The sequence below is a fragment of the Macrosteles quadrilineatus genome, unplaced genomic scaffold (assembly GCF_028750875.1).
Source record: "Macrosteles quadrilineatus isolate MER2022 unplaced genomic scaffold, UCM_ALF_1.0 Scaffold_2__2_contigs__length_208266976, whole genome shotgun sequence".
Classification (NCBI taxonomy): Eukaryota; Metazoa; Arthropoda; class Insecta; order Hemiptera; family Cicadellidae; genus Macrosteles; species Macrosteles quadrilineatus.
In genome coordinates this window covers 104,286,542-104,430,720 of record NW_026542595.1, presented here as the reverse complement: position 1 = coordinate 104,430,720, position 144,179 = coordinate 104,286,542, and the positions used below count along the sequence as shown (strand labels likewise).

The following is a 144,179-nucleotide window of genomic DNA, read 5'->3' as shown; positions in this document are numbered from 1 at the left end:
AGCAGATCCATCTGACATCACAGCACTCACCCCAGGTCATTTTCTCATCGGGACATCTCTTGTTGCAGTACCTGAAGTAAATGTATCCGATATTCCTGACAATCGACTAAAGCATTGGCAAACAGTTCAGGCTCTACATCAACGCTTCTGGAGAAGGTGGCACCAAGAGTATTTGCACCAGCTTCAACAAAGGAAAAAGTGGATAAAGCTAAACAAGAATCTTGAAGTAGGCGATTTAGTCATTATCCATGACCCAAAAACACCACCACTTCTCTGGCCTCTTGGTCGCATTGTGAAGACATCACCTGGAGCAGATGGCATCGTTCGAGTTGTCTCCATCAAGACTTCGAGAGGAATCTTCTGTCGCCCTGCTACCAAGGTGTACCCGCTCCCCTAATCACAAAATATTTCTATTCAATGTCCTATTTCATGTTTATTTATATTTATAATTATCATATTTATCATATCTTATAATTAGGTGTGTCATCATTATCTATTGTGTATATATATCTACATTGTATTACTTGTGCCCATTTATGAGTCAATGAATCAATTTATGAATCTGTTGAACCATGTATGGTTCAAGGCGGGCGGCATGTTCCGTATTCAAGCATCTACGCAACCTAGGTGAATCCAGACTTCATTCATATTTTGTTCTGACCCTTGCCCTGTCACGTGATGTCTGGCAATTCCCCCCATTCCTCATGTACTCTTCAACCCGGCATCATGTTCTCGCCATTTTCCCTAGTTTTGTATTATAATATTCCCCTACTCTATTTGTGGCATATAAATTGAACTTATATATTATCGTATGTTTATCTTATGTATTTATTTGTGACACACCTAACAAAAAAGTGAACTGAATAGTTAAAAACTGTATTCAAACTGTTCTTGGTGCAACTACCGGTCGCGTACGCGAAAGCTGGCCAGCAAACATCAAGTGCGTCAACGGTCTACTAGACATCACTTCAGTAAAAAGGAAGGTACCAAATCACATTTCTTCCTATTTAAAAGTTTATTATTTTGTGCTCACAGTGTGTCTCTAAAACTGATCTTAACATAATATATCTCACATCCCTCATTTTTTATACAGTCCACCATATCGAAGTTTACCCCCCAGATGGCCTGCTGCAACTGCTCAAACTTGGGACCTCTCAGATACCTCTCCAATGTCAACCTCACACTCTGTCCTGTGGCCCTCAGCAAGTCTATATAGTAATGAGAGCATCCGTATATAACAGTAGAACCTAGAGATAGTTTCCATTTCTTTACGTTTCTTAAACCAACCAAAAATATGCAAGTCAATGCTGATGATAAGTAATTTCGTTAGGCCTATTAATTGGTTTCGATAACTGTGTAATGGAACCCTAACCATTCGCAGAATAGGAATCAGCCTATTATTAGGCCTATTTTGATAGAATATGTGTCAATATGGTCAATCACACCTATATATTGAGGAATACCACCACATAAACTTACACAAATTGTAGTTTTTTTAAGTTGATCAGAAACAACTCAAGGGTTAAGTTTGGTTAATGGGATGCCTTTAGTTTACACTGATATTGTTAAACCTTTACAAAAGGAGTATAAACTTAGATATAATAACTGGGTCGGGAAGCTTTAGTGGTTTTGACGAAGAACTAAGCTTATCCCCCACCTTTATTTGCCTTTTTATATTTCACGAAGACAATTTCCAAAATTTCAATAAGTGAAGCCTTTTTAGCACCATTAACCACAAAGACCAAACACCAAAGCTACCTTACTAAACCAGTACGGTATTTATTCACAAACAATTATTAGTTTGCTGCATTTATCAGAGTTAGGCTAAACCTAGAGTGATTCAAATTATTTATTGAAAATAGTGTCAACAAAAGCAAATAAAGACAAACAATTTTTTTAAACAAAAGGTATGGTGTACAAGGATAGCTATTCTGACACAAAGATAATACAATTCTTACAATAATTTGTTTTACATTTGAGCGCTTTAGGGACTTATGTCCATACAAGCTACAAGCCACTAGTCTATATTATTAATTACGTAAGCCGATTCTTTGCGTAAAAATTGTGGGAGACTAAGAAGTCGTAGATTGACGGGAGAGGGCTTAAATTAAAGGTCTCGATCCTGTGAGGGCGGGAAAAATAGTGAAATTCCCCAAATTTTAGAACAAAATTTGATATAACGTAAAAATGTTCTCCATAAGAATAGCATTAGAAGCCATTTACTACGGAGTTTTGTTTACTTCAATATAGTCCAAGAAATAAAGCTAACAATATCATCAAACTAGGAAATAATTCAAGCCAGATTTTTATTCCATTTTTACCTTCTATTAGGTATAAAAAACAAATACAGAAAGTTCCCCATTGATGGTGTGTGCGGATTTGCCAATCTACTGGTTAAATTGAAATAATTATAAAATGATTTTAAAAATCTGGAAAAGAATTTTTTTTCTTTCTTACTAGTAGACTAATTTAATAAAAAAGTCATAAAACAGGTTAATCATAAATTATTGCATGAACTTCTAATACAGTATGTAAACCTATAGCACACACAGAATAAGTTCGCAATGTAGGCTTGTTCTTTACTTAATCTCTAATTTTTGCTTTTTTCACAGGAGGCCTCTGATAGTTCATTTCATTATACAGAGTGTTTCACCGGAAGCCTGACAAACTTCAGGAAATAGTTCCTGGGGTCAAAACTGAAAAATATCCTATAATACAATACCCTAATAATACAATCCTATAATGTCCTAAGCTCACTCGTTTTTAGTTATAAGGAAAAATTGTTTTTTTTTAGGTTTTTAGTCGATCTGTAGAACATTTTTCCCTCTAGATCGAAAATTGACAAGATATTTTGATAAAACTTGCATTGATTGATAGAATATTAAATTTCAAAGAGATTTCATTACTATTTTGTGTAATCATGTTGGTTTTGACTGATAAAATAAGTTTATAAATAAATATTTTTGAAAAAATCTTGAATACAAATTATTTTTTGTTTTTGACAGCTCTTCATGTGGTAACCATTCAAGCTTTTGGCTTGCAACTTTACCAAAAGTTGTAGAACGGAGAACAAGGAAATGTGAATTTATCCATAGGTACCATTTATTGGGATAATTTTTGTCAAAATCTAAAATATCAAATCTTAATTAAATTAAACTAAATAAATAAAATTGCATACTTAGCTTATTTTTTAACACATCCTAATAACAGTTGGTATATGGGTTCTCCTAGTTGAGAAGTATTGCATAATGGCCTAAAACTTCCTTCTTTTTCATTTTTAATGATAGAAAAAGGCATACCGGTACCCACTTTCCCATGTTATGGAGAAAAAATAAAATACAATAGCTCGCATATTTCTGAACATATCTTATTAAAACTTAGTATATCCCTTCTTTTAGTTGAGTACTACATGATTATGGCCTAAAATCTCTAGTTTTGCATTTCTGTCTCACAAAGCCTGCTTACTCATATCCTTTAGGAAAAATTTAGTTTTTCCAACTTTTTGTTTGTCTTATGGACGTTTTAACCTGAAATAGATATAATATTTCAAAAAAAGTGTTTGTGATTAGATAGAATATTCAATTTTAATTAGATGCCATTACTAATTTGTGCAGAAATATTTACTGTGGTACAAAAATCTTTTGAAAACCAATACAGTACTTGATAAAAAAACTAGATAAAAAAATATGTTTTTATTTTAGTAGCCATTCATACTGTAACCTTTCTAGCATTGATCTTGCGGATATTTTAGGCCACGATCTTGTAATACTCAACTAAAAAAAGGGACATACCAAGTTTTAATTAGATGTGTTCAGGAAATATGCGATCTATCGTATTTTATTTTTTACCCATAATGTTAACTTAGGAAAGTGGGTATGCTTGTTTTCAATCATAAAACGAAAAAGAAGAAACTTTTTGGCCATTGTGCAATACTTACTTCTCAACTAGGAGAACCCATATACCAACCTTTATTAAGATGCGTTTAAAAATAAGCTAAATATGCAATATTGTTTATTTTGCTTAGTTTAATTAGTTTTTTATATTTTACAATATTTTAGATTTTGACAAAAATTATTTCAATAAATGATACCTATTGATAAATTCACATTTCCTTGTTCTCCATTAAATTCTACAGCTTTTGGTTAGGTTGCAAGCCAAAAGCTTGAATGGTTACTACATGAAGAGGTGTCAAAAACGAAAAATAAGATTTGTTTGAAAATATTTTATTTGTAATAGCCACAACCAACATGTTTGCCCAAAATAGTAATGAAATCTCTTTGAAAATTTATTTTCTCTCTATCAATGCAAGTTTTATCAAAATATCTTGTATATTTTTCAATATAGAGGTAAAAACAGATACACTGAAAACCTAAAATAACCTATTTTTACGTATAAATAGAAAACGAGTGATTTTTAGGACATATAGGAAGTTTTTATTTTAGTTTTGATCCAAGGAACCATTTCCTGAAGTATGTCACGGTTCCTGTGAAACACCCTGTATATTAGCACATAAAACCACCACCAAGTTTCTTTAAAATGCATTCATAAACAAGAAATATATATATTTTATGTGTACTGTATAGCATATGAATTATTCTCCATAAGAAAAACATGGGAACTGAGTACAAAGGTTTGCCGCAACAAGGAATACAAAATATGAGTTAAATGCAAATATTAATAGAACTCAACTAGGTGAAACAACATAAAAAGTTTTATTAATTTATATTCATATTTAAGGGAGACGTAGCCTTTAATTATTCTCCATGAGAATAACATAGGGGCTGAGTATGCAGGTTTGCAGCTACAGGAGCATTTGGGGAAAAAATGTTTTTAGAGAAAATATCAATAGACCACAACGAGAAGAAGCCATATACCAAGTTCCATCAGTGTACGTTCACAAATAAGCGAGGCGTACAACTTTTTTTTCCTCCATAAGAATAACATTACACAACGTACTGTCTTTAGCACTTTCAATATCTCGGTAACCAATTGGCGTAGAGAAATGATCAAAATAGCAATTTGTGTGTTTTTAAAGTTATATTTAATGGTAACAACTAAAATTTGAATCTTTCTAACTTTAAATATTAATTAATTAATGTCAACTAGTTAACAGCCCATGCTTCGCCACGGGAATAATGTCAGCAATAAAAGAGATAATAACATTTGTGTCCCTGTTAGTCTGTTCTGACTCGAAATTCAAAGATGACAAATCCAATTTAATGATCCCAATTCAAAAGAGTCGGTGTGTTTTTTTTAGGAACTTCCAGGGCACATTTTACACTATCACTGCTCTTTACTTTTTTAGTTCGATGTTTTTCTACGCGTGTTTTTGTTCTGTTTGTCTCTTTACGCCCAGTTAATGACTTTTTACCTTTTCTTTTTCTTTTTGTACTTTTTTCATCCTGGGTATTATGAGAGAGTTTTATAACACTGTAATGAACCGAGTCATCATTGCCACTAAACATCAAGTCACACACCTCTTCGCCAGAACCAATGTTATAAGTCACAGTTTCTTCAGCAACTTCCCTGTTAGTTAGGGTATAGCTCACTGATACATTGTAGTTCCACGTATCCAGCGTACTCGCCATCTCGGGAAAGTAAAGTTTGGTATTGGTGACGGTCAAACACTGATGTTGAGTAAGACTCATCGCCTACGGTAAAATTTTTGTATTTTTCCCACTCTTTAACAATTTTCTGGACAACTTTCAAACGGATTCTGATTGTTCTGGTGGCAGTGTAGAATAAATGATATTGATCGAAACAAACAGTTTCCGTCCCCTACTATGGGTATAATTTCATGTTCCATACTCAAACATAAGCTCAATCAAGACTTTCCTTCAGAAACACTTTCAGCAACACTTTCACAGGAAAACTAACACATTATTCGAAAATACAAAATTGACACTAAAAAATACACATAATGTTCATATGCATTTACAAATAATATATCGTGGAATACAACTTTAACAAATACACTTTTCCATGAAAACTCAATCAACACATTCAGCAACATTTTTGCAGGAAAACTAACACATTATTCGAAAATACAAAATTGACACTAAAAAATACAAATAATGTTCATATGCATTTACAAATAATACATTGTGGTATACAACTTTAAGAAATTCACTTTTCCTTGTGTGAAATCGTGTGTACAGGAACTCCTAGATTAATAATTACATAGTGAAAGTAAGGTTATAAAAATAATAACAAATCTAACAAACATTAAACAGTTGACATATGATTTACAATTATTAAATAAGCTGTAAATTATATTCTTCCATAAGAATTGTATTGACTCAACCTTTGAAGGGCTGTAGGTCTTAACCCTTAGATCTTGTGGATCGGTCCAGTAATTACTGAGAAAACAGTGTTACAACTGTGTATTAAATATATAGATTAATGTTAGTTAATGTCAAACTTTATTGTTAAATTACTCGAAACCCCCATTTTTGGGGTACAAAATCCCCCCAAAACACCCCTTCGGATTAAGCGATCTGGCTGGTTTTCAAACATTAAGTCTGATATGGTACATTTATGGTTTGTACCAAATTTCATCAGAATCAGATCATTTTTACGTGAGTAATAGCTAATTTCCTGTAGGAGAAATGTGCTATATGCCGTTAGAACATTTTACGAAGATTGTTAAATTCCCGCACACACAATATTTGGGGAACTCTTCATTTTTTTTTATTAGACCAAAGTAAAGCCATCCATGAAAAAAAAATCCGGACTTTAATTTTTCCCTAGTCAAAATCTATATTTCCTGGACTAATACAGCTGATCTTTATTTATAATTAAGCCAGTAACAACATTACATTTGGATTACTCATATGCCGGTCAATTCTGCAATGTACTGTATCTATATATATAATTCCGTAAGTCAAATTTTTGTAAAGAAATTGTGAGCGACTGGATGGCCGTAGAAGGATGGGAGGGGTCTTATTTTAAAGGTCTTGACGTGAATTTTGAGGGAAAACTATTCAATTTTCTTATTTTTTTACCATAAATTCGCAACAGAATAAAACTTTTCCCATTAAAACAACATGGGGTTTAATTTGTTTACATCTTTTGAAATTAAAACAGTTGTGCCACAGATTTGAAAACAGTGATCAATACACGCATTTGGTTTACTTTTAGCCAGTCAACTATGAAATGTATACTATAGTAAAACTGAAATATTGAAGATTAGTCATAAAAACTTCTGCATTCTTTGTTTATATTTAAATCATATACTCAAGTTTCATTTTTTCATGCTTTTACGTTATTGTCGTGTTAAAGGAATAAACGACATAGAATAAATATTCTGTATAAATAATCAAAGAGTCGAAATTAAATCTAACTTCTGTTTTGTTTTTATTTTTAAATCATATGTTCAAGTTTATTTTAAATGATGTTGTTTTCTTTATATTTCTACACATTTTAAGGTTAAGGTTGTGTAAATATATACAACTAAAATAACCTATAAATGTTATTGGTTCTAAAATGGTCTATTTGCATTCCTTCGTAAGTAATTTTTTTAGTGCAGTGAATATACAACGTAGAGTAATCATATTCGATTATACTTTTATAAAATCACCAGGGATTCAAGATGTTTTGGTATGTAGGCTGCTGGATATATATTCTTTTCATTATAAGTACTGTAATTAATATGAACGCCAGGGGAATACCACAAAGGCGGGGAACTGTTCATAGGAATGGCAGTGCGCGTAGGAGAGCAAGAGTAGATAATGACGAACTTAATCAAGATATGTTACAACCCCTTTTTAGGAGACCCATGGTAGACGAGAGAAATGTAAAGATCCATGATGCAGGATTATTGGACCAAGAGTGCATTCAATGTAGTGCTCTTCATTTTAGAGAAGAACTAACGAATAATCATTTTATGACATGTTGCCATAACGGACTTATTAACCTTCCTCAGTCAAAAACTAATGTAGAACTTAAAAGTTTGTTTGAAGAGAGCCCACAACTGTATAAATTCATTCGACAATGCAACAGTGCGATGGCTTTTGCTTATTTTTCAGCCAGTAAGAAAGATATTCCAGGAAAAGGACCATACTGTTTCAAAATTCAAGGACAGATTTATCGTTCAATCTCAGATTTGCTGCCTCAACATGATGAAGACCCCGTGTATGGCCAATTGTACATTATTGACACATCAACAGCAACAGAAATTCGTCAAAGGCGTCGAGAAAATAGTGACTTAAAACCTGAAATATTGTCAAAACTAGCTGAAATTCTATTAGAAAATCCATTTGCACAAATTTACAAAAGAGCTTCGGAAGAAATGGTTGTACTAGGTGACAGTGAATGAGTGAATTAGAACTTAGATTTGTAGACAGGATAAATATGGATCGTCGTAGGTATAATAAGCCACAGAAAACGTACGTTTTCTGTGAATAAGCCTACTGCAGATGAAATTGCAGGCGTCTTCAATTCATCTGAAGGCGAACCTCCAATGAATTTTTAAAATTCCGAACAGGGAAGCTTTTATTTATCCTCATTAACCACAAGACCAAAGCTACCTTAGTAAACCAGTATTTATTCACAAACAATGATATGTTTGCTGCCTTTTAATGTTAAACCACTGGAGTGATTCAAATTATTTATTGAAAATGACATCAACAAAAGCAAACAAAGAAGAACAACCAACTGGTTTTTACACAAAAGATATGGTGTAGGGATGCCTATTCTGACACATAGATAATGTTATTCTGAGTTTGTTTAAATACCGGTATTGCAAAAAGTTGTTTTACATTTGAGCTTTTTAGGGACTTATGTCCCTACAAGCCACTAGTACTATATAAACCAGGGATAACGTTACCTATAATAATTCAGACTTTTTGTTACCGTACGTCTTAGAAAGTTGAAATAAATTATTTTACTGTAAAACCTTTCAAAGTTGTGTATTATTATCGTTTAAAATTAAATAACCACATTGACTAAATAATTAACGATTCGGAAACACAGTACCATAGAGCAGGTTCACCGAGTTGTTGACGTGATACGTCAATGTATGGAAGATAAAAAGTTTTGTTCAGCTGCCTTCTTGGATGTTAGCCAGGCATTCGATAAGGTGTGGCATGTTGGCTTGTTATATAAAGTAAAAAAGTTTTTACCCCATTCAATTTATAGCATTTTAAAATCCTACCTTCAAAACAGGACTTTCCAAATTAAATATCAAGACGTCCTCACTAATCTACGTCCAATTGAATCTGGGATTCCTCAAGGAAGTGTCCTCGGGCCGTTTTTGTATATTCTCTACACAGCAGATCTCCCAGAAAATGAGTTGGTAGAAATTGCTACATTTGCGGATGATACTGCGGTTTTGTCTGTTCATCGTGATCCATTTCAAGCTTCTCTAAATTTACAGCAAAATCTGAACATAATTACTGATTGGTTTAAGACATGGAGGTTCAAAATTAATGAAACTAAATCTGTCCACATTTTTTTTTACTCTAAATCAAAATTCGTGTCCTCCTGTCACAATAAACAACACCCAACTTCCCGAAGTAACTGAGGTTAAATACTTAGGTATCCATTTAGATAGGAAGTTAACTTGGAAAACACACATTTGGAGAAAACGGCAACAACTAAATTTAAAATCTAATCAGTTAAATTGGCTCATCGGAAGAAAATCAAAACTTAGTCTAGAAAATAAATTATTGCTATATAAAACTATATTGAAACCAATCTGGACATATGGAGTGCAACTATGGGGCTCAGCGAGTACTTCTAATATAGAAATTCTCCAAAGATACCAATCGACAATGCTGAGGAAGATAACAAATGCACCATGGTATGTCAGCAATAGAACACTACATCAAGACCTCAAGATGCCTACAGTTAAGGACGAAATCATGACCATAAGTGAACGATATATTACGAAATTGGAATCTCATCAAAATCATTTAGCTCTTAACTTATTAAACAACGTGGATACAATTTACAGACTTAAGAGGCCATCAATTCTGGACTTGCCCTACAGATTTTTGTAAAGTGTTTTTATTGAAAAATTTGTTGTTGAGAGTGCTTAGCAGCTATTTTTAATGTTCCAAAGTCAATTTTTCGTATTACATAGTATTTACTTATTGTTCGATATATATTAGAACAGATTGTAAAGTAAATAAAAAAAAAAAAAGATTAATTGGAAAACTTGCTTTGTTTTTATTTCAAAACACATGTTCAAGATTTATTCTACACTTTCTTTGTAAATTACTAACATTTAAAATTTGAGATTTGTTGTAGTGTTTAATCAATATTTTGTATGAAGTGGAATAACTTCAACGGGTATTCTTAGAAAATAACCTGGGAATAAAGAAGGAATAGGTTCGTACAGGCAATATATTTGTTAATCAAGTAAGTATTATGACAAGTTCCAATAAGCGGAAAAACAATATTGTTTGGAGATTTTAAACAGGTACTGTCTGTTGCTCTAAGCAAAAAAGGTTAAAGTAATATAGCCTAGCATGTATGGTATATAATAGTAAAGGGAGCATCCACTTATAACAGTAAAACTTTGAGGTAGTTTTCGTTTCTTTACGTTGCTTAAACAAACCAAAAATATGCATGTCAATACTGATGAAAAGTAATTTCGGGAATGGTTTCGATAACTGGCTAATGGAATCTTAACCAGTCTAGTCGCAAAAAAGTTAGAAATCAGCCGATGATTAGGCCTATTTTGATAGAACATGTAAAGTCATTCGCACTGTAACGGTTAGTTTTTATGTGTTACTTCTTTTAAATGATGTTTATTACTATATAGTATATTGTGGGGGGGGGGGGTGAGCTAGTTTGGCAGTGAGCACAAAGAAAGGTACTCGAGATTCGATTATACAAAATTCTATATTATATTTTCAACACAAGTATTATTTATAATTACAGAGATAAAGGGAAAAATATAATATAGATATTATATCCAGAGCAATGAATGGCAAATACTAAATGACAAAATATGATTTCCAATCAAATATAATTGTTTATGTTATTATTCTCAAAATAACTATTCAACCAAAGAGGCAATAGAAATTGGTAAATAAATAAAAAAATAAATAAATATAACAAATAAATATAAAAATAAAATATAAAATAAAATTAAAGTCGTCCTACCATCACAGCACCTTTAAGAGGAATACCATCACATAAACTTACACTAATTGCAGTTTTTTTATGTTGATCAGAAAAAAATTCAGGGTTAAGTTTGGTCAATAGGATGCTTTTACTTTACACTAATTTTGTTAAACCTTAACAAGAGGAGTATAAACTATACAAATATTAACTAGGTAGGGATGCTAATTTAGCGGCCTTGGCCAAGAACTAAACTTACCTCAACACACCTTTATTTTGCTTTTTCATATTTGACGAAGACAATTTCCAAAATTCCAATCAGGGAAGCCTTTTCATCACCATTAACCACAAGACAAAAGCTACCTTAATAAACCAGTATTTATTCACCCACAATTATACAGTATGTTTGCTGCCTTTAGCAGAGTTCAAATGGAGTGATTCAAATTATTTATTGAAAATGACATCAACAGAAGAAAACGAAGACAAACAACAAACATTTTTATACACAAAAGATGAGTTTGATTAAATATTAGAACAATTTGTTTTGCATTATCGAGCTTTTTAGGGACGTATATCCCTACAAGCCACTAGTTCCTTAATAATTGCCTAACAAACTTAAATAATCGTTGTGACCCAGCAAACTAACCTCAAAATTAATTTTTATAATAGTTAATTTTTCGTAGTGCATTTTTTATAAATATTGTCAATATGAATCCTAGTTATGATAAAATCAAACGATCAACCTCTGAAAAGTCTTACCTCTCAACTGCATAAGTTAACAGACGATCTTCACTTCACTACATAACCACCACACTGAATGTCATGATGCAGTCAAATTCAATCACTGCATCCAACTATGCACCTTACCCTATCTATCAGTGAATTGCTGAACTAGATGGATACTAACTAACTAGTTGAAGGGATTAACTTGAGATTTAACAAAATTGAAAAATACAATTTTAATTAATTTAAGCACAGTGATTTAAAATATTTACACTAAACACAAAAACAATACTGAATTTAAAATTCAAATAAGTAAAATATTAAGTTCATTTTATTAAGTAAACATGTAATTTTGAATTTTCATGACACTGTAAAAAAAATATAGTGAGGAAGTTTAACAGTGAACATTTTGTTTTAGATTGCATAAAACATAAATTAGAAGTAAAATTTTATTTATATAGATAAAAACTAGTTTAAATGCTATAACTTAGGGTGCAATAAATACATCTATCATAGATACACGTACAAATTTTTGTCGATAATGTTCTGCTACTCCTTGAAAAAAGGCACTTCACTGTCTTTAGATCTATGATGAGATCTAAAGACAGTGAAGTGTCTCTACACGGTTAAGGTCAAGAGGTCGAGCCATCAGTGACCGCGGCTGGCAGGTTTTGAACCAACAATGTTACACTGGCCAGCCTAAGCCGCATCCTCTGAGCTACCGTGTATGGACTGCGATCAACTGAATCGACTAAAATAATCGCAATGTTGTGCTTGCAAAACATGACATTTGGTAAATGTAAACAACAATGAAGATTTGTGTCTAGGAATGTTCAAAGTATAGTAGATCTCGTTTAATACAGGGTGTTTCCGGATTGTCTGGACATATTTTGTAGACTTGTTCCCTGGGCTAAGACAAACATAAAACACCACATAAGTATGGGTCTAAAGTGCCTAGATTTCTGTCTGTCGGTCTGTTTGTGATTTTCATGAATTATTTAATATCTTGGGCGTTTTTCAAGATAGAGATTTAAAATTATGTGTGAATGTGTAGTTCTTAAAATAAAAAGTGTTCTGAAAGTTTCGTTCCAATATCTCAAGCTGTTTCAATATGGCGGTCATTTAAAATCATTAATGCCAAATTTCATGAAAACCGTAAATATTGAGAAAGTTTTTAACCCTACCAAAAGGATAGACAATTTAAATACAAATAAAATGAGACCTTGTTTGTAAAAATAGGATGAAAAACAACTGAGTTATCAGTTTTTTTTTCTACATTCGGATATGCAATTTAATAGGACTACCATACTTAAGTACATGGTAGTCCTATTAAATTGCGTATCCGAATGTTGAAAAAACTGATAACTCAGTTATTTTTCATCCGATTTTAACACACAAGGTCTTATTTGATTTGTATTGAAATTCTCTATCCTTTTAATAGAGTGAAAAATTGTCTTAATATATACGGTTTTCAAAAATTTTAAATGGCCGCCATATTGAAACGGCTTGAGATATTGGAACGAAACTTTCAGGATACTTTTTACTTTAAGAACTACACATTCAAACTAAATTTAAAATCTATATATCTTGAAAAATGCCCAAGATATTAAATAATGTATGAAAAACACAAACAGACCGACAGACAGAAATCTAGGCACTTTAGACCCATACTTATATGGTGTTTTATGTTTGTCTTAGCCCATGAAATAAGTCCACAAAATATGTCCAGACAATTCGGAAACACCCTGTATTTCCTGTATTTTTTGTAAATTTGATACAAGATGCTGATAAAGTTTAAGGTTTTTCCTAAGAAAAAGCAATATATGCAAAATATAAATACACAGAAAAGTAAGAAGACCTGCTTCATAAAAACGCTTTGTTGATTATTTTGGTTTAGTACGACCTATGACTCTAATAGGCCAGTAAAATTAGATAAAAATAATACATTTGGAGGAATTAATTCCCAGCAAGCTGGAAATCGTTTTAATGCCTTCATTTGGTACCAAATAAGTGTAATCTGAGCTACTTGGCGAATTTAAACAAATATGAAGTTTTGTGTCTTCCTAAGAAAAAGCAATGTTAATTTTTTTTCGGATGCCAAATACTGACTGAATGGCTTGTTATTTGCCATTGAGTAATACAATATTACAATGGGTTTCATCAGTCATACATATTGCATACACTACCCAGACATTTTAAGTTTTCATTAAATTCAGTATTAAATTAATTATTATGTACCTGTATAAATATTTCAACGAATAGCGTTTTTGGCCTCTGGGGACATCAAAATGGAAAAAATCGGTTCCGGGACTAGGTCTTACCATGCCACCTAATAGCTTGTAGAAGCTATTAGCATAGACTAAGCAACATGTTTTATCTATGCTATTAGTTATTCCCTAAAGGGAAACTTTGCAAAACAATTCCAAACACAACACTATTTGTGTCTTCATTATAGTCTCCGGTTGTCTTCGATTGGAATATCAATGGAGATTCCCTACTCTAGCCACTACTAATTCCTGCATGGGAAATAATCAATTTTTTCCTTTTCCTATAGGAATGTCAATATTGCGTCCTATAGGAGTGTCAATATTGCGTCCTATAGGAGTGTCAATATTGCGTCCTATAGGAGTGTCAAGATTTCGTCCTATAGGAGTGTCAAGATTGCGTCCTATAGGAGTGTCAATATTGCGTCCTAGAGGAGTGTCAAGATTGCGTCCTATAGGAATGTCAAGATTGCGTCCTATAGGAGTGTCAAGATTGCGTCCTATAGGAGTGTCAAGATTGCGTCCTATAGGAATGTCAAGATTGCGTCCTGTAGGAGTGTCAAGATTTCGTCCTATAGGAGTGTCAAGATTGCGTCCTATAGGAGTGTCAAGATTGCGTCCTATAGGAGTGTCAAGATTGCGTCCTATAGGAGTGTCAAGATTCCGTTCACCGAGTCGTCATTCCATCCTCTCTTCATCCTATCATTCTCATTTATAATTTTTTTTCTTAAAAAAAGTCTGGTTCAAATCCATATTTTTCATTTTTCTTATCAACATCTCAGTCCTGTTGACGACCATCGAGGAGAACCTTCTTGTGATATTGTACTTGGTTCGTTCGGGGTGGTTTGGGTTGCACATTCGTCAACATTCGCGGTGACACAATCTGACCCGAACATTCGTCGAAACCTTTGGGCAAATGATCGGCGCTAGTGTACTGGTAGCTAACAGCTGATACGTTGACGTTCGAAACATTACAATTTTAGTTCTCGCTCTCAATCCTTGCACCTCATCGGTTCAAACTTGTACTGTAAAGTTACAAAACAATGCTGTTAAGTAATTAAACAAGTTAAGTGAATATTTGTAATTCTATGAACTGAATTGAAAAGGCCAGTTTAAAAAATGTTCTTGGGTAATAGTATATTTCATTACTAGGACCGAAAGTGGCTTTTTCCGGCGCGCGCTCAAGTTTTTGTGTGAGACGAAGCCGAACACGGTGAACCCCAATTTCACGTACGAGGCGAAGCCGAGGACGGGAATAATGGAGCAAGTGCCAGATATTAACTTTCGGTACGAGTTATGAACGATACTTTTCATCACGACGCAAAAATACACAAACACAGAATAGCAGACCTCAGTAATATTACAATAATTATTTATCAAACAATTTGCTTAAACATAAAAATAAAATAAAATATTCTAAAGGAAACCTTCGTATATTTCTCATTACTTCAAACATCAAAATAAAAGAATAAAAAAACTTTGAATCATACATACAGCTGATTCAAATCATTAAATTAAACCGTAACAAACCACTAGCGCGCGTAGGGAATAAATGGAAAACTAATTGAGAGCGAGGGAAAGTAAATTTAGAGCGAGGGAAAATCAGCTGATCGACTTTCCCTCGCCCTAAATTAGAGCTTGGGAAACAAATACTTTTGTCAGCTGTTATCGAAAATAGTTACTTTCGGTGAGGAGTGATGAAAAAATATTAAGTTACCAAGAGTTCTTTTAATCTCTAACAAACGGAGGAGTCATATCCAAGACAGAGAAAACAATTGTTTATGCTTGAGACTAAAACAATTACCCCCCACAAAGATGGTAAGCGTCTCTTGTAGATTCAATTTGAGACATTACATTTCCCTGGGGCTGTGCACGTTATTTCACTTCCTTTATTTCCTTGGTTGCTTGTGGCTTGCAAGATGTCTTATGGTTTCGTGACCTTCTCAAGTATTCCTAAGTAGTTTTTACTTCCCCCTGCCCCACTAACAAAAGCAACTAGTTAAAGGGTGAAAGATGTATTGAAATTTGAAAGGAGAAAATTAAATCCCGGTTTTATTAATTATGTAGGTTTTAATTTAGAGGATTTTTTTTATCAAACCATCAACAATAATTGTATATTCCATTCTCGTTGTGTAGTTTTTGTCGGGGTAAGCTAGTTGCGCCAATTTGACCTGCACTAATCCGTCCCTTAGGTTGGGCCATACTTTGTTAGTTCAATTGCACCGAGACGGCTAGAAAAGTTTTAAAGAACATTGTAGCGTACCACAAAAAGGCAGCTATCTAAATCATTCTTTCAAAGATGAGGCTTATGAGAAGTAGTGTGTGTCAATTGTAGTGATTTCTGTAGTTTAGTGCCAAAGCTTTCGCAGTTATTTACTCAAAAATTTACGAAAATCTTAATTCTTTTGAAGACTTTATAAACCAGTTCGTTAGTCATTATTACGTATCCTACAGACTAATGAATATTGCAATCTAATGAATCATCAAGAAATGTATTGAACCCTTTCATAACACCTGTTTATGTTACAATCTTTTTCATTTTTTACTCCTATTCTTTGGTTTGTTATAGATTCACTCATGGTTCTTTTATTAATATCTTTTACCATTATGTTCGAGTTTTGATCCAGGTCATAATAAGACGTTTCGGAAAATCTTCTCGTCATAATTAACTTCTCTTTTATTACGGTCGGGCCTTTTTTTGAAATAATCGCTATATATTTTTATACATAAATAGAATCATGGTGGCATAGAAATTCCCATGTCCAAGACCTACGTACTAGAACTCAAAGGGGTGCTTAAAATGAAATGAAATTTTGTTGACCAGTAATTAAATTAATAAATAAATCTAGACAATTAGCAAACATTGATTTGCAAACTACCTCAGCAAACTAATTAAAATTTCATCACAATTAATTTCCAATATGTGTAGCTCATTTTACATGCTTATTGTATTAGAAATACTTTCATACTTGCGTAGTTTTAATATCTATTGAGATTGTCCAATTTACGAACAAGATACATATTCTTAAATTTCCAACCTATTTTTCAACTCAAGGATCACCTATCACTTTCAAATACAGGGATCAATAATGATATATTTATATTACTGAGTCTAAGACAGCGAAAGATTGTTTAAACGTTGATACATAAACCAATATGAGGTTTACAATAGTGAAGTCACAGACATTACAGACTGAGAGTCGTATATATTGGTCCCTGAGGCACACAATACTCAGTTGTAACGGACTGTTTATATGACAGAGCCTAAGACAATGACAGATTGTTTAAACGTTAAAACAGAAACCAATATGAGGTTTACAATAGTGACGTCACAGACATTACAGACTGAGAGTCGTATATATTGGTCCCTGAGGCACACAATACACAGTTGTAACGGACTGTTTATGTTACTGAGTCTACGACAATCAGATATTGTTTAAACATTGAGATAGAAGCCAATATGAGGTTTACAATAGTACGTCACAGACATGACGTCACAGACATTACAGACTGTGAGTCGTATATATTGGTCCGTGAGGTACACAATACACAGTTGTAACGGACTGTTTATGTTACTGAGTCTAAGACAATCAGAGATTGTTTAAACATTGAGATAGAAGCCAATATGAGGTTTACAATAGTGACGTCACAGACATTACAGACTGAGAGTCGTATATATTGGTCCCTGAGGCACACAATACACAGTTGTAACGGACTGTTTATGTTACCGAGTCAAAGACAATCAGAGATTGTTTAAACATTGAGATAGAAGCCAATATGAGGTTTACAATAGTGACGTCACAGACATTACAGACTGAGAGTCGTATATATTGGTCCGTGAGGTATACAATACATAGTTGTAACGGACTGTTTATGTTACCGAGTCAAAGACAATCAGAGATTGTTTAAACATTGAGATAGAAGCCAATATGAGGTTTACAATAGTGACGTCACAGACATTACAGACTGAGAGTCGTATATATTGGTCCCTGAGGCACACAATACTCAATTGTAACGGACTGTGTATGTTACTGAGTCTAAGACAATCAGAGATTGTTTAAACATTGAGATAGAAGCCAATATGAGGTTTACAATAGTGACGTCACATACGTTACAGACTGAGAGTCGTATACAGGGTGTCCCGGAACTCTCTACCAATATTTTAGGGCATTGCTCCTGGGTAAGAAACATACCTAAATATCATATTTAAATTGTCCGGAAGTCCTTAGTTACTCACACAGCCGCCATTTTGTTTTTTTCAGTTATTAATTTTTTTCTAAAGAATAGTTAAACTTACGAAATTGAAACTTTGCACGAACATTAATGACAACTAGACAAAGCTACCAAAAAATTATGACAATTTTTCCAATTCATAAAACAAAATGGCGGCCATTTAAAATTGTTGTAAAATCAATGGTTTTTGAGTTATTTAAGAAACAAAATTTTTAATGGCCGCCATTTTGTTTTATGAATTGGAACAATCGTCATAATTTTTTGGTAGCTTTGTCTAGTTGTCATTAATATTTGTGCAAAGTTTCAATTTCGTAAGTTTAACCATTCTTTAGAAAAAAATAATAACTGAAAAAAAATGGCGGCTGTGTGAGTAACTAAGGACTTCCGGACAATTTAAATATGATATTTAGGTATGTTTCTTACCCAAGAGCAATGCCCTAAAATATTGGTAAAGAGTTCTGGGACACCCTGTATATTGGTCCGTGAGGTACACAATACACAGTTGTAACGGACTGTTTATGTTACTGAGTCAAAGACAATCAGAGATTGTTTAAGCATTGAGACAGAAACCAATATGAGGTTTACAATAGTGACGTCACATACATTACAGACTGAGAGTCGTATGTATTGGTCCCTGAGGCACACAATACACAGTTGTAACGGACTGTTTATGTTACTGAGTCTAAGACAATCAGAGATTGTTTAAATATTGAGACAGAAGCCAATATGAGGTTTACAATAGTGACGTCACAGACATTACAGACTGAGAGTCGTATATATTGGTCCCTGAGGCACACAATACTCAGTTGTAACGGACTGTTTATGTTATGAGTGAAAGCCTTTGAAGTAGTTTTTATTAAGTTGGCAAATTTTAATAATTTTTCAATATTTTTTTGTAGGGAATTCCCCTATAGGGAAGAAGTAGCTATTACCGTAGGTGGCACGGTAAAACCTAGGCCTGGGACCGATTTACTGTTTCATTTTGATGTCCCCAGAGGCCAAAAACACTATACAAGTGTGCGTAATGTGCCGGTAATTATACATGGTATAATGGTGTTTTATATGTATACAGTATATATATATAGAGAGGTATTGACATTTCTTTATTTCACCTGCTGTGATTTAGACCTCCATGGTCCAATTTTTATTTATCACAACAGGCACAAATAACACATTACAATACATTGTTGTGGTTACATTCATTAACTTATATTTAACAATCTCGAATTTGTTATGTTAATTAACAGTTGTTTAATGAAATATTGTAGCTATACTACAACAACACTATTTTATACAATCGGTTTTAAAAGAAAACCATAAATGTTTAGTATACTATATACAAAAAAAGGAAAACAAATTCGCTCACTTCTTATTTTAGACATATTTATATTGAACATCTTAAAATTATATCTTTCTAAGAGTTTAGCTTTAAGTCTTTTTACCATTATCTTGTCACTAATACTACTTTTCACTTCATAATTGAGGTAATTTAACTGATTAAACATGGAAGGAATTAGTACATATGACTGTCTTGTGTCTAGGAAATTTTAAAATATTATCACCGAAACGTGTCTGTCTAAGATGAACATTCCTCATAAATCTACAATTCTCAAATAAATACATTGGTTCATTTAATTTAATGGTTTTATGAGCTAAGACGAGAGTATTGCATTCTATTCGCTCTTTAACCTTCAGGACATTTAATCTTTTATAATATTCTGTCACTTTTTCATGTAATTGTAATCTAAAAATAAATCTAATACAAGCTTTTTGTGCTCTCTGAAGTTTAGTTAACAGAACATTACTGATATCACAAAAAGCCACATTAGCATAATCAAAAATAGGAAAAACCAATGTTGAAATAAAAGTTGATCTTAACATTTCAGGGGGATTGAAGCACATGCGCTCTAACTGGTATAAACACTGATATACCTTTCTGTGGATGTAACTAGCTTGTTCGGACCATGATAAGTTGTTCATCATTCTTAAACCTAAATTTTTAAAAGTTGTTTGATACTCTAAAGCATTATTATCTATCTAGAGAGATATTATATTATCTAGAGAGAGAGAGAGAGAGAGAGAGAGAAAGATGTATATGTGTCCGTGAACACGATAGCTTATGTAAGCTTTGTAAGATTTTGATGAAATTTGGTATAGGTATTGAATGAGTTCGCAGACCAGCTTGATCGGATCATGGGAACGGGGTTTTGTGGTGTAAAAATTGGCCTTCCTCATTTTTGACCCTCAAGACACAAAGATTTTCCAATTTTGCTCCGGACTTTTTCAAAGAAATAAAAAGATTATAATTTAGTGTATCAAAGTTTTTTGTACTGTTATTGGTAACGGAGAAAATAATAAAAAAAATTTAAAATTCGTATGCAGAATTGTGTAAAATGTGGTTTCCTTGTTTATGGATATATTTTGATCAAACTTGACAATTTTTTTTATCTTATACTAAACTATTAATATCTTACTAAAAAAAATTACTTTATTAGTTTCCTTTTAGCAGCAAACCTAAGTACCTTTTTAAACCTATTGTTATTTACATTTAATTGAAGATCCATTAAGTCAAATGGAAATTCGCTTAGTAGGCAGGTTTGCTGCGGTGGGAGTTATTTACTTAATAAATTTCTATTGTTCCATTTACCTGAGTTTAAGACTTTCCAATCTATTAACTATCCTTTCTGCCCCATACACGTTTTTCCTAGCTCTACGCTCTTCGTTCCTAATAAGACCCTGTTGTTTTTATTTACAAATTATTAAAATCTGTCAATAAAATTAAGTTTTTTCGACCTTTTCCTATTTTAAATCATTTTTATTGCCCGGCCAACAATAAATAGATCTTTTCTAATCGTAAGATTCTCCAATAAAGTAATAGACAACACATTTCATTGACTAGGGATGGATGTCGGTAGAGCAATACGTATTTTCCGGTAATGCAAGGCTATGATTTGGTTCTCGCTCTGATGTTTGCTCTCTGATTTGACCACGTCTGTTGAATGCCCATATTTTTTTAATTCTTCCTTTGTTAAACCAGAAGCATATTCCTTCAAGCTTGAACCCATGAACCCTGTCCAACAGTCTACCCCTCCTGATAACAGTGTCGTAAATAGGGAATGTGACCAAATAAGGGACCAGGGACCTGTATGATGACCTGCTGGATCTTTTGGACAAGCAAAACAAGTGGCTTCTGTTGAAAGTTGCTAGGGTGAATTGCCCAGTGGGGCAGTGAATGACCACCATTCATGGTTTTATCTAGTTCAATTTATTCCTAACAATTCCATTCAATTGGTATGTTCAAATAAAATTCCTGTCCTAAAACATGTATTTAGCGGTGTTTCTCGGGAATTTCATGGCTATGTTGTGTTTATTCATACTGTTTTTGCTCCATTGATAGTCATCACAGCTATGATCATCTCAGATAAGCTGACCTTTACGGTTATTCACATCAACAACTCTACAATGTAGGTTCATGATATCTGACTCTAACAGGTTTGACAGACGAGGTTTGTCTTAGAGAGAACCCCTTTGAGAACCTTTTGTTAATGGAGTTTAATTAATTTAGTTTAATTAATTAACGGAATTAACAGAGCTGGGTTTAAAAATCTTTTTCTTTTTACGTTCTGTATTTTAGTTGATTAGGTTGGATACTCCTCATACAATCGTTCTACAAGGATAGAAAAATTACCTATTAGCTTTCTATTAGGTACATTTAAATGAAAACCCAGAGCCAGAGTTTCAACTATTGTTACTTTTTAAACACAATAGTAACTCCTAACAGTGTTTTTAAGTGTAAAGATTCTGAAAAAAGTTTACAGGGTGGGTTTGTCTGATTTGGTGTTCCTCCTTTGGTGTGGATGGATATGTCTGGATGAAAGTTTGTATATAATTTCCTTTTGCAGCTTAATATTCAAACCTTTATGGCTTATTTTTGTTTTTTTTTTTGTGGAGGTTTATCATATTTTCAGTTGGAAGCTGTATACATTCCTTTTTTCAATATGCCCTTAGTAGTCTTATGTGTATCCTAATAACAAGTAATTTACCAATTTTGCGTACTTAAAACACATGCATACTAAAAAAGAATGTTCAGAAATGTTGAAAGCTTCAAGTACAAGCTTTTCTGGTACTAGGCCTATTATTAATAATTTTAGATGTTTCGGTCTGATGGACCAATCACGCCTCAGTTGTCATCGGTGTAAAGGACAGAAGTAAATTGCAAACGAATCCCCAACCTAAAAATTGCACCCGTGCGTCACTGAGTCGAGGTATAATTTGTTGAATATTCCGAGAATCTACAAATTATCACTAACTAGAAAACTATAAAAAAAAGTTATTTTAACAAAAACCTAAATTTAATGTTGTTTATTTTAATTCAACTTTAACGCTAACAAATCATCTGTTCATAAACAATTATTAATATTAAACACAGACTGTTATAAATATTAAATATTAAACTCAGGATTTATAAGACAATCATCAGACCAGTTCTCCTGTATGGTTCAGAAAATTGGATCTTAAGCAAGAAATCAGAAAGGAAAGCTATTGTATTTGAGAACAAGATTTTGAGGAAAGTGTACGGACCGATTTTTGAGGATGGACAATGGAGATCGAGACATAATTGGGAACTTAGAGAATTATTTAAGGATCCGGATATTGTCGCTGAGGTACGGAGCAGAAGACTGAGATGGGCAGGGCATATTCTAAGAAAAGATGACAACTCCCTATCAAAGAACATCTTGAGGAATAACCCAGAAGGTAGAAGACCCCTTGGAAGACCGAAACTTAGATGGTTCGACCAAGTGGAGAAAGACCTGAGGAAGCTAGGGAGAAGGAAGGAAGATGCAAGAAGCAGAGACCTATGGAGGCAGTGTGTTGGGGAGGCCAAGTACCATCTAGGGTACCAGTGGCCACAGCAGTAAGTAAGTAAGTAAACACAGACTGTTAGAAACATGATTAAGAAATATTACTAAATCTTAACACTTTCCCTCATGTTTATAACTGTTTCAATAAAGTTTATTTCAATCCCATGCTTCACACACGGTCTTCAGTCGTGGTCTATGCTGTGGTTTGGTCAAACAGTCTGCTAACTGAAATTCTACTGGCATATGCTTAACATCCAGTTTGCTTTCTGAAACCATTCCTCTCACAAAGAAGTGTCTTGTTTGAATGTGTTAAGTTCTTCTATGATTCTCAGGGTTTTCAGCTAGGTATTGCTGCTATGTTGTATATATTCAGGATCGGAAACTGCTTTAGATTTATCATATCCTTTAGCAATCTAACAAGCCAAATTATTTCCCTACAAGCTTCACTTGCAGCAACAATTTCAGCTTTTTAGTTTAAGGTACGAATCTTTTAACACAAAGGTTTGGTAGTTTGAAAAACCATAAAGTGCAAGCTAACTTCTATGTTGGAATACTCTTAAATGTGGTTTTGCGTTTGCGATATCTCATTTGATCAACAAATTTTTGTTTGCATTTAAAGTATTGAAGAGAGTAAGTAATTTTGTCTACACTGTTGTTAAAAAACTATATAACAAAACAATCAACAAAATATTTAAATTACTTACTTTCAATTTTTTCCAGTAACTAGTGTAGCTAGCAGGCGGGGCATACTAAACTTTCTGCCCCGCCGTCATCTGCATTTTCATTCAGAATCCATTTTCTATTTTTAATCCATTTTCTATTTTTCTTTAGTTGTATGTTTTTCCCACAAAAATCGCATTTGACCTGTGAAACAGAAGCTAAATCTTTAGTTTGGAAGTGGAATGAAACATAATATAGTTGTAGATAAAATATGTGGTACATGCACTTGAAATAGCTACAGATGATTGTTTCTGACTGAACCATGTTATAGCTATTGTTGTCAACTAATTCTAGTTATATCGAAATAAATAATAAACAGCTGCTGTATGCTAATATTTTTTTTAATTTGGATTATTTATTTCCCGAGTTGGCTTTCTATTGTCCGAGTATGTTTTTTTTTTTACTTGAATATGGTTTTCTATTGCCATTTTCCCCGAGTGGACCCTGTTATTGCAGGTTGCTCGTTGTTTTCAGAGCCAATGAAGGAGTCCAAGATTCCTTTTTCTTTCTTTTTCCACCGTTTTCCACCTCATCACAACATATTGTGGTATATTGTAGCCCTTAAAATTAGCTACATTCTTGTATTTAATGTTTTTTGTATCATTATCAGTTAAAGAGCTATAGCGAAATTAGTTAACTTTAATAATTTATTAAATTGTATTAAAAGTGTTTGCTGTAAAAAATGTACACGTCTAGGTTGCTATTAAAATCAATTATGACTAAAATAATAAAGAAAACAACTGCAATGATGCTTTGAATGATTTTTTTTTATTGTATTTCTTATCAAAATAAATATTTAAAATCAGTATTAACAAATACTGCAAGGCTCGTTGACTTCTACAGATGCTAAAAGTGCCTTCCATTTTCTTTAATGCAAAACTCAACTGTTGGTAAATGAATCAACAGCACGTAGTCCTTATGCTCCACTTAAAGATACCTACTGCTATTCTTATCTTATTTTGTATGTCTTCTCTAGTTTTAGGTGGAGTTGTGTAAATAAGGTCTTTGAGCCTTCCCTACAGGTAAAAGCCTATGCAGGGTAGATTGGGTGATCTTGTAGGAAAGTTTATGGGACCTCCTGTTCCTATCCATTGCTGGGGGAAACGCAGGTTTAAAGTTTCGCTTATGTTGACAGCACGTGTAAGGTGCACAATGGTGCTGAAACGACAAGTACATATCTCCGTTGAGATTTCCTTTAAAGAAATAAGGCCCAATGACTTTACTTTCTATAAATCCACAACCAAGTGTTCAACGCCCAATACCGTTGGTTATCAATCTCTCTCATTTAATGAGGGGTTTCAAATGTCCAATACCGCAAGTTTCTTGTTGCTACCCTTTTCTTTTGACTTCTTACTCATGCTTCTGGGGATTTTGAGCACGATTCCTTTGCCTGAGATTGTGTTCTATTTATACTTTTTTCCTGTGTTTTAGCCGAGATTTTTTAAAGTTTCTCTTTCCTTTTCTTTGCTTCTTTGCATTTTTAGTAGCCGTCCCCGCTGGGGCCCTGCAATTGCACCTCCAACCGAGTCCTGTAAACATATTTGCACATACATAAGTAAAATCTATTTCTGGCTTGAACTCATAGTGGAGACTTCTCAGTTACAACTAAATAATAACCAGCTATACTCGTTTAGGCAAGGAATCTTTGGTTGAGATTATCAAGTAAATTGATATATTTACGTGAAGTTTAATCCTTAGATTGTAAGAAAATAATCTTGGAAAAACTCCAAAATACAAGTCTAAAAGTTTGTATTTTGATATTCAGTAAACACTTTTATTTTCATTCATAATGTTATAATACATAACATGCGAAATTGGCGTATTTAAATCTGAAAAAAATTATTTTGGCAGACCCCATGTCATTACTTATAAATACATAAGATTAATATATAGCACTAATATTATCCACTCTATATACCTTCTGTTCATGCCTTTTTAACAGTAGTGCTAAGTTAGTATAAGCTTTGAGATGACATTGTACTTACTCATCATTAATTTATGACTATTCTCTATGTACATAATTGTATATTTATGGAGAAATAAAACTCTTTCTTTCTTTCTTTCTTTCATCGAACAGTGTTTTTTTGTTTTTATGGTCTATTTACATCATACTTCCTTTCTTAAAATCCATATTTTGCTAAATACTTTCCAATAATTAAACAATACTTTTGACGCTTGTAATCTCAATCAATATGAGATACTTGCATCTAGCTCCTCATCCGTAGGGTTGAAAATCTGGCTGTTTGGGGGCTTTTGGAATGCTGATGCCGCTGGACGAAGAGCTGACGGAGAGGCTTGGTGTTAGTGTTGGTGTCATTACTGGTGCAGGTGGGTCTCGAGACATAGAGACATACATAGACCGTTGTCTGGTGAACAGGACGTACCCTAGCGAGGCTGAGCAGCCGGTAGCAAGGAGGCATAAGAAGGGTGGTCTCTGAAATTGTATTTATTTTAACTAACTGTTAACCACGGGTTTAACCCCGTTTGACTTCATTTAAGTATTAATAAAACTATTGATTGGTTAAAGCTGAAATAATCAAAAAAGAATACAGTAATACAAACAAATAATCACACCTGATTTGAATAAGGTAATAAATTTAAAGAACAACAAAAAATAAGTACATCTGAGGTATTTGTAACATTAGGTATATGGGAAGTTCCCTTTAGGATGGAATTACGATCTTAAAGAGCAACTTATGAAATAATGGATAATTTTGCGCAAGTTTTCTCGTAATGACGAACATTTTAATTATATGGTTTATGGCGGCGTGACTTAGTTTTCCCAAAAGTTCACAGGTACTTTGAGATTTACATATGGTTAAAGCTACCTTTTTTATCGATTCAATTACTAGATTTAACCATAGATAAAACATAATACTAAGAGTGCATGTAAGTAGTGCATAGTTCAGCCAGTAACGAATAAACAGATTGCTACGCAAGTTTCTCTAACTACCATGTTTTCTATGTCCAGTAATGAGGCTTTAATTATTTTATGAGTACAAAGAGACTGAGTGCAAAATTGATCCTATAAAACCTTTTAAAATATCAAGTGCAGTAAACTACAAGTAAATAATAAATGGAATCATAATTACTGATCCATAATCGAATGCCATTAGAATTTAAACTGCATTACGTTAAGTCAACCGTTTATTCTAAGTATTTTTTACTGAATACAACTACAAGTTACTAAAAGACACAAACGAAATTATCGTTACATCTTTACAAACACTAAGACAATATATGGTACATCAACATACAAAACTATCTCTCTATATCTCTTTGTGGACTCAAGGAGAGAAAATTTAAAAATTAAGGAATCCAGCAATCATCTTTAATGAAACAACATAATTAAAATTTACATTATGGTATTGATAAAAGCTGTACTCACCGAGAGTTCCATCCATCGAATCTGTCCCTCAAAGCATATTTTATTAGCATTTGAGGATACATTAGGTGTGCCTCTTCGGCGTGCACCAGAAGTTAAGTATAAGAATGTACGAATCTGTCCCTCAAAGTACTTGATTATCATTTGAGGATACTTTAGGTGTGCCTCTTCGGCGTGCACCAGAAGTTATGTATAAGAATGTACGAATCTGTCCCTCAAAGTACTTGATTACCATTTGAGGATACTTTAGGTGTGCCTCTTCGGCGTTCACCAGATCATTTTTATCCGTCCCTGGAATAAAGAAATACAGTAAACTGTAAACACAGTAAAATAATCTGTAAACACTTGACAGTAGTCAGTACCACAGTCATTACAAAGTAAAACTCTTGACAGATTATCAAGGACTGTGAAATCACAACTTGCGTACTGTACACTAAAGCATTGGAACATCATTCCTTGTTTGTGCTCCAAAGATTGGAGCCAAGCTTGCGTAGGGTACCTCACAGGTCGTCAACTCATCATAGACCTACAAATCCCTCTATTACTCTTCCGCTACTCTCACCCAGTGCCGGATTTACCACTAGTATGGCAATCAACAAAATAATCTTTATTTACATAATACAAAAACTTCAATACATTCTTAATGAAAAACCAAACTTCAAATAAGTTGCTCGAAATGTCTTCCACCTACTCGGTTACAGGCCCTGAAACGGACTTCCATTAACTGAAAAACGTTTGAATTTTCTTCTTGTATGACTGCCTCAGCCTTCACAATTCTACCCACCAACTCAATTTAATTTCCCACTGGAATTGAGTAAAAAAGTTCTTTCTTACGCCCCCAAAAGTAAAACTCCAGTGCCTTTTGGAAATTAAATGGCTTCTCATAATTTAAAACTCTCTAATCAGTGGACTTGCTAGTATTCCTATCATTAACAACTGCCCGAGTACTGGTTCGGGAATTTTCTTCGAATTTGATTAGAACATCTTCAAATTCCACAGATCTAATGGACTTATTACTTACCTGTGTTTTATCTTAATCTGGAAAGTTCAATTTTTCCGTAGCCAATTGTGAACTGCAGTAAAAGTCTTTGTACATGGTAATGGTCGATGTGGAAATCGTTCAGCATTTGCCTGAGATGCATTTCCTAATGCAGCTCCATACATAAAATGCATGTCACAGTACTCTTCATTGGTGTAGTGTTCTACAAATGAAAATTTTTGTGTTGTTTGAGTTAATTGCTTGAATATGTTCTTTGTACCTACTTTAAAAAATTTCGCCCTTTTTTGCCAATATAGAATTTAGAGCAGGAACTGCAGTTTAATTTGTATATGCCAGATTTGTCTTTTATGTCTGATGTGTTATTGTTTGACTTTGAACATTTGTTAATTAAATCAAATGGATTGTTTTTCGTTCTAATTGTGTTTAAATGATTTTCTATATGCTTTGTTAAATGTAGTTGAGTAAGGTAGATATAAAAATTAATGTTTTTCTTCTTTCTCGACTTGTTGGTTTTTCTGTCTGTCTTTTTCTTGATCATTTTTCTATTGTTTTGCTGCTGTATCCATGAGTCTTTGCTAATTTTGGTAATGTGTTCTTTTTACCGAAGAAAGTCTTCGTTATTCATGGGAATAATAAGTCTATTAATATATGAATGGATTGTTGCTACAGTATTTTGTTTTTCCAGGGACGATTTGAATTTGCTAGGATGATTGTTTTCAGTAGGCAAAAATTTTTAAATTTATGTGTATTGTTTTCTTTTGCTATGGTAAAATCTAAGAAATTAATGGATTTTGAACGTCTAATGTGAATTTAATTGATTTTGATATTGTATTCAAGTAATCCAATAGTTGATTTGGGTATGCTTGTCAACGTTAAATAAGCATAGATGTCATCAACATATCCGAACCAATATACGATATCCTTCAGAATTGGGTTGAAATTGTTAATGATTTTTTCGTTTTCTATATGTTGCATGTAAATGTTGGCTAATAAACCAGATAGTGGTGAACCCATTGCTAACCCTTCATTTTGTTTATGATATACCAAATTGAATTCAAAATAATTCTGTTCAACCATTGTTTTGGTGATTGGAATTAAATCATTGACATTACCAGGTATTAGTTCATTGTTTTTAGATAGGTTTTCTGGTATAATTTTAAGGGTTTCTTTAATTGGTACATTCGAATACATGTTTGTAATATCAAATTAGATGAATATAGAGTTATTAGGAATTTGTACATATTTTATTTTGTTTATCAACTCATATTAATGCATAAATATAGAACCTATATATTTACTATTTATAGTTTTGTTCACTTTTTAGGGCTACTTTTTCAATAAATAAGTAAAATTATAAAAACCAGAGTACCCTAAAATTCATTTTTATTTAACTAATACGTATTTCGGCACTATGGCCATGATCACAGTATTATAAAAGTATGTAAACAAACAAATAAATAAATAGTTAATAACGTATGTTTTGAATGCATTGTAAATTTTGATTAAATGGTTGCGCGTATTTTTTTAACATGTGAATGTATACGATTCTTCTCTGATTTGTCTGATTTTTCATGAATTGAATTTTGTTTTTGTTTTTGCATTATATTAAGAGTTTGGTTGCCGTGTTCTTTTGAGTGTAGATAAATTTGTAGTTCTTCTTGATATCAATTTTTTCACCCTTTTTTCATAATTTAGAATGTCGACAAATTCTTCTAATTTGCCATAATTGTGATTGTTTTCTAATATACAGGGTGAATTTTAAATGAGTTCCCCCCCTACTTTTTTCTACATTTCTTAAGATATCATCTCCGGACCACGTCAGATCATTGTTGAGTAGTAAGAACTTCATTTTGATTGGGTATACATTTTTGGCCGCCATATTGGATACAAAGTTTTTTTTTTCAAATGTAAAGGTAGGGTTGTGACCCATTATTTCAAACTAGAATTTTACGCTGATTACAATGCCGCAATTAGTTTTTAAAAATCTTGATCCGTTCTAAAGTTATGAGGAATTTTTATAACTTTATTTTTAGCGCATTTTAACATTGTGCATTTACAAACTAAGACTATAATCTCAAAATAGTGCTAGATAAAGATAAGTATACACCACCATTCATTGTCGACTTATTTTCACTTGGTTATGACAGATGTAGTTTTTTGAGCCGCCATCTTGAATCCGCCATTTTGAAATGTGATCAATTAATTTAAATATGAAGGTGGTGTTGTGACCCATCATTTTGATCTAATCTTTTATGCTGAACTCAATGCTGCAATCCGTTTTTCATTTGCATCTTTGGACTTTGAAATATTGAAATTTTAAATAAGAGTATTTTAATATTTCATCAAGAAAGCTTGATAACCAAAAACGGATTGCGGCATTGAGTCCAGTATAAAAAAGTAGTTCAAAATGATGGGTCACAACACCACCTTCATCTATACTTATAAAAGGCAAAGCCCTCACTGACTCACTGACACACTCATCACTAATTCTCCCACTTCCCATTTACCTAGGAGGCTGAAATTTGGTACATTGATTCTTTAGGCATTAAATAGGAAAACTAAGTTGTTTTTATTCTGATCGGACTCTCGGGCTCCGCCCCAGTGGCTCTGGAGTTTCCCATGTTAGCCTTATGATTTTTCATATTTAAAAGGAATTAATGAATCTTAACAGCTGTTTCAATTAAACAAGTTGGTTCTGTTCTATGATGTTCAATTGCATTAAAGTTACAATGATTACCAACAGGGTGCAGCACTGTTATTTATTTCAATTAATGACAACAGCTAATTTGCAACCAAAAGGTGAGTGAGCGTAGCGAACGAACTTCAACCTGGAGACGAGTTAGCGTAGCGAACGAGCTAACCTGAAGGCAAGTGAGCGCAGCGAACGAGCTCCAACCTAAAGGTGAGTGAGAGTAGCGAACGAACTTCAACCAGGACGTGATTGAGCCATGCGAACGAGATCATCTTGAAAATTAAGAAGTTAAACGGGGCAAAGCCCGCGGGTACAGCTAGTATTTAAATAAATTGATCACATTTGAAAATGGCGGATCCAAGATGGCGGCTGAAAAAACTTTATCCGTCATAACCAAGTGAAAATGGTGGTGTATACTTATCTTTATCTAGCACTATTTTGAGATTATGGTTTTAGTTTGTTAATGCACAATGTTAAAATGGGCTAAAAATAAAGTTATAAAAATTCCTCATAACTTTAAAACGGATCAAGATTTTTAAAAACTAATTGTGGCATTGTAATCAGCGTAAAATTCTAGTTTGAAATAATGGGTCACAACCCTACCTTTACATTTGAAAAAAAAAACTTTGTATCCAATATGGCGGATCCAAGATGGCGGCCAAAAATGTATACCCAGTCAAAATGAAGTACTTACTACTCAACAATGATCTGATGCGGTCCGGAGATGATATCTTAATAAATGTAGAGAAAGGTAGGGGGGGACTCATTTAAAATTCACCCTGTATGTTCTGCGTACATTGATCGTTGAGATGTTTGATTGGTAGATTTTACGGCTTGGATGTGTTCTTTGAATGTGCATGATAATGTTCTTCCAGTCTGACCAAGGTAGAATTTGGGACAATTTAGACATTTCATTTTGTATATTCCTGATTTGTTACATTTGTCTATTTATTGTATGTGGGTTCTTGTTAGATAGTTTATTAGTTAAATTGAATGCGTTGTTTATAGATCTATAGCTAATTTTGAATTTAGATGCTTGAAATGTTTTTCTGATTGGTTTGTTAAATATCGAACTGTATGGAAGACAAATATACTCCTTCTTCTCTTCTTTGCCTGAATTTTGGGTTTTCTTATTTTGTATTTTCTTAATTAATTTGTCTATTATTTATATCCATTTCTTGCAGCTATGTCTTCCATAATGCATTTTTCCAAATTATCATTTTCATTTACAGGTACTCGTAACATTCTGTGTACCATAGAGTTAAAGCTTGCTATTTTATGTTGCCACGGTGAATTTGAGTCAGCAGGAATAACAAGATCTGTTTGAGTGGCTTTTCTATAAATTTTAAAATAATGTTTGTCATTGTTTTTTCCAATTGCTAAGCCGAGAAAATTGATTTCAAATTTTTGTATTTCCATTGTGAATTTTATTTTCTTGGATAGCGATGGACTCACCACTTTCTGGCCTATTAGCTGACATATATTTAAACGACTTAGAAGAAAATTAGATAATGATTAAAAATAACCCTCATAAGAAAAACATAATATATTGGCACAGATATGTAGATAACATATTATGTCTATTTAAAAGAAATGAAAAATCATGCACTGAATTGTTATCCTATTTAAACACAATATCCAAGAAAATAAAATTCACAATAATTTGTTTGTTTACATACTTTTATAATATAATAGTAATATAATATAATAGTAATCTAAAACTAAAATTATTTATTTATCTCTTTGCTAGATAATTAAGTGACATTCTACAGAGTTTTGAAAACCGCTGTTAGCGTTTAATGGAGTTCGAGTGAAACCTTGTTTTTCACAGTTATAACTGGAATAGCTGTACTTAAAAGGAAGCAAATAAAATGCCTAATCATACTTTTTAAAAGCTAAGATTTTAGAGCAGTTTTTGTAGCAATTTGCTAATCTCTACTATTTTTCTTAAAAAAAGTGTCTGTAGGCTTATTTTTTACCTTTTTTTGGGAAAATCTAAATTTTTAGTTTTAATCAATTTAAATAGCAATTCTGAAGCTTTGGGCTAACCAAAAGCTGTCTATTCTTACATAGAATTTAATGGAGAATATGATGGTAGTGTCAAAGTTATAAAAATGTATGAAAATACTAGAGGAATTTTAAAATGTTGTGGAAATGTACAGGTTTTTCTAAAAAAATCAAAATAACGTTTCTGCAAGTGGGTTTATGGAATATATTTTTTTAAATTGTGGATTTGAGTCACACTTGTGTTGCTCTACCACCCAAAAAAATTTTAACGCTAGGTCCAGACCACCTCTACCTAGACACACTTCCTGAGGAGAAAAGAATTTGAAGAGGTAGCCAAACTACAGCCTAAAAAGAAGAGAATAGCTAAAGTGCGACAGAAAGTTGCTAAAAAGGTAAGTAGATGGTGCTGTTTAACCATTCCCATGGTATGAAGTTTGAACAGTGTACTAACCTACACTTCAATTCTTGTACTTGCCTCGATATCAGATAAAGTAGAGAGTCGAAAATCCAAACGTCAAAAATCTGAAACGTCAAAAATCTTAACCGCTCCTGAGGGCTTTAAAATATTGGAAATTAGCACGGAGACAACAGATGTTTTACAATTTCACTACTATAATAACTTTCTCTCTTAATTTAACTGAACTGCAGGATTTTTTTCAAATATTGGATTAGGTTTGTTGATGTTCATTGTGTTAAATAAATTTTCCAAATGTTGTTTATAATTCTTGTATATGTAAAAATCTTCTTTAACAAGTTATTTTGATTTGTCTTTTTCATATTCAAGAATTTTTAAATATTCGAGTATGCTTTTGTATTCATCATTTGATTGTATCAAATATTCTGCAAAGTTAGATTTCATCGTAGTTCGGTTTCGTGATCTTCAAGCTGGAATGTGTTTTTTAAATCTTTTTTCAAAACTTCGGCTTGTTTGTCCTTCGGTCTTAGTTAACTTCTGTCCAATCGTAGAGCGTTTGAAACGACCTTATGGGAAAGAAAGAAGAGAGTGAGATTGCTTTACCCTATGGTGAAGAAGTCCCCATTTTCTCCTGTGCTGTGCTCATCCTGAGCCCGTGATATGACTGACTGACATGAGTACCAACGAGATATTCCACAGAAAGGCACAATAAGTCGGAGACTGATGCTGATCGTCAACTCATCAGTCATCTGAGTGGTTACACTACTGCTTATATTGGTCCCTGAGGCACACAATACACAGTTGTAACGGACTGTTTATGTTACTGAGTCTAAGACAATCAGAGATTGTTTAAACATTGAGACAGAAACCAATATGAGGTTTACAATAATGACGTCACAGACATTACAGACTGAGAGGCGTATATATCGGTCCCTGAGGCACACAATACACAACTCTGGACTGTTTATGTTACTGAATCTAAGACAATCAGAGATTGTTTAAACATTGAGACAGAAACCAATATGAGGTTTACAATAGTGACGTCACAGACATTACAGACTGAGGTTCGTATATATTGGTCCCTGAGGCACACAATACACAGTTGTAACGGACTGTTTATGTTACTGAGTCTAAGACAATCAGAGATTGTTTAAACATTGAGACAGAAACCAATATGAGGTTTACAATAGTGACGTCACAGACATTACAGACTGAGAGTCGTATATATTGGTCCCTGAGGCACACAATACACAACTCTGAACTGTTTATGTTACTGAGTCTAAGACAATGAAAGATTGTTTAAACATTGAAACAGAAGCCATTAGAAGTCTATAATAGTTAATGAATAGTTTACAATAGTTAGAAATATTTTTAACGAACTTTTACATTACACGATATTCGCTAACCTGTTTTAAGAATCAAGAAGAATTAGTGGAGCAAGCAGCTTTCTCAGTCCTTATATTACATTCAATATTAACGAGAGTCTGTTTCATCATTGTCGACACAGACTCGGTAGCGCCAGACAGTTGTGAGTGTAACGTTAGTATATAAATATTGACGCGTCCCCGGAGCAGTGTCATACGTCAACTGAATCATACAACTGACTAATGTCAATCTGCCACATATTCCCTACCGAGAACTGACCTGATCAGCTACAAATTATATGTAGGTTCAACTAGGTTATGTTAGTGCAACATTTGATCAGTTTGTAGAGGTTATTTTATTACGTTATAGCAGTTTTATTCAGCTTATTATACTTTTAATCTTAGCTTCAAGGAGCATAGGTTTATTTCTATTATTTAATTATGTCTAGTCCACAAGAAAAGTTGTTTTTATTTAATTATGGAAATCAGTTATTGTACAGTGTTTAGTTGTTTGATATAAATTTGTATTTTGTATTGTCTACATACGTTGTGAACATTTAGGAAATAATTCATTAAATCATGATATATTGTTTGTGTTTTTATTTTTATTTTAGCTCGATAAACATTACTGGTTCTGTTTTATTCTCATACAAATTAACCTAAAAAACAATACATGTAAACGAATTTCTTACGTTAATCACAAATATTAATTTGAATAAGATATTTTATTCAGTATAAATAAAATATCGGAAAAGAATTAATCTTAATATTTTTAATACAATAAATATATTACACTATTCTTAGAGCATTGCCTCCTGATAGTCGTGGTCATTGAAGTCTCAGCACAGTGTGAAAATTGATCCAACCATGTGGAAAGTTAACTCCTGATAACCTTCACATGACCAACTCTTCCACTGTACGACATAATCACACCTGATCTGCGATAGCCACTGGCATTGTTGTAGCCTCATCTGAATATTGGTATAACCAGGTGGAAAGATAATTTTTGACGAACCTTTCAAATGATCGACTCTGTTATATAGGCTAGACAAAATACGGTCCAAAATCAAACTTATATTAGAAATAAAAGCTATGTGATTTTGTCAAAAAAGTTGTCTGCAATATCATACTAAAAAATCGAGCATTTTTTTTACACAAAAACAAAACCTATAGGGAATAAGCTATTACCGTAGGTCTCGTGGTTCCTAGAGAGAGTCATGTCAACCTATTCTTACCTTTTATATCTTCTACTTGCTCCCTGTAGTGTATTAATTTAAAAATGAAATTAATTGTATATTTCTATACTCGCCTTTGGCTCGCTGGGGGCTATGGCCTAATCAAATAAACTAACCCCATTGTTGGGGAGGGTTCCATCCAACAAATATGTCCCTCGAAGTACTTTATTACCATCTGAGGATACTTTAGGTGTGCCACTAATCCCATTGTTCGTTGGGGAGGGTTCCATCCAACGAATCTATCCCTCGAAGTATTTTATTAGCATCTAAGGATACTTTAGGTGTGCCACTAACCCCATTGTTCGTTGGTGAGGGTACCATCCAACGAATCTGTCCCTCGAAGTATTTTATTACCATCTGAGGATACTTTAGGTGTGTCACTAACCCCATTGTTCGTTGGGGAGGGTTCAATCCAACGAATCTGTCCCTCGAAGTACTTTATTAGCATTTGAGGATACTTTAGGTGTGCCACTAACCCTATTGTTCGTTGGGGGGGGGGGGGGTACCATCCAACCAATCTGTCCCTTGAAGTACTTTATTACCATCTGAGGATACTTGCCACTAACCCCATTGTTCGTTGGGGAGGGTTCCATCCAACGAATCTGTCCCTCGAAGTACTTTATTATCATCTGAGGATACTTTAGGTGTGCCACTAACCCTATTGTACGTTGGGGAGGGTTCCATTCAACGAATCTGTCCCTCGAAGTACTTTATTATCATCTGAGGATACTTTAGGTGTGCCACTATTCCCATTGCTCGTTGGGGAGGGTTCCATTCAACGAATCTGTCCCTCAAAGTACTTTATTACCATCTGAGGATACTTAAGGTGTGCCACTAACCCTATTGTTCGTTGGGGGGGGGGGGGGGTACCATCCAACCAATCTGTCCCTTGAAGTACTTTATTACCATCTGAGGATACTTGTCACTAACCCCATTGTTCGTTGGGGAGGGTTCCATCCAACGAATCTGTCCCTCGAAGTACTTTATTAGCATTTGAGGATACTTTAGGTGTGCCACTAACCCTATTGTTCGTTGGGGGGGGGGGGGGGTACCATCCAACCAATCTGTCCCTTGAAGTACTTTATTACCATCTGAGGATACTTGCCACTAACCCCATTGTTCGTTGGGGAGAGTTCCATCCAACGAATCTGTCCCTCGAAGTACTTTATTATCATCTGAGGATACTTTAGGTGTGCCACTAACCCTATTGTACGTTGGAGAGGGTTCCATTCAACGAATCTGTCCCTCGAAGTACTTTATTAGCATTTGAGGATACTTTAGGTGTGCCACTAACCCTATTGTTCGTTGGGGGGGGGGGGGGGTACCATCCAACCAATCTGTCCCTTGAAGTACTTTATTACCATCTGAGGATACTTGCCACTAACCCCATTGTTCGTTGGGGAGAGTTCCATCCAACGAATCTGTCCCTCGAAGTACTTTATTATCATCTGAGGATACTTTAGGTGTGCCACTATTCCCATTGCTCGTTGGGGAGGGTTCCATTCAACGAATCTGTCCCTCGAAGTACTTTATTACCATCTGAGGATACTTAAGGTGTGCCACTAACCCTATTGTTCGTTGGGGGGGGGGGGGGTACCATCTAACCAATCTGTCCCTTGAAGTACTTTATTACCATCTGAGGATACTTGCCACTAACCCCATTGTTCGTTGGGGAGGGTTCCATCCAACGAATCTGTCCCTCGAAGTACTTTATTATCATCTGAGGATACTTTAGGTGTGCCACTAACCCTATTGTACGTTGGGGAGGGTTCCATTCAACGAATCTGTCCCTCGAAGTACTTTATTATCATCTGAGGATACTTTAGGTGTGCCACTATTCCCATTGCTCGTTGGGGAGGGTTCCATTCAACGAATCTGTCCCTCGAAGTTTTTTATTACCATCTGAGGATACTTAAGGTGTGCCACTAACCCCATTGTTCGTTGGGGAGGGTTCCATCCAATGAATCTGTCCCTCGAAGTACTTTATTATCATCTGAGGATACTTTAAGTGTGTCACTAACCCCATTGTTCGTTGGGGAGGGTTCCATTCAACGAATCTGTCCCTCGAAGTACATTATTACCATCTGACGATACTTTAGGTGTGCCACTAACCCCATTGTTCGTTGGGGAGGGTTCCATCCAACGAATCTGTCCCTCGAAGTACTTTATTACCATCTGAGGATACTTTAAGTGTGCCTCTTCGGCGGGCACCAGATCTGTTTTATCCGTCCCTGGATTGAAGAAATACAGTTAACAGTAAACACAGTAAAATAATCTGTAAACACTTGACAGTAGTCAGTACCACAGTCATTACAAAGTAAAAGAATAACTCTTGGCAGATTATCAAGGACTGTGTAATCACAACTTGTGTACTGTACACTAAAGCATTGGAACATAATTCCTTGTTTGTGCTCCAAAGATTGGAGCTAGGCTTTAGGCACCTGCGTAGGGTATCTCACAGGTCGTCAACTCATCATAGACCTGCAAATCTCCCTACTACTCTTCCGCTACTCTCACCCAGTGCCGGATTTACCACTAGGCTGCAGAGGGCCGCAGCAGTTGTACAAAACAATCTTTAAGAACATAAAAAGTTTTTTTTAATGAACAATTAGAGGTATGTCTGTTCTTTTCATAATTCAGGATTTCGGAATTTCCAATGTGGTTTATTTCCAATGTGGAATATTTCGGACATTACTCCACAATAAATATAAATAAATAAATAATAAAATAAATAAATAAATAATTAAATAAAAAAATAAAAAAATATTAAAATATATAAATAATAAATATAATAAATATAGGGGAGAATCCGTGCAGTAGAAATAATTGTATATATAGCTTAAGGTGGAACTAATTGCAGCACAGAATATTAGATACCATACCTTATTTTAAGAATGTTTTTGGTTTAGGTTGATTGATGTATATTTAGAGTCTTTTGTGTTTTGTACATAAAAACTAATTATTGTAAAATAAAAATTAATGTATTAAAAATGTGGTCTATTTTATTTTACTGATGATAACCTTCTTATTGGTGATATTAGGTATATTTACCTTAACCAAAACTAAATTTGCTTCGATTACACCGTACGGTCAGTGTAAGTCGCAGGTGACCAGCAGGGCTAATAACATTTAATGAGGAGGAAGCTGAGTCCGCAAAACATGTCTAGAGTACAAAACATTAGCAAGACTCTAAGCGTAATATTCTTACGTCAATATTAATAATATAATGTTAATATATTTAATATAATGTTTCAACTATAATATTTATCGTTATTCTACAGCGACGGTTGATTCAATAAAGGAGTTTTTGGGCTTTAGGAGTCCATTTAGGGGGGAAAATTGGGGCCAAGAATAATTGATGTTCTCAAGTCCAAATATTGTATACTTTTTTACTTAAAAGTTCATCTGCTGAATTTCATGAGGTAACATTTAATTTGCTAGAATATATTTGAGTCGCTATTGATTTCGTGTGTTTATGATCGTGTCAAATAGCATGTTTAATTGCATTAAATTGAACACTTTATCATAATCCAAATCAAATATAGGCTGATCATATTTTCAACAATAATCTACAGGGTGTCCCGTAAGTGGATATATACAGGGTGACCATTACGTCTTAGGACGACTTTATAACTTTTAAACGACAAACGATATCACAGCCACATTTGGTATACCGTTACTGGAAATTATAAGCTACTTTTCTGTGTACATCGTATATCACCTTTGGGGGACGACCCGTCGGGGGTCAGAAGAAAATCTATAATGACAGCATATGTTGAGTTGTACATCATTTTAAAGGTCTACTTCAACTAAAAACAATGCCGCAAACCGGACTTCAAAAGGTTGATCCAGTCGGAAGAAATCGCGTTTCAAAGTTTAAAAAAGAAAAATACCATTATTACGTAAGAAATCAATTACAGGATCATTTTTCATCAATGGAAATTTAGTATTCCCACACCGGTTGATTAGAAGACGAGGTGCGATTGAGTGACCGGCTCGTTCCCCTGACCTAACTCCGCTTGACTACTTTCTATGTATATCAATGACAAAGTGTATCGAACTAAGCCTACAGATCTGAACGAACTGAGACATAGGAACATGAAGCTCAAGCTATTCCACGATAATACATGCAAAATACAGTAGCCACCTTTTATAACCGGTTAGCATATTGCCAGACGACTGATGGTGGACATTTTGAACACCTACTTTAAAAGAATTTCTGTAAGTATTACCCTTAACTTCTATAAGCTACAGTAATAATGGTGTTAAACATTTTTTAAACTTTGAAACGCGATTTCTTCCGACTGGACCAACCTTTTGAAGTCCGGTTTGCGGCATTGTTTTCAGTTGAAGTAGACCTTTAAAATGATGTACAACTCAACATAGGCTGTCATTAAAGATTTTCTTCTGACCCCCGACGGGCCGTCCCCCAAAGGTGATATTCGACCACCATGTACACAGAAAAGTAGCTTACAATTTCCAGTAACAGTACACCAAATGTGGTTGTGATATCGTTTGTCGTTTAAAAGTTATAAAGTCGTCCTAAGACTTAATGGTCACCCTGTATATAGCGTTACTGCTTAGGTACACCATGTATATAATAATTTGAAACTGTTTTTCTTTGTCTCCACTAATTTGAGAGAACGGGCGTAAAAACTCGGTGGAGGAGTCTAAAGAAAGGTCCACCAAAAGAGAAGAACTGAAGATGATACACCTAAAATTGAACCTCGTGTAGTTATAGATAATGAATTGAAAATAAGACCGTTCAAAAACGGAATTTGTATTAATATCAACCAATCACAAAAATTTATAGTTAGGAATATCCACAAACGGTCCCAACTACTTAGTGTGTGTAGGCCTACATTTATTTTTGGATTGGCAACTGATTTTAAAGTAAGCATTCAAAGCAATTTAAATTAGATTAATCGTTCATTGACGATATTGCAGATTTAACGATGCCTGATCCTGTCTACCTAAAATCATTTACTTCTAAGCTTGGCATGGGTACATCTGGGATAGACAGTTCCCATTGGAAGCATCTGAGGAAGTAGTTAATTTTTTAAGTGATAATGAACGGCTGAGCAATCTTTTATTAGACGAAGTTTATGTCAAACCAAAGTTGAGTTACCGAGGAGGTAAACTTGAAGGCTTTGCTTTAAATTCCAACTCAGTGGAAAGTATTGACTCTTGCTACTACTGTTCCAACTGCTGTACTGTGTTGTACTGCTGTGTTATTTATGATCTCCAGTACTGTTAAGAAAAGCAAGGAAATTGTAAGTTTATTTCCCTGCAAAAACTTATCAACTCCCTATTTACATAAGACAGTGTTGGAAATTTTAAAAATGTTAACTGAAATAGGATATAAAGTATTCAGCATTATTTCTGACAATAACAGCGTTAATAGATCGATGTTTCAGTTGTTGTGTGGATGTAGTTTGAAAACCTGATTTAAGAATCCATATGACAAACATCAAACAATATTTGTTCTCTTCGACACTGTACACATATTTAAATGTATAAGAAAACTGCCTCGAATCAAACCTGTATCGTTCCAGAATTGGATGATTTATCATCAGTCAATAAACTGTTTGCGTGTGTATCCCATTTAAAACTATTATACAGAGAAGAGGAAATTAATGTTATTAAACTTGTTCTGCGTTGAGCAAAAAGGCGTTGTTTCCTACTTATTTAGAACGTCAGAATGTTAACTTTTGTTGTGGGATTTTTTTACGAAAAATATATTGCTGCTCTTCAGGAAAAAAGTTGGTAAAACAAACATATGAATACAGTAATTGTACAGTAATGTTTTTACAGACTATCTTAAAATGGTGGAAAATAGTAAACGTTAAACACGACATCAAAGCGGATAGGTTTAGGGACACAAATCAGGACGCTATTCAATATAAATTATGACAACATTTCATACTGTAATGGTAGGACGTTTTGGGGAAAATTTTAATTCAATAAAAATTTTAAAATTAATATTGTAAATGATTTTCAATCAATCAAACAATTGTAGAAGTATCAGTTACAGCAGTTGGTTGAGTAAAGTAGATTGCTGAGTGTAAGCAGTTTTGTGCTGCTTCTTGCATTCAGTAGGTTCAATACCCAATTGTCCTCGGGAAAACTACATTAACATTTCACATAGCCTTAATAGAATTCACTCAAGAAGTGTATGTAGTTAAGAACCTGAATTGTTCTATGATCTTGGGAAATGATTTTCTTAAACATTGTGGGGTGATACTAAATTACCAAGAGGGTACCATAACTTTATCACGTGCTGGGGACAAAACACAAATTCCCATGCAGGTTAACGAAGTAGGTAAAACTCCTATAGCTCAACAAAATCCAATACCAAGTACTAGTGGAAAGACTTTGACTTCGGATAAATTAAACGTTAGTACAATGTCTTTAAAAACAAAACCTCCATGTAGTGTGCAGGACAGGTCAAACGGGATTTCCCCCCAAAATTCAGCAGCAGGAACAAACGCTAGATTAGGGGAGATCTTAGACCTAGCCGGAAACACAATCGATATCAATCCAAAGTTGCCACCGGTACAGTGTAGTGCTGTACACTCGCAGCAAGTCAACACACCATGTTTAGCAAAAACCCTTTATAGTCACAGCTTCCTTAAAGAGACTATTCATCAAATATATAGATTCTGTAGGCCTGATCAGGAAATCCCCTCCGATACGATCAGTAAACGTTACGTACAGAGATTTATTAGAGATTTCTTTCCTCGAATAAGCAGTGAGGGAAAATTTTATGTGAAGGAAGATAATGATAGCATGATTTTTATATCCCTGCTGATATACGAAACATGTATAAAATTAGAGATGGAAGAAATTATCACCAAAACCCAAGCCATCAAGTTGGAAGTGAACCAACATAAGATATTTTTCCAATTTTTGGAATTGATGTCAAAAATTCAAGAAGATGAAGTAAAAAAACCCAAAATGATGGAAATAATCCAGCAGTGCTGTGACTCCCTGGAAGAAGGGGCAACCGTCGCAGCTGAGCCATCCACCAGCTCAGGGTCTCAGGGTACACCTGGCCTTACCCTCTCTCTTTGTAAGAAAATTGTAAAGTACCATCGGTGGTAGACCTTTCACCAAAAAGCCACTCCTCCTTAGGAACCAGCGCCGGCTGGCCAAGGTAAGGCCGTTATCCTCTTTTAATATTTTTGGACTTAGAGCACAGATAGTTTTGAAATACTTATAAAGTCACTTAATACTTTTCTTATTAAATTCATAAATTTCATTACATACTTTTATTTTAAAACAATATATATATATTTACCAATTTCTATTTCCTCTTTGGTTGAATAGTTATTTTGAGAATAATAACATAAACAATTATATTTGATTGAAAATCATTATTTTGTCATTTAGTATTTGCCATTCATTGTTCTTGATATAATATTTATATTCTATTTTTCCCTGTATCTCTGTAATTATAAATACTACTTGTGTTGACAATATAATATAGAATTTTGTATAATCGAATCTCGAGTACCTTTCTTTGTGCTCACTGCCAAGCGAGCTCATCCCCCACAATATATTATATAATAATAAACATCATTTAAAAGAAGTAACACCTAAAAACGAACCGTTACAATACTTAAAAGTTTTTCTCAATTGGGTGAACAAATGGAAAGACATGTCTTTTCAGGGGATTCAATATTTGACAAAGGTAAACTCTAAGCTAAGAACTACGGCAAACTGACCGATCAGACACAACTTGTTTTAAGTCATACATTACAAGTTTTTATTGATATTGTAATCTACTTCAAGAATGATTTACATTATCACTATATATTATTAGGGATATTTCAAACCGATGATTTGGAAGAACGGTTTGGACAGTATGGATTAATAAGTGGAGCCTGCTATAATATAAGTCATTCGCCTTTTGGATCTGATGATGATTGGAGTGTCCAATCGAAATCAATCACCACTTAACATCTTTTTTTGTATATTTACCGTCTTGTGAGTTACAGTATAAACGTAAATAATGTTTTAAGTGTTATAAGACTATCTTTCATTTACTTTCCGTAAATTTAATGACACGAACAATGCTGATCAAGAAGTTAGTATAATATAAGTGTTCAACAAATTCTTGAATCTGAAAATAAGCTAAAAGCTATTAGCATGATAAAGGCTTATTCCTCTATGTACAATTGTGTAAATCTTAGTAAAATGTTTAACTTTGAGTTGCCAGACACATTGATTACATCTCTCTAAGCAGAGTTGAAGACATTAAGCTGTTTGGTGTTTGTTTTATACAGGGTGTTTGTGAACTCTCTCGAAATTTTCCACATTTTGTTATTCTTGTGTTTTTTTTTTGTAACTCTAGTGGTTCTCATGTAATTTGTGGTCAAGAATTTAGATGGCCGCCACTTTGAAACGGCTATAGTCACCGAAATGAAATTTTGCATGTTTGTGTACCACGTTAAAATACAAAAGTGTGTCAAATTTAAAGTTTGTACCTCGATTCAAACTCGAGTTATAAAGTTATTTATAAAAAACACATACAGACAGACAGACAGAAAACGAGGCTCCGGCGACCCGTGTTTATAATGTAAAATATTCATGTATTAGCCTAACCCAAGGAATAATCCTGTGAATTTTTTCGAGAGAATTCAAAAACACCCTGTATAAAAAATAGAAAAAAACAAAGTTCTCACAACTTTCTGTTGCTGATTTGTTCAAATAAGCTGTTGTCATAAATGCAAATAAAGTGCTGTACCCTGTTGGTAAACCTTATAACCTATTAATGCTATTGAATATCATAGAGTCAACTTGTGTAGTTGAAACCGCTGACAAAATTCTTTAATATGAACACTGATAAAGTTAACATGGGAAACTCTAAAGCCACTGGAATTTTGAGATAAGAATATGTCTATAATAAAGACATATCCTTAATATGACATATAATATAATATTCTTAATAGACAAATAATTAACATATTATGTTCATCGGAAATGTGAGCTATCATCATACTAAATTTCAACTCAATCCGACCATTAGTTAATGCTTGATTTAATTTCAAACAAACAAACACTCAAACCTTCAAATTATTAATATTGATATGATAACGTTGGTTATACTTTTTTTAAACATGGACATAAACTTTAAAGTCGACTCCTTAATTTTCGACCTCCAGATATATCGGTAAAAAGTACAATTATTCTTCTAAATATTACTTTGCGCTTCTATTTCTAGAGAGAAAAAACAGTGGTATTTGATACGTCACATGACTGCCTTCACACAAGCGCTTTGGAAGTTCACTCCTATATTTTGAGCCTTTTGTAACTCCAAAATTTTAAATTTTAAACGTAATTAAAACTTTTTTCTTAGCTCGCTTTCTTGTCTGTTCAGTACAAATTTTGCAATCGATTTTAAAGCAACTTCCCGATGAGGTGTACACTTGAAACTTGAAACATAGCTCAAAAATGGATGACAATGCAATAAAAAATAATTTTATTTTCATATTTTATGAGGTTTCAGAATTTTTGATGTTTACATTTTGATGGATTTAATATATCAGTTGAAGTCAGCTGTAAATACTTTAACTTGACGGTTGGTATAGTCTTGCATTTTTTGATTTGCTCTAAATTTATCGTATTTTGTATGTAAAATATTCATGTATTAACCCAAGGTAATGCTGTGATTTTTTTCGAGAGAGTTCACAAACACCCTGTATAAATTATTTAAGATGGGAAAGCGACTATTTGTGTATTTTAACCCAAATATGAGTAAAGGGTAAGTGGTGCGATCTTGCAGTCTTGTTAGTGACTAAGGCCGACATTTTCCTTAGACACAGCTGTTAATTAATAGACCATACAGCGAATGGCAACTAAGAGACCTATAGTTTATAATGGGGTCCGAACTACACTTCTGTCTTGGTATTAACGAATCTTTCTAATTATCAGGATACTGTGGATGGTCGTAGTACTCACTAGTGCGGACGTTAATCCACACCAGGGAGTATTGCATCCACAGTGCATGGCTATAAATATCCACAATTCGTGAACCCTTTTAGCTGGGTTAAAGGACGACGCCACCGTCCCAGTCAGTTTAGGTGCAGTGGTAGAAAATGCTGGGCTATTGTAGATTTTCATTATAATTTCTCGACGTCAAGTAATTTGTGATTATCATAAACAGTTAATTTATGTCAGGTAAAACGGAAGTTCATACATAGTTGATTATTTCCCTTTGACTTCAAACATTTCCAATGACTGCCTAAGTGATATGTCTGGACGTTGCAGTGGAAACCCTGAGAATCTGCTTCTACTTTGGCTTGGCTTCGGAGCGACGTTTCTATTTATGATCAGCTGATCATGCTTGGCTATTTCGTTGTCCCTCATGCACAGCAGACGACTCACAAGAAACTGAAATAAACGATAACCTCAAGATTTGAAGTAAATTAAAAAGGGATAAATCTGTCTAGTTTTCAAGAGATTATTAGAATTAGTATAAATTTATTCATCACGACATTACTTTTAAAGATGACAAGACTTGAAAGAGTAGTATTATTCATCGTAAACGTTATGAGATTATGTTAAAACACTATTTGTAAACCTTTGAGTTTTGGGGTATAACTTTTATAAAAAAAAAAATATCACAAATCGTGCAATTGTACATAAGATTTTCATGCAAAAATGTTTGGTCTCTGTATACAGGGTGTCCCGTAACTCTCTGGACACATGTATATAGCGTTATTGCTTAGGTCAAGACAAACACATTTCACCGTAGGAACATGGGTCTTTGGTGCCTAGTTTACCGACTGTCAGTATTTATGTGTTTTTTACAAAAACATTAATAACTCCTCAACGGTTTGGAATACAGCGTTGAGATCTTAAACAATGCTAATACTCACAACAATAAACTATGAAATAATCCACAAACTTCCTAAAAAAATCCCATTAGCCATGAACGAATACTTACAAAAATAGCATAAACTGCTATTGTGCATGAAATGCTGAACACCACCAGACCCAAGATGTACAGAAAAGTCAAAAGTCCAATTGATACGTGGACTTTGAGCCATTCTTGAATTTGTGAAAGATGCGTAATAATCTGGAAAAATATTAATTTATTCAGCTAATGTTAATTGTTGTTTATGTGTATTTTGGATGTCGTATTTATCTTTCGAGGATAAAACAAACAAAAAATTGTTTTTTTTTAAATTTACCTTATAAGACTATTATTTTGGTATCATATGCGATTAACATTTTTTACTTACAAAAGGGTAATGGTGTCATTTCACAATTTTGAAATGTTCATAAGAAGAAAAGTTCCTAACACACAATTGGATTCAATTTTATAGGGGTATAGAATATGTTGTAAACACTTAAACTCATCATGTCAGTTTTATAACGCATTCTGTCATTAGTATAGTCATTATATGAACTTTAATCAATTCAATGCGTTAAAGTTACTATGAATTATTTTTAGTTAACGTATTATTCTTTCTTATATCCGGGATTAGGGGACCGCCATGTTGTGTTTTATTTACAATAAATTCCCAACAATTATCTACACTACTCTAAACTAATTCAAACAACACATCCAACGATCATCAACAATGAAGAAACACTTTCCGACTGAAACAGAGCTCAACAAATAACCTTTATAGCTACTTATACGACTCATAAAGTACGAGTGCCAACAGGGTGTAAGTGACATTAGGTTAAGCGACTCTTAGAAGCGTCTCCAGAAACCGAGCCTCTCTCGGATGAAAATGTGAAATAACATTTAGGGTAGGGTTTCATAATGTACATTATTGTATCGAGTTGCAGGTCGGCGCGCAGGTCGGGACATGCGCCATGAGTCATTGTTGCGGGATCAGTCAGTCTGCGTTTCGGCGCTTCTGCTAAAGTACCCTCGCCGCCGCTTGCGCCGAGCCCTTAAAATTACGTATTTTCCCAAATTTTACCCCGACTTCAAAGTTCCAGCGAGTCAAGTAAGTCTGTTTTCTGGGATTCTTTATGAGATTCTCTTTGGTTTAGCGTAGAGATTGTAATAAATTTTGTAAATATAATTGAACATATTTGAATGTTATTTGGAAAGTTTTTTTTTATATTTGGGGATGGAAGACTGATGGTAAAATTTAACACGATTCGACGTACTAAGTAAGTTCTTTTTGACATTAGATATCTTTACTGGCGTCTCATTTGGTAAAGGAAGAGTTATTGCATTAACACTATTGAACAATTAATTATAGTTAGAAAACATTTCAAAACTTTTAGTTGGAAATATTGTAAACATCGAAATTGTTTATAGTTATGTTTAACAGTTAACAACAAAATTGTTAAAACATATTAGAGGAGTTTCCTATTGAATTATAAAAGCTCTCTTTAAGGCTATAATACTATTAAATTTAACGACTTTTTAGAATTTCTCTTTATAGAAAACTAACAAATTAAACTTGTACGAGTCAATAGGTTTGACTTAAAAGATATCTAATTTTAATTTGACATAAAACAGCGGGTGCTTCATATGTTTTAAAGTTTTAGATTTAAGAACTACATTTAACAAATAACAGCACAAACCATACTTCCAAATATATATACTTCAAATCAATGTTGGGTTAAAAAAACCATATTGATAAGAGGAAAAACTCTAGATTATGGTTTTCTTCGGTTTACTTAGCCTATTTCAAATGTTAGCAGGGATGCGTGTGTTAATCAATGCTATCTCACTAAAAACGAAATAAAAAGCATGCCTTCATGTATATACAATTTTCCCTTAAAGCGTTCTCTGCAGTAAAATCTTAAAAGTATTTTTTTATGTTCATATTGTTTTGGAGGTATATAAAACTTTTTGTAATTTGAAGACCATATCAATGAATTCAATTGAAATACTGATAGTTATAAACATATCAAGTTATCAGAAGAAATAGTACAATAAAATATTGTAACATAAATCTCAGTAAAAAACAACTATCACAGTAGCTAAAAAGAAGTCTTTTGATGCTTGGATGAGCCGGTATACTGAAAAGACTTTAAAATATAGGATACAAATAAGGTTTTGTTAGTTAATAACGTAAAAACCAAATTATAAGTTTTAGAAAAAAAAATTGATAGATGGTTTTATATCATAAAGTTGTCATATTTTCTAAAAAGTGGTGTTCCACAATGTGTCCATGCCCGCAAAGTAATTTAACATTTAGATATATCAAATTAGGCCCATAATATTTTAGGTTTATATAAACTAAAATGAAAATTCATTGCCGAGAAATGTTTTGTATGGTATCTACAATACACTTTGTTAAAGTTTGTCAACCGCCTCTTACTTAAATTTTTGTGTTTTCAAAAATTGATTTTTAAACGGATAATAGTTCATTCAATTTTTAAATCCCGTATAGAATAATATTGTCAATTGTTAACATTATTTCAAAATAATCATATTTCTTTAACAGTTTTCTAAATCGTACCGTTTCACTGTTACACCTTTTTTTTAAATATTTAGATACCTGAATTAGGTTTTGATCTACAGAACAATGAAATTAGGAATTGTGTTCAAAAATATTAATAATCTAACAAATAGTGAAATTTGCAATTGTTTTACCAAAAAGCTTTATCTAGTTATATTAAAAGTTTAAATAACGCACAAAAATTGATTGGTTCAAAAAAATAAGTACGTACTACGTTAATTGTCTCATTATTCTCGAAAGAAAACTTCTAGGTGGGAGACAGCAAAGAATTTTATTTCAATGTATGACTGTTATACTTTTGCATAAAATAAATTTGCTATTATGAGCACCGTGTATGTATGCGTGACTAAAAAAAACTTTTTACATTATCCGAAGTAAAATTATATCTTTGACGATCACAATAGCATGTTTAAAATTTTATTGAACAGTGCAAGAAGTTAATTTACCGAGCAACTCTAAACATTTCTTAAAAAATATTAAAACTGCCAACATCAGAATTGTGGGTAATTTTATGTCGCGTGGATAACGCTAAACGCACAAAGATAACTTATATTCCGCTGCCATCTGTTCATAAGATACGCTAAGTTAAACATTATAAATAATAGTGGTTAGGATATTTTTTCTTATTCACAATTCCACTTTGACTGTACTACCAGATATAGTATAACATTTTTACAAAACTATTTCAGTTAGAAAACTATTGAACAATTATCTTTCCTTCAATCACATATTAATAATAATCCACTTATTCATGGATTAACCTTGCTATAATTTAAATTGAAGCTCTATCAGTTAAAACAATAATTCTAAGAACAGGAATTGTAATATTTATTCGTAAAATTCAATGGCTAGTAGTATCTAATCTGCGTATAATAACTAATATCTATTCATTGATTCGTGATAGGTCTTGACACCTGTATTTAACACTAAAAGGTAATTTCAAACTCAAAGATATATTTTAAAACGTTCTGTACATTTTTCTTGGTTTTGTTTTGTTTTTAATGCTAGTCGATTCAAATGTCCTTTAATTAAAATCCAATATTCAGTGAAAGAAAAATGACATTTAATAATACTCTAAATTGAACTTTGAAAACCCCCTAGTATTTCCATAGTTTTCTCAAATTCTGATATTGTTAAAAGTTATAAAATATAATTTGCTAGAGGAAATAAAAAAACTGGTTTACAAATATTGTTTAACAAACTCAATACCTACAGTTCAAATATGGTGCAAAAATAATCCTAGTATAATAATGAGTTGAAAACTCTGGACTTTTGTCTAGAACCGTACACATAAGGTATTAGTATTTTAAAATGTTTGGTAGAAAAATTTTTTCATTTTTATTTTTTTATGTTCTTTCTTTGTCTAAAATTGCTTTTCACCACTATAACACAAATTTTCTCATAAAATTGAGAATTAATAAAGTTAAGTCAAAATTCTCCGTCGAATTGTCGTTGGCATGAAATAACTATCATTTTTACATTTACATCAATAATAAAACGAATTCAAAGCCAGTTTCGAGATTTAAAGAGATCTCCCGTCGGCGCCACACGGCCGCGGCCCCTAGAGTGATAAATGATTTCACGGGTAACTTTCAAGTGGAAAATACTTTTGGGCAAAAGTTTGTATTCATTCTACACACTCTAACTTGAAAAAGGTCAAACACTTGTATACTGTCCATCAAGATGATTACAGAAAAGGACTTAAAAGTAAAGGGATTCGAACGGAAAACATTAAATTGAAACTTTTTTTAGTTAATTGGTGATATCGTTCATAAAAGTATAAAACAAATCTAATATCACAAAAACTACTATATGTAGGCCTATTAAAGTAAAAGAAATCATAAATATAACTACCCGCGGAATTCAACTGAACATATTGAAGAAATAGGTAAGTAACATTTACATATAGTAGTAGAAATTTTGTTATGTAAATTTTAATGGAGTAATTTGACGCAAATCAGTAAAGTAACTTATTGTATTATTTCAAAGTTTTAATTACAGCTTAAAACGATCTTACTTAGTGAAAGTAAAATAAATACCAATCAAGTTTTCTAAAATGATAGCATTAAAATAGAAAACCATGTAATTCTATTTCTTAAAAAGATTACTAACAAGTTTTAAACTTATTAGGTACCGGTAGCTAATGAGATTTTTAACGCGTTATATAACGTGCGAATTATAAAATACTTCCTGAATCATAAATACCCATTTACCTCAAATATTGTAAATTGAAAGAGAAATAATTTTATTTTAGTATGATTTTATCAAATAACCTGTTTTATATTAAACAAAGTCGTTTTTACCAGCTTAAATTATTCACTAAGTAATTCAAAAGAATTACGCAAAACCTTTAAACAAAATAATAATGTTGTTTAAATATACAAATAAAACTTATTTATCTCAATCAATACTATTTATACCAGACAAATGACCATTCGGCTGTAAAATGATATATGCTTTAAATGACATAAAATTATGAAATTAAAATTGACTAACCTGTATAAATTAAGTCAAATCTATTTCTTTCAAGAACATATAATTCAGTAATAAAACATACAACCATGCATATTTTATTATCATTTAAGTTTATTGAAAATACATGGTATTTAGATAACACAACTTGCTTGAAATCACCTTGAGAGTATTTTGTTTGCATTTTTGCTAATTAGATTTTTTTGCATAATAACACATAAATAACATAATTTTATCTGGTTAAATTTATGAAAACAGTAAATTATCTGGAGTGGCAATTTTAGTACAAATAGGCCTATGATATTGTAAAATTATTTTAACTCTAAAACATTTTAAATATCTTGAATCGAATTGTTTGAAAGAATTTTCAATGTTTTGAATTAGCCAGTAAAAAAAGACATATCTTACTAAATATAAGTAAAAGATTGCATCATCAAAAAATCAACCCAAATTGTTTCAAAATTATCTAAACCTGTTTAAAATTAGAGTGACGGCATTTTCAGCGTAACATTTCAGCTTAAAAAATATTACTAAACGAATGAATCAAAAAATAAATAATAACTCATATCAAATTGGTGCAATAACATCAAAATAAATAACAAAGTCCATAACTTGAAAATGTAAAATAACCTGTTTTAAATTAAGTAAATTAATTTAGTAAAATCTAATTTAAAGTATCTTACTAATTATGAACAATTTCTAATTTTCGCTTTAATTCATTGTTGGACTTGGTAAGCATACAATCCGAAGTCAAACATACATAATTAAAACAGGGAAATGTAAAAATTATACCTGCGACAATGCAGGGTTCCAACTTGATCTTTCTTTGCGAACTGCTTAAGTAGGAATTCCCCAACTGCTGTTACTTTTAATTAATAAGAATTTTCAAGCGCCCTAAGTGTCTCCGCACTCATTATTTAGTTTTAATGTTTAACGTTGTTTTTGTGTGGTTAAAAAGTGTTTAAGAGCTGGTTTGTAACAATATTTCTATTAACGAATAGAAATTTATAGTTTTTAAAATTACGTATGGTGCTAAAATGTATAAAAACTTACATTTTTGATAATAATTGTTTTTACCTTAGTTGTTTATTAAGTAGTTATATCATAAGAACCGATTTTTGTATACCATAGTAATTTAAACTTTTATGAGTTTAAATATGTTATTGACTTTTTTGTTACAGGGAAAATAAATATTTTTAACGATATTTTGAATCCTTGTTTTAAAACGATAGTTGATTGAAATACAGATAATAAAAGGATAGTTGTAATTGTAACAGATAATATAAAAAATATTACCATTGGCTATTGATATCTAATAGTCAATTATTTATTTAATGAGTCTTTGAAATATTTAGAAAAATTTCATATAATTTATTTAAGTTCCGATTCTGGGTTAAAAAAGTTGTATTGCTATTTAACCGCCTGTAAAATTAAATATATCATTTTAGAAAGGCCATAATGGATTTAGATAAATTGACAGTTTATAAGCAGATTTAAGTTAAGAAAGTATTATATGAAATACAAGATATAAAAATATACGTTGGGTAACGTAAACAAATAAAATATCTTATAAATATCTTTCGTTTTCAAACCTAAGCTAAATCGATGTATCGCAAAAGTCACTTAAAATGTTTTAAACACTATTAATGAAATGTCTGACCATTAACTTGTTAATATACATTTTCATTACTCATAAAATATAATATTTTACGTTAAATATACTTACCGAGTTTACTCCGGACATGTTGTAAATATCTAATATGCAAGTTATTTAAGACTATTTGCCTTTATGTATAGTTGAGGTTGAAGGTTGTCAGTGTGTTATAGATAGTAATAAACAATAATTTATACACCAGTTTGTTAAAAGTTAGAAGTAAATTTAAACTTATAAGAGAATGTTTTGTAACATAGGTTACCACGCAACTATTTTACGATGAAAAATTGAACAAAAACATATTGCAATTATGTACAATTTCTACCAAATACTTTTTTAAGGTATTTACTCAGGGGAGGTATAGAAGAGGCTACGATGACAGCTGTGGGCTTCTTATTAGCTGAGGGAACGCCATTATCGTAACAAAACGGTCAGTGGTCATCGGCCTCGGTGGTCTAATGGTTAGCGTGCCGGGCTGATATGCTGAAGGTCCCGGGTTCAAATCCCGCTCGTAGTATTATCTTTTTGTCCAAGATTTTTTTATTATCAGCAAGTTTGGTTGGTTTGGTTCGGTTATGACAGTTTAATTTTATTATTAAGTCATTATAAAATTTTAGTAGAGCAATTTCTAGTTTTATTTAATAAACAGAATTATTTTTTCTATTAATAAACTTTTGTTATATTATTTCATTATCAGCAAGTTTGGTTAGTTCGGTTAGGTTATGATAGTTTAATTTTATAATTAAAAAATAATAAAATTGAATTTGAGGCATTTATAATTTTATTTTATGAACAGAACTATTTTTGCGATTAGTAAACCTTCTTTGCCAAAGTACTCTCTACTACAGCGCTGTTCACGGAGGAATTTTGAACTAATGCCTCATTCGTACCTCCCCTAAGTCAGACCCCTTTTTTAATAGGTGTTTGATTAAATGTCTCAAATACCTTTTAGGTTATAACTAAAATAGATATATAAGATTAACTTTACTTTTTGTATTCTTGAAAAATAGATGCATTTTTATATTAAAGATTAAAAATATTAACTAAAAAACGAGTAAGTATTTTTGTTTTAATGCACATCTCTAAAAAGAAGAATATTTAAAATTAGTAGAAATTTATACATATAAATCATTACTATTTGTTTTTTATGGCTATTTAAGAAATATTTTTTCTCACTGAAAATCTTTGAAGTTAATGGAATTTAAGTAGACCAAAATAGGTGTAAAACAGTAAATAATACTAGACATTTTGACGGCGTACAGTTATGATTCGGGTACATACCAAGATATCTAAGATTTTAATGTAATAACATACTAGTTTAAACAGGTTTGTTTGTTAAACCTTGTGAAATAATATAAAACTGTAAAGAGTGATTAGACACCTTCCTCATACGACCAACGTGTTCAATGAATGCTCAATAGTTGAAGTAATCGTATGTAAATTCAAGTAGTTCTAACACTATGGAAATTAGTTCAGTGTTCATACCTTAATAGATAATTACTGTGCAGGTTCGATTAGATGGTAATTTTACCTTGAAATCGTTATCCAACTACAATCTATATTTATGTAAATACAGGGTGTCCCGGAACTCTCTAATAACTCGAAAACGGTTGATTTTATAAAAAATTTACAAGAATAACTTTTTAAAGGTAATTTTAATAAAAATCTATTGACACCTTATTTGTTAAGATTGAACGAGTATTAACTGAGATATGGCAATTTTAATAATGCGCAACCGCTTTCAGCATGCGCTGTAACTAACCTCCATTGCCATATCTCAGTTCATACTTTTCCAATCTTGACAAATAAGGTGTCAATCGATTTGTATTAAAATTACCTTAAAAAAGTTATTCTTGTAAAATCAACGGTTTTCAAGTTATTTAAGAAACAAAATTTTAAATGGTCGCCATTTTGTTTTATAATTTTGAAAAATCTTAACACTTTTTTGGTAGCTTTGTCTAGTGTTCATAAATGTTTGTGCAAAGTTTCCATTTCGTATGTTTAAATATTCTTAGAAAAAAATTAAAAACTGAAAAAAACAAAATGGTGGCTGTGTGAGTAACTAAGGACTTCCGGACAATTTAAATGTGATATTTAGGTATGTTTCTTACCCAGGAGCAATGCCCTAAAATATTGGTAGAGAGTTCCGGGACACCCTGTATAAGAAGCCTCCAAGTTCCAGCCAGAAGACTAAGTTTTACTAGTAATTAGGTATTTTTGAAATCTTTTTATCAATCTTTGCATCCTCTATAAATGACTAAATGCTTTCAATTTCCTCTTTAATAAAGAAAACAATTTCAAACCGCGTGCATAAAAAGATTGTTGTTGACTTTTATTTTACATTCTAGTTAGTTTACCCATGTTTCATGAAGGGGCAAGGATGTAGAAGTGAATAATGTTAATCTTTTAATCCACTTAGGGCAAGAGTTACTCACCCTACTTAGAGAAAAACTTAAACGAGTCACTTAGAATTGTTATAAAACTCATAGCATCCACTCTTATATTAGCCCACATTTACAACAAATATGGTAAAATTAGAATAACTTAACGTAAACTAGTTGCTTTAAAGAGAATGTGGATCTTTAAATCTACTGTAAAAAGAATCACTTATACACACCATTAATATCTCAATAACACTGTTGATTCCTTTGAATATCTGAACAAAATATATACATTATTGACTCAATAAAAAAAACCGAAAGTTTAAAACTTTGCAAACTTATTTCTAGGTACATAGGGAAGACCTTGGTACTAAGGTTTTTTCGGAGTTTAAACCTTTTCTTGACTGGACAATCTGTTTGGTTTATTTATTTTAAATCAGCTGTGTGACAGAATCACAACTAATAACTTATTCATAACATGACCCACCAATATTTTGAAATGCGATTAAATATAACCTTTTAATTAAAGTTCGTTCTCTTAAAATATGGTTTATCAAAAACTAATAATCCGTTAGGTAAATGTCCTGCTTATGGTTTACATCGACGTTTTAGTTGTGAACAATTCCATGTAAACTTAGCGGAGGCTAACACTGTAAATTTTATTTTGTTGATTGAAGATTGGTGTCTTCTTTTATTTCTTCAACTCTGGTCGTTCATGGACCGTACCCTAAGGAGGTTGAAAAACAAGAATAGATATTAGTCTCATTGGACTTATGATCTACCTAAGCCTTCTTTTTTACCTGAAGAGGGGCTGAGTGTAACATTTAGTTGAGTAGATTCGGTGATTCTTGTGTTCTTGGAAAAGAATTACGGACATGATTACATAAATTGCTTCTCCTTTAAAATTGGGTACACATTTTTCGTCTCCTTTTATAATTTTTTTTCACAATTGTTTCGACAAATTTTAGTTTTTTTAACGATGGATAGTTATAAAGAATAAATGGGCTGAATGCCAAATTGAATTAAAACCCGTATCTTGAAATAAAAAACACTTTACTGTTTTTATAACCTTTCACCGACCGCGTAATCTTTTATGGATATTTATTTTTCGTATGTGAAACACATTGGACAAGATTATGAAAGAAAAAGGTCATGAATGTAAAAGTGTTATAACTAGATATTTTTCTATGATGTAATTTAAACCATTGTTCCATTGTTTTATTTATTTTTTATTGCTGCATAGTGTAAAAAACGTGTCACCCCGTCTTAACATAAAAAATTCAAATCACAATTTTAAGCAATAATAGCAATTTCCAATTCTTCTAAAGTCGTACTTTCAACTCTTTAGTAAAATGTTAACCAGCGAAAAGCTCTTTACTTTTTTACCTACTAGAAAAATCAACCCTTCTAGAATACAGCCGCTTGTTAATACGAAAGTAGATTATCGAGTTTCAGTTATTTGGTCCAAGTTTAATTAAATCACCAGATGAATACCGGTCTGGAGACAAGAGCTTATCTCGGCCGACTTAATCAAATCATCATCCATTGTCAATGTGGGGAGACTGAGATCAATTAGAGAATCTGGGATGCTTGTAATTGTTTTACGCTTGTTTCTCGTCTGTAAAATTGATTTTCAGGTTAATAAGTTTGAAATTATAACTAGGACTAATTAATTACTTTTAGGGTGATTTGTTCAGTGTGCTTAAAACTTGGTTACGATACTAAGGGATGAACTAGGTAAAATAAACATAAGTTAAATATCCTGTGAATAAAGATAACACGTTGATTTTCTCAAGCGTTACAAGTCATTGTTTTCAATTGTTAACTCATCCGTAAGGATGATACATTTATAAGAAAAAATTGTTTTTCATTGACTTGGAACCATACCGATATTTTGCGATCAATCCTCATTTGTTAATATAATATAAATATAGTTTAATAAGTTTGAAATTACAATGATGTTGTACAATGATGCTGTTTTTTTAGCGTAGAAAGCTGTTTTTTGTTGTTGTTGTAATAATACCAAAGATCAAGCTGTAGTTAACAAAATAGCCTGAAGTTAGAAACAATCTAATCCGTTAATAGAATGCAAGTATTACTGGTCATCGTTTTTGTTTCAAATTTATTATCTTTTATTAATATGACATACTTTACAAACGAGTCTGCTTATTCCACATCGGATGCTACTCAAAACTGAGTCCAGTTTGAGTACATGTGACATGATACTCAAAAATTTGCCAACAGCTCTACTTTTATCATACTTAATGTGCTCCTAGCAATTCTTTCGTCTGAAGCAACATTTTCGTCTTCCTCATCTCACCTTCTTGGTGGAGTTTCATCTTTTCAAATATGTATTTGCTACCTCAGCCTCCAACATAAAACATTTGATCGAAACACAAATTTTCCCGTTTAACTTACCAGGGAGACCATTCAATAAATTTTTCAAATATTTGACTCTAACCTGGAAAGTATTAGTCGGGCACTCTTCAAGATATTTGAGTGGAAATATTGCTCGGCTACAATAATAAGGTTGCCAGTTGGTCATCAGAAAGAGTAGTAGGTTGCTATGGTCCAAAAATGAATCCAGCTGTCCATGAACGTTTAAATAAACTGTCCTAAAGTAAATATAATCTTGGGAAGTATAAAACATACACAGGTTCTATCACTCGGTTCTACCATTGTTCTGCTCTTCTATATTCAGGTTTAAATACGTACCGTAGGCATAGGTGATATCCGTTTTTGTCATGTTAAATTTATGATATGATAAATATGACAGCGCTCTAAAAAGCAACAAGATTTCTTGGTATTCTATTCGAAGTAAACAATTTCATGAGTTGTTTCCCTCTACCTTTACAGTACCTCGACTCGTGTAGAAGGATAGCCCCAGGGGATTGTGGGAATGAAATGGCGGCGCGACAGATACACGGGCTGGAGCTATTAATCTGTCCGTGTTGGAGCAATTCCCAGAGCCGATCAGACCAATGGAGCCGTATTGTAGGAAACCGTAATACAAGATGTAAATTGTTGTGTAAAATACAGTTCCAACATAATATTGCAAATCCTGATAATATCTTCAGACAAATTCACCCCTTGCTTAGTTCACCTTGCATTTAAATTTAACTTAAAGTTTGTAAGCACTTTTGCCTAGTTAAAACCCGCTCCTAATCCTTTTAAAAACATATGAAAATTCCTAAATAATTTGATATACTGGTTATAAAATACGTTCACTAGTTCGTTGGTATCTTAGGAAGAGTTTAAATGTATGTATTAAATGTACCATATGTTGCAGCTTAGCTAGTTCAAACCATAAAAAAGTGTATTCTACATTGAAGTTGTTCAATTAAGGCGAAAAAGATGAACTACACAAGTCATACACGAGTATTAGTCCAGTCGATATAGTGAAAATAGTGGGGGTAGCTGTAAAGTTCGATGTTGATGGAATTTTAACATGTTGTCTGGGGGTACTCTGGGATGTATATACTGAGCTTTCAACCTTTAGCACCTTGTGCTAACTTTAGGAGGGATCAAAAACTTCAATATTTTCGGTATTTTTATGTCTTTTGTGTATATATTGAAACCCAATAAAACGATTTATTACTATTAAAAGATAGTACGCTGTCAATGGTACACAAAATATGCTTAATGTGCAAAATATACACAAAAAGATAAATACCGAAAATCTTGAAGTTTTTGGCCTCTCCCAAAGTTAGCAAAATGGGAGTCTAGTTTACTCGCCTACGGCTCGTGAGCAAGGATTTCTCTCGAGTGAGACGTTTGCACTTTGCACTCGAGTTGCAGATTATGTTTTCCTACAGTTACCACAAAACAAATAAAATGGTAAAGAAATGTGCCTTCACGTTGCAAATCTGGAGTGAGACAAAGTAATTAGAGTGAGACAATGTTAACACTGTCTCACTGATGAGCGGAATGGCCACATTGCTTTCTCAAACCAGTGAGAGAACATGTACATTGTTGGGTAACTGTCGGAAAAGTGTATATCTACCTATATCGTAACTTATATTGAAAAGTCATGTGAAAAATAAGTAAATACCATGATCTAAACAAAATATATAAACAATAGGAGGATTAAAATGTTAAAACAGACGAGAACCAAAAGTTACAAAACATTTAGTAAGTGGGAATAGAAATGACAGCGGTTGCAGCGGAAATCCAGTCACAACGGAACAAACACTGTAAATAATTCCGCGCGGTGAAACATTGACAAGTTGTGAGTGGCAAGTTGGCAGCCACTACAACAAAGTGCGGACAACTATTAACTGGTAAATCCTAAATGTATCAGTAAAAGCCAACAATCACTTATTTATCAGTTGAAACTGAGCGTGATTGACACTGATTGAATTATTTTTGTCCGATGCTAAGTTTTCAACCTAAAATAATTGGTGTTTCATGTACTTGAGTGTTGAAATTTAGAGTGTTTGAAGAGCTTTATGTTTGGAAGACAAAATTGTAGTTTGTAATAAATGTGATTAATTTTTCCCCCCTGTAAAAGAGTTGTATAGTTATCGAGGTTTTATTACATTAAAATAGTTTTACCATTGACTATTATTCAAAGGTTTTACCTTTGTTTGTCACCTGCATTCCTGAGTAGTACTTTGTATATTAACATATGTACATTTCTCTTGCTTGTATGGCATCTTTCACATGGTTTTAAGCTATTACTCTAACAATAAAAACAGTTGTCTATATTTACAAATATTTATACAAATGTATTGCGGTCGCTTCGAGTGAGTAATGTCGCGACATAAGTCACAGAACACGACGGAGACTTTATTTATAATTAATTTATATGAACTTATACATAATTTTACAAAGGAAAATATATATATTATATGATTTAGGCACAACAGCTTAAAGAAATTAATCTAATTAGATTGGAAATAACAAAATAAGTTTCATACAAGCATTGACCAAATCACCATTGCAACAAAAAATAACAACAATAAGAAATAGTTATTTGTGCAACTAGTGAGCAAAGTGAGCAATTGCCTCACTCGAGAGAAATCCTTACTCACGAGCCGTAGGCGAGTATTTGATCGAGTTGCACATAATATTTTTCCTACAGTTACCATAACAAATAAATTGGTAAAGAAACGTGCCCTCACGTTGAAAATCTGGAGTGAGACAAAGTAATTAGAGTGAAAAAATGTTAACATTGTCTCACTGATGAGCGAATTGGCCACATTGCTTTCTCAAATCAGTGAGAGAACATGTACATTATTAGGTAACTGTTGGAAAATTGATTTAAACCAAAATGAAAATCAACGTAATATAACAAGTACAGATGTTGATTATGTTAACGTTAAACTATAGTGTTATTTATGCGTGATAGTATGAGAATAATAATGCTACACAAGCTGACAAAACGAACATAGAGCAGTATAAGAACTACGACTCAAGAACACAGACAACTTATATCCATTATTTATTTTATATTATGAACTAAAAATAAGAAAATCCAAAGATTTTGAAAAGTTGCTGTATGATAAGGACAATAAAAGAAATTTCCTCAAATACCTCCTCGCATAAAAACGACAGACGAGGGGTTAGAAAAAAATGTGGAAACTGAGATATCTGCAATGAAAAACGGTGACGGAATAGATAGCTAGTTCAGAAAGAAACTGAAATCTCAAAAAAAAAAAATTAAATTAAGCCTGTCCTCAAAATACGAACAAACATTATTTAAACTGTTATTTGATACAAATATTTCCTCACTGCCTCAATCAATAGAAAATAAAAAAATACACATGTTATTAAATAAGTGACAGTTTACAATGCGTAGTTTGAAAACACGTGTAATGTATGATAAAATTTATGATTTAACTTCAACGAAAAAAATCCCAATTCACTTTCCAGTTTTAAACACTCCACAACCGACAAAAACCACAGGTGTTTCGCAGGAGAATAAATTATGCGCGACAAAATGAGAGAAATTCTGAGCTAAAGCTTTATCTTGACCACATTCCATTCCAGTAATGACCGAACGAACAAAAACCGCTGGTCAGACACACGTTGACTACATACCTTACTGTGGTCAGTCGTGACGGTACTACATTGGACTTACTTTAATTACCACACCTTATTTGTATTTATATTATTTTATAACACTTTTTTATTTTATTCATATAAAGGTGGGGTGCGACTGCTCCAGTGATTAGCACGTGGAACTTGAGGCTAGATTCCAATCCCGCAAATTGTATTTCAGCTATGATAACGGTAACTTCGTTATCATGAACTAATATTTAACTGTAGGTTGTCATATGTTTCATAGAAAAAAATTCAAGAGTAGAAGATTAACACAAACTTTGTAAGAACTGAAGAGCAACTGTAACTAATATTCAGACGAAAAATATTTTTTCGCCATACTGCAGCAAAAACAGCCGTTTTTAATGCATGCGTTGCTGGTCTAAAGTAGAATTTGTACTCCCTATAATTTTTAGTCTCTAAGGAGTAAAAATCAGCTGTTGTAAACAGTTGTAAATTTCGATTGTGGCGCTTGTATCGATCGAAATTATTTATCGAATGATTTATTAGGTGAAGATTTAGCCTATTGTTGTCGATTACTCGACATATCGATGGTATAATAGCACAATCGTAATAGACGAAATAATATTACTAAACAGCTGATTATTTGCATTAGCAGAATTGCAAACAAGCTGGAAGTCGATTGAGTGGTTAAATTTATATAAACATTATCATTTCGTTTTCTAGCTTTGTTTTTGTTAATTAATTATGCAATATGACGAAAAATATAGTTCACCACACGGACAAAAAGTGACTTTTTAACCCTCGCTCATTTCCGACCTCGGCTTCGCCTCGATGGTAAAACCTGACCTCGGGTCAAAAACATACACTTTAGGCCCTAGTGATGAAATATACTATTTATTACTTGTTTGTTTGAGGTTTATTTACTATACAGGGTGACACAAAGGAACCGGACGTTTTTTTAACAGCTGTTCCATTGTTGTTGTAGTAGGAAGATTGAAGTTATGACATTACCTTCAGTGAGGCTTCCCATTTTCGTTGAAATGGCTCAGTGGACCCTAGATCATCGCGTTTTCGCATACAATACTTTAGTCCGAAATGGTGAATCCGTCGCCAAATCCAGCGGGAATTTAGTCGACATTTTTAAATTGAACACCATGGAACGGTTCCAAGCCGAAATACGCTATAAAGATGGGTTTCAGGGTTCCGAACAACTGGGAATATAACAAGAAAGCAACCGCCAGGCCTTGTTAGAGCTTCGAGAACACCCGAAAACATCGCCAGAGTGAGAGCAGTATTGAATGAATGTTTCCTAACAAGGTGATATATCGCTTTGGTGACATGCCGTGGCCGCCAAGATCATCTGGCTTGTCCAATAGTGATTATATCATTTGGGGAAGATCATTTACGATCACACTCTCCGTAACAGTCTTGTAATGGAGGTGTGACGAACTACGGCCTCCTTTTAGGGGGCCGTGGACGAACACAACTCTTAAGGAGCGTGTTCATGCTCACAAACCACGCACTCTAGAGGATTTGAAGTTTGCAATCACAGAAGATATCAATGGCATTCAACCTCCTGATCCGAGTTTCAGAGGATTTTCAGACCAGAATACACATTTGTAGATAAGTACATGGCCGCCGTATGCATGACGCTATTTTCAAAAAAATGACGGTTTTGTAACAAATGGCAAATGTTTACTTCACTATGTACAGTATTAAAACCAGTTTATTCCTTTTAACTACTGTGTACTACTTATTTAAAAAACTTCCGGTTCCTTTGTGTCACCCTGTATATTAAAATTTATTACATTGTTTGTTATTTCACTCAATAATTATTATAACTTGGTGAATTTTCGAATATTCCTACTAACCATAAGTAAGAAAAAGAATGGTAAAACTCTGAAAACTATATTTCTGGTAAATCAGTTTTGACAATCGTTCATAATTTACTTAAGTACACTCATTGTTTTAACTACTAAGTGTTTCTAAACCAAGCTGAATTTATAAACTTTAAAATATATTTAGAATGAGTTTAAATAAAGGCAAACATTGGCATAATTCAAATGCAATAAGGACATTTGCACAGGACAGGTTTACTTACTTAAATGTTCATTCATGAAACAAATGTAGATATCTGTTATGTTTCTAGATCATGGTTTTTTCTAAGTGTCTAAAATGTGACTCTGGAAGTATTCTCTTTAATTAAAAATTATCTCTTAAATAAGACAAAACCGGGTAGTTTTTCGATTTCCAAAATAATACCAACATTTCTTCACTAATTTAAGTATTACATCCATTACATTTTATAAGACTAAATATCAGAGTTAGCGACGATTTTCAAAAACGTGATTGAAAATAATAGGTACACAAAGGTAAAAAACAGACCTATCTTCACAGCTTATGTTATATCGTTCGATGTGGAATGTTTAAAAGACCTTTGCAATGAAATAGAATTAGGCACTCAAAGTGAATTGAATTGGCGCAACAAAAGAACAATAAAGGCTGTGGAGCGCAACGTTACGCATACCGAAATTTACAAGCTCTGTGAGACATTATGTAGGTAGCTAGGGTGCAGATTACAAAATTACTTTTTATACCAGAATTTGACGAGTATTTTCGAAGGTCCATTTTGAGAGAAGCTTTGGTTTTGCCGTGAAAATTCTACCATTACATAAAATGAATCGGCCGTTAGTTTTACTCTGTTTATTATGCTACCTTCTTGATTAAATGGGGTAGAAAAATGCAATACACAAATGTTATTTTTTTATCATATACCTTAACTTTAATACTTGAATCTATTTACAATGGAGTTTTTACTGTTGATCCTCATAACATTTTCAATGATTCGTATTCTAAATTTAATGTAGAACACGAAAATGACATCGTCTACTCAAATCCGTTTGCAGGTAATTGAGAAATTGCTGTACTGTGTTTAAAACATGTTTTTTAGAACAAAATAAAATAATTCTTTGGGCAGCCAATATTTTCATTTGAAACCTTTTATACGCACCATAACTCTTTATTTACTATGCATTTACACCGATACATTTTTGTAACACTGATGACCAGCCACCCTGTATAAAACAATTTTTTTTGCAAAAAAAGGAATTAAATTTTGTATGAAAAAATACAAAATTAAAGAAAAAGGATACGACAAAACATTATTTTTTGTCCACTGATAAACGAATTAAAATTAATTGATTTAATATGTTCAGCAATACATTTATTATTACATTAATTATTTAATGCATTATTCATTCATTTTATACTGTATAGATTTTGTAATTGTGCATTAAAAAAGGAATAAAAGTTGTAAACTTACTGCTGGCGACAAGGGTAGTACCATGTAGGCTACATTATCAATAACAAAGATAAACATGTACAACCTTATGCGGCTATAAGTCAGAAAACGTTTGTAGAAAACACTAAAAAACAATATCAGCTTACGAAATATGATACAATATTTAAAAAAAATTTGATTATATCACACTTTTATATACATCATGAGTATTTCCGTGTTATACGACGGAAATCTAGTTACACGCCGGTAATCTTTGAGTGAAGCTCATTGAAAAAATGACTGTTATTCCTTTTGAAATAACTTCGGTAATACTTTGCAAATGATCGAGTTTGAGCAAAATGTACACTAGTAGTGATAATTCCATCACGACTAAGACTTACAGGATTGAAAAAAATTTAGTAATACTCTGTTTTGATATTATATTTATTTGAAAATTATCTGAGATTCCAATATATAATTTCATTTCGTAAATAAATTCCTTTTATTATTAAAATATTTACTTCATATAACTCTTACATCTCTGCTGCAAGACACATAATTACCTTATTAATTCAATCATACCACAAAAAATGCTTAACCAATTACTTCTTCCTAAACACTTTTGGAAAAAGCATTTGAATAAATGATCGCCGCTCGCAGGATCCCAGCGTGTGGTCAGGACCATCAGGATGTGGTCCAAACATCGCTACATTCTTCTGTTTTTATTGAGGCTGCATAATTTATTCTGTTGCCTACACTCGCGGTTTTATTTAGTGAAATGTGTTTGAAAACGAAACTTTGCGGGATACCACTGGGTTGTTTACACTCCATTTAGCGCATTTTTAACTCGTTTACATCCTGTTGTTTTACATTATTCTTGTGTTTTCTCTTGTGTTCGTTGGGGAATAAAATAAGGGTAGTCAATTGTATTTCTTTTGTAATGAAATGCTCCCTTTTACCGATAGTAGTTTGTTATCAAAGACTTAAGAAATAACCAATAGAATTCACAGATTAATACAGCGCGGAAATAGTCTGGAAACGGCTTGATATCTTTTTAACTAAACCCATTAGAAAATTCAAACCTTTCACATCAACATATGAATGAAAACTAGTTTTTGCAAGCATTACCATTTTTTTACTTCAACCAGAGGACGACCTATGAGGAGTAGGTACATACTCTTCAATGTAAGCATAGGTTGATATGGACATCATTTTAAAGGGCTGGTCAAGAGAAGCTCATTGCCGGAAACCGCGTCTCAACAGGTTCATCCGTTACAAAATGGCGGCTTTCCAAAGTTCTTGCGGAAAATCCCTGCACAGGCCTTAGTATTGGTAAATACTCGAAGTCAATATCAGCTAGAGAGCAGAAACCCGGTTAATTTGTTTTGAATATTGATTTTTTCCGAAAACTGAGTTTATTATAATACACTTTGCCTATTACACAATAAACTAAATTAAATTTATGATATAAATAATAAGCAAATTAGATTAATTTTGTCTATATAAATGATTTTGAATGATTTTAAATGCTCCTTTTAACACTTTTATGACTATTTCATTTTTATATTATTCATTAGTATATGAGCTGGTTTAATTTCAATCTCCGCTGGAGGCAGACCATGAGGAGTCAATTTCAGCTCTCTAACTAATGTTGACTACAATTATTTACCAATACTAAGGAATGGGTAGGTATTTTCTGCAAGAATTTTGGACAGCCACCATTTTGTGACAGATAAACCTTTTGAGACGCGGTTTCCGACAATGAACTACTCTTGACCAGCCCTTTAAAATGATGTGCATATCAACCTATGCTTACATTAAAAATTATGTACCTCCTCCTCATGGGTCGTCCACTGGCGGAGGTCAACAAATGCTTGCAAGAAGTAGTTTTCATACATATAAGTTGATGTGAAAGGTTTGACGGATTTAGTTAAAAAGTTATTAAGCTGTTTCCAGTTTTTTTTTTTTAACCCTGTATATTAATTTAAATTATCTGCTGGCCGTTTAAATTACACTAGAAATAATAGTTAATTATTAAGATAAATTAATAAATTAATTTTTACTATTAATCGGTCAATATACAGGGTGTCCCGGAACTCTCTACCAATATTTTAGGGCATTGTTCCTGGGTAGTTAACATACCTAAATATCATATTTAAATTGTCCGGAAGTCCTTAGTTACTCATACAGCCGCCATTTTGTTTTTTTAAGTTATTAATTTTTTTCTAAGGAATGGTGAAACATACGAAATTGAAACTTTGCACAAACATTTATGACAACTAGACAAAGCTACCAAAACATTATGACGATTTTTGAGATTCATAAAACAAAATGGCGGCCATTTTAAATTTTGTTTCTTAAATAACTCGAAAACCGTTGATTTTACAAATATTTTACAAGTATAACTTTTTTTAAGGCAATTCTATTACAAATCGATTGACACCTTAATTGTGAAGACTAAACAAGTATTAACTGAGATATGGTAGTTTTAGTGATACGTGACCGCTTTCAGCATGCACTGCAACTAACCTCCAGTGGTTACGTATCACTAAAACTACCATATCTCAGTTAATACTTGTCCAATCTTCAAAATTAAGGTGTCAATCGATTTATAATAAAATTGCCTTAAAAAGTTATTGTTGTAAAATTTTTGTAAAATCAACGGTTTTTGAGTTATTTAAGAAACAAAATTTAAAATGGTCGCCATTTTGTTTTATGAATTTTTAGGGTATTGCTTTTGGGTAAGAAACATACCTAAATATCATATTAAAATTGTCCGGAAGTCCTTAGTTACTCACACAGCCGCCATTTTTTTTCAGTTATTATTTTTTTCTAAAGAATGGTTAAACTTACGAAATTGAAACTTTGCACAAATATTAATGACAACTAGACAAAGCTACCAAAAAGTTATGACGATTGTTCCAATTCATAAAACAAAATGGCGGCCATTAAAAATTTTGTTTCTTAAATAACTCAAAAACCATTGATTTTACAACAATTTTAAATTGCCGCCATTTTGTTTTATGAATTGGAAAAATTGTCATAATTTTTTGGTAGCTTTGGTAGCTTTGTCTAGTTGTCATTAATGTTTGTGCAAAGTTTCAATTTCGTAAGTTTAACCATTCTTTAGAAAAAAATTAATAACTGAAAAAAACAAAATGGCGGCTGTGTGAGTAACTAAGGACTTCCGGACAATTTAAATATGATATTTAGATATGTTAACTACCCAGGAACAATTCCCTAAACATTGGTAGAGAGTTCCGGGACACCCTGTATATAAAATGGGAATTCGTTGTGGAAAATGTACCACGATAAACCAAAACATGTGGAATATTGATCCATCAAACCATTTTGTTGCAACAAATTTTGTAGTCCAAGCGGTCGGATGGAAAATTGTACAACTGATGTTCTCCATCTTAGAATATTGTCTTTACTTTGAGGACTATTGAAGCCTCTGCAACACATGTATTAAAAACGGAAGGATTTTTTCTAAAGACTATAACGTTTACATAGTCAATGTAATAACATATTTTAAAAATCGTGTTTTACATTTACAGTAGCAACTAACATTAAGGTATACGGTGGAGCCTTTACGCTTAGGTATGCGAGTCGATGCGCTCAGCCTTTATGGTGCTTTTGTTTCCCTCAATTCAATTCTCTATGAGAATCTAATTTTATTTCATTGCATTGGTCAAAAAAATTCCACATCGAACGTTTTACTGTGATAATGGATCTGTTTTGGACTCGATCTTTTATTTTTAAAGTACAGATTGTATAATTACAAAAAAACATATGTATACATTAAAATATATACTTCGAGTTTAAAGAATGTGATTGTTCTGTATCCATGATTAAGATTTTTTTTGTATATTGATGAAATTAAAAAAAAATATATGACGTAATATATTGTTGTACAGGTTAAGTGTAAGAAAGGGTCATGTGGCTCTAACTTTTGCCTGTCTAAATAAACAATTTTTAGTTTTTCATTGTTGACTAGCGTTTATTTCATTAATTGTTAAATATAAAATAAGTTTCATAGAAGATACTATGATAATTAGGAATACATCCAAGCAAAATTAGACAGTTTGTTTATCAAGGCATTTCGATAAGTACATTAGAAATGCATGTGTAACAATACTAAACAACCAAGTTTTAAATGAATTTACCAAAACATTAAAATTCCACTGATTGCAACAGACTTAGATATTTTAGTTTTAGCCTTGATGTTTATAACCTTTAAAACTTGAATGGACATCAAGAATACATTACTTGACACATAATTCCGCTACGTCGCATTGTCGGTACAGTTTGGTTCTCGTCCTGAAGTATGAGACTAGATTTAACCATACCGTACGTACCTAGCTCTTGGCAGTTTCTACGCAACCAGACCTATATTTAATCTGCAGATTCTCTTTGCTACAACTTTTGGCTTATTATTACTGCTTTATTTCCAAAACTCTCTAGTCTTGGCTATTCCATGGATTTTATTGTTTTCAGTGAATGCTTGGTCACCAGTAATCACCGGTCATGTATGCACTTTACTTCGCCGTCCTACGTAAATTTAATACTTGAAACCCCTAAACCTATACTTTTTTATCTGCAATATCAAAGTAGTATTCATAAATAATTATGATTTAAAATATAGGCCTATTAATAAAAGAATCTGTCTCGGACACGGCTCCAGTAAATGACCGGTGATTTTTCTTCTAGAAAATATTAAAACCTTAAATAAAATGAGTTATTAATGAATACAATTTAAACGTAATTAAAGCATAATGCACTATAAAAACCTAAAACAAATTAAAATAACAAAAAAACATGTATTACAACTTTTTAAACAGTGGTAGAGTTTTGTTGTAATTCCTTCAGTTTTCTTATCTAACCATTTATTAAATCTCTCATTCTCTATGTGCCTCTTTGCACACTAGTTACACAAAGACCTATTATTTATAGGTATATAATCAAGTGCGGCAAAGTGAAAATAAGTAGGGTGCTGTTAACAGTTACCTTTTGGCCGCCTTTATTAGGAACTAATGAAAAGCGACATTTTTTTCAAACCTTTGTTTGGATTAAATCAAATAAACACGTTTACACCAATAACCGATTTTCAATAATCGTCATCGTCACTCAGGATATACGCATCATTCGAAAGAGGAATCAAATGTAGTGGAATCGTGATAACTCCAGAAACATTTAGGTGTTCTTTGCGAGGATTAGTTGCGAGTAACTCGTTTTTATTATGGATGTGAACTTAAATAATCAACTATCTAGAAATCCCCAATATTTATGGGTTTATGGGTGTCTAAACACGTTATGGATTAATTCCTCATACCAAAAGAAATACTTAAACATTTTCATTTGATTCAAACAGTACCAGCTCCAGTTGTATGGTTATCACCACTGTTGCAATCACTGCCCATGAAATATTCACAGGTTATGTTCCACCGTGGCTGCGACACTGAGAAAGAGATTATTGTATTTTCACCCCTCATATAATTTTAATTTCCCGCCGAACCAATCCATTAATATTAACATTGTTAGAAAATACAGCTTATGCCTTGTTGTTGGTAATAAAAAATGGTATATTTGTTGATCTAGAAAATGTTTTGAATTTACGAAGACACACTGAAATAGTTTTTGGGTTTCGTCTATTACTGTGAGAGATTCAACCCTAAACTCCTGGTTAAAGTGTTATAGCTACACCATATACTATCTGGTAACAAGAGCAAATGAATTTTGCTTCGATTAGGATGAAGTATTTAAAGTACTTTTAGGTGTTATGTACGATTATTACAAGTGAATGACCGGAGTATATTATCTGTACTAACTTAAATAATTACTGACTAGGAAAATTCTAATTTTCATAAGGCCTAAAATAAAGGGGTTTAGAACGTTAAAATTGGATTCCTTAAACCAAAAGAAAGAAAATACTCCTAGTACAAAATAGGTTATGCCCAACTAAGCATATTTACCCAGGTCTCCCCCAATGTTTTTGTGTTTAAAACCATACAACCGATCTTTATAAACTTAGTATGTTTATTAATGTCGAAGGTACTTAATTATAGTTGTGAGTCATTGGTGAACATGTCGTTGCATCAGTCTAGAGGGCTGATTTCGATGGTACGGTGGAGCAACCCTTGTGAGTCATTCTTGAGCACGTCGTTACAACGGTCCAACGGACTGATTTCAATGGTACGGTGGAGCAACTCTTGTGAGTCATTGTTGAGCACGTCGTTGCAACGATCCAACGGACTGATTTCAATGGTACGGTGGAGCAACTCTTGTGAGTCATTCTTGAGCACGTCGTTACAATGGTCCAACGGACTGATTTCAATGGTACGGTGGAGCAACTCTTGTGAGTCATTGTTGAGCACGTCGTTGCAACGATCCAACGGACTGATTTCAATGGTACGGTGGAGCAACTCTTGTGAGTCATTCTTGAGCACGTCGTTACAATGGTCCAACGGACTGATTTCAATGGTACGGTGGAGCAACTCTTGTGAGTCATTCTTGAGCACGTCGTTACAACGATCCAACGGACTGATTTCAATAGTACGGTGGAGCAACTCTTGTGAGTCATTCTTGAGCACGTCGTTACAATGGTCCAACGGACTGATTTCAATGGTGCGGTGGAGCAACTCTTGTGAGTCATTCTTGAGCACGTCGTTACAATGGTCCAACGGACTGATTTCAATGGTACGGTGGAGCAACTCTTGTGAGTCATTCTTGAGCACGTCGTTACAACGGTCCAACGGACTGATTTCAATGGTACGGTGGAGCAACTCTTGTGAGTCATTCTTGAGCACGTCGTTACAACGGTCCAACGGACTGATTTCAATGGTACGGTGGAGCAACTCTTGTGAGTCATTCTTGAGCACGTCGTTACAATGGTCCAACGGACTGATTTCAATGGTACGGTGGAGCAACTCTTGTGAGTCATTCTTGAGCACGTCGTTACAACGGTCCAACGGGCTAAATTCAATAGCACGGTGGAGCAACCATTTTCTATTCCATATTCGAATGGTTCATCTGACAAAAATTGCAAATATATGAGATCCTTGTAGGTTTATGCCTACACAATAAACTAAAACACGATCTACATTTTAGATTTCTTTAAAAATCTTTATAAGTTATAAGAAGAATTGTTAGGTCCAATTTTGAAACACTTTGATCAGTTTTAATTGTTATGACTGAAAAAATGTTATGAGGTGCACCCTGACTGGCTTAGCCTTATTTTATTTTAGTCAACTCCCGTTAAGTCTAGTTTTACTTAACAATAATTATAAGCTATTATTAAAGAATAAATGTAAATATAAGATATAAATACTTGTAAATCTATGCATTACTTTTTCTGCCCATCGATAAACTCAATTTTCAACACACCTCCTTTTCCACGCCTGTTTTAGTTTATTAATAGACCGAAATGAAAAAGTCTTATTATATTTTTCGCCAAATCAAATCCAAACATGATTAAATTCAGATCCAAGATCATAGATACACGATAAAATAATAATATTTCAATATTCATTACATAACAATTCCAGACTGTTTGTGGAGTAAATTTGATTGGACTGTTCGTTGCTGGACCGAGGACGTGTTTGTGTTTCTACAATAACGAAGCTAATCCAGTCATGTATACGGCTCATAATCATTAGGCCAAGAGACTGCGCGCCCGCCATATATGGTTACAAAACAACTCATGTGAATAAACAAAATTGGACATAGAAGATATATGCTTCGGTGTGTAGTATAGTTAGTAAAAAGTTAAATTAGGTCCATTCCCGACGAAAGTTCCTACTTTAATATCCCTTAATTACATTTCACTAGGACAGTTACCATTACTATGTTTTCGTATTTTCCAATAAAAATAAATATGTGTAGAAAGAAATAAAGGTTATATATTATGTTTTGTTACTAAGATCAGCAATTTCTACAATTTATTTCGTAATACATATTTAAATACGCAAACCGAATACCTAATGTAAAGTGCTTTATGTTTTCAAATAGTGAAATACAATTTTATCGAAAACTAAATAAATACAGGTTGGAGCAAAAATGATTTTCGGTGCTGAAATGAATTTAGCGCAAATGTTTTTGCACTTTAATTTTACTAAATAACGTTTCTGGATACTTACAAATGGCCTATTGCAAAAAATAACCGCTATAAGTTACAAAGTTGCAAATAGGCTATGTTATTTAAACCATAAACAAAAACAAATAAAAATAGAAAACTCATAAAAAGAACGTAACCGACTTTGAAGCACTGACGCTCTTACGGTCTCTATCTTTTGTGGAGTAACTGCCGTCCAATAGATATACCATCCATGTCGGACCCTGTTGTCCGAAATGCAGTCACCCAACGTAGATCTGTGATCAGTAACCAGTCCCTTACGGACTACGTCAAAGTTTTGTAGAAATAGCCGTTGCACAGTAATAAAAGATTCACTGTTCCTAAAAAAAAGGAAAAAAAACTGTTACACATCAAAAACGCACTGCACCATCTAGCTGCAAATTTGATACTATGGTCAACTTATTCGAACCTCACCCAACTACTAATACAGTATTAGGCAGCTCAAAATTGACCATCCTTTTTCGCAACCCTGTACTATGGAACTTGTAAAAAAAGTATATAACTAGAAACTCTTGATAGGCTCACTTTACATGTATTTAAATTTATATTTTTCATACCTTTATGCCTTTTCATATTTCATGAAGACAATTTCCAAAATTCCAATCTAGGAAGCGTTTTTTACTATTATTTTAAAACCACAAGATCGGAACTACCTTTAGTAAACCAGTATTTATTCACACAAAAATAATGTGCAGCCTCTAATGTGAGTTAAAAACTTTGGAATGATTAAAATGATTTATAAATAATATCATCAACAAAAGCAAACAACAAGACAAAATATACAGGGTGATTGGTACTCAGTGTGACAATTTTTTTTTGTGTAAGTACAAAGTAAATGAAGTCTGATGATGCCCGACTTAAACACCTCACAACTTCTGTTGAATTCTAGTTTTCCTTATTAATTATAAGCTATTAATAAAGAAAAATGTAAATATAAGATGTAAATACTTATAAATCTATGCATTACTTTTTCTGCCCATCGAAAAACTCAATTTTTAACACACCTCCTTTTCCACGCCTGTTTTAGTTTATTTAAAGACCGAAATGAAAAAGTCTTATATTTTTCGGCAAATCAAATCTAAACATGTTTAAATTCAGATCCAAAATCATAAATACACGATAAAATAATAATATCTCAATATTTATTACATAACAGTTCCAGACTGTTGGTGGAGTTAATTTGATTGGACTGTTCGTTGCTGGACCGAGGCTGTGTTTGTGTTTCTACAATAACGAAGCTAATCCAGTCATGTATATGGCTTATAATCATTAGGCCAAGAGACTGCGCGCTCGCCATAGTTGATATGATTATACAATATACATACAATATAATATTACATACACTCTGATAAGAAACCATGGATTTTTTTCCAGATTAGGTATATTTTGGTATTGATAGACTTATTTATTATAATAACAAATATAAAATCACTCTTGAAGAAACATAATATAACTAACTAACAATTATTACATAACTGAAACAAAGAACTATAATAAAGACCCTTTTAATTGGTCCATCTCTTCACTAAAAAAGTAAATACTATAATAGGTCTGGTAAATAAAATAAATAAAAACTGCTTTCTTCAACAGGTATTTTTTTTACGGTATACTTTTACCTTATATCTAGGTTTATCTTGAGAATAACTATCCTCTTTCAGTCGGGGGAACGATATCTGTTTTTTGTAACGTTTTAGTCCAGTGAGTTGAAACTCTATAACCAGCTCTAGGTCTACCTTAAGAATAACTACATCCTCTACCAGTCGGAGGAACGATATCTGTTCTTCGTGAGGTTCTAGTCCAGAGAGTTGAAACACTGTGCTCTAACTAGCTCTAGGTTTACTTTAAGAATAACTACATCCTCTACCAGTCGGAGGAACGATATCTGTTCTTCGTGAGGTTCTAGTCCAGAGAGTTGAAACACTGTGCTATAACTAGCTCTAGGTTTACCTCAAGAATAACTACATCCTCTACCAGTCGTAGGAACGACATCATAACTAACTCAGTCTGTGTGCAGCCCTTGGTGCAGGGGAGGCTTAGGTCGCTCAGAAGTGTCGGCCATTGCTGTGACAATTCATGTTTTATAAGTTCAACTATCACCCGGCATTGACTGGGACGGAGGAATCATAATTAAATGCATTATTTATTTTTTTTTTTTCACTGTACAACGCACAATTGTTGTATCAGCATCAGCCTCAGAACGTCTGACTTATACCCTCGTTGATCATTTTCTGAGAAAGCATATTGATGAACCTGGTCTTATTTTTGTCATTATCAAGAAAGTTTTCTTGCTGTACTGTCACTGTCATTTCTTCACTGAAATCAATGTCGACTGACACGGTCTTGGTGGTGGCTCCTGTTCTTGTTTTGTGCTGTTGACAGTATCTGATAAACCATTAAACACAACAGTGCAGAATTCACCATAGTGTTTCTTTATGTACGTCACATATTGGTTGATTACAACTGTGAAAGTTGAGCCTACGCCTCACTTAACGCAATGTAACAAGAAGCCACCATCAATAACATTAATTTAGAGCTTAAGGTCTGGAGTTAACTAGTGAACAATGAAAAATCGTATAAAGAATACTTATATCTTTCTCATATCTCTTTCCTCAAACAGAGCTATAAGGGGAAAGGCGCAGCTCGTAGCACAGAAGTTCATTTAGATCCTTGTAGTTTTTTTTTTTTTTTTTTTTTTATTGCAACTCATTGAAATGCGAGTAGTGGATCCACCACATGCAATGCGTTATTAATTTTGATAGTGCTGGTCATTGAGGCCAATGATAAGACTTTATCTTTTCGAGCCTGTTCCATCTTCCATGCAAATAAAACACCATTTTAATATACTGTTATTTTCTTTATCCTTTAGCTTTAAACGGTTAAGTTCTACAAAACAAATTTAAATTATTATCATACAACATTGAAATATAGGAAAAAATTATTTAACTTGATAAACAAAACACATACAAGTAATGGCAAAGATGCACTTTTAGAGTCTTAAAGATCGTGTTCAAACTGTCTGCCTTGGTGTCCAATGCATGCTCTCGACCGTTTCCCCATTGTTCTTCTGTAACTTTTAATGACAGTATTCTTATCAACTTTTCTTTTTAATGACAGTATTCTTATCAACTTTTCTACAGCCACTGCCAAACTGTTTCTTAGCTCTTCTTCACTGTCTACAGCTGTTGTATACACTTCATTTTTAGGAATCCCCCCCCAAAAAAAAAAAAAATACTCAGGAGATCTGGCTGGCCATGCAACGGGTCCGCCTCGTCCAATCCAAGTAGGGTAGTCGAGACCAAGCCAGTCTCTTACTTCATTAGTATAATGGGGAGGAGCGCCATCATGTTGGAATATCACACATTCTCTTTGATTTTTATAAAGTATATCTAAGATGTAGGTAGAGTGTGCTGCAAGAACTCTAGGTAGGTATATGCAGCCCAATTAATTGGTCTCCAATAACTGCAGCCCAGACATTAACTCGAAAACGTCTTTGAAATGCCCTTTATTTTGTTTTTTGTTGCTTTTAGGGTTTTATTCCGCCCAAAAATGCATTTTGTGACAGTAAAGAATTCCCTTTCTTGTAAACAATAAATCGTCAGTGCACGTAGGCTAACAGTTTAGAGAAATTAGATTTTATTAGGCAATGTCTAGAAATTTAAAAAAATCTAAAAACGGCTATTGCCGGAAGTAGAGGTGAGATATAACTATACAAATTGCGTATTTTTTTTGCAATTTGTGTGTTTAATAATGCTATAAAATCTTAGACATTAACTACCAAACACTCTGTATAGGATATTTACGTGTATATCATACTTTTATGTATAGGAGAAAGAAAATAATAAATTACAAAAACTGAAATTCAATTACACTTGACTTAAGTTACTAAACTAAAAACAGTAGGCTAATTAATAAACTTTCAATAATTTGTATGTATTTTTCTTCGTACATATTTTTTATATAATTAACATAACATGTAGAACCTGGATTTATAAGCCTTCACGTTCCATGCAATGAAAACCAAGATCAGGGTAATTACGGACGGAATTTATGCAAAGCTGATTAAAGAACAGTTGTTTTAGCGGTTCTTTCTCCTGGAATTACAATTAGTCTGTGTCCAGTTTACATTGAAGGAGAGGAAATGTGAAAAAAAACTATTAAACCAATTCACTGCTAAATAATCCACTTTAAATTATCCGCTTAATCAGATATTTTTCCACAAATTTAAGGAAGCAGTGATAAATCAAAGAAAGCAATGATAAATCAAAGAATGCAATGATAAATCAAAGAAACTGATTTCCTACTAGTGTATATGTTGCTCGAATTCGAGCAGTTGCAAAGTATTACAGGAGTTATTTCAAAACTAATAACAGTCATATTTACAATGAGTTTAAAAGAGTCAAATCCCTACAAAAAACCCTGTTAAGATGATAAATTAAGTAATTAAATGGAAATTGAATAATAATACATAGTTTTTTTTCCTAGGCACGAGCCTGGGATTGTTTTTCGCATTACTTCAGGCTAGACCTAGGGGTTGCGGCATTATCACTTAGATAAAATGTATTGGTGACTTGGCGGGGATCGGACCCAGGACCTCACGGACTGAAATCCCGCACTCTAACCACTACGCCAGCTCGCTCCCCAAACAATAATTCATAGTAGCTAATAATTAGTTTCACCACAATGCTGTATTACGTGGTCATATTCCACCCCTTCCACTCAGCCACTTGTTATTCCAGGGTCGGAAGCTCCAAACACCTCTGTGTAATCAGCTAAACCTCACTGTAGCATTTCATTATCTTGTAATGTATTTAGCCTTTGTAACAGAACACCACGAACTGACGATATAACAGTATCAACCAAATATTAAGTTACTAGTTTTTATATCGTCCTAGTAAAAAAAAATGTTCTGATATGTTTAAATTTTTTGTTGTTTAAAATAATGTCTAAAATAACCCTTAGTTTAAACAGATTAAAACGTTTTATTAACCAGTATGACAAAAAAAGAAAAAAATCAGCAGTTCAATTTTTATAACTGAAATTTCAGAAGAAGACTCGTTAGCTGTTGAACCGAGCCCCAGTGTGACACATCCTAGCCATGCCTGCACGTGAAGGTAAACCCGTTGCCTAAGAATTCTCGCAGCATCTTTTGTTGGTGATATGCGTTCAGGGGGCATATAGTGGCACTTGGGGCTACCTTTTCTGTAAACTTCGAAGCAGATTCACAATTAAAATCTCAGCAGGGTCAACACCTTTGGTTATCACCGCGTGCGACTGGCTTCGAAGCTGCTTAGAAATCTGGGAGAATGGTTTTCTTTATGTTTCAAGCTATGCTGTGTACAACGATTAGGTCTGGATGACTCGCGTATACCATCGACATCGACTTAGATAATCCACTGTCTAGAAAAATCCAAATGTTATGGGTCCACAGAAGGCGTCAAAACATTTTTGAGAACTTCATGATTGGATTCCTTATACCAAAAGAAATAAGAGTGCAAACTAAAGTTTTTTCAAAAAAGCATATCTTCCAATTTGGTTTGTTTAAGTTAAATGTTGTCTTATTATAGTTGTGAGTCATTGCTTAACATGTCGTAGCATCGGTCCTATGGGCTAATTTCAAAACCACGGTGGAACAACTCTTTTCTATTCCATATTCGAATGGTTTATCTGACAAAAATTGCAAATATAGGTTTATACCTACAAAACAAACTGTAACACAATCTAGATTTTTTATTTTCTTGGAATATTTCCAAAAGCTCTAGTTAAAAGAAGAATTATTAGGTCCAATTTGAAAACACTTTGCGCCGTTTTAATTGTTATGACTGAAAAAATGTTATGAGGTGCACCCTTACTGGCTTAGCCTTATGTTGATTTAGTCAACTCCCGTTTTCAAGTCTAGTTATCCTTAACTATAAGCTATTAAAGAACAAATGTAAATATAAGATATAAATACTTAAAAATCCAGGCATTACTTTTTCTGCCCATTGATAAACTCAATTTTGTCGTCGTCACTGTAGGTGATTCACTTACTTGTGATATAACAGACGAAATGAAATTCAGGAATTACAAAACGTCGGATTTAATTTAACACCAAAATGAGCTTGTGTTCTTTACAAATGCCAAAAACAAACTGATCTTGTTTACATTATTCATAAATCAATTAAAACACATGAAAATAACTTATGTAAAACAAAACAAACGTTAAGCAATAAGTAAAAAAACAGTCTCCCAGCAAAAGTGCTTTAAATATATCTAAATATATATTGAAGTTTTAACCAACGACTACTAGTCATATCACAACAATTTTTAACACACCTCCTTTCCTACGCATGTTTTAGTTTATTTATAGATTGAAATAAAAAATCTGGTTATTCATAACACTTACATTATCAAGTTCATAAAATTTTACAAATCAAACTCAAACATGTTTAAATTCAAATCCAAAATCATAAATACTCGATAAAATAATAATATCTCAATATTTATTACATGACAATTCCAGACTGTTAGTGGAGTTAATTTGATTGGACTGTTCGTTGCTGGACCGAGGCTGTGTTAGTGTTTCTACAATAACGAAGCTAATCCAGTCATGTATATGGCTTATAATCATTAGGCCAAGAGACTGCGCGCTCGCCATAGTTGATATGATTATACAATATACATACAATATAATATTACATAGGGGTACACTCTGATTAGAAACCATAGATTGTTTTCCAAATTAGGTATATTATGGTAACGATAGACTTATTTATCATAATACCAAATATAAACTCATTCTTGAGAAACATAATATAACTATAACTAACAACTATTACATAACTGTAACAAAGAACTATAATAAAGACCCTTTTAATTGGTCCATCTCTTCAATAAAAAAGTAAATACTATAATAGGTCTGGTAAATAAAAGAAATAAAAACTGCTTTCTTCAACAGGTATTTTTTTTTGCTTTTTACGCTATAATTTTACATTATCTCTAGGTTTATCTTAAGAATAACTTCATCCTCTACCAGTCGGAAGAACGACATCTGTTCTTCGTGACGTGCTAGTCCAGTGAGTTGAAACCCTATAACCAGCTCTAGGTTTACCTTTAAAATAACTACATCCTCTACCAGTCGGAGAACGATATCTGTTCTTTGTAACGTTCTACTCCATTGAGTTGAGACCCTATAACCAGCTCTAGGTTTACCTTTAGAATAACTACATCCTCTACCAGTCGGAGGAACGATATCTGTTCTTTGTAACGTTCTAGTCCATTGAGTTGAAACCCTATAACTAGCTCTAGGTTTACCTTTAGAATAACTACATCCTCTACCAGTCGGAGGAACGACATCTGTTCTTTTATTCAAAAAATTTATTCAGGTATAATATTGTCCCTTGGAGACTTTTGTTGTTGACTGAAATAAACAACAAAATTATTAGTTAATTATTATTATTTATTATTATTATAAGTCACATTTCTGTACATTCAACGGAGGAATAACATCTAGTTTCTACTTTAGGCTACATTTTTTTCTGGTTTGTAGAAGATAATTTCTTGCTCGAGTGGAGCTAATGCAATCAGCAGGACCAGCGAATTTATATCCTTTCCAACGATATCAACATAACCACTGAAAGCTGCTTTTTTCACTGCACAACGCACAATTGTTGTATCAGCATCATCCTCAGAACGTCTGACTTATACCCTCGTAGATCATTTTCTGATAAAGCATATTGATGAACCTGGTCTTATTTTGTCATTACCAAAGAAAGTTTTCTTGCTGTGCTGTCACTGTCATTTCTTCAGTGAAATCAATGTCGACTGACACGGTCTTGGTGGTGGCTCCTGTTCTTGTTTTGTGCTGTTGACAGTATCTGATAAACCATTAAACACAACAGTGCAGAATTCACCATAGTGTTTCTTTATGTACGTCACATATTGGTTGATTACAACTGTGAAAGTTGAGCCTACGCCTCACTTAACGCAATGTAACAAGAAGCCACCATCAATAACATTAATTTAGAGCTTAAGGTCTGGAGTTAACTAGTGAACAATGAAAAATCGTATAAAGAATACTTATATCTTTCTCATATCTCTTTCCTCAAACAGAGCTATAAGGGAAAAGGTGCAGCTCGTACCACAGAAGTTCATCTAGATCCTTGTAGTTTTTTTTTTTTTTTTTTTTTTATTGCAACTTATTGAAATGCGAGTAGTGGATCCACCACATGCAATGCGTTATTAATTTTGATAGTGCTGGTCATTGAGGCCAATGATAAGACTTTATCTTTTCGAGCCTGTTCCATCTTCCATGCAAATAAAACACCATTTTAATATACTGTTATTTTCTTTATCCTTTAGCTTTAAACGGTTAAGTTCTACAAAACAAATTTAAATTATTATCATACAACATTGAAATATGGGAAAAAATTATTTAACTTGATAAACAAAACACATACAAGTAATGGCAAAGATGCACCTTTAGAGTGTTTAAGATCGTGTTCAAACTGTCTGCCTTGATGTCCAATGCATGCTCTCGACCGTTTCCCCATTGTTCTTCTGTAACTTTTAATGACAGTATTCTTATCAACTTTTCTTCAGCCACTGCCAAACTGTTTCTTAGCTCTTCTTTATTGCCTAAAGCTGTTGTATACACTTCATTTTTAGGAATCCCCCCCCCAAAAAAAAAAAAAAAAAAAAAAAAAAAATACTCAGGAGATCTGGCTGGCCATGCAACGGGTCCGCCTCGTCCAATCCAAGTAGGGTAGTCGAGACCAAGCCAGTCTCTTACTTCATTAGTATAATGGGGAGGAGCGCCATCATGTTGGAATATCACACATTCTCTTTGATTTTTATAAAGTATATCTAAGAGGGTAGGTAGAGTGTGCTGCAAGAACTCTAGGTAGGTATATGCAGCCCAGTTAATTGGTCTCCAATAACTGCAGCCCAGACATTAAATCGAAAACGTATTTGAAATGCCCTTTATTTTGTTTTTTGTTGCTTTTAGGGTTTTATTCCGCCCAAAAATGCATTTTGTGACAGTAAAGAATTCCCTTTCTTGTAAACAATAAATCGTCAGTGCACGTAGGCTAACAGTTTAGAAAAAAAAAAAAATTTATTAGGCAATGTCAAGAAATTTTGAAAAATCTAAAAACGGCTATTGCCGGAAGTAGAGGAGATATATAACTATCAAAATTGCGTATTTTTATTGCAATTTTTGTGTTTAATAATGCCATAAAATCTTAGACATTAACTACCAAACACTCTGTATAGGATATTTACGTGTATATCATAATTTTTTTATAGGAGGAAGAAAATAATAAATTACAAAAACTGAAATTCAATTACACTGGGTTAATAAGTTACTGAAATAAAACAGTAGGCTAATTAATAAACTTTCAATAATTTGCATGTATTTTTCTCCATACATATTTTTATATCATTAACATAACATGTATAACCTGGTTATATTAGTCTTCACGTTCCATGCAAAGTAAACCAATAGTAATTAAGGAAAGAGTTTATGCAAAGCTGATTAAAGAACAGTTGTTTTAGCGGTTCTTTCTCCTGGAATTACAATTAGTCTGTGTCCAGTTTACATTTAAGGAGAGGATAATGTGAAAAAATAACTACTAAACCAATTCATTGCTAAATATCCACTTCAAATTATCCGCTTAATCACATATTTTCCACACAAATTAAAGGAAGCAGTGATAAATAAAGAAAGCAATGATAAATCAAAGAAAACTATTTTCCTATATCCCTATAAAAACCTGTTAAGGTGATAAGTTAAATAATTAAATTTAAATTTAATAATAGTTCATAGTAGCTAATAATTAGTTTCACCACAATGCTGTATTACATGGTTATATTCCACCCCCTTCCACTCAGCCACTTGTTATTCCAGGGTCGGAAGCTCCGAACACCTCTGTGTAATCAGCTAAACCTCACTGTAGCATTCATTATCTTGTAATGTATTTAGCCTTTGTAACAGAACACCACGAACTGACGATATAACAGTATCAACCAAATATTAAGTTACCAGTTTTTTTTTTTTTATATATAATCCTGGTTGGTAAAATGTTCTGATCTGTTTAAAATTATGAGTTATTTAAACTCATGTCTTAAATAGCCCGTAGTTCAAACAGATTAAAACTCTTTACTAACCAGTATAATAAAAAACCTGATAAATTAATATTTGGTTGTTACTGTTACATCGGACATATTTTCCCTTATCAATACAGGGATAAGGGAAATTTATATCTACATAACTATCAGTGTTGTTATGAAGGTTATTGGGATTTAAATTCTTGAACAAAACAACAAATAAAAAAAAAACTAAAATCTTATATCTAAATTAATGTTACAAATAAAATACACAGCCTCGCTACTCGTAAGTAGATTATAATTATTCTTATGCATTGTAAAATTACATTATTTTCAAGAACATGTCAAAGATTACTTGATTACAAATATTATTCAACGCATAATTACAAAGCCCTTTTGTATGTGGTCCAATCATGTCATTAGCCCAGGAAACTGTTAAGTTAATGTAGACACATATGCAGTGTGAAAACTTATGTTGAAATGTCCTATGAACACATGCAGTATGTTAAAATGCCGTCTGAACACTTTCAGCACTTTGCTATGTCCTTCAGACACTTTCAGCACAGACAGTATTGTCTGAGCTTTCAGGCTTTAGTACCACAATGGGTGGACAGTCTTTGAGGTGTGAGTTTTCTTCAGAAGAGGGTAGAGGGGATTGTCCGTAGCCATAGAACGACAAGGGTGGACAGTCTTTGAGGTGTGAGTTTTCTTCAGGAGAAAGTAGAGGGGATTGTCCGTAGCCATAGAACCACAAGGGAGGACAGTCTTTGAGGTGTGAGTTTTCTTCAGGAGAAAGTAGAGGGGATTGTCCGTAGCCATAGAACCACAAGGGAGGACAGTCTTTGAGGTGTGAGTTTTCTTCAGGAGAAAGTAGAGGGGATTGTCCGTAGCCATAGAACCACAAGGGAGGACAGTCTTTGAGGTGTGAGTTTTCTTCAGAAGAGGGTAGAGGGGATTGTCCGTAGCCATAGAACGACAAGGGTGGACAGTCTTTGAGGTGTGAGTTTTCTTCAGGAGAAAGTAGAGGGGATTCTCCGTAGCCGTAGAATCACAAGGGAGGACAGTCTTTGAGGTGTGAGTTTTCTTCAGAAGAGGGTAGAGGGGATTGTCCGTAGCCATAGAACGACAAGGGTGGACAGTCTTTGAGGTGTGAGTTTTCTTCAGGAGAAAGTAGAGGGGATTGTCCGTAGCCATAGAACCACAAGGGAGGACAGTCTTTGAGGTGTGAGTTTTCTTCAGGAGAAAGTAGAGGGGATTGTCCGTAGCCATAGAACCACAAGGGAGGACAGTCTTTGAGGTGTGAGTTTTCTTCAGGAGAAAGTAGAGGGGATTGTCCGTAGCCATAGAACCACAAGGGAGGACAGTCTTTGAGGTGTGAGTTTTCTTCAGAAGAGGGTAGAGGGGATTGTCCGTAGCCATAGAACGACAAGGGTGGACAGTCTTTGAGGTGTGAGTTTTCTTCAGGAGAAAGTAGAGGGGATTGTCCGTAGCCATAGAACCACAAGGGAGGACAGTCTTTGAGGTGTGAGTTTTCTTCAGAAGAGGGTAGAGGGGATTGTCCGTAGCCATAGAACGACAAGGGTGGACAGTCTTTGAGGTGTGAGTTTTCTTCAGGAGAAAGTAGAGGGGATTGTCCGTAGCCATAGAACCACAAGGGAGGACAGTCTTTGAGGTGTGAGTTTTCTTCAGGAGAAAGTAGAGGGGATTGTCCGTAGCCATAGAACCACAAGGGAGGACAGTCTTTGAGGTGTGAGTTTTCTTCAGGAGAAAGTAGAGGGGATTGTCCGTAGCCATAGAACGACAAGGGTGGACAGTCTTTGAGGTGTGAGTTTTCTTCAAGAGAGAGTAGAGGGGATTCTCCGTAGCCGTAGAATCCGTACTTGAAGTAGAATGTCTTATGTCTTAGGCATTCTAATGTTTTATTTCTACATAAAAATAGTTTCATTGCTCATTTCAGTACTGTATGCAAGTTCTGACCTACATCATGGCTTTTTTATGGTTTTTTTCGAATCTCATCTACTTACCCCTATATTTTAAGTTTAATTTAAATCATTTCACATGAGTAATGGACTACTACAGCACTTTAAGTCGTGCTAGAAATTTGAAATTTATCAGGATTGTTGCCCTATAAACCACTTTTATAGTGCTATGAACTGGAAATTGTACACTATTAATAGCTGAAAAACTATGCACGTTACATCACAATATTATTTAAATTTGGACTATAGTGAGTAAATTAAAAGCTAATTAGTTGTATTAATTTTACATTAAAACATTCTTAAGCCCAAAGAATATGAGAAAATTTTACTAAAAAGAGTTTTGTTTAGCTTGAAATGTTTTTTTGTGAAGATTTCTCTTAAAAACACTTAATCTCGAAAAAACCTGGACCACCGGTTAATTTTAATTCCGAGAGGAGGAGGGGCTAAAACAACAGTTCTTTAATCTGCTTTGCATAAACACAGTCAGTAATTACAATGATCCTTAGTTTACTCTGTGTGGAGTGTTATTTAACTTAGGTTTTTGTGTTGAAAATAACGATTAATGAAACTATATCGTATTAATGGAGCTTTTTTTACTTTTGAGTTTGCGTAAATATTCCCTAAAAATATTCGACTTTGCTTAATAGTGAAGACTCTCTTGTTAATAAGAATGTTTCAAATGCTGTTTGCATACTTTATACAAGTTTATGTTACTTTACTATTTGTTTATATATCGAAAAAAAGTTTATGAATCCATCCATATTTTAACAAAATATATATAAATTATAATTTAAAACCAGGTGTAGGGAAAATTATCATGGTGAAGTATTCGCTCGTTAATCGTTAGTTAGTTAAGAATAAGATATTGATGCTGTTATGAATGTCAGCTCAAAGGCAAATATCAGTTCATTAATACAATAGTAAATATGAAATGAAGATTGGTAAAATAAATATTTTGTTTGCTCCAAAATCAAAATGGACCACCAGGTCTTTAGTAATCCTGTATGGACATAAAAGAGGTTTTGAGCAACCATGCTCCAAAATGCTCAATTTGAAAGCATAGGAGAAAGTTACAATTTCTTTAAGAATATATTATTTCTTTCAGATGGCACATTTTTTTAAAGATAACAGGGCCTTCAATAACCAATCCATAAATTGCTTAATTTTTGGGTGAAGAAATAAAGTTGTACACTATTGTATATTTTCGATATTGTTATGTTAAAAAAGAGTCACCAGCGTTTTGTTGGTCCTGTATATACATGGTGTACAGTAACCAGCACGTGTTATACACCTGGCTGACCACAACGCACGTGTATCCCTAATGACCTGGGTATTGGTCTAATTATAGCTGTGATGCACAATTGTAGCATACCGTACAAACAATCTGAATGATTAAACGTTAAACTTCATTTTAAACCGTCTTCCTCACTACCAACAAAAGAGAGGGTTCTCTATTCGTTTGTGGACACTTTTTTTTCTATGTATGTTCACCAATTTCTCTGTGATTTTTTACCGATCAGCGTGGTTCCACCCCCAAAATAACCTGGGCAGTTTCTATTTGGTACCATATATAGCACTATGTTTAAAAGTAATATTTATTTCGTGAAAAATGCTGAAAACCTCAAATATACAACGTTTATTTTGTTTATATTTGTGCAGAGAAGTCAATAAATAATAATAATAACTAATATTCCTACAGCTGTTAGTTTGAACAATAGAAGCTACAGGCAGTTCTATATGAAACAGTTGCTTCATAATGAATGATAAACTATTTATTGCCATGAACCCTTAATAAATTATTTTAATTAATTACTCATTGCGTAGGCCATTGATACTCCAGCGATCTGTAAATAATAAACAATGATTTATATTTTAGGTATTAATTATATGGGTTCAAAGTATCAGTAAAATTATTTCCAACAGGAAAATTAAAAGAATCCACTGGACATACGTTGTGTAAAGCCAACACTACCTTTTGCTACTACTATATGTGGAAGTTTTCATCAGTTTAGTTTACATCCCAGTGATAATTTTGCCTTATTTATTGCGAGGGTTCTTAATAAATTGTTTTATATTGGTTTGTAAATATAAACTGTCATTAAAATTATTATAACCATTGATTATGTAACCTGATCAGGTGACTCAAGCAGTTAAAAATAATAATAATTGTTTTGTGACGTTTTTGATACAGAAAAAAAATATCTTCAAAACAAAATAAATATTATATAACAAATTATAGTCACTAAAAATCATAAAATAATTTATAAAAAAAAAAACAACATTCGACTTCAAACGCTCTAAAAAGAATGAAAAATATTTAGTAGATTCAACTTTTTTAGTATTCAAGCTCACGTATTTCGGCTCTATGATGATTTTTGGCACAACGTACTTCAATTTAAGACATCCACAACGTAGGTAATTATCTATAACTATTGGTGTTAATCTTCTTGTTTTTTTTTTTCAGTTATGCGTTGAGTGTTCATTTATCATTGTAACCCATAATCGGCAGATAACTTCATAAAGTTGTTTTTTTTCTTTGTAAGATAATGAAATATTATCTCATAGTACTATTACCGAGTGTCTTAAAAAAATGATAATGCATTTAAATGTTTTTAATTTGGAAATTTAACGTTTAAATAATTAACTAGCTTCTCATCCCTATCATTATGATAATATCGGAATATTTTTTCAATCCATATAGAAAATGTTTGTGTTAGTTTCATAATGCATTCATTCAGAATTACTTTTATGTATTTACACTATAAGTATACAAAAAAGTAACAATATTTCAAATACTAAAATACACTCCCTATCTTTTATTTTATTCGGATTTGTTGTGTGAGAGCCGCGACGACTTGAAGTACGTCAGCTTGAATACTACAAAAGTTGACTTCACTAAAATAATTTCATTCTTTAGAGCGTTTATATGTGTTGAAAAAGACCGTTAGTAACAGTTGTTATAGCTCACCATAAGTAATTTCCTAAGTTCGACTTGGTAAAAAAAATTGTGTACTCGACAGAATTTAGTAATTTGGATCAGCACAGTCTGTTGGTACCTCACATCAACTACAACGATTTTGAAAAAAAATCTGGCCTTAACATGGGGCTGGAATGTCTAGTTGTATTAATAGTCAAAGGTAACACTCAAATTTGTTCTATTTGAGAAAAAAGCAGGATACCTTTACTCCATATGGGAGAATTGTATCTTTTAGTATTAAAATAAAATGACTTGACGCATCGGTATACTTATACGATTCTTTAATTCCTGAAGAACATGGTGAGGTTGTATTTTAAGGTACAACAGGCCTAGTGTTGCCACAACACAAGTTATATTTGTGGCATGATTCTCATTAGTCCGCCTGTCATTGTCATCACATAACTACTCCAGACCGTATTGTTATCCTGGTGATTATCAGGTGAAAGAACATTATTGTTTGGCATGTATCATACTTTCCTTACTTTCGGATCTGAGCTTTTTTACATATTTATTCAAAAGTAATTAGTTTTGAGAGTACTAATTGTGAGTATTTCTTATGTATACATTCGACAATTTGGTTGAAAATGCAGTAATTCAAACCAATTATAGATTAAATTTTGAAAACAAACAAATGATTGATATAAGGACACATATTTACTAATTAGTCAACTTGAAATACTCAATAGTTCCTTTAATATATGTAATTGTGTAGTATATAAAAATGTATATTTTTTTAAATGAGTTTATTGACGATCAAATGATTTACTAATGTAATTTCAAAAAACAAAGCAAAAATCATAATTGTTTTTTCAAAATATTTAGTCAGTCATGTGGTCCCTCTTGGTTATACGAGTAAATATGAAGTTTTTTTTATTTAGGGCTTCACTGTAAGTTATATTGCACGATTTAAAATTGGTCCCCTAGTTTAATCTTCTTTACATAGTTTCGTACAATAAAAACATTCAATAAAAAAACTGTAAAATATAACACCGTACAACGTAAATCAATAATAATACTTGTTCAACTAGATGACAATCGATAATTGACATAGATTTGAATTCATATGCAATCTTTTATTGGGTAATCTACGTTGAAACCTACAGCCAGTTTGATCCAAGGATTTATCTAACCACATTTGTCACGGGAAATCATGGTCGGATTTCTGGAGCTTTAAATGCGTGGATACAAAACCCAACAATCTAAACGCACTATTTCAATCCACGGTCCAGATACTATTTATCTATATTTAACAGCTATATTGTAAGTTTTATAGATAAAATATGTTAGCTCTTTATGTATAAATAATATTTTAGGGGATGAAGTACATAATAAACATATTTAATAGATTGCAAAACGGACATTAAACAAGATAAAGGGTTTTCTTAATTTTTGTCAAATTGTAATCATAAAAATTTTAGTATTCACACATAAAACTCCATTACTTTTACACTAGAGCTTTAGAATCCACATAGGCTACTTGTTGTTGTAACTAAGAGTTGAGTAATTAACTCGCATACTTTCTCTTTTTAGGGCAAATAACAAATTTGTAATTTTACAAAAATAGAAATTGTTTTTTTTTGTTATTTTTTTTTTTTTGGGTGGGGGGTGTTGATATTACTATGTTGCTTGTAATAGTCTGCTACAATGACACACAGTCCAATATCAACTTGACAAAAATAAAGTTCTAAAAGTCTAAATATCACACAAGTTTTACAGTATAATTAACGAACACAAGGGACATTTTCTGTGAAGTAGGCTACGAACAGCAATCATCTGACATTTGACACTGTGGCTGTTGTGGTGTTTGTCTTCTGTGGGACAATAGTTGATAATTAACTGGACAACTTGTCCACTTTGTGTGGCTCCCTTCCCCAGCCCTAACCCTCCACCTCTACAACTCTGACTTACCCTCACCGTTCTCCTTCGTATTGATATTTTACATATGTATAATTTGTGGATGGGCCTCGTGTTGAATTCAGAATTGAAAGATCGTTAGGACGTGTATTATAAGACAAAAAGTACCAAATTTTGTGTTAGTTTGTAAAGACCATTATCCACAACTGCACAACTGTAATATACTGGAATACTTTCTAAAGGTTATAATTATAAGGCAAGACATCAAGATGAGTATTTAAGATTAATTTTGCACATTGAGTGTATTATATGTCATCTTTATCACTGACCAAGATCAGCTGGGTTTAGACTCAAACCTAAAGTTGCTTACCATGTTCAGAGGTTAGTGAACGTATCAGTACTCAAATTTGAAGTACCTTATTTTAGTTTATCACTGAAATGAAATCTGCAGGTTTGATTCCTTGTACTTGTTGGCAAAAACAAAACGAAGAAATAAATGGCGCTTATCCTAAACACTTTTGGCGAATCTCAGGATATCTCAGTCCCACACTACAAACTACTTTTAAGATTAATCTGTCGCATACTACCTCATTCGTTACTCAATCTGCATTTATAATTACCATCAAGAAGCTCGTTACTATTTCAAACGTAGAATTTATTTATAAAAATAAACTAAAAAATAAGGTTGCCAATGAAACAGAAAAAATATACACTTAAAATATTGAAGGATTATAACATCTTTAAGACTGATTAATTTTGATGTTTAAATATAAATATATAAATATATTGTATGATGTCAAAGAACACGAGGTGATTCTATACCCAGTAGTTTTTACTCACCCTGTATGATTACAGAGTCCAGTATGAAGCCAGTGTTGGCGATTTCCGTATTCCTAGTCTACGTACTCAAATTATGCTCTTCAGTGACCTGTCCCCCAGAATGCATCTGCCTCTCTCAGTCTCAGGTATTTTACAAGTTCTACAACCTCGTTTGCAATACTTGATCTAAAAACTCTTTCTACTTGTATGCTATTGCATATTATGTAACCTTGTGACTTTTGGCTTAGCTTAAAGAATGTGAATTAGCTTTTGGTATGAACAGTAAACAAATAACCCAGTATTACATTAGATACTACTGTGCTCCTTTTGGTTCTCTGAAGATGGCCACATTCAACGTGGCTGAAAAGTAGGCCAAATCTTTAGGGACATACTGTATGAATGGTTTTACCCCACAAATCCACGGTGTTTCAGTGCAGTAAAATCTTGAAATAATTTTTTATTAGTTCACGTTATGTTAATACGTATGTACAATCTAATTACGTACTTGATTAGAACTGAATAAAAACAATAAAATATAAAATGCTACCTTTTCACAATTCTGCTTTTTTTTCTTTTTTACTTATTTGGATATTGATTCAGAAATATTCTTAAATTCAATTTTTTATTTCACTGTTTCTTTAGTGGGGATTGATTGTATTAAACTATTATTGACTCACTGAATACTTAAAAAACAGAGTATCAGTTCAAGAATCACGTGTAAAAGAACCATTAAAAAATGTGTTGTTTAATTGGAATTCATTTCCTGCTATTGGAACGTCAAATATCAATTAGTGATAATATGTTACCATCTGAGTTCCAATAGTTGTATTGTGTTAGCCGAGAAACACAAGTAATTTTAAATATCTCGATTTGAGAGTTTACTTACCATTGCACCCAATTTTATTTGATCTGGGAAATGGCCTTTTAAAACCATATTTAGTATTTGTGCAGACCTATACGCCAAAACTGGGTGAGTAATAAAAGATGTGCACATCCCAAAAGTTATTCTAGCTGAATAGTTTTTTTTTTTAATCAACCTATTTCCCTAACTTTCGAAACTTGATGTTATAGGTTCTATGCAACACCGGCGGCCTGACGGAGATTCCTCTCAAGATGTTGCCTCCTACGGTCGAGCATCTGTCCCTCACTAAGAACCACTTCCCGGTGATCAGAAGTGACGCGTTCACGGGACTCCGTCATCTCCGGAAACTGTCACTGGACGGGAACAACATCACCACTATAAAACCCTTCGCCTTTAGAGGTTTACCGAGGTTGAGAGAGTTGAGCATTCAACACACCCCGCTCACTACGGTGGCGCAGTTCGCGTTCGCAGGGCTTCAGAACATCACTGCTATACTGCTGGGGCACAATAAAATACAAAAGGTACGATAGGCATGACTACTTATGTTTTTTTTTATTTTCCCGCACCTGATATACGCAGTGCCGGTGTGGGGGTGTGAGTGTGGGAGAACGTCTTTCCTTTTCCGACTCCAGAAGAGGGCAGTTAGGGCAGTCTTTGGATTTAAAAGAAGAACATCTTGCAGGCAATACTTTATTTCATCACAAATTTTAACATTTCCCTCAATATACATTTTGGAAACTTTGATTTTCATAAAAAAAAAACTTACACCAATACCAATTTTCACTTACACATTACTATTCACTACGTAAAAATTCTCATCTTAAATTGCCATCTCATTCAACTACATTTTTCAAGAGACACTTTCATTACAATGGCATTAAACTTTTTAATCTCCTCCCTCCCTCCCTTCAGCTGGAGTCGGACTTGAACAGCTTTAAAAAGCAAATCAAAAAAATACTCTTGGCCAAGGGTTACTACAGTTCGAGATTGTGTCGCTAATGGGTTTAGTTAGTTAGTTTTTTTTTCTTTTTTTGTAAGAAGTAATTGGTATTGTTTTATTGAAGCAACATTGTCTATTGTTTATTTTAATTTTAGTTCTATTAATTGATATGAACAATGCAAATTTTGTATTTGTTATTTTGGTTTAATAAATGAGTTATGAGTTATACTGCTGGGGCACAATAACATACAAAAGGTACGATAGTCATGACTATTTATGTTTTTTTATCATACAAAGCATGGAACTGTGTAAAGCTGCAAATGAGAATTCATAATACTGACATAGCATTAAGGAGCTGGTCTGCACTCTGAGGATACTGCAGATCACTCTGCTTGACAGCACAGATCCTACTGAGGTAAGAGATAGCTCCCTTGGAACTCCAGTAAAGGATCACAGCCCCCAGGCCGAGTTCTTATGATGCTGCAGTTTATAAGGGATAATTATGCAATAGATAATTATTTCTCTTGTCACTCTGACAATACTTTAACCTCAAACACCAATTGCCCCTCTACCAATCGTCCTCTATTATATTTGCGTTTCCCGAACTTTTAATTTCACTGTAGGCCAAGTGATCTACAAACACTTCCCTGCAAAAAAATATTCTAATCTACAATACTAATTGAAGCCAACCCGAAATAATGGCGCAGAAATTTCTGTAGCGGCGGTGGAGCCCAAAGGATGACCACAATATAAAATATGTCAGGCAACGAAAGTTTGGCCTTTTTAAAAAAAGGTACCTTTCTTACTCGCGACAAATATACACTTTACTTTTTTTCATTCCATCTCGGAACGTACCTATTCCTACAGTTATCTAACAATGTACATGTTCTCTCACTGATTTGAGAAAGCAAAGTGGCCAATTCGCTCATCAGTGAGACAATGTTAACATTGTCTCACTCTAATTACTTTGTCTCACTCCAGATTTGCAATGTGAAGGCACGAAATAGTGAACGCGTAACATGCAGGCAACGTCGTATGAGCGCGAAATACGTTGGCAGCACTGGCTGTAAATCAGCTGGTCAGCTGTTGTACTGTTGTATTTGTCACTTCACGTTAAATGTTATATTAAAAGTTCACTTCTGTGTAAAAATAGGTTATGTTTCTTCACCAATTTATTTGTTTTATGGTAACGGTAGGAAAAGTATAATGTGCAACTCGAGTTCAAAGTACAATTGCCTCACTCGAGAAACAATTCCTCACTCGCCTACGGCTCGTGAGTAAGGATTTCTCTCGAGTGAGTCAATTGCTCACTTTTCTCACTAGTTGCACAAATAACTATTTCCCACACCTAAATTGAAAATTCCCACCCTAGTCGTGTACCACTAACTCGTTACCACACAAAAGGCTACCACAACATCTTGTATGGCTGTAAACTCCGTGATCAACATACAACTGTAAAATATTAAACTCGTCTTTCCTTATTGCTTCAACATAACTCACTTCAAATATTAAACAAACACCTGCCATCTAAAGTTCACATAAGGATAAAAATTAAATTTAAGAAATTGTTCTGTACTTTCACACTCTCTATATCTTCAAAGACTGGTGGAATGCTGCGGATTGATTTAATTGGTTACATTAATACACAACAATGGTTAATTTTCGTCACCGTGGAGTGATATAAATCCATATCGTATTTATTCAGTGCTAACCTATTTAATTAGGCTTATTATCCCTAACAACTACCGTAATGAGACTTAAATAAACGAATAAACAACATGTTGACACTGTTCTAACATAACATAACATAACTTCTCGAACAGCTAAAAATTCGTCAATTCACATTAATGGCGACAGAGACCAGCAGACAACAGGCATTTAATAAGAATTTGGTACTAGTAATTTAATTCAAACGATCGTACTTTATTAAGTTTTTGTGAAAGCAGAAATATCTTTGCACCATTGTTTTAAGGACAAAATCTAGTTTCTTATGATATACAGGGTGAATAAAAAGTCAAGACCCCCCCCCTAATATTTTTCCAAGTAAATATACAGAGATATCCTTTTGGTGGTCAAGCAATCTTAGCAGGAAGTTTCATTTTATCATTTTGAAATTTTTGAGTGTCCCCCAAAAGGGGGGATTTGGGGGGCAACTCAAATATTTTAAATGTAAACCCCCTTCAAGTGACACCTCATTTTGAAGTGTTAACAAAAACTTAAAGAATGGTGAAAACTAGAGGTCGCTATCTCTTCTCTATCCAAAATGGTAGCCCGTCAAATGTTGTGGAAAATCAACGGTAAAATTGTTAATATTGACTGCCATTTTGGATAGAGAAGAGATAGCGAGCTCTGGTTTTCACCATTCTTTGAGTTTGTTTAAGCACTTCAAAATGAGGTGTCACTTGATAGGGGCTTCTATTGAAACATTTTTAGTTGTCCCCCGAATCCCCCCTTTTGGGGGACACTCAAAAATTTTAAATGTAATTCCCCTTCAAGCGACACCTCATTTTGAAGTGTTTACAAAAACTTAAAGAATGGTGAAAACCAGAGCTCGCTATCTCTTCTCTATCCAAAATGGCAGCCAATATTAACAATTTTACCGATGATTTTCCACAACATTTGACGGGCTACCATTTTGGATAGAGAAGAGATAGCGACCTCTAGTTTTTACCATTCTTTAAGTTTTTGTTAACACTTCAAAATGAGGTGTAACTTGAAGGGGGTTTACATTTAAAATATTTGAGTTGCCCCCAAATCCCCCTTTTGGACACTCAAAAATTTCAAAATGATAAAATGAAACTTCCTGCTAAGATTGCTTGACCACCAAAAGGATATCTCTGTATATTTACTTGGAAAAATATTAGAGGGGGGGTCTTGACTTTTTATTCACCCTGTATAAATTACTATGTTTCCCTTGGTCACCATCTCCTGCATAATTTCCAATCAGGTAAGTGTTACGAGCTTTAAAGTACGACACGCAGTAAGCAAAAGCCAACAATATGTTCCGAATAGCGTCCTTGTAAATTATTTGGTACTGTTTCCAAAAGAGTAACAATTTCCACATATCACAAAAAAATGTACCGTACGCTGCTACATATTTGGTTACTTTAATTCATAGGTACTTTGACCGATAAGCAATTCGATTACCAGGATCAGTTTTATATTGTTAAACAAATCCAGCAAATTTAGTTATAGTATGTAAGAAGCATAATTGGTTTATTTTAAATTTTCTTAGTGGCAACATTGTTTCTTTTATTCATTTCCGTCAATAAATTTGGTCTGTAACTCATGGCAAGCAAATCTCGTAGACATTACGAGTTCCTGTTATAAAAAAGACCTCTACAGAAGGGTACTGTCATACGTAAGATTATTTCAATTCTATAATTTAGGTCTGAGATACAGATGTAACTAAATAAAAAGTGTATATATACCTTTCGTTATTACGTTTATTGGGTTAATAAAATATCAGTGGTGTAAATGAAAATGAAATGGCTTCTATTTAATTTAGGCTGAATCCTACTAAGGTAATATAGTTATGTGCTATAAGTTATTGCATTTATACTTTTTTATTGGACCTTATGAGTATATTCAAATATTTATATTATAGTACATTGATTATTTCAAACTTACTCCTGTATTCTTCATGCATGAATTCTATTCCTTATTTTTCTTCATCGTAATTTTTTATCTTGTACAAATGTGTACCTTACTGTATTATTCCTACCAACCACAATTACATTCTAAATCTTTCGTAGGTGGAGGGATACGCGTTCGCTGGAACGTCCAATGTTCGACTGTTGCTTCTCAACAACAACCCGATCCAGAAAGTAGAGACTTCGGCGTTCTCCGGTCTGACCAATGTGGAGCATCTTCTATTGCCCTCTGGGATCAAAACTCTAGAAGCAGACGCCTTCAGTGGCCTAGACTCAGTGGGACTTATCAAGTTGCCATTCATGGACCTGCAAGCCCTCAAACCAAACACTTTCCGAGGTCTCAGCCATGTTCACGTACTGGCCATTCAGGAATCTGACCTCGGCACTATCAAGGTGGGTGATTGGGTTGATAAATATTTCAATGGTTCAATCAAGTTATCCGCCTAACCTTGTTTTTGTATGAACACAAGCTTAGGATAAGATTCATTTAGGTAGTTCATTCCAAATATAGATGAAGAGAATTTAATGGGAAATAATAAATTAATGTATTACTAATTTTAAAATATATCTTTAGTTCCTATTCCTTTATGAAATGCCTGGTAAGATCCTTTAACAACCTTTACCTGAAATCACCTTTCACATTTCAAGTTAATTTGACATGTGTTTTTCAAAAGTAATTTAATACTATTTTTAGACACTACACTATTTAATCTAGACACTCGTTTGTAGTAAATATGCGATTAAAAGGTTTTAATAAAACAGTTAATTCCAATCATGAAAGAGACTGCACATCCATGTATCAGTATAGGGAGAACTTTTCCAATAACAGTTTTGTTTTAGAGTTATGAAACATTCATTGTGACTCTACCGGTCCTCGTTGTTGTTTTAGGCTGTTACACCTCTGAGTTTTAGTTTATTTTGTGGAAAACATTCTGTCGCGTAGTTTAGTTTGTAAACTAATAGAAGCTTTGCATTCAAAAACTTTATAAACTTTTGTCTCCAAAAAATGAAAAAAGTTGAATAATTACAGCTTGGCCTTATTTGGCCCGGTATTTACAACTAACAATCGTGTTTAAATAATATATACATTCTATTACTAAATACTTCCGCCGCAGCAAACCTGCAGACTAAGCTAATTCCAACTTGTCTGATTCCATTATTAGGTACTAAAATATTTCTATGAATAAGTCATATTTATTCCCAATTTAAATAACATTAGATTTAACGAGTGCTTAGGTTTGCTGCCACGGGGAAGGTAAATTTGACCATACCATAGTATAGGATGAAATAAATAAATTTGCCAACCATAAACAAGTAAACTACAACAATTTGCATTTTCTCCGTAAGAATAAGATAGGAATTTTAAATTACACTATTTTTGAATTTTCTCCGTGACCGTTAGGCTTACAACAGCGCTTCAATATACTAAATTATTTATTGTTTTAAACTCTACAAAACGGTTTAAAATATATATATATATATATATATATATACAGGGTGATTGATATAAGTGTGCCAGCCGTTTTATTCGAAAACCATAAGAGATATCAAAAAAAGTTAAATGGTAAGTGCCTTGGATTTTTTATTAAAAAAATTATAGTCAAGTCAAAAAAATTATTTTAGCCGCCATTTTTCCAATATGGCCGCCAACTTTGATTTTTCTTATGGAACACCCTGTATTTCATGATGTATTCTGGTAGAAAATGTAATTTTAAGACAATTTTATTCTTGTAATTTTTTTCATAAACCTAACCGTTTCAAAGATAATAATGGTTTAAGTTGTGAAATTTTGAATGGTTTTCGAATAAAACAGTTGGCATGCTTGCTTAGGCCTTTATCGAAACTCTTTCTCATGCAGAAATTTCAAAACTTTAACCATTATTATCTTTGAAACGGTTAGGTTTATGAAAAAAATTACAAGAATAAAATCGTCTTAAAATTACATTTTCTACCAGAATACATCATAAAATACAGGGTGTTCCATAAGAAAAATCAAAGTTGGCGGCCGTATTGGAAAAATGGGGGCTAAAATAATTTTTTGGACTTGACTACAATTTTTTAAATAAAAAATTCAAGGCACTTACCATTTAACTTTTTTTGATATCTCTTATATTTTTTGAATAAAACGGCTGGCACACTTATATCAATCACCCTGTATATATGAATTTGAACGGATGGTGTTTTTGGCCTCTAGGGACCTCAAAACGAAAAATTATATCGGCCCCGGGTCCAGGTCTTACCATGAGTACTACGGCAATAGCTTATTCCCCGGTAATTAGCTAAAATCAAAATTTCAGAAATATTTCTACAGAGGCATTTTTTATTAAATGAATTTATTTTTGATAATTGTTTTACTTTGACCCAAATTATGCTTCCGATCATGAAGTAGAATAAAGAAATTGCCACATCAAACTCCAAGAACATTGATAGAATATAATAGGTTTCCTATTATAACTCATAAATTTTTTTAGGTTATGCCTTCAATTTAAAGTTAATATTTACTTTTGTTGTTGAAAATTGAAGGGTCTGACTTAGGGGAGGTACGAAAGAGGTATTTAGTTCAAAATTCCTCCGTGAACAACGCTGTAGTAGGGAGCACTTTGGCAATGAAGGTTTACTAATCGCAAAAATAGTTCTGTTCTGTTCACAAAAAAAAATTATAAATGTCTCAAATTCAATTTTATTATTTCTTAATTATAAAATTAAACTATCATAACCTAACCGAACTAACCAAACTTGCTGATAAAGAATTAATATAACAAAAGTTTAGTACTGTAATCGGAAAAATTAAATAATTCTGTTTATTAAAATAAAACTAGAAATTGCTCAATTAAAATTTTATAATGACTTAAAAATAAAATTTAACTGTAATAACCAAACCAAACCAAACCAACCAAACTTGCTGATAATAAAAAAATCTTGGACAAAAAGTTAACGCTACCAGCAGGATTCGAACCGAGGACCTACAGTATATCAGCCCAGCACGCTAACCATTAGACCACCGAGGCCGATGGCTATTGACCGTTTTATTACGGTAATGGCGTTCCCTCAGCTAATAAGAAGCCCACAGCTGTCATCGTAGCCTCTTCTATACCTCCCCTGAGTAAATACCAAAATTGAAACTGATAATAAAACAATAACAAATATTTAAAGTTATTGACAGTGTAAAATGTTCGGATGTAAACATGTTACTTTCGGCAGTAACCAATAGACAGCTGTTGAAAATGTGATGTTTCGCAAGTTGTAAACACAAGGAAAACAGCTCAACTCAGAGAAATGTAGTGAAAAACAATTGATTTCTCTTCGGTACACGTTCCCCCTTCTTTCTTAATTCCAATAATTTCCATACAGACAAAAAACGATCAATATTATAAATATCTACACTAAAGCTTTATACTGTAAAGCTTTACAAATTCGTGATAACATCAGCCGTTGACCAGAATTATTGCGAGTTTTGAATATTATGCGCTCTCTGGTGGCGACATGTTAGTCATTGGATCGCGGAACGTCGCAATTAACAATGGGATCGTCCGCGGATATTAGAACAGAAACGGTATGGATCAAAAACATTAAGGAATGGCGTCACTGGATGCAATCTAATACTATTAATCTCTACATGTGTTTTGAACGTTTTTTTTACTGTTGCATTGAAATAATTATTTACAAATGTTTATTTTCAAGTCCTTTGTTTGTTAATGATTCATATAGTTTATATTTTATAATCCGCGGGATCGCCAAACAAACCTATTCCGATGGCGCATCGTAAAAAATACAGACGCCCATCAACTTTCCTCTTTGTTCAGCATTAGTGTATAATATGAGGTAAAATATTCTACTACTATTCATTTTATTAATGGATGTTGTTTTTAGTTGGAAACTAAGATATTCCTAATAATTTGGAGGAAATCATAGAAGCCGTTTTTGAAGTCATCGTGCGCAAACGTTACTCGTATTATAGTATAGATTTGGTATATTAATTTATTTATGAATTAATTAATTGGTATATTTATACATTTATTTAGTATAACATCAAACGTTCGAAATTTAGAAGCTGTGTAACCATTTTATTGAAGTTTAGAATACAATACTTAGCGCATAAATCCTCTACTTGCATTGGTATTACGATTTGGTTCTCGTCTTGAAATATGCAACTAGATTTAACTATACTGTACGTACCCAACTAGGCGAAACTTGTCAGGTCAAAATTAATTCTCCCACTAATATTCCAAAGTCGAACCTGACTACAAATTTATTAATTCGCTATTTAATTCCTACTTGGTTAGGCCTAATAGTAACAGTGTGTGTAGTAATGTGATAATGCAATTAATTATTTGCAATGCTATAATTTGTTACATCCATTATACAGGTCTATGTTCGGTTCAAGCATGGTGTGTTTGCTAGCTCCAATAGTCAGTAGCATCCTTGTAGTAAGCTGGAGGGAAGTTTTGAACGATGGGGAAACTGATAATATCGCGGTTAAAATTAATTTTCCTTTATCTTTGATGCGTTTTGATAATTTACAATAGTAAGTCAATTCAGGTAGGGTGGTTTGTACTTCATGAACGCATTCTCCATATCGTCTATTGGACAGTAAGATCAGGTTAGACGTTATTTTTATTATGTTTTAAGACGTTATTGTTGAAATAACCGTAAAACACGGTATGCTATCCGACCTAGGCTATAGCTGAGAAGTATAATTGTTACGACACAATAGTGTGTTACATTAATGGTATTTTCACGTTACCTTGCATAATTACTAATCTTGGAACTTGCTTAAATGCAAATGCATTCGTTAAATTCATTAAACATGTGCAAGTAAATAGTATCCCAAGACATTTATTCTGCGTTGGGTGATAGGCCTATGCCTAGTAATCTTGGTCAAATGTTGTCAAGGTAACGACGTCAAACCTGGGTTAAATACCTCTGGGTGTCCAAAGAATCAAAATAAATTACTCATGCGGCGATGAACTACTTATCAAGAAATTCCGACCATATCTCTTGCTACAAAGGTCGTGAATTAGACTCAGTATCACATCGGTACAGGTTGTGATTTCTCTTTGTCTGAGGACTTTGAACTGGACTGGGATCGAGATGAATGAGAACTTTTGAAATATATTTAGAAAATTTTAGACAAAAAACTGTTTTTAATGTTCTCTTTGATTTGCCTAAATCCGTTACAAATATAGAGCAACAAACGAATACCTGCATGGAATAAACATTGGGTGGAACTGAAAATCTATGATATGTAGAATGCATTCAAGTAATTTAAACTTTATGTAATCGTACACGTTTCCATGTATGGGATGAAGTATCAAAATGCATAAAGGAATACTTAAGTATTTTTTTTATTTGGCTATTTTCAGTTTTACTGTTTTTCAAAAACTCTTTTTCGTCTTGACCCCAGTATAGTTTGAAGTCATCGGGACCAAGAGAAATCACAGCCTGTGCCGATTTGAAAGCAGTATATGGTCGGATTTTTCTTGTTGAGTAGTTTGTTGCAGCATGGGTAATTTAACCCTGGTTTGACATCATTACCTTGACATTTGACCAATATTACTAGGCCTAGGCCTATCACAAAACGCAGAACAAATGTCTTAGGATACTATTTACTTGCCCATGGTTAACGAATTTAACGAATGCATTTATAGTTGAATACGTTTTAAGATTTTTAGGTATTCTAGTTAACGTAAAAACCACCATTAATCCAATATAATGATTCATAACAATAATACTTCTCAGCTAAAGCCTTGGTCGGATAGCTTACCGGTTTTGTGGTTATTTCAACAATATCGTCCATAACTACTAAATATAACGTCTAAACTGAACGTAACTGACAATCGATTATTTGGTATTCAAATTGTTATGACATTTAAACCACTCCTCCCTTTTGTGTGTGATTACACAAGCTTTTTTATGGGATGAAGTGTCAGAAATCACCTCAGATAAAGAAATAACTAAGTTAAATTAATTGCTTGGCAATTAACGGTTACACCAGTAGATATAATACCAGAATATGACCCCACTTTCGGCGTTTTAGAGGCACTTTTAGGGCACTTTTTATAGGGGAAAAATGAGAAAAAAATGGAAGAGCTTTTTTTGGCCACTTTTTTTAAAGACCCAGCTCTCGACCTATACACCCCTATATAAATTTTCTACTTTTGTTAATACTAAAAATAACGTCTGGAATATGGCTCATTTTTTGGCCACTTTTTTAAAGACCTGGATCTCGTCCAATACAAGCCTATATAAATGTTCAAACTCCATTAAAATTTCAAATCCACATCCATTCCCATGTATATTTTCAAAATCATGTGAGGTTTGTGCGCGAACTCGGGCATGCTTATGGCTATGCGTAAACTATGCCTGACTCAAATGAATGACTGCGAGTGTAACCTAATGACCCCAATCAAAACCAATTGTCAACATTCTCTGTCTGTCTGGCGCCAGTCTGTCTGGGGCAGGTTTAGACAATTACCAAATATGTTTGATTGATTGACCTCAATTATTCAATTGTTCAATTTCAGTTTGTTCAATTTCCATTGTTAAGTTCTAAATTAATTTAGACAATTTTGTGGTATATAAGGGGGGCATTCTATGGAATCATCACTCACTCTTCCACCTGGATCTTCTTGTTTTGGTAAGTCTTTGACATCTAAGCTAGACTATTGTAATATGTTGTCGCGTGTCGGGTCATGGGATCAATTTGTGACGTAATTGATGCTTGTACTCGTACTCTGTATTTCTTTTAACTTAGGAGTGTAGCTAATTTCCCGAGTCCATTTTTAAAAACTTAGCTGAATTGAGTCACTAAGGAACTTGTAAAAAATGTATATAAGTCTATTTTTAAACACTTAGAGTATTTTGAACAGTCACCAAGGAACTTAAAATGTATATAAGTCTATTTTAAAAAACTTAGCCAAATTCACTCATGACTTTGAGTCAAAAGTTTGCACAAGTTATTATTTAAAAACTTAGCCGAATTATACTCACTATATAATTTTGTCGAGTTCCTTTTAACATAGGTAACATAGTCTTCTCTATAACTAACACTCACTCTGTATATATGTAGACTCAGCATTCTGAATTGCTAAAAAGTATTTTTACTTAAGATTTTGGATTTAGTTTTGATTTAAAAAATTGCAATTGCCAAATTTTATTGTATGAAATTGTTTTGAATATTAAAATTTAAAATTCTGATTTAAATTATTATTTTCCATTAATTGAAATTGTCTAAAATGTAATTTCTATCATATAGAAGATGCTAACTTTGTTTTTTAGTTACATGTCAACTGTGTGCTGCTTCTCTATCCAAAAAAATAACTTATTTTGTTATTACTATTTTTAAGTGAGTCAAAATTGTGCACAAGTTATTATTTAAAAACTTAGCCAAACTTCATGCACCGGGGGACTTTGAGTTAAAAGTGTGTACAAGTTATTATTAAAAAACTTAGCCAAATTCACTCACGGGGGGGGGACTTTGAGTCAAAAGTGTGCACAAGTTATTATTTAAAAACTTAGCCAAACTTCATGCACCGGGGGACTTTGAGTCAAAAGTGTGCACAAGTTATTATTTAAAAACTTAGCCGAATTATATTCACTATATAATTTTGTCAAGTCTCCTTTAAAATAGGTAACACTCACTCTGTATATATGTAGACTCAGCAATCTGAATTGCTAAAAAGTATTTTTTATTTAAGTTTTTGGATTTAGTTTTGATTTAGAAAATTACAATTGCTAAATCTTATTGTATAAAATTGTTTTGAATATTAAAATATAAAATTCTAATTCAAATTATTATTTCTCATTAATTGAAATTGTCAAAATGTAATTTCTACTATATAGAAGATTCCAACCTATTTTTTAATTACATATATAAAAATGAAGACTACATGTCAACATTGTTTTGCATCGCTCTCCAAAAAAAGCAACCTGATTTGCCACTACAAGGTAATACATAAAATGAAGGTGAAACTGTGCAAAGTTTGTGATATAATCTGTGATAATAACATGGCTCTAAAATCTCATATATTACAAACTCATAAGACTTGTAATTTCTGTAAAAGAAATGTTGTTGGTCATTTTAAAAGACATGTAAATTCTTGTAACAAATGTCCATATACAATGATTAAATTTGTTGGTGAATCGATTAAAACTGAACTTAAAAGTACTCTTCAGTCTTGTCCTCTACCAATAAAATGGACTTTAGTAAGGAGAATCAAATTTTTAAAATATACAATAGATCAAAATGGAAAATTAGTTAATGAGAAAGAATGTATTGCAGATTTTAGAAGCCTTACTACCTTAACCATTGAGAAGAGAGATTTAAAGCCTCAAATTGAAAATGCCCTTTTAAAGATTGACGCTTCCATACACAAATATCAAGCCGAAGGCAGTGGATGGATTTATGACCATACTAAATATTGGCAGTTGCACGTTTACAAGTATAAGCCCCTAACTCCAAAGTCATACATTCCCACACCAAAAAGTATTAAATTGACAAAAGCAGTTTTAAATATAAAGAATGTTGATAATAAATGCTTCCTTTGGTCAATTTTAGCAGCTTTACATCCAAGGAATGCTAAACATGCTAATAGAGTCTCTAACTATGCACCCTACGTAGGTAAGTTGAACATGACAAATATAAAATATCCCGTAAAAATATCTGACATAGATCAATTTGAAAGAAAGAATAATATAAGTGTTAATGTATTTGGAGTTGAAGACCAAAAATTTATATATCCATTAAGAAGAACCAAACTGAATAGTAACACTCATATAGATCTATTATTATTACAACAAGGTCGTAAATCACATTACTGTTTAATTCGTGATTTTAATAGGTTAATGCTACGGTCAACAAAAGATAACAGTAAAAAGCATTTTTGCAAGTTTTGTTTACAACATTTTTACACCAAAGATAAATTGGAGTGTCATATAACATATTGTAAAAACTTTGATGTCCAACGAGTGGAAATGTCTAAACAAGATACATTACAATTTAAAAATTATAAATATCAACTTAAAGCCCCATTTGTAATTTATGCTGATTTTGAGTGCTTTATAAACTCTAACAACCATACTCCATCTGGATTTGCATTTGTCGTAGTAAAAGATTCTAAGATTATTTCTGAAGAGTTATATAGTGGCGAAAATGTTATGGATGTGTTTTTCGAAAGGTTGTTTGAGACTTATGACTTCATTAAAAATCAAATGGCAATATATATCCCCCTTGTAATGACTCCTGAGCAAGAGGCATCTTTCCAAAACTCAACACATTGTCATATTTGTGAAAAGCCTCTATATTTTGATAGGGTACGGGAACATTGTCATTCAAATGGCCAATACCGTGGAGCTGCCCACAATGATTGCAATTTAAACTATAAAGTAACAAATAAAATACCAGTATTCTTTCATAACTTAAAAAATTACGATGGACATTTAATTATGCAACACTTGGGAAAGTTTAATCGTAAATTAAATTGCATAGCCAAAGATATGGAAAAGTACATTTCATTCTCTGTTGATGATTTAGTATTTTTAGATTCCTATAACTTTCTGTCCCTTCCATTATACAAATTAGCTTCCAATTTAAATACATTTAGATTCATAGACAATCCACTACTACAACGCAAAGGCGTATTTCCCTATGAATATATGACAGGACCAGATAAGTTTGCAGAGTCTCTACCTCCAATTGAAAAATTTTACAGTACTTTAACTAAAGAACATATCTCTCCCATCGAATATGAACATGCTAAAAATGTCTGGACCCATTTTAATATACATAATTTACAAGAATATCATGATTTATATCTTAAAACAGATGTATTGCTACTGGCTGATGTGTTTGAGACATTTAGAGACCTGTGTTTAAAGGATTACAAACTTGACCCCGTACATATGTATTCACTTCCAGGACTAACATGGGAAGCTTGTCTTAGAATGACTGGTATAAAATTACAATTATTTCAAGATATTGACATGCATTTGTTCATAGAAAGTGCAATCAGAGGAGGAGTCAGTATGATTTCTACACGTTACGCTAAAGCCAATAATAGATATATGGGCAAACATTATGATCCCAATCAAGAAAGTGTGTATTTAATATATTTAGATTGTAACTCGCTATACTCCACAGCTATGTGTGAGACACTACCCGTGGATGGATTTCGTTGGACGAATGAGATAGACTACAAAAACAATCAAAATGATGAGTTTGGATATATCTTAGAAGTTGATTTAAAATACGATAAAAGCTTACATGATTTACATAATGACTATCCATTAGCACCTGAGAAAATGAATGGCAAATTAATACCTAATTTAAATGACAAAACTAAATATATTTTACATTATAAAGCATTACAAAAATATGAGGAATTAGGTTTGGTTGCTACAAAATACTATAGAATTTTAAAATTTAGACAATCAAAATGGCTTGCACCCTATATTAATTTTAATATTGAAAAACGCAAATGTGCTAAAAATGATTTTGAAAAAGACTTTTACAAATTGTTAAATAATAGTCTCTTTGGTCGAACAATTATGAACCAACGCAAGTTTCGTGATATATATCTCAAGGATGAGTCACTATTAACAAAATATGTCACTAATCCAAGGTTTGACTGTAGCAAAAAGTTCGATAACAATTTACATGCTATACATTTAAATAAATTAGTTGTAAAGTTTAATAAGCCGATATATTTGGGAATGACAATTTTGGATATTAGTAAAGTAATAATGTATGATTTCCACTATAATTATATGTCAAAATTTAAGAACAAAAGATTTCTTATGACTGATACAGATTCTTTAATGTATTCTATAGTTACAGAGGACTTTTACAAGGAAATAGAAAGTGACTTGCACTATTTTGATACCTCTGGATATAGTAAAGACCATTTCTTATACTCTGATAAAAATAAAAAAGTCACAGGCAAGTTCAAAGACGAATTAGATGGTCATATTATGTATGAATATTGTGGTTTAAGACCAAAGTTATATTCTTATATTCCTCTAAAATGGTTATATGAAGAAGACAAGCAAGCTTTAGAGGTGAAGAAAGCTAAAGGAGCTGATGGTGCTACAGTTAAACATCTCCTTAGACATCAACATTATTTGAACTGTCTTGCAACTGGGCAAGATTACTATGAGAATGTGACAAGAATTAAATCTACAAATCATCATCTTCAAACCTTAACCATGAACAAGAAAGTACTATCATTTGACGATGACAAGAGGTTTATTCTAGAAGATGGCATCAATACGCTTGCGCTTGGTCACTATAAAATTGATCAAACATAAATCTATATTTGCCATTATTCTTTGACCTTTCTTTGTCAATTACAAAAAAGCCATATTTAGTTTTATCCCAACATTGATGACAGAGATTTCTAAATTGGTTAAATGAAAAGTCATTACCAACATGATTGTTATATACATGTTTTAAATTTAAATCATCTTGTTTAAATAATATTAGGAAATTTACATTATCACGTAAATGTTTGTGTACTTTGCTGTAAGATTGACACAAGTAAAAACAGTTAATATTTTTATGTCGACCCATTGAAAAAAATTGTGTAATATTTTGACTATTTATGTCATCAAATACAACAACTGACTGTGATTTTACATCATTTGGTGTGATTTCACAGTCAGTAAACGTGTGTAATTTCACTTCGTCACACAAACTAAATATTTCAATTATTTTTTTATATTTTTCTTGTTCTAAAGATTTAGATATTAAATATAAGTTTGTAAATTTTAATCCTTCCTTTCTTACAATTAAATTGTAAATTACAACCGTCTTCCCACTTCCACTTGGACCACAAATAACACATCGAATATTGGTAGGAAATAGACCCAACTTCTTTGGTATATTTTCCTTAGTAAGTACTATTTTAAATTTATGTTTTTGTTGAATAAAAGACATTTTTTATATAATAAAAATGGTGAAAAATGATAATAAGAAAACATGTAAAAAAGGCAAAGGTTTATTCTTAAAGCCTTACAGGGGTCGAGGGCTATTGAATACTCTTATAAATAATCTTCCATTTCCACTTCACATACCATCATATCGGTACTGTGGACCTGGAACGAATATACGTCAAAATCTAGCCAAAAATGTACCTCCAAAAAATAAGTTAGACTCTTATTGTAAAGAGCATGACATATTCTACATGAATAATCCCGATACCGCTGCTCGGAACAAAGCAGACATGAGATTAGCAGACTTAGCTTGGACTAGAGTAACGGCGAATGACGCAAATCTTGCTGAAAGAGCTGCAGCTTATGCGGTGACAAATTTGATGAAGGCAAAAGCAAAAATGGGAATGGGATTAAAATTTAATAAAAAAAATGGACAACTACCAGCTGTTAGAGGCCGCAAAAGACGTGCCTCACTTCCGGGGGGTGTACCTAAAAAACGAGCTAAAAAATCTAACACCAAAAGTAAAAGAGTGCGGAATAGTTAATTTAGACAGTTCATCTGGCACACATTGGACAGCATATCGTAAAAATAAAGATATTGTAATTTATTTTGACCCATTTGGAATCCAACCTCCAAAAGAAGTAATTAAATACTTTGAGGGACATAAAATATTCTATACAACCGATCAAATACAAGATTTAAATAGTTCTATTTGTGGAATTTTATGTTTATCATTCATAAAAAGTTTTTGTTTATAAAAATGGATTCATTTACTATAACATTTTCGGGTACAGAGCCAGAGCTAAAGTCAGTGTTCTTTCCTCCCATAGAATTAAATGATGATTATGTAATTGGATTAGTTGATTTTCAAAGTTATAATTCTATATTTAATGTGAAAAAACCTCTAAATACTTTAACATATTACAAAGTAGAGAAAAAAACATTACCAAAGGGAGAGATCTTAGTTGATGATTTAAACCAGTTATTAGATGGTAAACTTAAAGTTATAATACATAAAAATGGAGAAGCATTAATTAATACTAAAGTCAAACTTTTATTCAAAGGGCTTATTCCAAAATTAAATAAACTTAAAGGCAACAAATTAACCATTGGAGAAGGTGATGATGTTTTCTATTATGACCACAAAGCTCCAGTTACAATAGAAATTTCTGAAGGAACATATGAGGTGGTTGAGCTTGCAAAGGAAATTCAAAAGCAAATCCCAGACTTTTTCCTTACAGCTAATAATAAAACTATGAAAGCGACATTACTTTCTAGCCACGTGTTTGATTTTACAAAACCATGTTTAGGGTCTGTTTTATTGGGATTTAAAGGTGTTTCTACTCCTGGTGTACAGTTTGAATCTACAAATAAAATAAACATTAATAATGTAAATGTGATTAGAGTAAAATGTAATATTGCAAACGGGTCCTATTTAAATGGAAACAAATCACACACCATACATAGCTTTTATCCAGAAGCTCCTCCTGGCTACAAAATTATTGAAGTTCCAAGAAATATTATATATTTTCCTGTAAATAAGAGAAGTTTAGATGTTGTCAGTATTACATTTGCCGATCAGCATGACAAGGCAATTGACTTTAATGGAGAAGAAACTACAATTACTTGTCATATAAAAAAGATATGAGAATTTATAAGAATTTATCTATAAGTATACAAAATGCTAGGTTCCTACGATCAATAGGACTAAAGTTAAAATTTTCTATTAATAAAAATGGAAGATTTTCTAGACGTTACAGGGAAATCCCAATTCGACGATAGTGTGGTTAAAATTACAAATCACTCCTATGTTCCCCATAACACTTTAGCAATAAATAATTCTGATGAAATTCGAATATGTATTAATAATCAAGATTTGCTAACTCTCCCATGTAGGAGTTATCTGTATATTAAGGGAGAAATTGAAAATCATGATAAAGGTCATTTTATAAATAATGCATTTGCATTCTTATTTGATGAAATTAGATATGAAGTCGCAGGTAAAGAAATAGACATTGTAAGAAACCCAGGAATTTCTAGTCTTATGAAAATATTGAGCTCTTACAATAAAACAACTAAATTGTCAAATGTGGCATTTGATTCTGACACGAATTTAAAAGAGTTCCATAAAAGTGGCAAGTTTAGTACTTGTTTGCCATTAGAACTGTTAATGGGTGTATTTGAGGATTTTAATAAGGTATTAGTAAATGTCAAACAAGAATTGGTGTTGAAAAGATCCAAAAATGATTTGAATTGTATATTAACAACCACTAGTGCTCCAGCCAGTGGTACTGCTGATGCAATTCCCAAAATTATACTTAACTCAATTCAATGGGTGATGCCACATGTAATACCATCAGATGAGGAGAAGTTACAATTACATAAGATGTTATTGCAAAATAAAAATTTGCAAATTGCATTTAGAAGCTTAGAGTTGCATGAACTTCCATCATATCCCAATACTACAAGACATACATGGTCAGTAAAGACATCTTCAAGTTTGGAGAAGCCTAGGTATATTATATTTGGTTTCCAAACAGCTAGGGATAATAGTGCACGAAAAAGAACTGATGAATTTGATCACTGTAAGTTAAAAAATCTCAAAGTATTTCTAAACTCTGAATATTATCCTTATAGTGATTTAAATCTCGACTTTGAAAATGGAGATGTCTCTAAAGCTTATGAGATGTTTATGAGGTTTAGAGAGACTTACTATAATACTATCCCAGATCCTATGATTAGTAGGGCTGAGTTTATGAAGAAATATCCACTAATTGTAATAGACTGTTCTAGACAGAACGAAACAGTGAAGGAAGGAATTGTTGATATTAAATTAGAGATTGAAACTGCAGAAAATGTACCAGCAAATACATCTGCATATTGTTTAATAATACATGATAAAGTGTTTGAGTACAATCCTTTGTCAAATGAGATAAATAAAATGTAAATAAAAGATGAAAAACATTCAACAAGAATTGGTTGACTCTGCAAATCAAATACGAGAGAAATATAGAGCTTTAAAACGTGGCAAGTTTCTAGAGGCTGAAGAGAGGTTTCAAACATTCCAACCTTTAATAGAGCCATTACAAGAATTAAAAAAAATCGCCAAAACAGAGAGGCCTCGAATGGAGATTCTCCCAATGACTCCATCTAGAATACCAATAATACCAAGATTACAACCATTACAGCAATCCACCCCACAGAAATTAGATTTTGGTCTTTTAGCATCAGACTATTTAGGAAATTACCTCAGTAAAAGTAGTATGACAGACACTACATATGGTATTAGACGAGAAGCAAATAAATTTTTTATTGGAAATAAGGAAGTTGACATTGCCAATGATGATGTTACAATTGCAAATAAAACCTACAAGGGGACAAAAGGTTTGTGGCAATTGTTAACTTTAAAAGAACCTGAGGATTATACTCCGGCTGATTTGCAAAATTATAAAGAAATTTTGGAAGCTACAAATGGACATTTAAAGAGTTACAAAGATGGTGCACCAATTTCAAGTAATAGACATACTAAATATCTTAATATAATTAAACCTCTATTTAAGTCTGTTGGTGAAGGTTTGAGACAAGTGACTGGTAATAAAATAGACTATATTTATTGGGATGATCCTAATGAGCTTGTAGATAGGTTAAGACTTCTTTGGCTAAGTCGCCAAGCCGGTAACTCAGGAGTGGATAATGAAATAGATTCCATTATTGAGGAATTGAGAGAAAGTGGAATTATTTACTAAATAAAAATATGTTTATAGATAAATTTTATCGTTTATATAATCCATATAATAAGCCTGCAGAACCCAGGGCTAGTAGTGAACCTACTTTAAATTTACAAGACGATAGTTGGAATGGTTTAAACCGTAAAATTGGTAACGTTAAAGATGGGGAGTTTGTAGATGATGTATCAACTTTGGGACAGACATTAACTAGAAAAGGTGATGTCTTCTTACAAGGTAGAACTAAATATGAGTTTTTAGAATCTAAGAATAAAAATTGGAATGCTAAAAAACAGAAAATTACTAATGTGGAAAAGGGTGAAAGTTTAGATGATGTGCCCACTTTACAACAGACTTTAATACGAACAGATGGTGGTACATTTGTACAAGACAATAATAATTATGAATTTTTAGAATCAGAGAATGGTATTTGGAATGCTAAGAAACGGAAAATTACTAATGTAGAAAAGGGCGAAAGTTTAGATGATGTGCCCACTTTACAACAGACTTTAATACGAAAAGAAGATGGTAAATTTGTACAAGACGATAATAATTATGAATTTTTAGAATCAGAGAATGGTGTTTGGAATGCAAAGAAACAGAAAATTAGTAATTTGATGGAAGGTACAGATAGTAAAGATGCTGTGAATGTTTCACAAGTTCCAAAAATGGAAGCAGGCTATTGGAGTTTTAATAGTAAAAGGTTAGTACGTGTTAAACCTGCCATTGATGACACTGACTGTGTTATAAAAGAACAGACTATAACTTTTGATAAAAAAGAAAAATGTTGGGATGCCAAAAAACAATTTATAAGAAATCTACCAGAGGGGGAACATTTGGATGATATTTGTCTAATGTCACAATCTATGCATTACGATGGATCAAAATTTGTATATGGAGAAAAAAATTTTAATTTGATGGAATATAATCCCGATTTATTAGTTGCTGACCCCACATCTTTGAGTGGATTTAAGTATATAGATAATAGACCATATATACCAGAAAACTATGTATTTAAAAGAATGGAAGATAATCTATTGATTGGGGCTAATGGTGATGTATTTAGAGTTACAGGAAAGGATGATGTTATAAAAAATGAATGAAATTGCATACGAGCTTCATAAGCCTGCAAGAAAGAATTTCATTAGAAGGTCTTTTAAAGTATTGGGTATAAACGAAACCATACAAATAGATTTAGTTGATATGCAAAACTATGCTAGAGAAAATTCTGGCAATAAATATATTTTAACTTTAATAGATACATTTTCTAAAAAAGCTTATGCTGCTCCACTAAAGAATAAGACAGGGTTAGTGGTTACAGAAGCCATTAAAACCATTCTACCAAAGGGGGTTAAAAACATTCAATCTGACAATGGAAAAGAATTTTTTAATCAATATTTTAGCAAACTAATGAAAAAATTAAATATTAATCACTATCACACATTTTCTACAACTAAGGCTGCAATTGTGGAGAGGTTTCAGAGAACTTTAAAGAATTGGTTATATAGAGAATTTAGTGCTCAGGGGAGTTATAAATGGTTGGATTTACTTCCAAAGTTAATTCGAAAATATAATAATAAAGTGCATAGATCTATAGGAATGAAGCCTAACCAAGTAAATGTTAAGAATAGTAAATATGTACATGAGAGGTTGACTTCTAAAGTAGAGCAAGTTAAAAAGCCAAGATATAAGGTAGGTGATAGCGTAAGGATTTCCAAGTATAAACATGTTTTTAGTAAAGGTTATACTCCAAATTGGACAGGGGAACTATTTACAATAGCAGAAGTTAAGAATACAAAGCCTGTGACTTATATCTTGAAAGATGAAAATGGCAATATAATCAGGGGAGGCTTCTATACAGAGGAGTTGTTAAAGACCAAGTATAAGGACATGTATTTGGTAGAGAAGGTAATTAGGAGAAAGGGTGATTCGTTGTATGTCAAATGGCTTGGGTTCCCAAGTAGCCAGAACTCATGGATTTCCACTAAGGATGTCCAAGGGAGCACATCATGAGCCGGGAGCATGCCCGAGTTCACGCACAAACCTCACATGATTTTGAAAATATACATGGGAATGGATGTGGATTTGAAATTTTAATGGAGTTTGAACATTTATATAGGCTTGTATTGGACGAGATCCAGGTCTTTAAAAAAGTGGCCATAAAAAGCTCACCATTTCCAGACGTGATTTTTAGTATTAACAAAAGTAGAAAATTTATATAGGGGTGTATAGGTCGAGAGCTGGGTCTTTAAAAAAAGTGGCCAAAAAAAGCTCTTCCATTTTTTTCTCATTTTTCCCCTATAAAAAGTGCCCTAAAAGTGCCTCTAAAACGCCGAAAGTGGGGTCATATTCTGGTATTATATCTACTTACACCGTCATTCAAAAATTCATCCCACCAGATAACCCCAAACTATACTTGGTAGTTTTCCTCAAATTTGTTCAAAACATCTTTTTTGTCCCGACCCCAGTATAGTTCAAAGTCATCAGGGCCAAGTGAAATCAAAGCCTGTGCCCATGTGATACTTAGTTTAATTCGCGAACTTTGTAACAGTATATGGTCGGATTATTCTTGTTAAGTAGTTCGTTACAGCAGCATGGTTCCCCGTTGCATTTTGGTTCTCAACAGCAGCAGAAGCAGCTCTAGCAGCTCCAGCAGCAGCAGCTCTAGCAGCTCCAGCAGCAGCAGCTCTAGCAGCTCCAGCAGCAGCAGCTCTAGCAGCTCCAGCAGCAGCAGCTCTAGCAGCTCCAGCAGCAGCAGCTCTAGCAGCTCCAGCAGCAGCAGCTCTAGCAGCTCCAGCAGCAGCAGCTCTAGCAGCTCTAGCAGCTCCAGCAGCAGCAGCTCTAGCAGCTCCAGCAGCTCCAGCAGCTCCAGCAGCAGCAGCTCTAGCAGCTCCAGCAGCAGCAGCATGGTTCCCCGTTGCATTTTTAACACCAGCAGCACCAGCATGGTTTTCTGTTGGGTTTACAGCAGCATTCTGAACATCAGCAGCAGGCTGGGCTCTGTGATACAGATACCCAGCTGCAAAGGCCAACACTCCTGCAAAAATCATTATTTTTTAGTGGAAATGCTGACACAAAACTGGTATTTTATTTACCCTTACTCTGCTGACTAAAAATAAACTCGTTAAATTCTTCCCATCCAAGTAACTAATTAATAAGCAGTATTAACACCCGAAAACTTAATTCCAAAAGTAGTTGAGCTCTCATTTCCTTATTTTCTATATCAAATAGGTTTAATCAACATTTAAAACTTTACTGGAAGACATGGATGAACCTATATAGCATATGCAGAATATTCAGAATCGAGCAAAGTTTACTTTTACGTGTTTAGGCACGGTGAAGGGCAACTTTCCAGCCTGTCAATACGCATGGAAAAGTACCTGTTTCGTGTAGTATGATATAAAGAGTATTTATTCAATTGACTCTTCAATCTAAAAGGACAATGAAATTGATGTCAATTTACAACAGTTGTTCAATTGAATGTAGTATAGACAGCAATGGCCTTTCAAGTTCATCACACCAGAAAATATTTTCTCATCGTTTCGTGTTTTAAGATTTTCTCATCGTGAAATCCCTGTTCTTTAAAGATTTTCTCATCGTGAAATCCCTGTTCTTTAAATTCATCGTTCGTGGTCTTGAGTAATTTAGGTCTGGCGTCGTTACCTTGACATTTGACCAATATTACTAGGCCTAGGCCTATCACAAATCACAGAACAAATGTCTTAGGATACTATTTATTTGCACATGGTTAACGAATTTAACGAATGCGTATTTGTAATGAAATAAGTTTTAAAATTTGTAGGTATTCTAGTTAATAGTCCCCTGTCAAATGTACATATACAGGCTCCCGTGTGCTCCTTCATGAGGCAGGTGTGGGAGTAGTCTTAATCTCTTCGTTTGACCTTGGAGAAATACAATTTCGATGGTGGCACTCTTGAAAATTGTGCGTTTGAACGCCGAATGGTAAAAAACAAAATGGCCGCCATCGCAAACTTGTTTTCTTACTTATATCAGTATCCGTTAGGGTTACAAAAGAATTGTTGATACCAAAATGTAGCTATTTTAAATCTGCACAAAAAATATGATTACAGTTTTTATGTAGAATCAACCATTATTTCATAAAACATAATTTTATATTTTTCATAAATAAAATTAATCAGGGTGGATGTAATGTCCCAGGACAGTTAAATATTTTAAAAAGTAATAAAGGGTGTTTCAGTAAAGCGTTGTGGACTGTGCAGATTCAGATTCTATGTGCAAAAATAAGTCAAAAATGTTGTATAAATTTGTTTCGATTTCGGCTTAGTTTAGCCGTAATCCGCTATTTTGAATTTTTTGAAAATAACTCATAACTCAATAGCCCTTGAAGATATTTTTATGAAACTTGGTATAAACTTTAAGTCTAAAACTATTAACATTCTCCGAAAAAATCTTTGATTAGGCTCATCGAATTTCAAAATGGCGGCCATTAAAAGTTTTTAAAGTCAAATTCCATGAAAACCAGCAATTAAAACAAAACTTTGAAACACAATATGTAAAGTCCTTTTTATTACAAATCGAACGACACTTTATTTGCGAAAATCGGATAATAAATAAAAAAGTTATGTAACTTTTATAATGTTTTTGTCACTAGTTTCTATGGAATTTAACTTTGTGGTGTTAAAATGACTGCCATTTTGATAATTAGCATTAAGTTACATAATTTTTTTATTTATTATCCGATTTTCGCAAATAAAGTGTCATTCGATTTGGAATAAAAATGACTTTAAATAATGTGTTGCAAAACTTTATTTTAATAGCTGGTTTTCATGGAATTTGACTTTAAACATTTTAAATGGCGGCCATTTTGTTTTTTTACCCACAGCGTTCAAACGCACAATTTTCAAGAGTGCCACCATCGAAATTGTATTTCTCAAAGGTCAAACGAAGAGATTAAGACTACTCCCACACCTGCCTCATCAAGGAGCACACGGGTGTACATTTGACAGTGGACTATAAGTTAAAAACACCATTAATCCAATATATTGATTCATAAACAATAATACTTCTCAGCTAAAGCCTCGGTCGGATAGCTAACCGTTTTTGCGGTTATTTCAACAATATCGTCCATAACTACTAAATATAACGTCTAAACTGAACGTAACTGACAATCGATTATACAGGGTGGTAAAAAAGTCCCTGGACAGTTAAATATTTTAAAAAATAATGAAGATAGAGCTACAATACTTGGTACAAAGTTACAGGGCATAAAACTCTATTTTAACACATATTCAGTGATCCAATAACTCTTCAGGGGGACGGCCCACAAGGAGTCGGAAGAAAATCTTAAATGGAAGCATAGGTCAATATGCACATCAAATTAAAGGTCTTTTTTAGTAGAATACAATGCCGCACTTCAAAAGGTTGATCCTGCGCAAAATGACAGTTGTTCAAAGATTCATTTAATTAACATTGCTATTATACGCTTTCTCCTCAGGGGGCACAGCCCTAGGAATCGGAAGAAAATTGTTAACGTAAAAATAGGTCGATATGCACATCAAACTAAAGGTCTTCACTTGTAGATTACGATGCCACAAATTCAAGCTCAAAAAAATGCCTGAGTAAAAAATGGCAGTCGTTCAAAGATTCAAAATGGCGGATTCAAGAAATCTTTGAACATCTGCCATTTTGCGCTGGATCAACCTTTTGAAGTGCGGTTTGCGGCATTGTATTCTACTAAAAAAGACCTTTAATTTGATGTGCATATTGACCTATGCTTCCATTTCAGATTTTCTTCCGACTCCTTGTGGGCCGTCCCCCTGAAGAGTTATTAAATCACTGAATATGTGTTAAAATAGAGTTTTATGCCCTGTAACTTTGTACCAAGTATTGTAGCTCTATCTTCATTATTTTTTAAAATATTTAACTGTCCAGGGACTTTTTTACCACCCTGTATGGTATTCAAATTGTATGACAATTAAACCACTCCTCCCTTTTGTATGTGATTACACAAGCTTTTTTATGGGATGAAGTGTCAGAAATCACCTCAGATAAAGAAATAACTAAGTTAAATTAATTGCTTGGCAATTAACGGTTACACCGTCATTCAAAAATTCATCCCACCAGATAAGCCCAAACTATACTTGGTAGTTTTCCTCAAATTTGTTCAAAACCTCTTTTTTGTCCCGGCCCAGTATAGTTCAAAGTCATCAGGGTGAAGTGAAATCAAAGCCTGTGCCCATGTGATACTGAGTTTAATTCGCGAACTTTGTAACAGTATATGGTCGGATTACTCTTGTTAAGCAGTTCGTTACAGCAGCAGCAGCAGCAGCATGGTTCCCCGTTGCATTTTGGTTCTCAACAGCAGCAGCTCCAGCAGCAGCAGCATAATTCCCCGTTGCATTTTTAACACCAGCAGCACCAGCATGGTTTTCTGTTGGGTTTACAGCAGCATTCTCAACATCAGCAGCAGGCTGGGCTCTGTGATACAGATACCCAGCTGCAAAGGCCAACACTCCTGCAAAAATCATTATTTTTTTGTGGAAATGCTGACACAAAACTGGTATTTTATTTGCCCTTACTCTGCTGACTAAAAATAAACTCGTTAAATTCTTCCCATCCAAGTAACTAATTAATAAGCAGTATTAACACCCGAAAACTTAATTCCAAAAGTAGTTGAGCTCTCATTTCCTTAGCTTCTCCTCTCCTCCGTTGCATTTTGGTTCTCAACAGCAGCAGCATGGCACCGCGGTGCTGTTTCTTTGCGTGTTACTAGCAATATTATTTTCATGAATGATTTCGTGTCCAAATAAACTATTTGTCTTTGAAAATACGTACCGTACTGTATTCTATTATTTACTACATATAATTATCTAAGCCTTGGTACAGTACTTTGAACTTGAGGTTAAGCATTTTAAGATCTTTAGAGTATTAAATATATCGTACCGATGGACACACCACAAGTTTTTTAAGAAGATTTGTAAGGAATTAGTTTCAGTCCAATTGAAGGGGGGGGGCGCCAAAACAGGTGTTTGCCCCGGGTGCTGAATAGCCTAGTTACGTCCCTATGTACAACCAGCTGGTAATTCTTTTATCGAACACCATTAGCGATACAAACGGTCAGAGAACTGTGATGGTGGTGTAGTGGTTACAGTACTTGACTGTTAGTCTGTAGGTGCGAGTTCGAATCCCACCCGCAGCGCTAACTTTTTGACAAAAATTTTGCTTAGAATGTGATTTATTCTTTACTCTAGGCTATTTTTTTTTTTTTTACTTGAGGCATTTATAATTTTATTTTATGAACAGAGTTATTTGTTATTAACTTTGTTTTTTTAATAATTTCCCAAACAGACTGTTGAAGGTAAGTTAGGTTAGGTTTTCTTTAAAGCTAAGTTACTTAAGTTAATCGATTCGTCAAATTATATAAACTAACTTAACTTAAACCAGTGAAACCTATCAACTTACTTGTTGACTACTAAGGTTTAATGTTATGCAATAGTGTGTAGTGTTGCAGATTAGCAAGTACAGTATAGATAAATTGGTGGTAGGCCAGGCCTTGTATTTTTGTTAAACGACATCCCTACATCTCATACTTATTAATTACACCACGAAGCATATATGCATAAGTTTAATTTAATTGGTTATTCATTTTGATCTAAGTTAAACAGATATGCTAAGTCCTTTCTTATTGTGTGGTCTATATAGCTTAAAAACTTACCTCTAACTTAAACCAAAGCCACAACGATTTAAGTTAGTAAAATCAACATTGTATTTTCAGGTCTAAAAAGGCCTAGGCCTAGAAAGTTACTTATTTAACAATAATTGTTTTCAACGTGTACGCAACGATTAGCCTAATCCATCGGCAGGAATTTCACTAAGTAATGTAGTATGCCACAAAGGACAGATTGTTATTAATTTTGTAGTAGCCTGTATTACAAACAGCTATGAAGAGTATTATTGTTATATTTATTATTATAAACTTACCTCTTGTATGAAGAATTTTCCTGTATTCTAGAAGTAGTATAATGGCAGTATTACTCTACAATTCAACATTCAAACAAAAACCGATGTATGCACAACAGCTGTGCCAGCAATTGTTAAAGCGGGTTAGCCACTGGGATCGTAGAAGAATCTTCATCTGTTTGCCAGCATTGTTGCCGGGCTAGTTACTGGGATCGCGGAACAACATAACCGTGTCGTCATCATTGATTTTAAAATTGTTCGTGGTGTAGTGGATAGCGTACTCGGTTGATAAACGCGAGGTTCCTGTATCCTGTAGGCATCGTTAACTTTTTATCAATGATTTTGCTTATACTTAATGCGATTTATTCATAACCATACATCTTTTGTTAAAATTTGGTATATTAAAAATTTTATTTTTACTTTCTCCCCCTATACCATAGTATATGGAGAAAGTATTGTTTTCGTCAAAATTTTCGAGTTTGAGTTTTGAGTGGATATATTCGTTTTGGGTCCCCCTGGACCCAAAAAAGTGGTTTTCGAAGTGATGTCTGTGTGTGTGTGTGTGTGTGTGTGTGTGTGTGTGTGTGTGTGTCTGGATGTGTACAGAGCTAGGGACTACACCTGTGGTCCGATTTCGATGAAATTTGGTATGTAGGTTCTAATTCATGGTATCTCCAGGCGTTTTTTTCATTTTTTTGAAATTTTGATTTTTAATGGGGATTTTCCCATAAAAACCCATAAAAAACAGGAAAAATCGGATTTTCTCAAAAATGGCCCGAACGATTTTAATAAAAATTTAGTATGTTGTAGCCCTTTAAATTCAGAACAAAATGGTACAAATCCCATTTCTGTAAAAATTACGGTTCAAAAGTTATGGTCAATTATGTTATTTTCCCATTAAAAACCCCATAAAATAAAAAAAATAGGATTTTAGACAAAAATCCGGTTTTGAATTAACATAGTATGTTATGATCCTTACAACATTCATTTATTTTTTTTATTTTTTAGAAATTTTGATTTTTCATGGGGATTTTCCCATAAAACCCCATAAAATAACGGAAAAATAGGATTTTCCCAAAAATGGTACAAGTCCCATTTCTGTAAAAATTACTGTTCAAAAGTTATTGTAGATTATGTTATTTTCCCATAAAACCCCATAAAATAACGGGAAATCGGATTTTCACAAAAATTGCCCGAACGATTTTGATAAAAAAATTTTCTGTTAAAATCCTTTAAATTATGATCAAAATTGTACTAATCCCATTTCCGTATATTTACTCTCACCACTTGTGATAAAGGTTTTTGACAAACTTATGGGAGAAAGTATGTGTCAGAATGCTGATACCGTTTATTTGATGAGAATTAATTTGATTATCAGTACATTAACTTTGTGTCAGAGAAAACCTTACTTTTCCTGGTAGCTGAAACCAGTGAAAGCTATCAACTTACCTGCAGACTACTATGATCATGTTTCAAAAACAGTTTATTACAGATAAAATAGGTGAAGCCTAGTATTTTTGTTAAGCGAAGACGTTGTTACATTTTCCCACGCATTTAAAAACTTAGCATATAGGCCTAATAATTTAATAGGTTATTTATTTCCGTCCAAGCGCACACAGCAATAAATCTGTTAAATCTGTTCTCATCTTATGGCCTATGTAAGTGACAACTTCTCAAACTTGAATATAAACCAAAGCCGTTGTGATTTAATTTTGTAAAATTATTATTTTGTATTTTTTAGATATTTATTATAGGTGTATACAGCATGTTTTTAGTAAGAAAGAAGACATAGACGCCAAACTGTTTACTCCATGAATAAAAGAGCTTTTAGTAAAAGTCGTTCTCTCTGTCATAGAATAAACAGCAAAATTGTTGGTCGCAAAACGTAAACAAATAAAAAGAAGAAGGTAGCTTCTAATTTTATTCTTATGGGACGAATTTAAACAAGTTTTTTAAGGGTTTTATAATTACGATTGATTGGAATCGTCTAGAATTTTAATAGGGTCTTCCCGCTGGTGTCATAATTATTTGTGCAAAATTTGAACGCTATAAGTGCGACGGTTCTTGAGTTTTTGGTGCAAACACACACACACGCAGACAATCGGACAACTTTCCTCCGACTCCGCTATACACGATACATAGATTCGTTCACTTCGTAATAAATCAAATTGTATGACATCTAAGCCACCCTTCCTTTTTTATGACATTACACAAGCTTTTTATGGGATGAAGTGTCAGAAATCACCTCAGATAAAGAAATAACTAAGTTAAATTAATTGCTTGGCAATTAACGGTTACACCGTCATTCAAAAATTCATCCCACCAGATAACCACAAACTATAGTACACAACTAGTAGCTTTCCTAAAATTTGTTCAAAACTTCTTTTTGTCCCGACCCCAGTACAGTTCAAAGTCATCAGGGCCAAGTGAAATCAAAGCCTGTGCCCATGTGATACTTAGTTTAATTCGCGAACTTTGTAACAGTATATGGTCGGATTATTCTTGTTAAATAGTTCGTTAAGTAGTCGTTCGTGGGCTTGAGTAATTTAACCCAGGTTTGACATAGTTACCGTTATAACATTTGACTAATATTACTTGGCCTAGGCCTATCACAAAACTCAGAACAAAATGTCTTAGGATACTATTTACCTTCACATCGAATTGTTTTTGCGGTTATTATAACAATAACGTATCAAAATATAATTAAAAATAACCTTTTAACTGAACATAACTGACAATCGATTATATGGAGTAAATACATTAATGAAATTCATACCACCCTACCATTATTGACAAGCTATTATGGGTTGAAGTATCCGAACTCCTTGCATTGCTTGCATTAATTAAGTAATGCTTGGTTTCTGTAATGACAACTAATTTTCTGCTCATGATCATCAGCTCCATAGGGAATAAACATTAATTAAATAATTCAAAACACAGGAAACAGCACGAAGAGGACATAGCTTCGAGCAAGGCTGTTATAATGTCGGCTTTGATTCCACCATGAACATACGTTATTATAATTAAATTTTCGTGTTTTTAAGCTGAATGAAAAAAATAATAAAAGCTTTATGTCATAATAAATATTCCTTGGAGCCTAAGTTTTAAGCGATTCACTTCACCAGATTAAATGTAACGTTTTCAGGTACAGTATACTAGCAAAACAGTTTCCCTATGCAAGCTCCATTAACAATTTTTACATTTCCAGTCGGGTGCTTTCGACGGTCTTAACCACATTGGCAGCCTGAACGTGTACAACAACAAGATCGATTCAATTCAAGAATTCCACATCAAACCGAACAACAAAGTTAAGATCATCCGCTTCCATGGAAACCACTTACTGGAGTCTCCAAGGGTAATTATATAAAGCATGATTATTTTTTAACAAATATTTTATTTACGATCTGTTCTATACTAAAACAATAATAAGTAAATGTCAAAGACAATTTAAAATGAGTTAATTGCACTCCAACGAGTGCACTAACATACAAAACAAAACATTTTATAAAAGAATTAAACTTAAAACGATTTGGAAGATCGATTGGATGTATTTTTCTGAGCCTATAAGCAGCTTCGCTATAAAAAAGGAGGTTAACTGCCAGGAAATTTGAATGATTTTGTAATTCTCTTTGATATTTTTCGCTTGGTTTTTTTATTTCTTCTCTAACAAAGGCAATTTCGTATCTTGATGAATAACTTTATTAAAAACATACCAGGTGCTTGTAAAATTAGTCTTAGTGTTTTGGATTGAAATCTTTGAATTATTTCTATATTTGAGTTTGAAGTTGTTCCCTAGAGCTAGATACCGTAGTCCAAACAGATTTTAATATGTTGTATAAAAGTAATTTGATTTCAATTAATAATTTTAAATTTCGACCGATAAGCCAATCTAGATGGATTGTGGAAGCATGGCATTATTCAACGTTACTGGGGGACAAGTTCTTGTTGACATAATAAATGTAACGTGAATGGACTTTGTTTCTTTTACTTTAATTTTCTAATTTTGTAGCCACTGAAACAAGTCGTCTAATGCAACCTGTAAGTTTGATGATGCCAAAATATGATCCTAATTTGATGACAAAAACAGTATCGTCTGCAAACGTTGCGACTGTAATATCCTGAGTTCTTTGAAGATCGTAAGTGAAAAAAATATAAAATAGGCCTAATTGCACTGCCTTGCGGAATGTTCATTGAAAATAGATTTCTATTCTGTTTTTTCGCTTAAATTTGAACGGATTTTGAAGTACCTACTCTATTTGGCAAACATGATCAAAAACATGTTTTGAGCTGTCCAGAGTGCCGCAAATGCTAAGGGATTTCTATCGTTTAATTATTACTTAAGTACTAGACCTAGTCAGGCCTATTACTAGGCTACAAAAAAAATTGATTTGATACCAAAAACATGTGTAAGGAAGGAATTCGGTACAGATGTTGGGCGTATATTTGTATTGAACATAACAAATGTCCCCTGAAATTGAAGCTGTGCTACGACCGCAATCTTGTAAAATAGAATATTTCTGTACTTTTACCTTTAGTAACTTTATTGTTAGCGATAAATAAAAATGCTTCAAATAAAAAAATGTACCATTTATAAAAATAAACCTTTTATTATTATTTTTTTTAAGTTTTGATTAAACCCAAAGGTATTGGAACTACCAGTGATTAAGTATGATTGATTTTTTTACAAATATTATAAGAATAATGTATCTTTTCTTGCCTTTTCTCATAGAAACTTCATCAGAAGGGAATGGCGGAGTAGGTGCAAATTCATACTTGAAACATTCTTTCAGGTCTTTTCTCCTTTGATAAAATTAAATTGAACAACTGTTCTCAATTGAAGTTAGACCCTTTTCAAGTGCATCATTTAATTCGGCAAAATGTTTTTGAAGCTTTGCAACATGGGTAGCTATGTCCTCATTAGGATCCCGATCCCACCTAAAAAACTCTTCTAGCAAATGATCTAGCCTTTGTTCACTAGACTGTTCATACACAGATATTAAACAATCCCAAACTTCTTTAGAAGTCGAGCAAGTCAAAACCAGTGTAGATGGTTCATCGCCTAGGGATGACATAAGGTATAACATAGCAGAAGCATCTTTTCTGTCCCAATCTGCAATAGCATTTTGCTCAGATCCAGAGATATTAGTAATAGGTCTTACTTCAGATCCCATTATGAAACTCAACTTGTTGTCTTAACAACAACTGGATAAGCATCTTCCATTTAGTCTAATTACTTGCACCCAAAAGTTTCTCTATACATATCTTTTCATTTGAATTTGCCATAATGTCTAACCAATTTTATACTTGTTCCAAGAAAAAAGTCAACAGTTACAATGGCAAAACAATGAAGAAAAATATTATATAGCTTCATTAAAAGTAATTAAAAAAAATACCTTGTTTGTAGAATAGTCCATAACCTATTGATACTTACTTGTCCAAGGCATTCTTTCTCTTGATTACTTATAAGAATAAACTTTTAAATTAATGAGAAACAAATTATATTAAAGAAAGGAATTCACACTTTTATTTTGATCACACACACATAAACATGAACACAGCTCAATATAAAAAGTAAAACATATGATATTGAAACAATGTACATTAAAACAGTTCAGGGGCAAAATTGTCAATGTTCCAATAGTTACTAGCTCGGTAAGTGGTGTTATACCGTGCGACAATGTTAAAGCATACCGGGTGAGTAACGTATGATACTTTTACATCATAATACACAGAATAATTAATAAATTTTAAACGCATACTACAATTTATTTAAGACATAACCTAAATTATAATATTATTACAGAAAATAACATAGGCCGTTGCAGTTAGGTGTTTATTTCATCATCTGACTACGTGCACAGACAAAAGTTTTTTACGTTACAATTACACATAACGTTACTTTTCCGTGTTTAGGCACGGTGCAGGGCAACTTTCCAGCCTATCAATACGCATGGAAAAGTACCTGTTTCGTGAAGTATGATGTAATAGTAGTTTACGCAACGATTGCGTTAAGTGAGTCTTTACGACACGAGTAGAAAATTTGCCTTAAAAACTTCTACGAGTGTCGTAAAGACTATTAACGCGAGTTGCGTACACTACTTTACCTACGACCGTTTTTTATTCCCTATCAATCTGGATTTAATTACTAACAATCACTAATGATAACTTTTTAGAGAGGTTATGTTTTCGTGTATTATCATTGCCACTGAAAGTGATGCAACGACTTGTTGTATAATCAGCTGATTTCTTGTAATTACGTGTTTGTTAAACTTCGTTAAATATTACATTGCTAGCAGCATTCTTACCATAAATAATATTGTATCAGGTACAATTCGGCAAATATTTGATTTATTTTTAGACTTCCACCAACTTAATTAAGAATACGCGAGTATCAACATGAACAAGTCGTATCAACAATTAAATTGGTCAACTGATCAGCTGATTAGTTGACGTTCGAAGCATTGCAATTTTAATTCTTTTCTCTCAATACTTGAACCTCATTGGTCCGTTACCTGTGTGGATATGAGAAAACTATGCGGATATGAAATGAAACTATGCGGATATGAAAGTAAACAGCTGTAAAGTGAAACTTTTCAATTCTAAGAACTGGACTGAAATGGCTACTTTAAAAAATGGTCGTAGGTAAAGAGTATTTATTCAATTCTCTTCAATCAAGAAGGGCAATGAAATTTATGTCAATTTACAACAGTTGTTTAATTGAATGTAATTAAAGCAGCAATAGCCTAAAAGAATGCTTCAAGTATGAGTTGCACCTACTCCACCATTCATTTTTGATGAAGTTTATAATAATTTGGATTAAAAAAAAATATTTGCCATCCTTAATCGCAAAAGACTTAAAATCTGTTGGCTTTAGAGAAATGTTGATGGTTACTAAGAGTTTGTCCTTTTTAGTCGGCAACATTTTGTTATTTGAAACTTTTTTCCGTATCCCTAATAATAAAGCGATTATACGCAAAAAATACAGATATACGCTACCAAATTTACAAGATGGTGGCAGTAGCATAGTTTCAATTTTAAGGGACTTTAAGTATGCTCAAACGGAAGATACACCTAACATATGTGTCAAATTTCTTGCTTGTAATGTTTTTAGTTTAACGGAATTTTTTTACTTATTTTTACTGTACTACATACAGTATGTCAAATTGCTTAGATTTTAAAATCCCTAAAAGCTTTGTTTATTGAATGAATATCTCCATATTTCCATTTCTGAAATACTGTTTTCATTGTGAATGTTAACTGATAAAATATTATCATCCTCTATATCCTATTATCCTCTACATCACCAATTTTGTTTCCAGGGGGGAGCAATCTCTATAGAGGGGGTGGAGACACTGAGTGTAACAGCCAACCACTTCCCCTGTGACTGTCACATCCACTCCCTGCTGGACGGCCCCTTCGGCAACTCCACAGCAGGAGACTTCAGGACCAAGAACTTCTGCATCTCTCCACTGGAGGTCAATGGCAAAGCCATCGCCGAGTTGGACGTCGAGTCTATTGCTCGATGTCAAGAAGAAGTAACCAGAGGAAACTGGGACGCTCCTTCTAGAGCAACGTCGTTGCCCACTTTGGTGTCCGTCTGTCTAACAGTGTTAGTGGCTTGTGGTGTCAGCTGACTGAGTGCAGTTTTGGCGGGAACATAGTAATAGTGGAGGGTAAATTCAAGGAATTACCTAGTAACTAGTTTGAGAGTGTACATTTTAGAAAATGAAGGATTATAAGGATTTTTGTTGATAGGTTTAGAACTCGTAACTGTGTAAAAATTTAGCGGCCTGTGGGATCAGCTGACTAAAAGTTTTGGCAAACATAGTAGTAGTGGAGAGGGTTTCAAGGTACTACCAAAAAACTACTTTTTAACAGTGTTAATTTTAGGAAATAAAGTGTTATAATGATTTTTGTTGACAGGTGTGGACCTGGGTCTGTGTATGTATCTAGTAATTAGAAAGTGTTTAAGTGCAATCAAGGTATTTAAGAAACTAATTGCGATTTTGATATTGACTACATTGAGAAAATCATAGTGTGGGCCCATATTTAATATTTATCGCCTTTAAAAATCCAAGATCTGCACAATAAAATCAATTATTGTATTTCAACAACAAATGTTTGTTACCCTGGTAACTATAATCATTATTTGATCTAATAACGATTTCAGTGTCGAATGCGGTGGACAAAAACCTAAAGTTTATATTTTGGCTGTAATGTATAGGTGAAATTGGCCTGAGGTATACCAATGAATAGCAAATATAATTAAGTCCAACTTTAGATGCCAGGAACAACTTTCTTAAAAATGGAAGCATGATAAAATAATGAAACATACGGGTCTAAAATATAGAAAATATGCAAATCTTAAATGCTATGGATTGGAAAAGAGTTCTTAAAGTACTCATCAGGCAGCATAGAAAGGTAATCTTGAAATTTCTTAATGTTCTTAAAGACGACAGCTTTGGAAGTAGAGGAGGGCTTTGTAAAGTCAACGGTAAGTTCTAGCATATATTAAACATATTTTCCTTTATGGCTGTATCCCTATGTTCTTCTTGGATGGCAAAAAGTTTAAGCTACTCATCGGTCAGTAATAATTGTGATTGTGCAGAGTAGATCCGTAAAATACCTCAAAACTGTATTAAAGATATTGTCCTGCCTTCCTTGTAAATAGTTTCTACGCCATATTTGAGGACGAAGGAGTCTAGCTAATGTTTTTCTACTTCTAATACTTAGTGAATTACCTTGGAAAAGTCAACTTCTATTAATTTTAATATTTCTTCTGTTGACATTTTGGTAATTTTGCATGTTTTGGAACTTTTCCATAGTTTATTCAAACTGGATCGTTTGTCCAGAAACGTATCGTCAAATATGTTAAGAGTGTAAAACACATGCTTTGTGAATTCTCGAGAGAGTGTAGGTCTTGGTCTATCGTCACAAATAATGGTAAAGCACACAGTTACTTCATTGCTTAAAACGATTTCCTAAATCAATCTATAAAAAGGTAATATTTTTCGTAGATCAGGCACAAACGATACTGTTCAGTCGATTGTGTAACTATGTTATTTGTGGAATTTCTCCATTTATAAATCCATTCGTTATAGTTAACGATCATCAAAGATACAGGTTGTCAAAAAATATAAATACATATAGATAATTGATATAGTTTAACGACCGGACCGGTAAATTAGTTTCGCATTCAAATAAAATCCGTGAATAAATGTCTAGTGTATTCAAAATCTTACATTTAATTACATGTGATTTCAACGATTGCAACGATTTTACTAGATTTCAAAATGGAGCAATATATTCTATTAAACCTAGTAGGTAACTCAATAAAAGATATGTAACCTACATTATTCGCTGTAATTTTGTTGCTTAGACAATTAATATGAATATTATGTAAATAACTAACTCTAAATAATCCACAAATTTATTAGAATGACCAAGGACATAGAGTGCCATCTGTGTTCGTCCTCTCATGTTTTCAAAGAGGTGTGTAAATGTGGATACAATTTCTACAGTTTGCTCTTATTATTTTTATTGTAAATTTCAGAGTTATATTATTTAAGGGATACTCAAGAGATATAGATATTTTGTGAATTGTGTACAATTACTTGTAAGATGCAAATGTTTTTACTTGTTACGTTAGCATCGAAAAATAAGTTTCTTCATTATTATTTAGAAAATATATTTTAGTAGCTATTGAAATCCAGCGCAATGATCTAGCTTGAAAATACATACGCTTAGTATTCAATGTTAAGATTAAGTTTTTGCTGTTAAAAATATAATTTAAGATTTTCCTTTATAACCGTAAAGGATTTTCAGTTTTCTTACACGGTTTGCTACTTAAAGTAGGCTAAACGGTTAATTATGTAATCAATGTATATTCAGCATGTTAAGAGTTGAAGTTTAAGGTTTAAAATATATTTTATCGAGTAATTGTTACTGTATGTACAATCGTGAGAACTTTTTATTTTATTTTTGGTGAATTTTGATATTTACAGGTGCTAGTATTCATGTTATACTAATTATAATTGGATCATAGAAATAAAAACTATTTTAAAAGGGGCAGTTGTAAATAAAAATGTACTGTACTTCAAGCATCTTCTCGAGATTAAAGTAATTTAATGTATGTGTTGAAATATTACGTAAATTACAATGCAATGTATAATGTGCACATAAATTGTAAAGCATACTAACAAATTGCTGTGAACAATAAGATAACATAATGTTTTTGGTGTTTTCAAGGGTAGTATGTAATGTGAGTTGTAATTCTACTAACATTGTTTTGGTCATATTTGTAGACTGAGCTACTGACACTGTAAATCTTTTTGTTTCATCTGACAATGTTGTATATTCCCCCAATCAAAAGTACATTGTTCATCAATATAAAATAACAATTTCTAACATGATGACCTAACAGGATAAACTTAGACCTCACGTTATAAAAGGGGTTATATAGGAGTGTACATTAAGTCCAGGTTGGTTTTATGTATATAAACAATTTGTGAAAATGTGTAGGTTCCTATTCAGGAAATAGACGCGTATAAGAAATGTCTGGCTCGGGTTTTTCGTAATTTTTCACTTGGTTGTATACATTTTTTTAGTAAAATCGAAAAGTAGTGAGCGTAAAGTATTATTCAAATCAAGTTAAACTTAAAAAGGGCGCCGCCTTGCATGCTAAAGGACCTGTAGTTCTGGTTTTTAGTATGTTGTTAGGACCTAAACGACAAGTAAGAAGAAACCAAGTTTGCAGCTTCGAAAGACCTGTGCTACCGGAAGTGCCCCTGACAAAAAATGTTGCCTTACCTTTCTAGACTGGATAAAATTTGTCAAAGTCTAAGATGATAATGACTCAAATACGTCCATTATTATAGAATATACAATAATTTAAAAACTATTCAAATTTTTCAAACTAGATAAAAAAAATACGTCATGGTATATTATTTTGTGTCATATTGTTAATGATAGATAGTATGAGTGATTAGTTTTTACAAAATAAAAGAGATGAAAAACAATTGATGGTTTATTAACATGGTTGAGAACAAAAACTGATAAAAAGTAAACAAAAAAGTAAATAGATCATAACAATTAATAACATATGATTTTATCCTCAAATGGCAGGCAGTTGATAGTATACATAGAGTAGGTACTTCTAACATACTCCCCCCCAAATTGCAACAGGGAACTGGGCAATTTTATTCTGTGACAGGAAGAGAGCACAATTTTGCTATTGGTCTTTTGAGTATTCCAGTAGCTGTCTTCAGTGTTACCACGCGAATGAGATTGTCAAGCCCAGGATGAACTTCTATGACCTTTGCTAAAGGCCATTTTGATGGAGGATATTGTTCGTCAATAATAAGGACTACTGATCCTACTTTAAGTTGTGTGTTTGGAAATCTCCATTTATAAATTGTCTGCAGTTGCTGAAGATATTCCCTTGACCATCTTTTCCAGAAACTTTGTAACATTTGCTGCAACAACTGCCATCTTGAAAGTCTATTTGTTGGTACTTCCTTGAGGTCTGGTTCTGGTATTGTAGATAGTGATGAACCAACAAGAAAATGTGCAGGAGTCAATGTAGATAGGTCATCAGGATCATCAGTCAATTTGCAGAGAGATCTCGAATTCAAAACCGCTTCGATTTGTGTTATGACCTCTTGACATTCGTCAATAGTGTCAGCACCCCCAAATATGTCATCAACATATCTTCCTTTTGAAAGAACAGATGCCCCTACAGGATATTGATTCCCATGGTCGATTACAAGTTGATTCATTGTTCTCAATGCTAGAAAGGGAGCACATGATAAACCATAAGTTACGGTTTTCAACTGATATGTACAAAGTTGTTCATTGTCGTACCATAAGATTCTTTGTAAGTCCCAGTCATCTGGATGAACCATAATCTGCCGATACATTTTTTCAATGTCTGCAGAGAAGACGTACTTGAATTGTCTGAACCAAATTAAGACATCAGATAAATTAGTTTGCAACTTTTCCCCAGTATGAAGGATATCGTTTAGAGATTTACCCGTAGAAGAACGCTGTGATCCATTGAAAACCACCCTTAGTTTTGTGGTTGAACTGGTATCCCGAAGGACGCCATGATGAGGTAAGTAAAATGTTGGAGTATTTACTACAGAATCACTTCCTACTTTTGACATATGATCAAGTGATTCATATTCTGAGATGAAGTTAGAATACAGTTTGTGATAGTTAGGATCAGTAACAAAACGTTTTTTCATTGAGTTCAATACATTGAGAGCAGATGTTCGAGAATTCCCTAGATTTTCAGCAGACTCTTTTAGAGGAAGTTTAACAACATACCTTCCAGTTTCAGTCCTAGAGTGCGTTGATTGAAAGTGTTCTTCACACGTTTGATTTTCAAGAGATAAAACCTGAACTGGATCTTTAGCAAAATCCTCCTGTTCCCAAAACTTCTGAAGTAAATCATCTACTTTGTTCTCCAGTAGGCAATGATACATTGATGATTTATTGTCATTGATGAAAAGTCCACACGGCCCAGATAACACCCAACCAAAGATGGTTGATTGAGCGATAGGAGATAGAGGCGGACCCTTGATAAGTCCAGGAAGAATGATACTTCCATAAACATCAGCTCCAAGTATCAAATCTACAGATCCAGGGGTCATGAAATCTTGATCAGCTAGTTGAAGCTTCTTGATATGATGCCAGTTAGATTTACCTGGTGTCATAGTAGGTAACTTATCAGTGAGTTTTGGCAGAATATGAGCTCTTAACGGACAGATGAATTTGTCATTAGATGGACTCCCAATGTTAATGGACACTACTCCACGAGTAGTTGATGTTTGATTTCCTCCGATACCGATAAGAGAGAGTGAGGATGAGGAGCGTTCAATATGAAGAGTCTGCACTAGATGCTCGCTGATAAAGGAAATTTCGGAGCCTTGGTCTATTAGAGCTCTACATACAATGTTGTTACCTTTCGGGCTGATTACTCTAACTTGAGCAGTAGCTAAAAGAACTGTGTGTCGATTTACAGTGGGAAGAGAGTGATTTGAGGAAACTTGTGGTGTGTTTGATGATTTTCTTTCCGTATTTAGTGGATTTGGTGTTTGATAAGTGGATTTGATTTGACTAGATGTATCAAAAGGTTTACTGACAGCGTCATGAATCAATGTATGGTGGCGATTACCACATTTCACACATGATTTTTGAGATCGGCATTCTTTGAGCAAGTGAGGACCAAGACAGTTGAAACATAACCTTTTACTTGATAAGAAGTCCTTACGTTGAACAGGTGTTTTAGCGAGAAACTCTTTGCAATATACTATGTAATGAGCATGACTACAAAGTTTACACATACCTTTTTCTTTAGATTCTGCTACCAAAGCTGCATTTATCTTAGGATTGTGCTGAGGTTTACCTTGATGTTTTGATTGATTCACCATTCCATTCGAGTGAGACACTTCCCTGGCTTCGATGTTTTCCAAAGCCCGTACACGTCCCTCGATGAAGGTCTGTAGGTCTTGCAGCGATGATGGTTCTGTCGATACGCCTTGGTGAAGCTCCCATGCCTCGTGTGTATCAGGATCTAGACGATGAACAGTCAGATATACTAAGATGTGATCCCATTGATCGATCGGCGAGCCAAGAGATTTAAGTGAGCCCAAACTCTCATTTACAGTTGAGATCAGATGATTAAGACCTTTGGCAGATTTTTGTTTTAAAGGTTGGATATTGAAAATGTCATCTAGATGTTTTTTAATCAAGACCCGTTTGTTTTCAAATCTAGCTACTAGTTTTTCCCAAGCTGGAATAAAGTTTTCCTCAGTGATTTGAAAACTAGATATCAACTGAGCAGCCTCGCCTACCAAGCTATTTTTGAGATAATGTAATCTTGTTACATCAGTTAAATCAGGATTAGAAATTACTAAAGAATCGAAAAGATCGCTAAACGGTTTCCAGGATTGATAATCTCCTGCAAACTGTGGCAAAGATATTTGAGGCAATTTTGGTCTGAGAAAAGAGTTGGATTTACTACTTTCTGTAATACTTGCATTTTGGAGAGATGACGTTGAGACTAAGTCAAGGAGGTCCAGCATTTCCGATTTGTTGATGAGGTAAGCTTCTTTTCCGCGGCTGTAGTGGTCTTCATTTAGATAGTCGAGATTTTCTAGCAATTCGGGCTTTGACTCACAGATCCTTTCGTGATCTTTGTCAAACTTTTTCCAGTCTGCTTCCAAAACTTCAAGTCTTGTTTGTAGTTGAGCCTTAGTTATAGTAGATGTATCTTTGTTTTTGAAAAAGGCTGAAGCATTTTCCAGGTGTTGTAATCTTGATTTTTGGAGTTTTATTTTTGATTCCAGTGATGCCATAATGATAATGAATTTTCAAATTTTGGTAGACATAAAATAAATTTTGATGAATAAAATTTCAGTGATATAGATACAAGTGTTTTGATATGTTGCTGTTCCGGCTCGATTTAGGACCAATAATGTTAATGATAGATAGTATGAGTGATTAGTTTTTACAAAATAAAAGAGATGAAAAACAATTGATGGTTTATTAACATGGTTGAGAACAAAAACTGATAAAAAGTAAACAAAAAAGTAAATAGATCATAACAATTAATAACATATGATTTTATCCTCAAATGGCAGGCAGTTGATAGTATACATAGAGTAGGTACTTCTAACACATATTGTAAAAAAATACTCATCCACGAGAAAATCCAAACAGAAGTAAATTAAAGATAATTTAATTAGCTTTCTTTTGAGCCCCAGCAGGCACTTGTAGATACAATGGTTCTTTCAAAAACGGCAGATAACATAGTAGGAAGGGGATTTAGCGGAAATAAAAGTAAACTAAACACATCACTGTATGAATAGTTTATTTAAGAGAGGCCATCTTTATCTAAATTCTACGAGAAGTTCTACATCTTCTCCTACAATGACTACTTGATCCGATGAAGAGTTTTTAGACAATGCCATCAGAACTATTTCTCGGTCGGCGTCTTCTTGTGCAACAGTCACTTCTACGCCCTGATGCTCAAAGACGTCACAAATAAGTGTTTATCACTTTTTGCAGAAGATATCCAATCCATAATCTAAAACGACGTATTTATTGGCGTCTATTGAGTTTTAGCTGGAGAGATGAGGGAAAGCAGAGTAGAGAGCATTTTGTGCCATTTTGCATACCTTGCTCAGTTTACAAAGACAAAGGGAACGGGCCCATTTCGTATCGAAATATTCTTGTAAATCCTTTTCCGACTGTTTATTTATGCAAACTCACGGAAAGATTGTAAGTGGATCAATAACTACATTCTTGTTGGGCATTTTATTAGATCTTGTGTTTAAAGCCAATGTTGCCACTTTGTTTTTTCTGTTTGAAAGCTACTTTGCCAAAATTTTTCCCAACGATGAGCTTCGATCCTTCTGTTCCAAGTTGATGGGCCATGTGACAATTTAACTCAGGATTTTAATCATTTTAAAGTATTGTATATACATTAATAATGAACGTATTTGAGTCGTTGTCATCTCAAACTCAAGCACATTTTATCCAGTCTAAGAAAGGTAAGGCACCATTTTCTGTCAGAGTCATACTTTGGGAGATATTTAGCAAAAAGTAAAAAAGTGTAAAATTTTATGGTTTTTTAGCCACTAGACCGCTAGCACAGGTCTTTTAAAGCTTCAAACTTGGTTTCTTACTTGTGGAATAGGTCTTAACAACGTACAAAAAATTAGAACTACATGTCCTTTTTGCACGCACGGATGCTTGACTGGACTATATTATGCTTTTAAACAAAAGCGAATTCGGCCGTTTAAATATTATTGGAGATGCAAAATACTATCAAAACATTTGTAAAATCCAGTATAAACTAAGGTAGCAAAGTAAAGTTCATATTTAAACAAGATTAAATCTTCAGAAAAAATAATGTGGTTATATACAGGGTGATTGAAAAGTCTGGGTACGGCTTAATATTTAAAAAAATAATGCAATGCAATTTGAATACCATACAGGGTGGTAAAAAAGTCCCTGGACAGTTAAATATTTTAAAAAATAATGAAGATAGAGCTACAATACTTGGTACAAAGTTACAGGGCATAAAACTCTATTTTAACACATATTCAGTGATTTAATAACTCTTCAGGGGGACGGCCCACAAGGAGTCGGAAGAAAATCTGAAATGGAAGCATAGGTCAATATGCACATCAAATTAAAGGTCTTTTTTAGTAGAATACAATGCCGCAAACCGCACTTCAAAAGGTTGATCCTGCGCAAAATGGCAGATGTTCAAAGATTTCTTGAATCCGCCATTTTGAATCTTTGAACGGCTGCCATTTTTTACTCAGGCATTCTTTTGAGCTTGAATTTACGGCATCGTAATCTAAAAGTGAAGACCTTTAATTTGATGTGCATATCGACTTATTCTTACGTTAACAATTTTCTTCCGATTCATAGGGCTGTGCCCCCTGAGGAGAAAGCGTATAATAGCAATGTAAATTAAATGAATCTTTGAACAACTGTCATTTTGCGCAGGATCAACCTTTTGAAGTGCGGTTTGCGGCATTGTACTCTACTAAAAAAGAACTTTAATTTGATGTGCATATTGTGACCTATGCTTCCATTTAAGATTTTCTCCTGAATCCTGGCGGGCCGTCCCCCTGAGGAGGTAGCGGATCACTGGATATGTGTTAAGATAGATTTATATGCCTTATAACTTGATTCCAAGTTTTGTAGGTCTACGTTTATTATTTTTCAAAATATTAAGCCGTACTCAGACTTTTCAATCACCCTGTATAACATGTGTTATTAAAACATTAGTTTTTTAGAGTTCCTTCAATGTAGCTTTGCCAAGGTGAAACAACTTAAGAAATTATATCGTTACAGAGTCATAACGATATGCAAGTTAAAAAAGAAAGCATGTACAAACATTGTGTATAAATACTTTCACCAGCTGTGTAGAACAATTATTGACTTTTAGCTGGGACTTACATACCAGGTTAGACATCCTATTTCTGCAATGACAAATTGTAGCCAATTTTGAATTTAATTACTACATTGTTACTTAGTTCGCCGTACGCACTTCTTGCAGAGTGAGCTATTGTTAAAATTGCAAGTATTTTAGTTTTGAAATTTATTAAAGCAAACTTAATAAAGATGCTACGTTTGCAATAAGTTGTCTCTTTGCAATGCTTGCCTGGTTAAAAATTGGTTGATAAAACGGAAGTTTACAATTCACCATAGCAAACATTTGCTAGATTCTCATGTAATATACAGGGTGGTCATAAATTATTGTACACATTTTAAGATTAAATAAATAAAAAACCAAGCAACATAGAAACATGGAAATTGGTTCATTAAATAGCAAATTTAAAACAGTTTTATACAGTAACAACAACAATTTAATTATAATAATGTCAACAATTATGAAAACACAGTTATAAAAGTTATAAAAACACAGTCAAAATTACCTAAACTGTTATTGTAAGTTATGTTCTTTTGAGATGAGGACCCTTTAGACTATATGTTGGACACTTCCCAGTCGTTCGAACTGACTGTACCACCATTTTATAAAATGTTTACACAGGGAATTACGGCTATATTCTAAACAAAACCTCCTTCGAACAGTTATTGCAGATTTACTTTCATTAAACCAAAGATTTTTCTTTTTATTGAACCCTAGTAAAATTGTCATTTTTAAGTCAGTTTAAGGTTTGATTCACCAAATATCATACACAGCTGGTGTAGAAAGGTCCATTGTTGGTTTTGTTATGCTAACTATGCCATGCTATCCATGCTGTATATGCCACAACACGAGTCATTGATGAAAAAACTTACACAAACTGTTTGAGTGATTTTTGCACATTTTTATAACCACTTTTTATAATTATCGACATTCATGTAATTATTTTTTTGAAGTTACTGTATAAAACTGTTTTAAATTTGCCATTCAATAAAACAATTCCCAAGTTTCTATGTTGCTTGGTTATTGGTTTATGTAATCTTAAAATGTGTCCAATAATTTATGACCACCATGTATATCTGAAACTGGCTACAAGATATGAGTGAACAATAGATCTTTTCTTGTAAACACGAATGTACATTACTGTAAACGCTTGTACCTCTGCACAAACTATGTAGATATACTGTACTGTATGTAATATACTAAGGTTACTTCATGTACCAAACGTCGCTATGTTTAGTTCAAATGAGGGAGAATAAATTGTGTTGTGTTGACTAAAATGGTTTTTGTATTTTCAAGTCCTGTACCGATTGTGTGTGTATATTGGCAACGTTCCATTTCTAGGTGTGTAACCGAAAATAAGCACAAAGAAAACAAAAACAATTAACATATAACAGTTAATACTGTCTTTCAAACATGCAATGATATAAAAATAGTCACGACCACATCTATAAAATAAATAAGTCTTTTCATGAAAACAGCAGCATGCATCAATAACAATGTTCTAATACATACTATGTAGAGAACCTATTAATATTTCAATGTTTTACCATGATACAATAAAATAGTAAAGCAATCTTGTTCCTAGACAATTGTTTGATCCACAACACAGGTTCTCGTATTGTGAAATTAAACACAACGTCAAAGTTGAAGCCGCTTGACCAAGGCATCATGCAAAGAAAACTGGCATCTTAAAGGAAATGAACTCTTTCTAATTAATGAACTCTTAATCGTTTAAATTTATTCTATTTGCCCTTCAATTTCGAATTTTTAAGAGTCTGTTGTGGGAAGGTAGGCGTTATTAATTATAGCAGTATAACGATGTTTTATGTAAGAAATAATTGCACCACTATATGAAAAAATATTTTAAGAACATTTTATTTACAAACGAATCCTGTTTTCTGGTCAACAACTATTACGTTCCACCGTATGCTAACATCCGAACTTAATATAGCATACATTAAAAAAGTTAAGAATATACCACGCATTAATCGCTTGATGATTAAAGCACACTGTGAGAACTAAACTAAGAAATTTCTTATGCTATATTGTGGACGTTTCCCTTTCCCTTTCTTCGTTTCCCTTTCTGGAGTACAACAATGCGGCCACAAATTGTTTTATTGATTAATCTATTTAATCAAATAATTTTGTTCGCTTTATTTCCCTTGTCTTCAATTTTAATGTTTTATTTCCCTTGTCTTCAATTTTAATGTTTTTTTGTCAAGTACGTTGAACATGCGATGTGCAAATCATTATTTTTTCAACATCACCCATGATTGTTTTCCATGATTTATTTGGTTAGACGAGGGTTTACATTACTGAAATGACAAGAAACAAATTGTAACAAAACACAACAAAACAAAAACATGTTAAAACAAAACAAGACCTCTACATTGCACCTGGCAGACCTAAACCTAAAATTGTCTTCAACTGATCTATAAGGATGAGATATCTACCAAGGCAGTATTTTTATCCATGATAACAAGTTAACTCATTTATCTAAACAAATAAAATATATAGAAGGATTAAAATGTACGAACAGACGAAAAGTAATTACAAAACATTTAGTAAGTGGGAATAGAAATGACAGCGGTTGCAGCGGAAATCCAGTCACAACGGAACAAACACGGTAAATAATTCCGCGCGGTGAAACATTGACAAGTTGTGAGTGGCAAGTTGGCAGCCACTACAACAAACTACAATTTACCATTGAATCAAATATGTACACAACAAAACGTCATCTCAAGCAACTGTCTAACATGGAATGTCAGCTCAATACTGAGAAGCGTCTATCTTATAACGTTGTAATATTCGCATCTCGGTTTGTAAATAAGTTAAGTAGCTAATGAAAAGGAATCCTAATACTCATAACCTCAAATTAAAACCAGCCTTAGCAAAATTGTTCAGGAATTTCATAATTAAATAATATAAATTGCATTAGACTGTGCCCTTAAAACATTTTTTCCATCAACAGTATACATATGTATAGATGATTATAATATTGTTGTATCATCACTTCCTCAGGACTAAAGGAAACATTCTTAATCATAAGGTATTAGTCGAAAATAAGCCTTTAATTTGGAACCCGTTGTCGTATAAAAAGACAGTAAAATTGGATTTTCATCCTTTATAGTTCTGGTAATTCAATTACTAATTGTTTATCTAAATGCAGCATTGCTGATCAAAATAATCTGACAAAGCTTTAACTGTGTTTAATCTGAGGTTGTTAAGCTGGTTTCTGTCGGTTCCTCTTCATACAGTGTGCCGAGTTCACAGTCAGTTGTGCCTTATCTTCATCAAGCTCTTGAGTCTAAACATGTCGCTACGAATGTTTGGACGTTACAGAAAAACACGTTCCTTATTTTCTATGAAATCGTGCCGTATTTATATTGTTCCAACAGATACGTATTTGTTAATTTAACTAACACAGTACGAATGTTTGACCTATGTGAGTGAGTTTTAAAACTGAGCATAAATTCGGAGTGTTTATGTTTTTTCTTAGTTAATCATCCCTAGGTATGCTTCTGTTAATTAAACCTAGTAAACATGTTATGAAAAATTAAAATTCAAAGTCAACATGAGATCACATGCGATGAAGTTATTCACTGAGGAAAAAATAATGAATTGCGAAGCAAGAGGGGGATGCCTGTTACTTATATTATCAACAAGGATCCATGAACAAATGTGCTTTTTACTAATTACTTCCGACAAAAAACCATTTATTCCATTTATTAGCTGGTCTGATTATTGAAATCACAGCAAACCAGGTAGATTAGACAACAAGCCCGTATCGGTTCATATCTCTCGTAATGTGATCATTTGACACCATTGAACACCTTTGGGAAATCTGTGTAATTACGTTTTGTATTGAGTCTGATGTAATGTGGGTTATTATCAAATGAACCCCTAGAGTAATACCACTAAACACGACGCACGTTTAGGTAGAAATATTATACTGAACAACTAAGGCTTTAGAGAAAAGGTAACGTGTACCAATTTTGCGAAAATTCCTAATCTAAGGGTCTGTATGTAAATGTGAATGCTTACATATTGAGTTTCAATTAAGAGTCTGATACAATACCTGTTTACCGTTAAAATAAATACATTAAATTTACACAAATATTTTGATCGTTGTATTTTACATTGAACTATAACACGCAAAAAGGAATGTTACTAAAATTTAAGGTAATACTTAAGTCGACGTTTTATATACACCGTGTCCCAAAAAGAATGGGTCAAATCTACAGCTTAATATACGTGTTATTGAGGGTCGTAGGAAAGTCAAGTATGGCTTATTTTAAAGCTGACATCTTTAAGTTTTTTTAGTATAATTCAACAAAAATCTGCTGTCCATTGTTGTGAGCACGCTTGAATTTTTAAAACATAAACAAACCACGCAGTTGCATTATGTGCACTTAAAAGCACAGCGCCTTGAGTGCTTCATTGAGACTAAATCAGTGGTTAAAGTAAAAAGAAGATTTCGGACTGTATACAATGTAAATCCACCATCCAGAAACAGTATGCAGCGATGGTACAGGCAGTTTAAGGATTCTGGAAACATCGGCCAGACGGATGAAACCTTCCCAGTTGGATTGGTCGCGGCGGTCCCTACGGTGGCCTCCTAGATCTCCAGACATTACGCCTTGTGATTTTTTGTATGGGGATTTGTGAATCAAGTGTATAACTTGCCGATCTCAAACTTAGATGAACTTAAAGCAAAGATAAGGGAAGCCTTTGTAAAAATATCCAATGAAATGTGACACAATGTGTGGTCTGAGCTTGAACACCGCCTTGACTTTCTCCGAGCGAACAACGGAGAACATGTAGAGGTTAGGCGGTGAAATCATGTTAGGAAAAACTTAGAATGTTAAGAAATAAAAGGTATATAAAGTTAACTTTTAATCTTTAAGAATAAAGTGTTCATGTCAGTTTACTTTTGGTCCATTCTTTTTGGGACACCCGGTATTTCCTTAAAGTTTTATGATTAAATCTATACGTTAACCAAGTTAAAATTATTATTCGGTCATAAGAAAACGTTATACTTAAATGGAGAAAAAACTAATTCATTTATAATAACAGTAAACGGTAGAAGTTTCACTATAGAATCAATTATTTTCTTAGATTATGATTAAATTGTTTATTTATTTCCAGATTTCGCAACCCCGATTGTATCAAGTGATAGCATTTATATGTTTATATGTATACATTGGAGGAAACATTTACTCACTCTAGTTTTGTTTTTGATCCATACAGTTAACTAAAATCTTGTCGCTAGTAATTTGATAACCATAGAAACAACTACAAAACTTTATCCTTTATTATCGATATTGTAATATGCACTCACTGGTACAACATGTTTATTATTTACTTTGATTTATAACTTTGATTAAATTATCCCTTTTTCTATTGTGAGATATTTCATTATTATGTTTACATAATTACCTTGGCTATTGAAAATAAAGATCCTTACTTTTTATCTGTGTATTTCTTCGCCGTGATATTATTTTAAGATAATTTCTAGCTAAAATCTATATTCAGAGTTTATTACATTGATATTAAATAGTTTGATAAGATGAGTTACAATATAATATGTATTACAGTATTACAAATAGTAAGCCTAATTTACTTACGGGCATTGACGACAATGTTACAAGATAAATGACCTTCAAAATTGGATCGTTACATTCTAAGTGTAAGTACCATGAATTTATTTATTTCCATACTCTATATTCAGGCTGTTTACAGATCATTTCATACTATTCCATTCTCAAATATGCCGGTTCGAATGATATATGATATTTACAATTACATTAAATTCATTATGTTGATTGTTGTTTCTAAAGTGCAATAATGATGCATTTTCAAATAAATCACGCTAATCGGTTTCACTAAAGCCATTTTAAAAAGGTTTTCTGTAATAAATTTAGAATAAAATTGCAATTTAAACTAAATATCTCTTGACGAATTTTACATATGGATCATTTGAATATTAAGGCTTGTTCAGAAAATGTTGATCATACAGTATCTCTAAAATGTGTCCTATTGATATTATAAAAATATGGGTTATGGTTATCAATCTGCAGTCAAGTTTCTGTACCCTTTGGTGCGGCAAATTAAAATATACAAACAATATGGGAGTGAATTTACACATAGTACTGACGGGCAGTAGTTCCCTACTATTTTTTGGTTCCTAAGCAAAACATTTCTTAGGCAAAATGTGAAATGAAACCAAGACCAATATCCTTTAAAATTATGTTAACACATTCAGAAGCTGGCAAGATCTAAAAGTTCATTGATCCATTGTTGAGTAGTAGTACAGCTGGTAAAATCACAGTTACTTTTGAAAAAGTAAGATGGATTTCCTTAGGACTAATTTTGAAAATTAATACTACTAAAATGTTATTGTATTGAAGTTTTCTTCAAATAATATAATTAATCTTAGTGGGCTGTGATTATTGTTCATTATTGACAAATAAATTATGAATATGTTGAAAATCTATTTATTACAAAGCTAGCATGTAGATAAATGAATGAAAATGTAATAAAAGTAATAAGTAATGAATTGAAAGTTGTATCCATGGTGAAAAAGTCATATCAAAAAACCAACTGACCAGGAATACACCGTGAAAAAAAATGTTACGTTCGAATACATTTATAATCTACAAAAGTGATGATAAAACTAAAATTCATGTGCCAATACTTCCTTACAGATTTCCCTTACAGATGAAACCAGTGGGGGAATTCCGTTTGTGGAATCAAAAGTACCCACCCACATCCAAAACTGTCTTCTCCGTCCAAAGGCTTGATCACACATCTCTGTTGAAGGCTAATAAAATCATTATAATTTTCCAATTAAACAGGAATACACCGTGAAAAAAATGTTTACGTTCGAATACATTTATAACCTACAAAAGTGATAATAAAACTAAAATTCGTGTGCCAATACTTCCTTACAGATTTCCCTTGAACCAGTGGGGGAATTCCGTTTGTGGAATCAAAAGTACCCACCCACATCCAAAACTGTCTTCTCCGTCCAAAGGCTTGATCACACGTCTCTGTTGAAGACTAATGAATATGTCAATGTACAACTTCCTCCGATAAAAATGAAAAGAACAAACAAAAATATTTTG

The 144,179-nt window shown here is 33.1% G+C and overlaps 3 protein-coding genes across 3 annotated transcripts in view; 2 read left to right on the top strand and 1 right to left on the bottom strand.

Annotated features, from left to right (window-relative positions):
- Positions 1-397, top strand: part of LOC128984715 (uncharacterized) — a 7,492-nt gene extending 7,095 nt beyond the window's left edge. The window contains exon 3 of the mRNA XM_054404057.1: positions 1-397. This exon is cut by the window's left edge and continues 3,517 nt beyond it. Within this exon, the coding sequence (XP_054260032.1) occupies positions 1-397 (397 nt within the window).
- A 45,769-nt stretch (positions 398-46,166) lies between these two features.
- On the bottom strand, positions 46,167-53,762 carry LOC128987013 (uncharacterized). The gene is made up of 3 exons (XM_054407657.1): positions 53,611-53,762; positions 46,922-47,053; positions 46,167-46,365 (listed from the first exon to the last, which is right to left on the bottom strand). The coding sequence occupies exons 1-3, from the start codon at positions 53,626-53,628 to the stop codon at positions 46,180-46,182; spliced, it is 336 nt and encodes a 111-aa protein (XP_054263632.1). The 5' UTR covers positions 53,629-53,762; the 3' UTR covers positions 46,167-46,179.
- LOC128987012 (chondroadherin) lies at positions 47,839-128,128 on the top strand. Its single transcript, XM_054407656.1, has 6 exons — positions 47,839-47,939; positions 91,085-91,194; positions 92,120-92,431; positions 96,606-96,896; positions 123,307-123,453; positions 127,418-128,128. Exons 2-6 carry the CDS (start codon positions 91,093-91,095, stop codon positions 127,730-127,732), a joined length of 1,167 nt encoding a protein of 388 aa, XP_054263631.1. The 5' UTR covers positions 47,839-47,939; positions 91,085-91,092; the 3' UTR covers positions 127,733-128,128.
- The last annotated feature ends 16,051 nt before the right edge of the window (positions 128,129-144,179 follow it).

Excerpts from the sequence above, each read along its gene's own strand:
- LOC128987013 (XM_054407657.1), bottom strand. Across the intron at positions 46,366-46,921 it reads TAGCAGTTTATGCTATTTTT|TTTCTTGTGAGTCGTCTGCT; the intron begins GTAAGTATTCGT and ends CGTTTATTTCAG.
- LOC128987012 (XM_054407656.1), top strand. The coding sequence starts at position 91,093 with ATGAAGCCAGTGTTGGCGATTTCCGTATTCCTAGTCTACGTACTCAAA. Across the intron at positions 91,195-92,119 it reads TCTGCCTCTCTCAGTCTCAG|GTTCTATGCAACACCGGCGG; the intron begins GTATTTTACAAG and ends TTGATGTTATAG. Across the intron at positions 92,432-96,605 it reads GGCACAATAAAATACAAAAG|GTGGAGGGATACGCGTTCGC; the intron begins GTACGATAGGCA and ends AATCTTTCGTAG.